Source organism: Dipodomys merriami, unplaced genomic scaffold (assembly GCF_024711535.1).
Source record: "Dipodomys merriami isolate MVZ:Mamm:240054 unplaced genomic scaffold, mDipMer1.0.p SCAF_17, whole genome shotgun sequence".
In the NCBI taxonomy this organism is placed as follows: Eukaryota; Metazoa; Chordata; class Mammalia; order Rodentia; family Heteromyidae; genus Dipodomys; species Dipodomys merriami.
The window spans coordinates 28847440-28991618 of NW_027203048.1; positions in this window are offsets into that span (position 1 = coordinate 28847440).

Consider the following 144179-nt stretch of genomic DNA (forward strand, 5'->3'; position numbering starts at 1 on the left):
ATGACTTTTCACGTTTCCACATAGCCTTTCAAAAATAGCTTTAACATGGCTAAATTATTCATTCTGATGTGGTTCTCTTACTTGGTGTTGCCTCTATCTCGGATCAGACATCAGATGCTATCTCTATGGGCCTTTGGTATTTGTGGTGATTCATAGCATAGCTATGAGCTAGAATACAAAACATATTCTGAGTGATAAGAAGAGCCTGACAGTGTCTTCATGACTGAAGACAAGCATTGGCTAGGCATTATTTGTGAAAATCTCTATTGGTCAGGACAGTCAGCAGCTCACATCTGTCATTGAAAGGGAAAGGGCAATGACTATTTTTTAGTCATCACAATATTAAAGCACCAATGATGGTCTTTAATAGACAATAGGGAGACAAAGAAATAACTGAAAAAAATAATTAAAAACCGTTGTCAGATTACAAACAAATTGTCGAGAATCCAAAGGAAAATAACCCCTTCTAAGCAATGTAGTATGAAAAAGTGACATATCAAATGTCTTACATCATTTTCTATGACAGTATGCAGCCAGAAGCTATATGCTTATATAGAAGTGAAAGTAAAAATACAACCTTCACTTTAAACTACACTATAGGATTGACAATTATATGAACAGCTCAATTTTTATTTTTTTTCACTGTGATTTAGAGAGCTTATATATTAGTTGTAACAATGATTATACAGAATAATTTTATTTCCCTTTAATAATTAATTTCTTCTTTTTCTTGTTATTGTAAAGGTGATGTACAGAGGGGTTCAGTTAAAGTCAGGTATGGAGTACACTCCTTTTTTTAACGGTATCACCTCTTCCCTCGTTTTCTCCCAGTTTTTCCCCTCCCAACATCCCCCTCCCAGGTTGTACAGTTCATTTTCAATATAGTGTCTAGTGAGTATAGCTACTGCATTTGTTCAGGGTTTGTCCCACCATTTCTGAGATTCCCTTTGCCCTCCCCCAAACAGCAAAACATTCATATAAGACAAAGGTATAGGAAAATAAAACAAAACCAGCGTAATGAAGAAAAAAGCAAAATAACAAAAAACTGCTTGTTTCAATTTCATTTAAATAAACATAATTTTATATGATCATATATACAGTCCTTAGCAGGAAGAATGGTGTTGGAGAAATATCAACATCAAACTTTAAACTCTATTACAAAACCATGGTACTAATAACTGACACAAGTTTAGTACTGGCACAAGAATAGTCCCAAGTACAATGGAATAGAATAGAAGGCCCAGAAATGAACCCACAGACCTGTAGCTAACTAATATCAGATAAGGAAACCAAACACATAGGATGGAAGAAAACCTCAACAAATGGTGGTGGCAGAATTGGCTATAGACATGCAGAACACTAAAGTTAGATCTTTATATCTCACTTTGTACCAGAATCAGTTCTAAATGAATCAAAGACAACAATGCAAAGCCAGATATCATAAAAGTATTACAGGAAGGGAAAACACTAGGGCTCCAAGTACAGATCAAAACTTCCTAAATAAAAATCCAGAATCATAACAAATCAAATACTGGATAAATGGGATTGCCTCAAACTGAAGAGTTTCTGCATGACAAAGACATAGCTAGCATATAAATAGAAAGCCCACACTTTCTGATTGATTCATTCTGATAGATAAATAGAAGTCCCTGGTGTATGTATACCACATTTTCTGTATCCATTTGTCTGTTGAGTAGCATCTGGGTTGATTCCATATCTTGGCTATGATGAACCTTGCTCCAATGAACATGTTTGCTCTGGTGTCTTTAGTGTATCTTTGTTTGTGCTCTATTGGATAACTGCCCAAGATTGGAGTTGCTGGGTGATAGGATAGCTCTAGGCACAGTTCTTTTGAGAACCATCCATACCACTTTCCAGAATAGTTGAGTAAGTTTACATTCCTACCAACAGTGAATTCTCTATTGGCTGCATCCTTGCCTATATTTGTTATTGTTAGTTTTCTTGATAATGATGATTCTAATTGGAGTGAGGTAGAATCTTGGCGTTGTTTTGATTTACATTTTCTTCATGGCCAGAGATAATGAACATTTCTGCATGTGTTTATTAGCCATTTTTACTTCTTAATCCATAAGTAAACACACTCGGTGATATGCCAATAGTTATAAATGAATTAGGTGAAGCATAATAAACTTTGTGGAGAATGCAAATAGTACATTTCTTCAGAAAAATGAAATTAAAGCCCAACATAAATAGTACCAGGAAATGGGTACTTGAAAGAGCAGAGAGAGGCAAGGGGAGAGTGGTAGGAGAATGAAGGGGGAAAGGAAGTAGTATACAGGCAAAAATGCATTGGCTATAACATATAATTGAGAAAAATAAAGAAAAGGCAGGTTTGGAGAAGGGTGAATACATTGTAGTGATGACACAGATCAAGATACAGTGTATGCATTAAATTCTTTTTTAAATGGCAAAAAGTTCAATATATAACGTAAAAATTAAGAAAAGTGAAGGAAAAGGTGGGGTAGTAGGATGGTGAGAATGTTGAAAGGGGTAACATTGATCAACGTGCCTTGTATTCATAAACTGCTTTGCTTCATGGGACTTCATTATACAATTACTTAAAGATAATGGGAATTGTTTTTTGTTTCTTTTTGTTTGTTTTTCATCCTTCATGGGGCTTGAACTCTGTGCCTGGGCACTGTCCCTCAGTGGTTCAGCTCAAGGCCAGCGCTCAACCACTTGAGCCTCAGAGCCATTTTCAGTTTTCTGGTAGTTTATTGGAGACAAGTGTCACACAGCTCTCCTGCCTGACATAGCTTTGAACGAGGATTCTCCTATCTCAGCTTCCTGAGAAGCTAGGATTACAGGGATGAGCCACCAATGCCAGGCTTAATAATGGAAATATCTAAAAATGGAGATTCAGTCTGTGACAAAGGTTCTTCAAATATTTTAGGAAGTATTTATTAACAGAACCAGTATGTAGTCTGGTTCTTTTTGTATCATGTTGTTTTATCTTTTTTCTTTCCAAATTTCACTCTTGGTATTTTGATTTTTTGCTAGTTTTTCTTAACATCTTATTTAAAGGATATTGATTTAAATGTTTATTGGAAGAAAGCAAAAACAAAATGAGCAAATAGGTTAAAATAAACAAAAGTTCAGGGAAAAATATTTAAAAGTTAAATAAATACTATTATTTGATGATTTTTTTTCAGAGAAAATTTTCTTATGATCTCTCTAAGAACAAATCATACAGAGATGACTAGGTCAAATACCAGCTGTGGAGTCATCTGAATGTACTTTAACAGTCAGGCCTGCACTGTTATAATGAGTGATTTGGTGTTTCACTTTGAAATGTTGTCTGAGAATTACTTTCAGATTTGAAAGTTCTCCCTAAAGGCACTTGAAACCAATTTTTCTCCGTGTAATATTTTCCTATTCATCATTAATTGTTTTTCTGGAGAAAGGATATAAATGAGTTTTACCACCGGCAAGATGGACTCAATTACAATTTCCGCCAATGCCAAAAGCAGATTTGTGAGAAAATAATAAGTATAAGAAGGCTTACATATTTAAAAAGAAATTGTGAAGAATCCTGAATATTAAATTAGTAAAGCCTAATGTTAATATTAATTCTATTAAAATGGATCATGGCAGTCCATTCACTCTTCAACCAGTGTTACTGAGATTGAGTTATAAAGACAAACCAAATTATGGGAGGAAGAAGAAGAGGGCGACAGACAAGTGGGAAAAAATGTGTTACAGTGCAGTGTTTTAGCTGTGAGCGTAACTAACATTAAGATTTTATTATATGTTTCAGATCTGAAGTTTATTTTTCATGACCCACTATGATTTCATTGCTTAATTTCTGTGATTATTTCTTTTTCAGATATAAAGAAACGGAAATGTTTTCCAAAATACCAAAGTGTTGTTTGTTGAGAAATGAACTCACCAGAAAAGGACCTTGTCCAAAAAAGGTGAGTATGTCATTTTCTACCTATACTTTCTATGAAAACTCTCTCCCTCTCCCTCCCCCTCCCACTTCTCTTTTTCTCTCTCTGTAGTAGTTTGAACTTTTTACCACTAAGCCTTTCCCTAAAAAAATTTTTCTTACATTAGTCAAATCCAGTTAGGAAGCAGCAGGGATTCTCCACATAAGAGATGACAGAGGAAAAAGGTGGAGATGATATATATATATATATATATATATATATATATATATATATATAATATATATATATAAATATATATATAGAGAGACATATATATAATCCTTCCTCTTTTAGCCTCAAATGTGTAGATCAAGCCCTAAGACAAAGGGTTTGAAAAATATGGCAGAGCTAGCTTTTCTGCTGTAGAAACTTAAAATTTTATCTAAACTGGAGAAAAAGAGGAATATGATAAAATTGGAAATAATAATAAAAAAAGAGCTTCATGGTTTCTGCAAAGGACTCCTGGCTCTTACCTGTTCAGGATCTGGAACTGAGACAACAAAATACATGACTGAAGAACTTTGGGAACCAGGAAGAAGAAGGGTTTCTGATGACTTTCTGCTGACATCCCAAAGAAGTGGTCAGACTCCAATCATCCTTCATGAGAAGGAGCCAATGATACACGTAAATGGTAATGGTCACTAAGTTCTAACATATAAAGACAGAAGATAGTCCTGTCATAGTTACCATAGTATAGATTGGCATTCATGTATACAAACACTGTATTTGTGTTTATTTATATTCACATATATAAATATGCATATATGAGTACATATCAGATATCTACATATGTGGCACATAAAAAGTCATCACAAAGAATAGAAACAGGAAATAATAATTACTATAGAGATTTTAATTGGATAATACAACAAATTTTTTTTATCATTTTCCAATACAAATAGAACAAACATACTTAGTGGAAGAATTATTTTCAGCTTGCATGGTTAGTTATCCAAAAATATCTCAATTTTTTCTTTACCTTTTTAAAAAATATTTTTGTGTTTGTTTATTATTACGGATCAATCACAATACTTCTTACAGGCTAGGCTGTATTATTGAACTGTATTATTGAACTACGTCCCTATTCCAAGAATCTACATTTCCTTATTTTCCCAAATAGGATTTTGTAGAAAGTTAGAGGTTTATTTAGACCAAAGCAGAATATCCTTCTTTATCTTGGCAATAACTGTGTCTCACTTTTTTGTTTTCTGGTACTGGTGTTGGACATCAGGGCCTTGAACTTGCAACTACCTTGGCTGGTGCACTACCACTTGAGCCACACCTTCACACCAGCTTCTTTACTGGTTACTTAAAGGTGGGGTCTCATGGGTTTTTTTCATAGGCTGAAAAGTACATTCCTCCAAATGTCAACTTTCTGAGTAACTGAAATAGCAAGTACGAGGCACTGACACTCAGCTTTTGTGGCAACAATAATCATAAAGCAGAAGATAAGAAAAAGTCAGTACAAACAATGCTTGATATATCACATTGAGAGTTCTTCCACCCTGACACACACATGCTACCTCTTTCAACTATTCAGGAAGCCTTTTTAAAGAAGATCCAGTAACCACTGTCAGACAGAAAAGCCACTTTCCTAACTAGGTAAACTGTCACTGTAATTTTGTGATAGCTTTTAAACTACTCAAAAATTGGCTCAGAAATCTTATTTGTAGAAATATAGCCTTAAAAATAATTACATATAACAATGTTAATGATATTAAGATTTATGTACAAATGTATTCTTCAGTAAGTCACTTTAATAATTAAATACTGACACCAAGATAATTTTTCTATCAAGGGACATTTAATTCAGTTGAACTAGCATTCCTTAACTATGACTTTATAAGCTATTTAGTTACATGCTTAAATATATCACAAGACAGTAAACAAACTAAATCCATTAAAAGCAAAAATAATATGAAGTTGTGTTATCTGAGGTAAATAGATTAAAGTATTTACATTAATTATCTCTAATGACAAGCTTATGGATAGTTTAATTTTCTTCCAAATTTTCTGTTTTCTAAATTCATTTTCTAAATTTCCTTCATGTGTGACTCATAATAAAAAGTAGGTATTATTGAAAGTCATAAAGTAAGCATATAAAATACAGTGAAAACATAAAACTTGCCTAGCTGCTCTTGATATTCAGCTTGCATGGCTATCTTTGATTACTGCTGAGAAGAAAGATCATCAAGCCACAGGGTCAACATCCACCAATACTCAATGGGTCTCTAAAGATTCATCTTGGAGGAAACCCAAAATATTCAGCTGTGCTATTGAAAATTAACCTGTATCATCTAATCTTCTGAGGTTTATAATACCAAACATAAAATTGGGTTGAATTAGATTTTAAAAAGAAACCATATAAGAAATATAGTTCATCTAGGATTCAAAATTTCTTGTAGGCTTACAAATTGATGTTTGCCATTACTACAAAAGGCTAGATTTAATAAATTAACATATGCTATAAGCTGGGATCCATTTATCTAAAATGCAATTCCATCAATGCAGTGGTTTTATGTGTGATTGTGAAATAGAATTAGCTTCAATGTTTGCTTATTTTGATGTGTAATTAAAATAAACACATCTCCATACACATATTCCATGTGCATATATACTCGTAGATTTGTTTTTTTTAAGTAGGTAACATATAAAAGACTAAAACTAAAGGACTCAATAGGCATGTATATATGACCATATAAAATGATGCTTATCAAAATGTACTCCGAAAAATGGAAACAAGAGGTTTTTTATTGCACTGTTTGCAATTCATTTTTTTCTTTACTTTTTTTCTTTGCTTTACTCCCTTTTGTCACTGTTTCTTTTATTTCTGTATCCTTTGCCTAGTATGTAGTTCATATGATTTGGGAACAATAAGGGGGAGCACAGAAATGGTGGGACAAAGAGTAAACCAATTCAGCAGTCATACTCACTAGACACTATGTTGGAAATTAACTTTATAACTTGGGGAAGAGGAGAGATGGGAAGGGAAAAACAGAGAGAATGAGGGAGGGATGACACTGTTCAACAGGGAATACACTCATTACCTGACTTATGCAACTGTAACCCTTCTGTACATCACTTTTACAATGAAATATTTTTTAAAAGTTAAACTTGGTGGGGCTGGGAAGATGGCTCAGTGGTAGAGTGCTTGCCTTGCATGCCTGAGGCCCTGGGTTCGACTCCTCAGCACCACATAAGCAGAAAAAGCCAGAAGTGGTTCTGTGGCTCAAGTGGTAGAGTGCTAGCCTTGAGCTGAAGAGCTGAGGGACAGCGCCCAGGCCCAGAGTTCAGGCCCCACTACCGGACCCCCTCCCCCCAAAAAAGTTAAACTTGGTGCATATATCAAATACTCCAGACACTTGTAGGTATATAGACACAACAAAGCTCAGGTATAGCACCCTGGCCCTTAGTTCAAGCTTGAGGACCAGCACCAAAAACATAGTAAACGAAAAAAATAACATGAGATCTTAAATGTAAAAGTAAGGTGTATTTCATTTTCTTAAACGTGACAGCGTACATGGTCATGTGGAAAGTAGTGGAGGTTCTCAGTGAAGTTGATGGTTTGTGTTAAAATGGAGTAATGAGACTTGAAAGTAGACTGTGATAAGTTTAAGGTACATGTTATAACTGCTAAAGTAATCAGTGAAATATCGAACATTTAGAACAAACCAACTCTAGAACTAGGTATAAAAAGATCACAAGACATAGTCAATGCACCCTAAAAGAGACTTAAAAACAAATAGTACAATATCATTCCTTCTGATGGCTGAGTAGAATTCCGATATATATATATATATATATATATATATATATATACATATATATGATATGTGTTTATATATCTATAATTTTCTTGAATCATTCATTCATTGAGGGGCTACTGGGCTGATTCCATATTTTCTACATGGACAAAGAAAAAAGATTTTCTTTTGGGTCATGCAACACTTCATAATAAATTTGAAGGGATTCCAAGTATATTTTATTCAAAGTACATTGATCATAATATTGAAATTAGAAATCAATAATATTTAGTTATTTATTTCACAATGAAATAAAGATTTCTGTTTTCATATCTCTACTCAACATTGTGCTAGAGTTTTAAAGTAAAGCAAAATTACAAATTAATAAATACAAGGAATCCCTATAGAAATAAAGAGATAAAATTTTCTGTTTTCAGAGAGTATAAAAGCTTTTTAGAAATCTATTTCTATCTACAAAAATTGAATGGTTCTAAATGTGATGATGTGTATCTGTAGTCCTAACATTTGAGATGCTAAGATAAGAGCATCGACACTTCAAGGCCAACTTTTATTGCAAATTGAAAGCCTATGCAGAATTATGGAGTTGCAGATTAATTTAATAAAGTTTTCAGATATAAGATGAATATAAAGCATCTTGTGATTTCTTTGTACCTGAAAAAAACCATTTCTAACATAAAAAGTTTAAACTACCACTTATAGCATCATAACATGAATACTTAGGGAAAATTTGACAACAATTTCCCAGGGGAAGTTCACAAAATTATTGTTCCTTTCAGAAGATAATGCTGTTATGATTCTAATTCTATCCTAATTGTTCTAAAGTATCAACAAAATACAAATTAAAATTTAAGGAATTGTTAGATACTAATCAACAGATTGCATTATTCATATGGAAAATCAAAATACCCAGACTATCAAAAACATTGTTAAAGAAGCATAAAGTTTGTAGACAAACTCTATTTTACTGTAAAACTTACTATAAACTTCTAATAACATAATGCAGAATTGAAAGTAAACAAATAGATGACTGATATAGAGTAGAAAGGCCAGAAACACTCTCACACTTGATTATATGAATATTTTGGCAATAAGAAAGTCAAAAAAAATACTGGAAAAATGATGCTCTTAATACTGGAATAATTGAACATTCTATGTGGGAAATTTTTTAAATTAATTTATCACATCATATGCAAAACTTAGATAAAAGAGTTTGCATGTCCCAAATTTAAAAAACAAAACTTTTTGGGGAAACGAAACAGACTATAGAGGACGGTATAAATTTGGCTTAGGTAAAAATAATTTGTCCATGATTCTTTCTTTTGGGGGAGGGGTCTAGTCATGGGGCCTGAACTCTGGGCCTGGGCGCTGTCCCTCAGCTTTTCAGCTCAAGGCTAACACTTTACCACTTGAGCCATAGCGCCACTTCCAGCTTTTTTTTTTCTGCTTATGGGGTGCTGAGGAATCAAACCCAGGACCTCATACATGCAAGGCAAGCACTCTACCACTGAGCAACCTTCCCAGCCTTTTGTCCATGATTCTAAATGCAGGGCCATAATGATTCTATGAAAGGGAAGAGCACAAATGGGAGGAAATAGCTGCAACTTAAATATTCAATGAAAGATTTGTACACAGACTATGTGATGAACTCTTAAGATACAACATAAGTTAAATAGTAAAACGATTTACTAAACATTAGAGCATTTAATAACCTTGTAAAAGTTTACTAAATTTATTAACTATGAAGAAAACACAAAGTAAAAGCAGAATGATATGCTCAACAAATTATTGGAATGGAGAAAAATTACAAGTCTGAATATAAAAGGTCTGAGACAGATGTACTGAAACTTTTGATGTTTTGCTTACCACCTTGAAAAGTCATCTTAGTCATTTCATTACAACTCAAATATAAGCCAAGCAATGGATGATCATACCAGTAATCCTAGCTACTACTCAGAAGGCTAAGATCTGAGGGTTATAGTTTAAAGCCAGCCTGGGCAGGAAAGTGTGTGTAACTCTTAACTCCAATAAACTACAAAACAAAACAAACCAAGAAAAAAAATTAAAAAGGAGGTGAAGCCCTAGTTAAAATGGTAGAGCACTAGCCTTGAGAAAAAAGATGAGGGAGAAGAGCAGGCCTTAAATTCACATCCCAAGACCAGGACACACACATACACACAAGCGCGTGTGCACGCGCACACACACACACACACACACACGCACACACACACACACACCACCACCACCACCACTACCAACACTACCACCATCACCACCAGCACCACCAGAACCACCACAACCTCAACAACAACAATAAATAACAAATATATAAAACTCACATATAATCTAGTGGGTTATCTGCATCATTTTACAAACTCCAGAGAAGTAAATCATTTGCACATCCACAGCCATGAAGAAAAATATTCATAGTATTTACGTAAGAGCTCCAAACTAGAAACAACCATGTACTCATCTGTAGAAAACAAAAATAAAATAAAATAAAATATGACCTATTTAATAAAATGCTATTCAGCAAAATAGAATGCATTTTTATAGACTCAAGACAATTATGACTCATAAAGACATAAGCCTGAATGTGTACATAATTTATGATTCCATTTATATACAATTTTATGAAAAGCCAAATAGCATGTAGTAGAAGATAGCAAATTGCTGGCTATCAGAAGATTGCAAAGTGGAAAGAAGAGAAAGAAGGATCAGAAGGGAGGCACAAAGAAATTTGCTAGGGTGAAGAAAATGTTGATTATCTTGATTGGGATTATAGTGTCATGAGCTTATAGCTATTTCAAAGTTTTATCCAATTGTGTGCCTGAAATACATACAGTAAATTGAATTCAGTTATCCCTCAGTGAAGTAGTTAAAATAAGCAACTACCCTGTCTAGACAATGGAATAGGTTTTAAGATGAAATGAGCTGATGCAGCATTTTAAGTAAATACATTAGACATAACCACACTGTGTGGTATGCCTGGGTTGTTTTTCCTCTATTTCCTAGCAATGATATTATATGATTACAACTTCACAGTGGGCTCATCACTGTCAAATGCTCTCTCCATCTGAGATTTGAATTTTCCTGTGGATAAATTGCAGAAGCACATTGCCATTTCCGAAAGAATAAAAATGTTCTGATATGTGATTCCAAAACCTATGATTCAATTCCAATGTATTTACTGTTATGGTATATAGAACCTGTGGTTTACAACCAAGAAAATAGAATGAAATCAGTGGATGTGAATAAAAGGAAAAAGAGAAGAAGCAACAAAGAAAATCAAAGATTTGGAAAATAAGGATAACCACTAGAGTATCTTTTACCTGCCTTTGCCCAACAGCGTACAAGATAGCGCCTCTCCTGTGGAGAGGGTACAGAGCAATGACTTTGCTGGATGTTTTAGAACCATTTCCCTTCACTTTTAGAAACTTGAATTCAGATATTTTGTGAATTATGCCAGGCAATACTGTGCTTTGTGAAAGATAATATGCACACACTACATCGAGATCACTATATAGTATAGAAACCGAACTTTTAAATTGTAGAGAAACATGTGACTTAATTTTGCGAAAACAAGGTCTGTAGTTCACACTGTAAAGTTATCCCTGGAAATCCAGCGACGGTCTTGTCTCCTTCTTGATATAGACAAAAGTGACAAGTTATGCCTGGTGCTGGTGGCTCCCACTTGTAACCCTAGCTGCTCTGTAAACTGAGATCTGATCATCAAGATTCAAAGCCATCCAAGACAGATAAATCACCCAAACTCTTATCTCCAATTAACCAGAAGAAAGCTAGAAATAGAGATGTGGGTCCAGTGGAAGAGTGCCAACATGTAGAGAAAAATCTAAGTGACAGAGTGAGGCCTGAAGTTCAAGCGTGAATCATGACATGTGCCCCCGCCCAACACAGACAAATGATAAGCTCACACTAACAATAAAGTCAGCTCACGTCCTCTAATTCCAAAAATACTAAACTCCAACTGAAGCATGAAGTATCATCTGAATATAAAGCAGGGAATTATTAGATAGCTGTATATGTTGTGCCTTCTCCAGGGGTTTAAATAATAAAAAACATCCTTCAGATGTGAGGCTGGAAACTGCCTGATTTATGTTAATGATGGAGTGCACTTAGTGTCTTAGAAAAGGATTTTATTACTACCTAAAAGCAGCATTATATTAAACCCACAAATTAGTTTCTGTTCTGTTTGGAATCTAATTATCCTTATGTAGGGCAAGAGTCCAGCAAACTGGGGCCAAGAATCTTATCTTTCTAAATGGAGACTTGAACAGGGAAAGAGAGAGACCATAAGCTAAGTAGTATTTACTTCAGAGTCCGCATGGGATTGGGGTAAGCAGGTGTGACAACAGAAAGACATCAGCCTCTTTTTTAAATATATTTATTATAAAGGTGATGAACAGGGGTTACAGTTACAAAAGTTGGGTAATGAGTACATTTCTTTTTAAACACTGTTACCCTCATTTTCTCCTGCTTGCCACTCCCCACTCCCTCCCCACCCCCGCCCCAAGTTGTAAAGTTGATTTCCAACATAGCATCTAGGGAGTATCATTGTTGTATTAGTTCATCTTTGTTCTGCTGTGTTCTTTGTCCTGCTTTGTCCTGTTCTGTGACTCCCTTTCCCTTCCACAGAAAGGGTACAGAAACTAAAACAGAAAGAAAAAATAGAAATAACTGCATACAGGACATAAAAAGAAACTCTTGTTTCCAATTCTTTGAGTTCATTTTGATACATTTCATTATATACAGTCCTATGCAGTTAGTTATTGAGTTATTGTAATCCCCTGCTAAGCAAATCATAGACATATTCTAGTTACTACGAATCAGGGAAAAGATGCAACCTATATTACTTTGGGCCTGGCGTACTTTACTTCATATCCTTTTTTTCCAGGTCTTTTCATTTCCTTCAGAATGAGGCAGCATCATTCTTCATAGAACTTCATTTTGTGTGTGTGTGTGTGTGTGTGTGTGTGTGTGTGTGTGTGTGTGTGTGTGTGTGTGTGTGTGTGTATCACATTTTCTTGATTCATTCATCTACTGAGGGGCACAGAGGTTGGTTCTATATCTTAGTTATGGTAAATAATGCTACAGTGAACATGGTATCTTTAGTGACATGCTGGTATCTTTAGTGACCATCATCAGCCTTTTGATGGTATACAGGAAGGCTCATTTTCTTTTTCTGGTATTCATTCATCATTGGAAATCATCAAAATTAACTTTTTTATTTCTCTGCTTTTTAAAATTCTTTTGGGTTACTCCATGTTAACTGAGACAGATATTTTAGTTGTCACCTCTGTTCAAGCTTTTATAAGGATCAAGTATTCATCTTTTCTGAACAAAGCATGAGTTCATTGATTTAATAATTTTTGTTTCTTTTACTTTTATGAACTACCATTTTTAATAGAACAAATGATAGTGACCAGACAAGTATGGAAACACATGCTTATGACATGTCCTCATATACCATGCTGAAGAAATATCCTTACAATAAATTTTCTTCACTTGATAGGCTCTGTATACATTGTCTAATGTGTTTAGAACAGTTAATACTGATGACTAATGGGTTTCCTTTTTCCAGAATTCTATGAAAAAAAGACTTCACTAGGACTATAAGAACATTAAGAAATGCATATAAAGTTTCCTTTGAATGTGAGTATAAACTAAAAAGCTTGTGTAAGAAGGTCATATATTATTTTCAAATTCTCAGTAATTATGGAATGAGATGCAAACTGTAGGCAGATGTTATTATCCCAGGCTTTTCTCTTGGTCCTTTGCATGAATGAATAATTATTAAACATCCCTCATGTTAGGTATTATGATGACCAATATGGATACAATAGTGAAGAAGGAATAAATGTTTCCTTTCACTGGAGATAAATCTAAAATGGAGATGATGCATAACAACCAGATCAAATATAATAGCAGCTTGTAATAAACACTGTTGAGTTTTATAGGACATAAAACCTGAGTGGGGGCTGCATTAGAAAACGAATTTAGAGAAAGGACTCCAGAAGAAGGTAAGGAGATGATACCAAAACTGAAATTTGAGAAAGTGATTAGAGTGGTAGTAATTATCTAATAAAAACAGACAAGTGTTTGAAGATCTTTGTAGAGAGTTTTATGCATTCTAGAAACTGAAAGATAAATATGATTTATTTTGAATTTTAAGCATTAAAGAATAGATGAGCAGAGAAGGTAGCAAGAGAGGAGGAGGGATGCAATGAGACCAACATGACTAGATTAAGAAGCAAATGCCCTACTGTGAATGCTTGGACACATGTGTTTAATCCTCATATAACCCTCACTCTTCTAATTCTCATTACTTGTTCCAGTGAGATAATACTTCTATCAGTTCCTTTGGTAGTATTTGCAGATAGTGACACATACCTTAGAAGAAAATTTAATCCACGGTCATAGTACCTTTTCAGTTATGTTAATAGCTTTTCATGTTTGTATAACAATAGCTATATGGTTATATTTGATTGTTTGTCTTACACAATGGCTTCTGAAGATTTACTTCAAATTTTATGGCCTTTCTGCTTTTCAACACTTGGACCCTAAAAAAGTAGATGTAAAAACTCACTGAATGTGCACCCAGGTGAACCATCGATTTCTTCCATCACCTCAACTCTTGGCTTTAAATAGAAACCTCTCAAGGGCAGAGATCCTCTTAAGTAGACATGGTGACAGTGAGTCTCCCTGAGTATTGCCTTGATTTTATTGTTCACCATCATCATGCATGGCAAGAGACATGGGACTGAGATCTGTTCTTAGAAGCCTCCTGATGAAATGAAATGTCCATGTCAGTAGCTCTGGCCTTCATTCGGAGTTCAGAGTTTCTTGCTCTTGCTCTTGCCCTCACCCTCACCTTTCCCCCTCCACCACTTCTCTTTCTCTCTCTTCCCTGTGTGTGAGTGTGTATTGTTTGTAGCATAGTGAGATTATAAGCTCTCATCGTATTATTTCCAGGGTAAATAAAGGCCTACTTTTACATTAAAATATAGTTTCTCAATAAAGTAAATTTTAAAATGAAAAAAAGCCCATATGCCAAGAATGTAAAATGGATCATGCCAGGGGTGGGAAACTGGTGGGACCTGGCAGGGTGAACAGACAGACTGCGAGAAGGTGAATATATCAAAATACTCATGTACATGTATAAAAATGGAGCAGTAAAGCTTTTAGATATTAGTTTGGAAAAGTAGGAAGGGGAGATTGTGGGAGAGTCACCAAAAGGGCAGGTTTGAGTAAGGTGCATTGGATGCATGTCACACTCAAACTTCCTTATTCGATTTATTGATTGATAAAAGACTTATAAAATTAAAGAAGGTAAAACTGAGGTTTTATATTCTCAGATCTACTCTATTATACTTATAAAATATAACACAAAAGTAGAAATTCAATTGAAATATTTATATAAATAGGTAACTTTTGAAACCCTCCTGGTTTTCTATAATCATAAAAATAGCCTATATAACTGGAAATCATAAACCCAATTGTTTAGCATTGCCATTAGAGAAATACCATGGATTTAATTCTAAAAATAATCTGAAATTGGCGTATGGTAGGATTTCTTAAATTTTCTTTTAATACATAGTTAATGGTCTTTTCTAAATAATTGGCTTCAAACATAATACCAAAAACACTTCTTTGAAACCGGTCCAAAAATAACCTAAGGTTTGATATGAATCAAATATTTCTTTTGCAGAAATACTACTGGGCACTATCTAAAAGGTGGTTCTTTAGTCACCAACTTACATAGCATATGAATCCCATCAGTAGAGTTATTTGGTCTAGAATTACTTTGTTTCTATGTCCAATTAGGATAACACTTTTCAAAAATTTCAAAGCAGGTTTGAGTGTGCACCTGAACCTTCACTACAGAAAATAACCTCAGCTGGCACCCTTTTAGCATTTCAAAGATTATTTATAGAAGGAAAATCCCAATCATGCTTTTATTTATACATATTATTCTTTATTTCTCTTTAACAAAGAAACTCCTCTTGTTTCTATTTCCTGGAGAGATATCATTCTTAATGTTTTCTTTTTTGTAACACTGGCTAAAACTTTGTCCAGGCATTAGTTAGTAGCCAACTGAAGAAGTCCTTTATTGGCAATGTCCTTATTGATCATGTTTCAGTAGGCAAAGGAAACACTTCCTCCTTAGCCTCCGGACTTTTGTTGCTCCAGAATAACACAAGCACGGAAAGCTTCTGATCAAGAGTCTTGATTTTTCTTCTTGAAGTTTTTGTATTAAACTGAATTTCCTCTAAGACAACATAGCTTTACGTTGTTAGGCTCTGCTGTTTACTAAGCTAACTCAAAATGGATGTCTGTGTGATGGAAACAAATGTGAACTGAGACTAAAACACAGTGGAAACATGACTTAACCGATCATGCATGACCCTGTCCCTGAGGTTTCCAGTTTACAGTTATTTTATTCACTAGCTGTCTTAGCTCAGTGTATATTTTCAAATAATGATTAGATGTAATTATGAAGGATCTATCTTAAATCCAGAGATTGAATTTTGATTCAAGTGCTTGATGTAAAATATAAATAAAATAAACATACTTTAAAATTAAAAAACGAGCAGGAAGAGTCACATGGATTAAAGGCATTGATTTCTCCTAATCTAGGCTCGCCATATACATGCTTTGTTCTTCTCAGAAATTAGGTCTTAAACACAACTATATATTTAAGGATACAGCAGCAATGGATAATTAGCATGGATGAAGTAAAATATACACAAAATTTAAAGCATTTTGATCAAATTAAGCTATTATCTCAAACACTTCTTTATATTCTTACAGAAATGTTAAATATGATTAGAGAATTATTTAATATGAATAAATACACAATATGCATTTTGAAATCATGCTCTTCTAAATGAACTTCCATGACAAAAGAAATCCATTGTAATCAATTTTCCATGTACTCATTTTTGAGATCACATTTCATTTTCAGCTTTGGAAGAACTCTGTATTTCTTCTCATCTGAACAAATGTTCATTATTTTCTAATGCATAGAGCTCTGATTTTTCAGTGTAAATAAAATTCATCCAAAAAGGTTATTCTGTAGAGGTTTAGACACTACTAACCAAGAATCTGTATTGTTCTTTTCTAACCAATAAATTTACTATCAAATCTTACGTTTTGTATTAGAACCTAAATAATCCTCACTGAGGCACTGGATGAAACAATATATCCTCAGAATGTGTTCAATGCACACTAAAAATGCCCATGAGGATATTTAAAGTAAAAACTAAATTGCTAGCAATAGTTCAATGGTGTCTTCCATTGCTGCTACAGTGAACTAATCAAAAGCCGTATATGTTCAGTTGGTTTTATGTTCATCTTTTAAAATTTTTCTCTCTTGCCAGTTCAACACTGCTATAAATCTGACAGCAGGAATCTATAAGAAACACAAGTTTTCCATTCAATGAATCAAAAATTAGTACATTTGGAGAGCTAGTTTTATGTCCTTCTCAACAAATCAATAGAATTTAATACTCTTTCACAATAAAATAAAGGTGAGAGGTTTGTATTGAATGCTATTTTCATATCTGTCGTATATCATAGTTTATAAGTAGTTCATCACTAGATGTGAAATGAAAAGGCAAACACCAATATTACGTTATATTTATAACACAAAAATACTTTTTGAGCCAGCTAATGTGGTACTTGCTTGTAGGCTCAGCATTTGGGAAACTGAGGCAGGCAGATCATGACTTTAAAGTCAGCCTGCTCTACATAGTAAGACTATGTCAAAATGACCAACAATTCAAAGGAGAACTCAAGTGGTGTGAGTCCTTAGAAAGGCTAACTCACTGTCCAAAAATATAAACACTAGAAAACAGGTACTTGAAAGGGGAGAGATCCAAGGGGAGGAGGAGTAAAAAAAATAGAAAAGTTGGAGAGAATGCAGTCATAAAACCCAATGCATATTCTACAAAATTAAGAAAATTGAGAGAAAGAGTGGAGTTGGAAGGGATACAGGAGTATGAAAAAAATCAAGAAACATTGTATTCATAAAATGTTTTGGTGAATGGCATGTCCTTTATACAAATACTTAAATATAGTAAAATAAGTGAATTAGCTTTATATCCAACCACAAAAAAATACAGTAACAAGGAACCATGCAATAACTTACAAAAAATAGATAAACAAATAAGAAACAACCGCTTCTCAAATTTAGTTGTCCATATTTCTTGGTTAGTAGTTTGTGTTATTATAAATACTTGAAGTTGGGGCTGGGAAGGTGGCTCAGTGGTAGAGTGCTTGCCTTGCACGCATGAGGCCCTGGGTTCGATTCCTTAGCACCACATAAGGGAAAAGAAAAAAGCCTCTGTGGCTCAAGTGGTAGAGTGTTAGCCTTGAGCTGAAGAGCTGAGGGACAGTGCCCAGGCCTAGAGTTCAGGCCCCACGACCAGACCCCCAAAAAACAAATAAAATAAATAAATAAATAAGTATTTGAAGTCTCACTAAACTTACCAAATTCAGATTGAAATATGGTTAGAAGCCCAATACCTCAGTAGTGGTTTTAGAGTACTGTAATTATGCACCTTGAATCTAGCAAGAAAGAAGAAATGAAGAGAGAATCCTTAATTGGTCCCATCGGAATGTCTACCTCTGACTTCATGTGTTTTCAAATATGCAAACATTTACATTTGTATTACCTATATATGTATACAAATAAATGTAGATGTCAATATATACCAAACTTGGCTATATTTTTGGCTTGGAAAAAAAGAAATTGTTAATAAATTGAACATCCAAAGTGGCAGCCAATGTTAGTGTTATCCCTGCTACTGAAATAAAAATTCTCTCACCTCACCCTACAACTTTAAACTAAAAGCAAGGCTTTTAAGTTCTCATGACACAAATGAGGTTCTAATTGCTTCCCATTTTAATTGAGAACCAATTTCTAACTCCGGACTGCCGAGAAGCTATTTAAATGTTTATGCCACAGGCAGCAGGAGCCATGGATGAAGGGCAATTATGTGGACATTTTGTATGGTACGTTTGGCCAAAATTGGTGCGCTTCAAAGAGGTGCTGCTTTTAATAATAATAATTACACACACGGAAAATGAATTCCTTTGTACATGTACAGTTTCACAATCTCCAGTTTTACTGCTCTCCTGCTGAACAACTTATTACAGGGTTCTCTAGTATTTTTTTGTGCCACATTTCCTTGGCAGCATGGTAAAATTCATGGACTCTTTCCCAGAATAATGTCATTAAAAGCACAAAATAAAATATATAGGATTATAATAAAAACCAATTATATTTAAATATAACTACAAATATTTTTAACTTGAAATTTGAGCTATAGTTCAATATGTGCTGTTTTATTAACATTAGATAATATGCTCTAACAGAAGTAGTGATGTGAATACAGTGTTTTAAGATATCAATGGCTTAAGAAGGATGAAATACAAACTCTACTAATACTATTGTATTTTTCTGCTTTCATTCATTGTAGAAGGAAATGTTAAGTTTCTATTAGAGTTTAATTAGCAAAGACACATTTTTTTCTATTTAAACTCATAGACACCTTAATTTTTTTCATATACCTATATGTTAAAAAGCCTGGATGAATTCCAGGTTAATATTACTTTTCTTTAGACTTTTCAACATGGTAAATTGATGCATTCTATGTAGTGCTTGCTGTATATTACAAAAGGCATGTGTTCTGAACATGATCTTCCTCATTTTTCCCAAGAGCTCTCTAAAGTAGAAATGCTTTCCTTATATTGATATGCAAGTGGAAGTTAAGACTAGTGATGTAAGTGAATGGTGAAGCTAATGAATACATCTTAGAATTGAAAATGCAACACTTCATTTAATCCCTAAACCTGTCAGTGTAGATTCACACAAATATTTTCTACTTGTTTCTTATAAAACTATATTTCAGTTCTTCAGAATCTTGTTTATTTTCTTTGGACACGTACACAAACAGATATACATATATATCCATATATATATATATATATATATGTATGCACACATATACACACATGAAACACTCAACTGTGATTCAAGATATTATTCAGTCCAAAGAGAGTCATAATAGAGTTTCAGTCCTTGAAAATGCAATTTTAGAAAGAAATTTTCTCAAGAGATGATAGAAACAATTTGCACATGAGAAAAGTCAGTGATGGGTAGAATTAACTCTTTCAGTTGACTACAGATAGAACTCTATAATATTATCAATCTGAAATGTATAAGTGTTCATATCTGAGATCCAGTTCATCTAATTAAACTATGGGTCTTCTAAACCTGGACAGAAAAGGGATGAAAAGAAGACATCTAGATGTCATCCAAGTTTTATAGATAACTAATCTATACAATCAATATAGAGAGGTATAAAGTTTTAAAAGCATTGAATTTGAGTCTTAGGAAAAGTTAAAGAGCCAAGAATCTATGTAGGCTGTGGGGATCTATGCTGTCAGTAAATTTTGCCCTTTGACCTAAGTGTTAAGAATTAGAAAGGGACTGGGTACTAATGGCCCAAATTCTGTAATTCTAGCTTTTTGGGAGTATGGGATCTAAAGAGTCCTGGTTCCAAGTAAGCCCTGACTGGAAGGTCCAAGAGACTCTTATCTCCAAAGGACTATAAAATGCTGCAAGTAGAGCTGTGTCTCAAGTGGTAGAGCCTTGGGCATAAAAACTCAGAGACCTAGGCCCTGAGTTCAAGCCAGGACTGGCACCAAAAACAAACAACAACCTTAGAAAAGATTCTATTAGAATCAGACAGACACTTTGATAAAATTTAGATAACCTTACAGACAAATGAAATAATTCTAATGATTCATACTAGGAGTTGTAATCTAAAGTATGGGGTTCCTTGAGAATATCAAAACAAATAGACAAGATGTTTATTTACTTATTTTTGTTATTGCTAAGTAGTGAGAAGAATTTTTGTAATGAAAACAATGCTAATAAAAGTCTTGAAGACTGAGCAGAAAAATATGATTGCTATCAGAATACTTCGGAAAAAGTTCATGAAATGATTCATGAAAAATAGCTGATCTTTGTAAGTTTTTAAAGACATTCTTGAGAGAGAATATTTATGTCATGAAAAAGACTAAATGTAGTAGAGTTTGAAATTTGGTATTGGTATTCCTCCAGCACTCTTCTTTCTCTTAAGGGTCATTTTTGCTATTCAGAGTCTTATATTGTTCCATATGAATTTTTGGATTGCCTCTTCTATTTCCTTGAAGAATGAGGTTGGAATATCACATTGAATTTGTAAATAGCCTTGGGAAGTATTGCCATTTTCACGATGTTGATCTTTCCAATCCAGGAGCATGGGAGTTTTTTCCATTTTCTAAGTTCTGCTTTGATTTCCTTTTTCAGGTTTCTAAAGTTTCATCATAGAAGTCCTTCAGTTCTTTAGTTAAGTTAATTCCTAGGTATTTTATTTTTTGTGGGGCTATTACAAAAGGAGTTGCTTTCCTGATTTCAGCTGTGCTCTTACTGTTAGCATACAGAAAATCCATTGGTTTTTGAGGGCTAATTTTATACCCTGCTACTTTGCCAGAGTTTCGATTCAGCTCAAGTAACTTGGAAGTGGAGTCTGTGGGATTCTTTAAATACAAGATCATGTCATCTTTCCCTATTTGGATCCCCTTTATGTTTTCATCTTGTCTTATTGCTGTTGCTAGGCATTCTAATACTAAATTGAAGAGAAGTGGAGAGAGTGGACATCCTTGTCTCGTTCCTGAGTTTAGAGGAAATGGCTTTAGTTTTTCACCATTGAGTATAATGTTGGCTGTAGGTTTGTCATATCCAGCCTTTATTGTATTGAGGAATGTTCCCTGGATTCCTAATTTTCCAGAACCTTCATCATAAAGGGGTGTTGGAACTTGTCAAATGCTTTTTCTGCATCTATTGAGATAACCATGTGGTTCTTATCCTTGCTCTACTTGATGTGATGAATTATATTAATTGATTTGCATATATTGAACCAGCTTTGCATCCCTGAAATGAATTCTGTTTGATCGTGGTTATTAATTGTTGAAGTCGATTGGCCAAAATTTTGTTGAGAAGTTTTGCATCAATGTTCAACAAAGAAATGGGTCTATAGTTCTCTTTCTTTGATGAGTCCCTGCCTGGTTTTGGGATGAGGGTTATGATGGCTTCATAGAATGCGTTCAGTAGTGAACTTTCTCTATCAATTTCATTGAAGAGTTGGAGGAGTATTGGTGTGAGCTCTTCTTTGAAGGCCTTGTAGAATTCCACGGTAAATCCATCTGGTCCTGGGCTTTTCTTAGATGGGAGGTCTCTTATTGCTGTTTCTATTTCAATGCTTGAAATGGGCCTGTTAAAATGGTTTAACTCAACTTGGTTTAGTTTCACCATGTCGATACTTGCTAGGAAAAGGTCCATTTCTGCCAAGTTCTCAAACTTATTAGCATAAATGTTTGAGAAATATTTCCTTATAATGTTCTGAATCTTGGTTGTTTCTGTGGTGATGTTTCTATTCTCATCTCTGAGTTTGTTTATGTGGGTGTGTTCTCTTCTTTTTCTGATAAGATTTGTTAAGGGTCTGTCAATTTTGTTAATTTTTTCGAAGAACCAACTCTTTGTTTTGTTGATTCTTTCTATGGTTTTTTTTATTCTAATTCATTTAATTCTGATTTAATTTTAATTATTACTTTCCATCTACTGGATTGGGGTTTATCTTGCTGCTCTTTTTCAAGGAGGTTCAGATATCTCCTTAAATCGTTGGTTTCAGATCTCTCCAATTTGTTGATGTAGGAACTCAGAGCTATAAACTTGCCTCGGAGTATTGCCTTTGCTGTGTTCCAGAGGAGCTGGTAATTTGTGTGTTTATTTTTGTTGAATATCATGAACATTTGAATTTCTTTTCTAATCTCTTCCATGACCCACTGGTGATTCAGCAGTGTGTTGTTCAGCCTCCATATGTTACAGGACTTTCTTTGGTGGCTTTTGGTGTTGAGTTCCAATTTTATTCCCTTGTGGCCTGAGAGAATGCAGGGCATAACTTCAATGATTCTGAATTTGGACAAGTTTTCTTTGTGACCTAAAATGTAGTCTATTTTGGAAAATGTCCTATGTGCTGCTAGAAGAACTGTATTTTGATGTTGCTGGGTGAAAGATTCAGTAGATGTCTGTTACATCTAGTTGATATATGCAGTTGTTTAGATCTGCAGTTTCTCTGTTGAGTTTTTGCTGAGCTGATCTATCTAGTGGGGAGAGTGGTGTGTTAAAGTCTCCAACAATTAATGTCTTTGGATGTATGTGAGCTTTGAGGGAAAGTAGTGTTTGTTGGATAAATTTTGGTGCTCCATTTTTCGGCAAATAGATATTTAAAATTGTAATATCTTCGTGATGGAGAGATCCCTTAATTAGTATGTAGTGATCATCTTTTATATCTTCTCACTAATTTTAACTTGAAATCTATTTTTTTTTGGGTCCAGTCCTGGGGTCCAAACTCTGGGCCTGGGCGCTGTCCCTCAGCTCTTCATCTCAAGGCTAGCTTTCTATCACTTGAGCCACAGCACCACTTCTGGCTTTTTTTCTTTTTGCTTATGTGGTGCTGAGGAATTGAACCCCGGGCCTCACGCATGCAAGGCAAGCGCTCTACAACTGAGCCACCTTCCCAGCCCCTTGAAATCTATTTTATCTGATATTATGATTGCAACTTCCGCCTGTTTATGTGGGCCGTTTGCTTGGTAGATTTTATTCCAGCCTTTCACTTTCAGAAGGGAACCCTACTGCATTTTTGGTGGTGTGTAAACTTGTTCAACCACTTTGGAAAACAGTGTGTAGGTTCCTCAAAAGACTCCACATAGAGCTTCCCTATGACCCAACAATCCCACTTTTGGGTATTTACCCAAATGATCACAAATAAGACCATAATAAAACTACCAGCACAACTGTGTTTATTGCAGCATCATTTACCACAGCTAAGATAGGGAACCAAACCAGATGCCCCTCAGTAGATGAATGGATCAAGAAAATGTGATATATATATATATATATATATATATATATATGTTCATAATATAATTCTATGCCTCCATCAGCAAGAATGACATTGGTCCTTTTGTTAGGAAATAGAAAGACTTGGAAAAAATTATATTAAGTGAAGTAATCCATGCCCAAAGAAACATAGGTTCCATGGTATCCCTTATTTGCAATAACTAGTATATGTGTGGGACAAGAAGAAAAGTTGAAAAATTATGTACATATCACCAGATAATATGAAGTTAAGCAAAATGAACTCCAAGATAGGGACACAAATGGTTTTTTCTTTCTTGCTCTTGTTTCTATTGTATTTATAATGTACCATGTGATTTTTTGTTTTTTTGTTGCTTTGTATGTTCCTCCCCGATGGGATTACCCTTGTTTTCACTTTATTTGATGTCAGTGCCCTGCATCTTGTATATACACTTCTCTAATTCGGGGAGGGGAAGGGAAAAAACAAAATGCTTAAGTAAGCATACAGGTTGACCCATTGTAACAATGAGATGTACAAAACACTGAGTTGAAAATGAACTTTACAACTTCGGCGGGGGGGCGGGAGGGGGGGAGGCGGTAATTGTGGAAGTGGGAGGGAAGGTATGGTAGGAGGAAAACAAAGAAAGCAACAATGCTCAATAGGAAATTTATTCATTACCTTGCTCATGTAACTATAACCCCTCTGTACAGCATTTTCAATAAAAATGTACAAAAAAGAAGATATTACAATTAACAAGAGTGATTTGAATTTTATAGTCATACAAAAAAAGAATGGATATAAAAATGGAAGAGAGTATATAAGAAAATAGATCCAATGGTAGAACTTTAGTGAAATATCACCTGAAGTGTATTTAATTTCAACCTGACAGAGAATGTGAAGCCAACAGACCTACTAGCACTCAACGTGGAGATGGCTAAGTATTATAATACCAAAAGGGTTTTTGAAAATCGAGGAAAAGAGATCAAAAGTGGCAGAGAAGAAAGCAGATGAATTGTATCAGATTTACAAGAATGATAGGTAAAAAAGAGATTGACTTGATTTGGGCAATTTAGAAGTCATTAGCTGCCCTAAAAGTCTATTATAAAAACCTCACAAAATTGCCCTATTTTAAGGAATTAACAAGAGGTTACAAATTAGGAACCACAAATACCACAATTTAGTCAGGCTTCAGTGGCTCATGCCTGTAATCCTGACTGATACTCCAGAGGCTGAGATCTGAGGATTGCCATTCAAAGCTAGCCTGGGCAGGAAACAGGAAACTCCATGAGCCTCTTATCTCCAATAAACCACTCAGAAAACCAGAAGTGGTGTTGTGGTTCAAGTGGTAAAGCACTCGCCTTGAGCTGAAGAGCTAAGGGACAGTACCCAGGCCCAGAGTTCAAGCCCCAGGACCAACCTACCCTTCTCCCCCCCCCCCAAAAAAAAACAAAGAAATACTACAATTTTGGGGGGAAATGGTATCTAGTTAAAGGTAAAATTATGATCCTTGAATGAAAACTAAGGTAAGGTTAAGTAATTTTTAGGATACATAAGAATTAAATATTTCTATTGACTATTTAAACTAAAAATAAGTAAACACAGAAGGAAATTAAGCAAAGTCCTAAGGAAGGAAAAAAAGGTCTAGAATTGAGAGCAAAAATAGAAAGATCACATGTGAGAAGCATATTAATAAGAATTTTATGAAAGAACAATTTATTGAGCCCTCTTTTTACTTTTTTTACTTCTTTGGAATGGGTATAACCAAGTCCTCATTTACAAAAGGACTGGGAAAGGACTGGAGACATCCAGAAGCAACAGTGGTGAGTAGTAACCTGTGTCAAATCATAAAGCCATTAGAAGACATTGTTCTTCAGTGTGGTAGCTCAAGTGTTCTTTGGCAGATTGATGAGGTAAGCATATCAAACATGTGCTTTAGTGTGGTTGTTAGATGCCATGCTAGTAAAATACAGCATGTGAGATAAGTACTATGCTCAAAGTCCAGGCTTCTCTTGATCTTTCCTATTCAGTTTGTGCAGCCCAGTAACTGACCTCCAATACATGGACACCAAGATACGTGTTCAAAAAAAATCACTTGTGCGAAGTCTCACTTACCTTAGAATATTCACAAGCATATATAACAATAAAATTACATGTCTATAAACTGTCAAGTTTCATATCACATTCACATGTATCTATATACTTAATACAGGGTAGTTCTAGCTCTAATGTTTCAAAACTGATCTATCTTAAGCTCAAGTTCACTGCAGGTACTAAGAATGAGTTCGTAGCAAGTCAGAGTAATCTTCCGAAAGAAATTGTGAATAATATATTATATACCCACTGCTATTTTCATTGCAGGTTAAATGCACTAGTACTTTACACATTGTTTAATAAAGCCTTTATAATATGTTATATATGGGAACAGAGACTATTTTGTATTTCAACCATGGGATTTTAGTGAGACTACAAAATCTGGAGCTCTTCCTGCCTAGATCCTGACAGGCACAGGATCCTGGTTCCTTTTTCTTATAGATGGGAGAGCACTTGGTTCTCCCTTGCAGCATCTCCCTTGGAATTCTCTCACTTTTTAAGGTGGATCTTAAAGAAAAAAGATTGGAAATATAAGCCCCTTGCTGGGCAAATGAGGGATTTCAGCTCCATTCTCAGTGAAAATAATCAATTAGAGGCAAACGACAACTTCAGTGAGAATACACACCCACAATGTCAATATATGAAGTTTTCAGAGTTTCTTTGGTTCCTTAAAAGGAACCAAAGATTAAGTTAAAGTTTGTATTTTTGTGAGTTAGTAACTAAGTGAAATTAATATTGTTGGTTGTTTAGAATTTAGCTTCCTTTCAGCTCACCTAGATCTTATGAAAAATAATTAATGAATTTTGCTAATTTTAATTCCTTATTTACAATAACTAAAATAAAGATTACTATTTGATGAGGTATATATTGTTTCCAAATTTTTTAAATGATAAAATTGAAGAACATTTTATCCAAGAAGACAAATATTTGTAATTAATTTGAATTAAAATGTACCAATTCAAAGTGAGATTTATTGTTTTACTTCAATATGTCTGAATAAACATCTATATAGAAACTAGCCTCTGTGTGATGATTCTTTTGTTTTTTTGTTTTTTACAGTACTAAGGTCTTCATCATGGCTAAAGGAACTTGGGCAACATCTTCAGCTCTTGTTTGCTCCTGGTGTCTATCTATCCATCACTCTGTATGTCTGTCTCTGGTGTGAATTACATTCTTCTGTTTATGCTCCTGTTATAAGTAAGATTACAGGAGACGACTACTATGTCCAACCTTTCCTGATAATATGAGTTGTCATGAACTTTTTGCCATGGCTGGCCTCTTCCTAATCTCCTAATCTTTCTTCTTCTGTATTTAGAACCAGAGGCATTAGCCACAGGCAATAAGCTTTAGACTGCATTTTTGTTAGAAGTATTTTATGATAAAGAGAATCATCATCATCATCACCCTTGTTTTGTTGCTGTTCTATGTATGATGAATGTATTCATATTTTTAAGCCATCAGAGTCTATCCATTAAATTTACATTTCTGTTGAGACATATGAGTCCAAAATGAGTATTCTACCCAGAGATAATTATGATTCAAATCTCATATTTATCTTTCCAAAAGCACACCCTGTATACCTAGAAGATACCTAATTCTCTAATGCTAAGAAAGTAGATAACTTTTAAAATTAACTAAAAAAAACCAACAGAAACAGCTTTAAATAGAAGACCTGAGCACTAAATCTTTATGACTCCAAGACAGAGTCAAACAATGTCTTTCTTTTTTTAAATATCTTTATTGTAAAAGTCATGAACAGGTGGTTACAGTAACATACATAAGGTAATGAGTTCCTTTCTTTTTAAACACTTACCCACTCCCTTGTTTTCTCCTGCTTACCTTTCCCTTCTCCCTCCCCCATCCTCTAGTTTTATAGTTAATTTCCAGCATAATGTCAAGTGAGTATCATTGTTGGATTAAATCATCCTTTGTCCTACTATTTCTGTAATTCCTTTTCCTTCCACGAATCACATAAACATATATAAGACAAAGGGCACAGAAAAAAAAGAGAACCACATACAGAGCATAACAACAACTTCTGGTTCCAATTTGTGGAGTTTATATTGATATACTTCATTATATATGGTCCTGTGAATTGCAATTGGGCAATTGAGAGCCCCTGTTAAGAATATCATAGATATGTTCTAGTTATTACAAATCTGGGAAACCATGCAACCTACTTTTATTTGGGCCTGGCATACTTTGCTTAATTTTTTTTTCAAGTCTCCATTTCCTTCTGAATGGAGAGATGTCATTCTTTCTTATGGAAACATGGAATTCCATTGTACATATATACCCTGTCTTCTTGATCCACTCACCTACTAAGAGCATCTAGATTGGTTCCATATCTTAGCAATGGGAAATAATGTTGCAATGAACATAGTTGTGCTGGTAGCGTTAGAAAGGCCTTGGTCATTTTCCAAAGTAGGATGAGAACTGAGGACTTTGCTCAGGAGTAGAGCAGTTGCCTAGTTGGTGCAAGGCCCTAAGTTTAATTCCTATAAACTTTCATTACCCTTAAAATAGATGAATGTAGGGGCTGGGAAGTGGCTCAGTGGTATAGTGCTTGCCTTGCATGCATGAGGCCCTGGGTTTGATTCGTTAGCACCACATAAACAGGAAAAGCAGGAAGTGGCACTGTGTCTCAAGTGGTATAGCACTAGCCTTGAGCTGAAGAGCTAAGGGACAGTGCCCAGGTCCAAAATTCAGGCCCCACAGCTGAAAAAAAAATAATTTAATGTAAAAGTACCTATGCTAACATAGGCCTGAGGTACAGCCAGTCTTATACTGTAGTTGAAAAGTTTGAGTTTCTGTTTATAACACACTTATTTTAGGAGAAGAATGAATTGTGAATTGATTTTAGATAGTTTCAGACTTTTAGTATAATTAGAATTATTGTGTTTATGTTTATGATGGCAAATAAATTATTTTTTGATAGTCTTATGGGTAATGATTGTTCTTGAGATCCTCCTAAAAGTAAAAGGCTCACCAATATCATCTAAGGATAAAATTGTCTGGTGCATGATATTATCTTAATGAACAAAAGATAACTATGCACATTAGTCAAATATTTGTCAGTTCTGCTAAGAAATCTAGCCAGTGTATAACATCATTGATATTTTGAGAATGCTGTTTGTTTAAAAACAACAATAAAAATTAGTCATTGTGTGCAGTCACCTTCATAGTGGATAGCCAATATGAGTTATGATTGGAGCAAGTTGTACCAATAAAAACAGAAAATTGGAAAATGGAAGAATAGGTGATCTTGAAAAAAATCAGAAAAATGATGTTTGGAAGACTGAAAATCTCAGCTGTTGGTTTATTCAGATATTATTTGTGAAGGAGAGTACTTTAGACACTGTTAAGGAGTATTCTCATGCCAGATTTGAAATCTGAGACATTCAATGATTGTCTAAGGAAGGTGTTAAATTTACAAGATGGAGCTTCATCCTTCAACAACTCATCTTTCTCCTTTAGTGCATTGCCTAGCTATATGAGAGGAGTGGCTCGTAGATGCAACATCATTTTTGGAAGTGAATTTTACAGGATACTTTAGTTTCCATTAAAATGGAACATGTTTGTTGTAATTTAGGTAAGAAATAAAAATGGGAAATTTGAAGTAAAATATGTTTTAGATAAAGAAGCTTTGGCAGATGGCCAAAATAAAAGTTACTTGATATATTTCACATTCAAAAATGCATATTAAGTAAATGTATCCAAATGAAGGCAATGATCCAAAGTCCAGCCTCTTGTGCTTTCTCTGAAATCGGGAAAGAGTTGTATGTACTGCAGTTTTAAAATAAACTGTCCTCTGTAAGATATAAATTCCATAAATCTAAATTATTGTTATAAAATATCGTTGGTGATTGTTATATAAATTAAGACTATTAAGTAAAACAAATGTGACCAAAAACTACTATCCAAAATTTACATGTATATATTTTATGATAAATTAAAAGTTAAAATTCTCCCCTCCCCCTCCACAGGAAACTTGTACCCTTTATTTTTCTACGAAGAATGTATTTCAAATAAAAGCTGAATGTCATAAAATATGTAAAGTTCATAAGAATCAGATATTGAAAAACAAGTAAAATAAATAAACAAATAAGTTCAAAACTAATAAAAATAAGATGTGTTTTAAGGTTTATTTTAGTATTCACAATAACTGATGGTGCTTGAAATATGTGATGGGATATAAAAGATAAAATTTTCTTCAGCTTCTCTGTAATTATTGATTACAAAAGCTTGAGGAGCTGCCTAGGAACTGAGAGTTGTCTTTCCAAAGTACTTGTTAGGTTGAAGCTAGAGCAGAGGTGATAAAAGGAATATTTCACTCTCTTTGTGGGTTTCTCTTCCTTGAAGACTTTTAATGATATTGAAGAAGTCTACCCTACTTTTGAATTGATCAGAAGAAACTTAACTAAATTTGAGAACTATTTTCCCCAGTCATGCAGGCCCTGGCCACCTCATCTCCCGCATAAGTCTCTGCCCAGCACCTGTGTTACCTGGGTAACTGGCACACTTGGAGGCAGTTACCTTCCTCTCCTCCTTGGTCACATCCTGGGCCACCTGTTCAAGACTCCCATTTAACCATAAAAAGGTCCCAGGGCCTGAAGTCACATCTACATCCAGTGTGGCCACACATCTTTCCCTCACAAGGCAGCACCTTCTCCATGCCCCATCCCTACTTAAACCCAGGTGGGACATCTGTCCACCCCTTTTGGCCTGTATGCCTCCACAATGCATGGTGGGGCAGCAGTTCAGTAATAATAAAACTTCTCTTCCTGCCTGAGTACCATGTGGTGTTCTCTTCATCATAAAACCTACCTATTTAATTTACCTTACAGTTCTCACTTAGAAATATTAGTTTGCTCATTTAATTATGTGAGACTGTTTTTTACAATAGCAGGCCTTTAAAAACAAAAACAAAATACAATAGCAGGCCTTTAAAGTCTCTTTCATAATGCCTGGATTATAATTATAATTCATAGTTATGTACATGCTATACATATACCATTTAGGGTCTATCCACATAAGTCACTAAATCACATAAGTGTCAAAAAAAAGAGAGATTGTACTTGCATGCCAAAGACATAAAGATAAGTAGAAAGCTCACAGAATGGGAGAAAATTTTTACTAGCTATGCATCAAACAAGGCCCTCATACCTAAAATATACTTAAGACTCAAAATATTTAATGATCCAAAACAAACCCTCAAAGAAATAACCACCCAATTAATAAATGGACTATAGACGTAAGGAGGGACTTCTCAGAAGAAGTAAGAATGGCCAATAGATGCATGAAGAAATGTTCAATATCTTTGGCCATAAAAGAAATGCAAACCAAAACAACATTGAGATTCCACCTCACCAAATAGAATGGCCATTTTTAAAAAAACTAATAATAACAGATGCTGGAAGGGATGTGACCAAAAGGGAACACTACTGCACTGTTGATGGGAATGTAACCTTGTCCTACCCTTTTTGAAAGCACTGTGGAAGTTCCTTAAAGACTGAACATAGAGTTTTCCTATGACCCAGCAATCCCACTCTTGGGCATTTATCCAATAGACCATAAAAATACCACACTGAAGCTACCAGACCAGCAGCACAGCCATGTTCATGGCACCACTATTTACTATAGCCAAGATACGGAATCAACTCAGATGCCCCTCCGTGGAATAGGAAAATATGGTATATACACAATGGAATTGTATGCTTCCATCAGAAAGAATGGCATTGCACCATTTTTAAGGACTTGGAAAGACCTGGAAAAAATATATTAAGTGAAGTAAGCTAGATCCAAAGAAATTTAGGTTGCTGGGTTTCCCTCATTTGTTCTAACTAGTATGTGCCCATAAATCTACAAATATACACAATGGATGATAGAAGACAAAAATTACATTTGGATATGATAAATTAAACAAGACTCTAAATATTCACACATTGAGAGTGAAGGATGATATTCTTAGGAGAGGATCACAAAGCCTTAATAGCTATGTGCATAAGGTCATTAAAAATGATCTTTATCAAAATGACGTCCAAGAAATGGAAACAAGATTTTTTTTGTTATTTTGTTTTATTTTTTCCCTCCTTAGTAGCTGGTTAGAATTCTGAACCTTGTGTCTTGTATGTAAGTTTATCTGTTTGGGGGAGGGTAAGGGAAAGCTCAGAAATGATGGGACAAAGGGTAAACAAAGGCAGCAATAATATTCACTAAACACTATGCTGAAAATGAACTATTCAACTTGTGAGGGAGGGTGGTTGGGAGGGAAAAACAGAGAAAACAAGGGAAAGAGTGACACTGTTCAAAGAGAAATGTACTCATTACCTTACTTATAAAACTGTAACCCCTTTATATATAATCTTTAAAAGTAAATAAATTGGTCTGGGAAGGTAGCTCAGTGGTAGAGTTCTTGCCTTGCATGCATGAGGCCCTGGCTTCAATTCCTCAGCACCACGTAAGCAGAAAGAGCTGGAAGTGGCGCTGTGGCTCAAGCGGTGCTAGCCTTGAGCTGAAGAGCTGAGGGACAGCTCCCAAGCCCAGAGTTGAGGCCCCTCAATGGCCAAAAAATACTAAATAAGTTTAAAATTTTGAAAACGATATTACTATATAAATTTATAAACCATGGGTATTTTTATATTACATATGAATCAAATCTACATTAGTTTTCTCTACCTTGTTTATCCAGAACACTCCATTCCAATATTTTTTCATTTTGTTGAATTAAATTGTTTAGGTCTTATTAACTTTTGCCTCCAGTACAATCATACAGCAAGAACAAGTTTAGGTCATTAGACTTTTCAGCATTCTAGACTGCTACCAGAAATGGGTTTGGAAAAATGAGAATGAAAATCTTTATAATACAGCTTAGCAGTTAAGAAAAGTATTCTTGTATTCATTGCTTTACTTGGTAATCTGTCCAAAGTTTTATATCTCCTTATGTTGACTCTTCATTAAAGTTTTTCACATTTTTAATTTTCAAAGTTTCTAGACATAAAAAGAAAAATAGGCAGCAGCACACTGAGAAAAAGGAAAAGGGAAAAACCCAAGAAGTTAAGATTAACCAAAGGAGACTCTTAAGGCAAATGGTGAAAAAAATACATAGAAGAACATGGGAGCTGGGTAGAAACATGTATAATACCAGCTCATGGAGAAATAGTATCATGTAACTACAGAACTCAAATATTCACCTCTGGAAATCAGAGATGTGAACTAATATAGTTAGCATATAAAGATGACTTTTAGGTTATTAGTATGGGACCAATATGATAATAGGTTGCTTTGCAAAGTTTACTTTCCCTGTTTGTACATGTCAGATGCCTACTGCCAAAAAACTAATGACAAATATTTGACTGTGATTTGCTGGGAGTGCTTTCTGTCTCTTCTCATTATGGAATCATATCAAAGTGAGAGTGAGTGGGAAGAGGAAATAATCTTTATAGCATGTATAGTTTTAAAGAATTATAATTTGTCTCCAGGAATGGCATGGGATTATGTTGCCTTTGTTTATCTTTGAAAACATTGTTAGTATCAGTAATAGAATCAGCATTTGGATGAACTTGAATGATAAAAATAGGAAGAAGAACAAATGGTTCTATATTATTCACAGACTAATGTAAAATGGTTTTTATTGCTTTGTATTTATTTTTCTCTCAAAATTTTGATATTAGTCAATAAACAGATTGACTGTGGCTCTAACTGTTCAAACAAACAGAACTCTCTACCTAAGAATTTCATCAGTCATTGCAATCTATTCATAGTAACTTAATAAAAAGAAACCAAGTAACCTGTCAATGTTTAAGTATAAAAATACCAAAAGAAAACAAATATACTTACTTTCTATTTACTCTGAAGAACACCTGGTAAATAAGTCAATTAATATTTTACAGATAATTCTTCGGGTTTTGTTTTTGTGTTGATTTTTTTGTCTTTGTTTTTGTCTTTGTTTCCTTTTTGTCTTTTTGTTCTTTTTGTTTTCCTCCTTTGTCTTTCTCTTTCTAACTCCACTCTGCTAGGTCCAATTTGATGGCACAGAAGTAGCAATACAATTTGTGCTCACCTATGGGAGACAGGTGTGAAGATTCACCTCCATTGCCATCTGACCATAGGCAAGCATTGTACACAACAGTGGTGAAACTAAAATGAAAGATCAGTTTTCAGAAGTAAAGGAAAATGTATCTCTCCACAATAAAATTATTAGACCCTCGCTGATTACAAAAGCAACACAGCTTTGATTTTATCAAATGTACAGATTCTGTAAAATTTCAAAAATGAGACAGAAAGTTGCAGCTACAGAGGGATATGTATTTGCATACTACCTGTATCTATTTTACATTTGCTCTTGTAGCACAATCAGAATTACATCTGGTGTATTGTAAATGTTACTGCCATTGTTCCTCTTTTACTATGTGTAAGGTTTGGCTGATAAAAAACTATAACGTGGTCTTCAGGTGAAAATGAAGTTTATTCCGAATGCCAGAACTCATGGGATGAGTTGTGCATAGCTGTGGTTGACACCTGGAAGAACTGGGGATAATATAGGGAGATGGTGAGGAGGAGGAGGAAGAGTGGACACAGGAAATGAGGGTATGACCTCAGAATCTTGGAACCGCCCCCCACAGTCGAAAGGAGGACTGATGGGCCATCCAGGATGTGACCTCAGAGAAAAAGGAGGTAACTGGCTCCAAACTGGGTAATGCAGGTGCTGTGTGGAGACTTCTGGGAAAAGATTTGTGTGGTCTTGTATGGAAAACAAAAGGGGAGGGAAATGTCTATTCGCAGACTGACACAGAGAAAACAGCTGTTTTCCCAAGCAAACCTAACATCCCAGGCTTTTGATTGTTGTGAAGGGGGTGCTGATTCTCTTTGGCTACTTCCTGCTGACAAGGGGCAGTACAGGAGAAAGCAGCAAGCTTCAACTGTTCCTTGGTGGTGAATGTGTGTATGTGTCCTTTGATACAATCTGAAAGAAATCTTATAAGGTGGGACTGAACAATTAGAAAAAAATGGCATACAAATGGCATACAAATCTCCTGTGTTCCAGGTAGTCCTGGATTTGGTGGAAAATGTCTTTAGCTACTTCTGACATCAGTCGAATGAGTAGGGGAGGGCATGGTAGACTAGTCAAGAATAGGCAGTCAGATGCTAGGGCTAGATTGGAGTGATTAATGGCCAGAAGGGAGGGCTTAGTATATGTCTATATTGTAGAATATGTATAGGAGACCCAGGAAGCTGCCAAGGTTAACTGTACTGAGTCTAAGACTCACTTTAATTTCCTGTCCAGTTAGATGAGAGGTATGAACATTAGGCATGCTAATTTTCATCTCCTGGCTTTGGTTAGTTTTGAAAGGCAGGCACAAAGTGACACCATTCCCTCTTACTTTTCTCCATCATGCCTAGTTGCCCTAACTAGCTTTGTCCTGGGCATCTATGTGCTTATTTCTGGGATGGCTTGTTCCAGTTAATACTTTGGCTCATTGGCCTGGGTGCTGTCCCTGAGCTCTTTTGCTCAAGGCTAGTGCTCTACTACTTTGAGCCACAGTGTCACTTCCAGCTTTTTTGAGTAGTTCATTGGAGATAAGAGTCTCAGAGGGATTTTTCTGTCCAAGCTGGCTTCAAACTATAATGTTTTAGATCAAGTGAGCCTTTACCACAAAACCTTTTTTTGTTTAAATTTCCATTAAAACAAGAGACCAAATAGAAATATTATTAAGCATGATTTACCTGGAACTTATTAAGAGCCAAAGTTACATCTGACAAACTTTTAAGAGTCCTCAGTCCCTCTGTGTGCTTCCTTGTAATTGCAACAGAAGACCTATAAATGCAAACTCTAATAGCAATTAAACAATCATATTCTCTTAATTTTTAACCAAATATAGGACACTAATAAGACCACTGTTACCAAGTCAAACCTTTATGATTGCAATGAAGAATTCAGGAAAATGGCTCTGTATCCAAGGCAGTTCACATTCTTGAATAACAGATATATAAGGGCCTTGACATTGATGTTGGTATAATTGGTGGAGGGTAAGGGAAAAAAACAAATCATTTAAATAGGGATACAGGTGGACCCATTGCAACAATGAGATGTACAAGTCATTATGTCGAAAATCGAACTTTACAACTTTGGTGAGGGGAGGGAAGGGGGGAGGTGGATTCGGTGGGGGTGGGGATAGGGAGAGGATGGGAAGAGATGGGATAGGGAAACAAAGGAGGAGGCTACAATGCTTGATAAGAAATGTACTCATTATCTTGCCCATGTAATTGGAACCCCTCTGTACAGTATTTTCACAATAAAAAAAGAAAAAAAACACTTATTTTTATACATGTATATAAAGACTGAGATGGCAGTTTGACATCAGTGTATATCTTGACCTTACTTAAATCACAGCCAATTTAATTACATTTCAATTTTACTCATAAGCTCTATTTATAAAATTGCCCATTTCTTTTCCTTTGGCCTGCAGAGTCAATTTCAGAAAAGCTTTAAAACAATTTTGGTAAAGAGACACATTGGTATACAAATGGACCTTTGAATACTTGCTAGGCGGGTGGGGGTAGCTGAAAACCCCACCATATGGTCATGGTGGCCAATTTTTGGGTTAACATATTGGCCTTTGACCACATGCTGGATGTGTGGGGGGTCTCATTGAAGCCTACCACATGGCCAAGATGGCAAAAAGCAAGTCAGGATGTTAAAGAGACTTGGTGGGGTTTTATGAAGTAAGAAAGCCAGCAAATGAGCGAGAGACACACACACAGAGAATGAGAGAGAGAGAAAGAGAGAGAGAGAGAGAGAGAGAGAGAGAGAGAGAGACTGGGGGCATCTATGTGATAAGGAAAGTTAAGCAAGCATACAAGTAGACAAGGAAAAAGGCAGTGCACACATTGAGGGTGCTCCAATGATCCAGATGAGGCTTGCATGAAGGCAGTCAAGGATTTGACCTCAGAGAAGGGATAGGAGGGTAGCTGCTCCCAGGTCTTTAGTCACCTGGATAATTCAGGTGCTTTGCTGAGACTTCCAGGGGAGCACATGTGCAGTCTTGCATAGAAAACAAAGTGGGAGGGGAAGTCAACATACAGACTGGAACAAAGAAAAGCAGCCCTTTTCCTGGGCAAACCTAATACTATGGAAGCTTTTGTAGGAGTAACACCAAAAGTTACTCACAGATGGCCTCTTTTCCATTATCTTGTGAAACACGGAACATTCAAATCACAGAGATTTTAGTGTTAAACATTTCAAAGTAAAGGAAAAAAATGATGATTGTTGAGTTGGAATAGTAATTAAGTCAGAAATAAAAAAGAGAAGCATTATTCTTGAATAGACAAATAAGGTTAGTATATATGCAGAAAAAATAGTTACCAAGGTTCCAATGAAGGAGTATATGTTCAAAGTCCTACTGCTTTTGTGTAAACCCAGTTAGTCTAGACTCCAGGAATCAAGGCATTTTCGTTGCCAGAAATACTGTCATGTTCCTCTTTGGAAAAAATTAGAAGTCATTGCCTGGTCATTTCAGGGGTAATATGAGTTTGGAAAAAGAAGGTGTTAACAACAATCAGGTGGAACAGGTGGTTGATACTGAAGAAACTGGACAACTCACTCAGAAAACACTGAGATTGAGTTTCTTGTCAGATCTGCTTGATAAGAGATGAATAATAGACTTGTTCAATAGAGGCAGATTGGCCCAGGAAAAATGCAGCCACGCCTCTTCCCTACCCTTTCCCTATATATCAGTCTCCATCTTTAGCTCTACTCCTTTACCCTCCTTGCAACCTTTTCCTCTGCCCCCTTTCCAAGTTTTCTCTTTCCCTCTTTCTCTTCCCCTGCATCTCTTGCAATCCCTGCAACTTCCATCTTGTGCAAGCTGGCAATATGCTCTCCCCACAATAAACTCTTTTTGCCTAAACCATGGCGTAGTCTCCTTTTCCTGAACCTTATAACAAATAGCTAACACATATGAAATGATTGATTAATAAATGCCACAAAATATTCTTAAGATAATGTAAGCCAATTTCAATGACTGTTTATCATATTGTTTAAATACATATACAAAAAAGCAAAAACCAAACATATGTGTAATTTATACTAGGAGAATAATTAATGAAAACATAAGATATAATTAATGCACTAGTTGAGTTTGTCATTTGATTTTGGTTTGAGCAGATCTGGAGATAAGCCTTATCCTAAAGTTGGCTTCAATTATGCACCAATGTCCAGCTCTTTTCTTAAAAAATGGGGATGTGTATTTTTATTCCTATGAAGTTATACTTTACCAAAGAAGTTATATATTATGAAGTTTTATAATATACCAATATTTAATGGGCTAGTTGGCTTGACTGCTTAAGATGTATCACAGATAGATTTTATTTAATACAATATACAGTTGTTTAATTACGGGTAAACAAGATATAGCTTTCACAAGATTTTGTTATAGATTCTTCTAATAATTAGTATAAGCTTAAGAAACTACTTGTTCAAAATTCATATTTGTAATAACAAATTTAAAGAATCTTAAATTTTCTTACTACTTTTCGTTGAACCTTCTGCTTGATAAGATTGAAAGTATATTGAAATTGGAGGATAGATTGTTTAATGTGTAAAAATTTGAAATGTGTGGTATTTTATTGGTAAAAACATTTTAATGCTTTTAAACAACTCCTTATTTTTGACATTTGTATTAATTTTTATGTATTAACCTTAAAGTATATAAGCATCTTGTATTTAATGAACAGATATTCTTTACCGATGGGTGATTTAAAAGGGGTAAGTGGAGGGCTGGGAAGGTAGTTGAATGGTAGAGTGCTTACCTTGCATGCATGAGGCCCTGTGTTTGATTCTTCAGTACCACATAAGCAGAAAAAAGCTGGAAGTGGGTTCTGTGGTTCAAGTGGTAGGGCTCTAGCTTTGAGCAGAAGAGCTGAGGGACAGCACCCAGGCCCAGAGGTCAGTCCCCATGACCGACCAAAAAAAAAGGGGGGGGGTAAATACCATTAATTAACAAACAGTCATTTTATTTATCTATATAAGAGAAGATGTGCTCTACTGTTTGTCATAGTTCATTATTTGTCATCCAGGACTTCTATTTTTTTTTCTTTCTTCTACAGAATAAATTGCTTAGTCTAGCCTGATCCTTCACTTTCTTGGATGTTGACCACCTTGAAACGATCATCTCAAAGCTCAAGGTCTACAGCTATTCAGATAAGCTCAATAATGAACAAATATTAAAAATAACAGCATTAAGACCCATTATACCTGGATATGTCATTTATTATATTCTTCTACTAGTTAAACGACCACCTTATGATCATTCTCTTGATAAAAATTTTGAATCAATCTATTGCCAGCCTAATTGCTTGTGCATAAAAAAAATAGAGTGCCTAGGATCTCCTATATAACAAAGTAATAGGGAGGGATATTCAGGACATTCTAAAATCAGCATTATCTAAAATCAGCAAAAATATAAAGAAAGCACACATATGCCACCACCATCTCCATCACCATACTTTTAAGATCATTTAGTAAAGCAAGAGTGACCTATTCATATTCTACTTTGTTTGTGTCTGGTAACACAAAAGAGCATAATGGTATAATAGGCTGCTTTTGTACACTTAAACAGATTAGTGGTTTTATATACAGAAAAGAACTCTTGATAATGTTCCAGAATTCTTTGGTATCATAGCCCTATCGAAGACATTGGTGTTTCACACTGCGACAACTGTACAATCTTAGGCCTGGAGGAGGAAATGGGGTTTGACATTGGAAAGGACTGAAATAGAGTAGTTCTAGTAACAAAAGTTTGATAATAAGCAAAAGAAAACATTAAATGGACTATTAACAAAAGAAAGGAAAAAATAATATTTTGAGATATTTCCTTAAATGTCACTGCTTATTTGTGTACATTAGGAAAATAGGACAAATATGGACATTTATGTGTGTTTTTCATCAGTATTTTTAAACATCTGCCACCATTTAAAAGTGAAAATAGTCATAAAACCATTTCTTAACAAAAGAACAGAACTGAAAGGAATATGACATTTTCTTTCACTTTTTTAAGTTTAATTTCTTTTTACTGTAAGGGTAATGTACAGTTGCACAGGTAAGGTAAGGTGTACATATTTGTTGAAGGTTGTTACCCCCTCCCCCATTTTCACCTACTTTCCCTCCCCCCCCCCACATGCCCTTCTTGTCAAGTTGTAAAGTTCATTTCCAACAGTGTCTTGTGAGTATTGCTGTAGTCTATAGCTACCCTGAACATGGCCAATCTTGTCTTCCAGACCTTTTCAGAACATCAGTAGGAATGGATTCATTTAAAGCCTGATAATCATTAGAAGAATAATCAAATGCTGGTTCAGATCAGACAGAACAGGAGGGTCACACCAGCAAATAAGTCTCCAATTAATGTCAGAAATCACATCTGCTTTTTTTTAAACCAGTGTTAGGGCTTGAACTCCAGACCTGGGCTCTGTCCCTGGGTCTCTTTGTACTCAAGGCTAGCTTTCTATCATTTTAGCCACAGTGCTTCTTTTGTCTTTTTCTGTGTAGTTTATTGGGGATAAGAGTCTCATTTGAAGTTCCTGCCCAGGTGGCTTTGAGCTGTGATACTCTGATCTCAGCCTCCTGAGTAGCTAGTATTACAGGCATGAGCCCCTGGTTCCCAGCCACATCTATTTTTTTTTTAAACAATACTATCCCATCAAAATTCAGTCCATTTTCAAGATCTGTTGCTTGTGATTTAGTAATAATTATTGGTCAGTATCTGCAAAAGTGGTCAATTTTCAGGCTAATTCATATTTATGGCAGTTTGTAGAGCTTTTAATGGAACAGAATTTTGAGGCCCTGTTTTTTTGCTCTGATGGATGTATAATTAATTGTTATCTAATTTTATGTTGATGCTTAATAGAGAGTAAGAGGTAAATGCTATCAAAGTTAAGTTTTGGTTGTGCTTGTCCTCTTTTTCCCCATGTGGAGAATATTTTATTTGCATATACATATGCATTATTTCAATCATCTTGTAAAAGGATACACTGTGTGTTAGTGAGTGAAGTATTTGTGATATGATCTTAATTTCTGTCACTACACAGAATAATAATATTCAACAACAATGCCAAAATACTAAAATGCTTGATTTTCAAAAATATTTTTATTATATTAGTTGTATAAAGCAGTTACCATTCATCGAAGCAGTTTACAAATACAACATCTTTATCAATGTCAACCATTTTATAGTTCTCGTCTATGCCTCCTAATCTACGCTATCCCTTGTTTTTCTTAATTTTGTATGATATGCATCTAACTTTCAAAGAGAGATACCATGACTAAAATCCTTCAGAAAATGTTTTTGGCAATTTTCTGTTTTAAAGGTAGTTCTTGGCTATCTTGGCGTGCCTCTAAATTTTAGAATTAACTTAGCATCTCTGCAACATCATGTGCTGAGTGACTGTGCATCAGGAAGTTGATTGGTTCAACTTTTTTGGTGCTGAATGAATTTAGACTAAAAAGAAGCTAATAAAAATGCACTCCATGTAAGATTCCTAAACAGAATGACTTTCTAGAACCAGAGGTCGAAGGATACTTTAGTCAGAATGCTCTATCTGTACAATCAGAATCTTGTTTCTACACTCTATAGATTTAGTATTTAAGGTATATTTTCCCATAGATTGTGTGTGTGAAAGACAGACAGACAGAGACAAAGAGACAGAGATAAAGTCAGAAACAGAGTCAGAAACAGAAAGAAAACACCAGCTGGGACAGAGAACATAAACAAAGAGGTGCCATGATTGAATTTACTAATATGTACAGTTAAGGATTTATAGTAAAACACAGATTTTCATAAAGTATGCTGGAACCAGATTGGAGAAGTATTTGAATTACATTAAATGCCATGACAGCTACATCATCTTCAAAATAAATTTGTTCTATAGGTTATGTGGGTGAGACCCATCACAACTCATGTTTGTTTTTTTTAATTGGGAAAGTAGCAAACAAAGGGGTTACAATTACATAAGCAAGCAATGAGTACATTTCTTTTTTTATGAGTGCATTGTTGCCTCTTTCTTTGTTTCCCATCTTCCTCCCTCGGTCCCCCCTCCCCGGCCAAAGTTGTAAAGTTCATTTTTCGACATAACGTGTTTTTCATATCATTTTTGCAATGGGTCCACCAGTATCCCTATTTAAAAATTTTGTTTTTTCCCTTCCCCTCCACAAATTATACTAATATCAAATGCAGTGAAAACAGGGGTTATACCATGGGGGAGCAACATACAAAGCAACAAAGAAATCATCTCATAAATATGTTAGAAACAATAGCAAGAACGAAAAAAACGTTTGAGTCCTTATCTTGGGTTTCATTTTGCCTAACATCAACTTATCTGACTTTTTCTACTTGTCTCATACATATACTAGTTATTGCAAATAAAGGAAACCATGGGACCTATGTTTCTTTGGGCCTGGCTTACTTCACTTAATATAATTTTTTCCAAGTCTTTCCATTTCCTAACAAATGGAGCAATATCATTCTTTCTGATGGAGGCATAGAATTCCATTGTGCATATATACCACATTTTCTTGATCCATTCATCTACTGAGGGGCATCTGGGTTGGTTCCATATCTTAGCTATAGTAAATAATACTACAATAAACATAGTCATGCTGGTAGCTTTAGTGTGGTCTTGTTTGTGAACATTTGGGTAAATGCCCAAAAGTGGGATTGCTGGGTCATAGGGGAGCTCTATGTGGAGTTTTTTCAGGAACCTCCATACTAATTTCCAAAGTGGTTGAACAAGTTTACACTCCCACCAACAATGAAATAAGGTTCCCTTCTGTCCACATCCCCTCCAGCATCTGTTGTTATTAGAGTTCTTGATTATAGCCATTCTAACTGAGGTGAGGTGATATCTCAATGTTGTTTTGATTTGCATTTCTTTTATGGCTAGGGAGGTTGAGCGTTTCTTCATGCGTCTACTGGCCATCCTTCTTTCCTCTTAGTAATGAAAACAGCTTGGTACTGGCACAAGAACAGACCTCAGGACCAATGGAATAGATTGAAATTCCAGAAATGAACCCACAGACCTATAGCCATCTAATCTTTGATAAGGGAGCTAAAAAAAATAGAATGGAAGAAAGACAGCTTCTTCAGTAAATGGCGCTGGCAAAATTGGTTAATGAGTTGTTGAAAACTAAAGCTAAATCCTTATATATCACCCTGCACCAGAATCAACTCCAAATGGATCAAAGACCTCGGAGTCAAAGCAGACACTCTGAAAACATTACAGGAAGGAATAGGAAAAACCTTAGGTCACCTTGGCACAGGCAGAAATTTTCTTAATAGAGACCAGGAAACACAACAAATCCAAGAAAGGTTGGACAAATGGGATTGCATGAAATTGCAGAGCTTCTGCCTGGCAAAGGACATAGCTAGCAAGATCAACAGAAAGCCCACAGATTGGGAGATGATCTTCACTAGCCATACAATGGACAAGGGTCTCATATCTAAAATATACCTGGAACTCAAAAAATTAAATCCCCCAACAACAAATCCTCAAAGAAACAACTGTCCAATAAATAAGTGGGCTAAAGACTTAAAGAGAAACAATCTATCTTTGAAGGAGCAGATCTGAGCTTGGGCCACAGATCAATTTCCTTAGGCAAAGCATCCTGCTAATGCCAAATATCAATACTAGCAATAACAAGCCATGGTAATGCATTACATATCAATGACTAGGTACCTTTCCTGCAGGAAATTTTAATAAAAGGCGCTGTCTAATATTTTTAATTTTTAACAAACAATATGTGTGATATACATTCAATTAATAATGAAAAATGAAAATAAGTGTCAAGCTAACTTGAACTTCAAACTCTGAAATGTGTCTCAGTACAAAAATTGTGCTAATTCAAAAGAAATAAAGGAAACAAGCAAGCAATAACAAGAGCCTTTTAATGAATTTTGGAAGTAAAAGAATTTGGGTTGAACTCTAATGAACCCAAATACATATTTGTCAAAATTATGATCTTAGCATCTGGCTCAACTATGATGACTTAATTCCTTGGATTAACCATATTATAAAGGACATAGGGCAAATATAAACAATTTCCTAATGGTATTTATGTTTCTAAAGCTAGTATGAGTATAAATCCTTAGAATGCATGCATGGCCTGAGTTGAATTTTATTCTTTTTTTTTTTTTTTTTTTTTTGGGTGCGGTCATGGGGCCTGAACTCTGGGCCTGTGCGCTCTCTCAGCTCTTCAGCTCAAGGCTAGCGCTCTACAACACTTCTGGCTTTTTTCTTTTTGCTTATGTGGTGCTGAGGAATCGAACCCAGGGCCTCATGCATGCAAGGCAAGCACTCTACCTCTGAGCTACCTTCCAAGCCCCTGAATTTTATTCTTTTGACTTAGATGAATAGATTATTCTATAGGCTGTAATGATTTGTGTCCAGTGAAGCTAGGTTTATTCAATATCAAAGGAAAAACATCACTCTTGGATTTCACATAATAGTTTTAATTAATCTCACCCTCCTTTGGTAGATAATTAATGAGACAGTAATATAGACCAAAGCATTTAATTATATACACAAAAACTGTTCAGATAATGTTTCCTTATTTTCTCCTTAAAGATTAAAAAAATATTGTAAGGTTACTTTTCCATAACAGATTTGAGAAAAACAGTATTTATCTCTAGAAATGTAGTAGGGAAGTTTTATTGGTTGAATAAGATTTTGACCTACAACTTTGGAAAAAGTATCTCAGTTTACCATGTTGAGTTGGCATTGTACAGAAATTAATAGCCATATTGGTCTAGAAATGTTAAACTTAATTTTTTCCATTTGTACAGGGGTAAACGCACTGTATTAAATATGTAAGGTCTTATCTACGTGGGTTTGATTACAGAAACTAATAAAGTATTCTCTAAATTAAAAAAAAGATTTTGACCTATTCTGAGAATTAAAGGCATAAGTAGTTGAAAGATAGATTTTGTTTTATTGGCTTTTGTGAATATGAATCCAAGTCTTATTATAAAATGTCTCTCTAGGTTTATATTTAAATATGGACCTGTGAATTTTATATCTATCTAGATATTCAGTTTCTAGTACAGCAATAACATATACATGAAAGTTTGTTCCCAGATCAGTGTTTACTCTTCATTGTACAAATAATTTCTGGAAATAGTTAAAGGAATTGAAGTCATCAGCCTTTCTGTAGTTTTCCAGGTATTCAAAAATCAGACTAATAATCTCACCCACACTTCATATCCCACATTAGGCAAAAATGAAAAGAACTCTTAACTCTGCTTCTCTTTTCTATCCCTTTTGTAAAAGCTGTCTGTTTATGTAAATCTAGGCATTAAAATGTCAAGGGACTCTGAAGTCTTTTTACACTCAGAGATGAGACCTGTCAAAGCATTATGACACATTTGAGGGCTGGCATTTGAATGGATAGGTAGAAGCACTACTGAAGCTTTGCAAATATCAAAATGGCTGAATATTTTCTCCATCACCTTGGCTTACCTTCTCATCCTGGGTTTGGAATATATTGTGGACTGAATATATAATTTAAATAGATTCTCTCATTTGTGAAGGAAGAATCACTGACAATCTTTTGATATCATTTTAATCTGCATTTTTAAATTTAGATAGAAAATATAGCAAAAGGAAAGGAAGGTACATATCACCCAATGTGCAAGAAATATCTGTGCTGTCAAAGCTCATAGGACTCAAACTTTATAAGACCACAATAGACAATTTGCCCTATGAAAGTTAGAATGTGTTTGTGACTTTAACTAACCATCACTATCCCACAGTACTGTGAAATTTGTGAAATTATGTAATCACTTAATCACAATAAAGAATTTGCAAGAAAAATAGAAAAAAATGAAAAGAACATATAACTCAAGAGAAAAACGTAAAAAAGAAAGAATGGAAAAACTTCAGGTTACAAAGTACCTATTTGTAAAATCCATAGTATACCATATATGTTTAAAAAGTAACTCCTCAAGAATATATGCAAGAGTAGTATTTTTAGATTTAAAAATATAGGAATTTTTCACAAAATAAGTATATCATACTGAACTTAAGAAATTAAACTCATAAGAGCTAGATTCTGACAACTCTTCTAATAGAACATGATCACACATTTCTCAATATAGAATTGGTAATAATCTTCTAATTTTGGTCAGTCAGGAGATATTTTGCATGTCATTTCAATTTTATATTCTAGATTATTAGCAAGCCTGTCTGTTACTTTGTCAGAGTTGTTTATGAAAAATGCAGGCACATGTTCTTTAGTATCTTTAAAAAGAATAAAAAATCAGTTGCATTTTCATATATATATATTGTATATAAGAGATATTTTTAGAAATAGCATAAAAGTTTATATGGCCCGACCTGTATTTTCATCAAGGATAGCTTTGGGATTTGGGTATAAAATTTTTCGGTGTGTATGTATGTCAGTTCTGGGGCTTGAACTCAGGATCTGATTGCTGTCCCTGAGCTTCTTCTGTTCAAAGTTTTTACCCTATCACTTAAGTCACAGCTATATTTCTAGCTTTGGGGTAGTTACTTGGACATAAGAGGCTCATGGGTTTTCCTGCTTGGGCTAGTTTCAAACTATAATCCTCAGATTTCAGCCTCCTAAGTAGCTACGATTACAGACATGAGCCACTGGTAACCAGGTAGATAGAAATTTAACAAATTTAATTTGTGTGCACAGCATTTATATTAAATTTGAAATGCATTTGTAATAAAACTGGTTACATATATGTAACTTACATTATCCCAATGCAAGGCAAGTTCTTATTTTGTCTTTTCCACCATTGATATGGAATTTCATAACCTGCCTTATAAGAAATATGTATATACATGGGTCCATGTATCTGGTCATTGATACCATGTAGTAGTTCCTGGTTATAAATTATGAAATGAGGAGAAATCTGGTGAATGAGTGTCACTGCTGGGAAAAAGACAGAAAGCGGTCTTGGTCTTGTGGAATTCCTGTATCACAGCAATATAAATTATTTTCACTTGCATATGAATCATTAGACAGATAGATGGTAGACAGATAGATAGATACCAACATTATATGATATAAACTCTAAGTGAGGAAAAATTAGAGCATTGGCAGAGAGGAGTGGAGAAAAAGTTCTATTTCATGCACAGAGTCCTGTGCATGGAAATGACATTTAACTGGAAACATAAAAAAGAGGAAGTGCGCATATAGGTTTCAAGTTGGTAAGGATATTGTGGAGAGAAGAAATGTCAAACAGAAAGGGGTAGAGATGGGGAGCATGCACACAATAAAGGGCCAAGGGCTGAAGCTTGTGAAGGAAAAGTAGAGGTTGTTAGCACTAAATTAAACTGAGCTCTATCGGCCCAGGGTACTTTATTGCAGAATTGCTCCAAGTATGACAAATCTGACTGGTATGCTTCTCTGTTTTCTTTGAGAGAATCTCAAGGAAATTTCCCTGTCATGGAATTAGAGATGGTACTATCTATCTATTTGAAGGATCTGTTTAGTTGCAGATATAGAGAATTAGATTTTGTAGGAGATGAGGATGGAAGACCAAGAATGTGATAGTGAGTTAAGGTTTTCCAGAGAAATAGAAAAAACAGGAGATGGACACCACACACACACACACACACACACACACACACACACACACACACACACACACACACACACACACACACACACACACACACACACACACACACACACACACCTTCCCCAACACACATACATAGAAATTTTATTGTGAGGATTGGCTCATGCAATTATGAAGAAAAAATTCCCATGATTTGCTGACTGTAGTCAGAGATTCCCCTGGATATTTTTGCTCTCAGTTGTTCATATTGAACTTCCAGCAATTTAGAAATGATGTCTCAGGTTTTCCTAGTCTGGCATTGGTTCCCACAGTAGGTTTTCCATGAAATCTGGTAAGCCACAGTTTCTTCTATTTGCCTACTTAAGAGCTTTGCTCTGTGACTTTCTTTCTCTTGCAGATCCAAGGATTGCTGATTTTCATTCTACTTACTTAACCCAGCCTAGCTCTGAACTCAAGATGTTTTGCTTCAACAAGTGATGGAATCATAGGTGTGCCCCATCACACAGGCTTGTTAAAAACATGGAAGAGAAGCTTCTAAAATCCTGATGAGTCATAAACTAAAGCTCAGTACCATATAATCTTACTAATATAACTTTTAAAAACACCTAAAAGTGTCATTGTTAAGCACAAACCCAAAATATGGGCCTTGTTATCACTGTATATATAAATTCACTTTTCTTTTGCTGTGAGAAGGTTGTTACTATTAAAATGGAACTCAAGATAATTGCACAGCCCGACTGCAGCAACTCAGTAATGATGATTGTATGTGAACTTAAGTTTTTCATCCACAATATGACAATTTTAAGGTATAAGAAGTGAATAAGTGATGCAGTGAAAAAGGTAGATATTTGTTAAATACATTGTTGTCATAAGGAATAAGTTAATCTATTTGATGATACAAAAGAATTACTTGTACTGCAAATGGAAGACCAGATGCACAGTACATAGTGCTTAGCCTACTGATGATCCAGGCTAAGGTGAAACTTTTTGATATACTGAGATTATACTGATGATCCTATGTATAGCTAAAGGGTCATAGCAAATGGTTCAAATGCTTCAAAACTGTCATAATTTTCAGCAGTAAAAGTAAAAATAGCAAGTGCCAATATGAAAGATCTGGAATGTTTTAGGCTCTGGTGAGCATTTTCGATATAATATTGAGTAGAAATGGTAAACTATATTGTAATTTAATTATATTAATTATTTCTTGTTCAACTACTATGGTAAGCAGTATGAGCAAAGTAATGGGAAATTAGAGAACACAAGTAGATGCTAATATAACTTTTGTAATTTCTTTCCCAAAGCTGTCCTTCCATAATTCTCTGATCCTTGTTGCCACCTCACCTACTTACATCCTGCCCATTTCCAGGTAGTTCACCAGAGTCTTCTTTCTCCCCAAGGCCTGTGTTGTAGTTCTTGTCACTTCTTTACCTCAGGCTACAAGGGAATACTTATAAATAGTAAAACTAGTAAAACTAGTATCTTCATGCAGATACAAAAAGGAATACTTTTTAAATTATTTTTAAGACTCCTGAATGATCAATATGGAAGCTAGGCAGTGTTTCCAATTAATTTGATGAGCAGAAACATTTTTATCAGGAATCTCATATTAATATACAAAGACATCAAAGCTGTCTATTCCATTGGGAAGGAAAACCAAAGAAAACTCTGATGATAAGAGAGGATCTATCCGTCTTCAAACAACAATTATTTTGCATTGTAATCCATTATGTAGTATTTGAAGTCCTACAGTACTGGTTACAGTAACAGAATTGGGTAACTCTAAAAGGTATCCTCTAAAATTTAAAAATGCACCAAAACACAACTGGGTTCTACAGTGGGTTCTGTTTCTTGCTATGTTTTCCCAGGGAGAAACCAGCATCTCAGGCTTGCTTAATCCTTTGTAACATTTGCAAATGTATTGCCATCTCTTTTCTTTACAGTCTTCCTTAATTTCCAAAAATACTATACAATGTTTCCTTGAAAATGCAAATATAAAAATAGCAACATTTTCTGTCCTATCAGGGGAATGAAGACATTTTTGAAGTGACTTACCATGTAATAATTTTTATTCCATTCGTCTCATTTCTTTTAAAACTGGAATAGGACTGTTATCTAATTTTTGACATAAACTGAATTTTTTTTAATTTCTGCATTTTCAAATAACCTATGTAGTAGCATGAAGAGATGCACATTTTTAATTTACAGTGATATCAAGTAGATATTAAACCTCAAAAATAGTTAACCTAAACAAGAATTATTTAAATATCATTCTGAATGCTGTAAGGTCTCAAATTAACCTTATCTAGTTCATTTTGAATATTCAGAATTTTTTAATTGGATTAATGGCTGTCCTATCATCCATCTATCCATTTAGCACTAGATAAAGTTGAGCCTTGAATGCTAATGGCATTCTTCAATTGTTTGCACCTTGAGTTTCCATCATTTAATGTAAATTTAATCCTTTATTAAGAATGTAAATGAAACCATGTTTTGCATATATGAAAATATCTCAGGTATAGTAAATGTCACATGAAGTATTTTAATGGGAACAAAAATATCACACAGCTAATGTGCTCTATTGATCATGGTTTTCATCTATTTTTCTTGGAGTACTGTAATCATTTTAACATGTTTCTTTGTCGTTTGAGTGATGGTAAATTACTCTTTACTTTTCTTCCTGTAGTAAGCCTGTCCACTTCCTGTGCTCACTATGTCAAAATATCAACACAATATGAATCACATCATTGAGTTTGTTTTTTGTTTATCATTGAAAGTAGCTTTAAGAAAACCAACCTTTAAACAAGAAAAAGAAAGAAACTGTTGTAGCCTAATCCAAAGATAGTGCTGACTTGATTTTTTCTTATTTAAATGCAAATACTTTATCTTGCTGAAACATTCACTTTCCATTTCAGAAGCAATTACTGACTGTGCACAGCTGTGCCCCACCCCTCAATTGTCAATAATGTACAATTTCAACCATAGGAAAAAATTATTCTTTAACTGCTGTAGCCACACTATTTTTGGATGCATGAGCATCACTTTCTTCCATGTCACAGGCTTCACTGCACTCCAGTTCCAACTGATTCTATGCCTGCCTCGGTCAATTGTATACAAGGTGCCTGTCCATGGCAGAATTTCAGCCATGAACACTTTCCATTTCATGTTTTCTCCTCCACCTGACCTAAATCTGAGCTACTCTTACCACTTGTCTATAACATTTGTTAAGTGTCATTTTTAGTGTTTTCAAGATGCATGTATCACATTTGTTTAGAATTAAATTTGTTTCATGATGGATATTATTGAGGAAAGAAGACATATTTACTAGCACTTGTTTAAAACTTTAGTTCCATTTATGCATTCCACTTGAATAGCCATCTCAAGTGTCAAATCATCTCAACTTCATCAGATGATTAAAAGATAAAAACAGCTTAGGGATTTAGAAGCATCCTTGTTTTTAAGTTGAAGTGAGGAAGGATGGAAATAGAGGAAAGTAAAATGGCTTCTCTTCAAACTTAATACAAAAGGACATTTTAACTAGCTATTTTCAGTAGGATGCTATTTGTAGAATGACTGCCTTTATTGGTCTATACATTGGTTTCTAGAAAAATCAAAAACTCCCAGAAAGACAGATGTGAATTAAAATGGCGATGATGAGAAAGATGATGTTATCACTAATACCATAATGACACAGCATTGTACATACTTGATAAAATGGATAGAGCCTGTTACATCTTCACAGGTTTTCAAAATGGCAGCAAGATAGCCATGATGCACTTTCAGAGCCTGATGATTTGAGTTTGACCTCATTGCACAACTTCCTGCCTGGTTGTTTGTTGTTAAATGAAATAACACAATTAGATCTTGACTCATTGTACAATCTCAATCTTTTCATATTATTACCACTGTAGTAAAAATTAGATCACTTGTTGAGTGCAAATGGCTCATGCTTATAATCCTAGCTACTCAAGAGGCTGAGATCTGAGAATCAGGGTTTAAAACCAGTAAGGGCAGGAAAATCCTTAAGATTCTTATCTCCAAAAAACTACTCAGAAAAAAAGGGAAGTAGTGCTGTGGCTCCAGTGGTAGAGTGCTAGCCTTAAGCACAAAGAGGCTCAGGGACAGCACCCAGCCCTGAATTAAAGCCCCAGGATCTGGGGGAAAAAATGACACTTATAATTAGAAATGTGAAATGGAATACTCAATTAGTAAAGTTGCTATGGGGTTTGGTAGACATCAAATACAGGTGTACTTGATTTCTGTCTATAAATGTTCTAGACTATAAAAGTTGAAATTTATTTCTGCAGCTATATACTTAGGTATTATTATTAAATATCCTTTAGTCTCAATTGACATCTTTATAAGTAGACTGATTTGATAATAACTTTTTCAAAGATTATATTATCTTAAAATGTAAATGTATTTACACAGTAATTTCCACTTACAAATATCTCAGTTAATGTTTAGTATGATTATAAATGCCATACAAACCTCTCTGATGTCTTTCAAAGGTTAACTGGTTTCTCAATAATTCAATTTTCTTCAATCAAGTTACCCCCTTTCACATTCAAAGACTCTGTGTTAGAATCTTTTCTAGGCTACTCTATTAGTAGATGCCATGTTAGTTATACAATTATTACAATGTCATCTTGAGTATATGTCTGTAGATACATCATACTTTGTCCAGGTGTGTGTAAACAAACATAAGACCTAAGCAAAATGGGGACTGTGAGAATAGCTTCACACATATGGCCCACGACATCATGTTGTTGGGTCAAACCCACCAGCCTTGCCAAAAGTGCTGTGAACTTGCCACTTCATTTCTTTTCTGAACTATCATGGGCATGAACTATCACAGTTAGATATGGCTATCCCAAATCAATCTGACTCCCTGCTACCAGAATAGTTTAAACTTAAAATGTTAAAGTGGGAGCTGATGGTAAAAAGAAAAAGAAGACAAATATCCAACTATAATCGATATCTTAACATGTATCTCAAATCACTTGATAATAATTTTTGAGAAAATATAAAATATAAGTAAAATCAACAAACATGACCTAATGCACATGTATTGAATACTTTAATCAATACTGAAGTATACAGATTCTGTCAGAAGTTTATAGAAATTACCTTTATGTTTACCTAAGCACAAAAAAGTTCCAAAACAACATTTTTCTCTTAAGTGTCTGACAAATTGTTTTGCAGTTTCTCTAAAGGAGCTATTCATCAAACATGTTTCATTGAGCCTTTATTACTGTGTTTCATTTTAATTTTTCTGTCCTATTCAAGTCTTATTTGCATATCTGTCACAATATGTGGCATCATTCTGTGGCAGAAATGCGAAGACAGCTGAAAGTAATCACTGATAAAGATGCTGTCACAAAATTTTTCATTTTTATGTCATTTTGTGAAAATTACCCCAAAACCAGGCCAACATGAGTTTGAATAACAATACTATTGCTTGCTAATCTCTTTCATGGAGATAAGTATCTCTTATCCTACTGAGCTTCCTTTTTAATGTTACCCATAAAATGTGGGTAATAAGCATGCCTTTCTCCTTTCCTCCACATTTATTAAAAGTTCATGACACATAAGAGAACTAACATGTTTCTTTGCGCAGAATATATAAATACATACATTGGCACTTACTTATTATAGCTACATTCCATGATTTTTTTATTCTTTGTTGAGATATTGGGGTTTGAACTCAGAGCTTCACATTTTCTAGACAATCGTTGTCACTTGAGTCAAATCCTCAATTCTTCCTTTTATCTCTTGAATTATAATCATTTCCTTTTTATTTACTTGTACTCATTTATTTATTAATTTTTATTATCTTAAAGTAGTTGTTCAAAGGCATTGCCATATAACAAAGCAGTCTATAAATACAAGACATCTTTGTTCAACGTCATCCCTTACAATATTCTTACCCATCTCTCCCTTATTTACCCCTTTCCCCACTCTTATTTTTCATATAGAGGCTTGGATTTTTGCTTAGGATTGCAATGTTCTTACTTACAGCCTCCTACACAGCTAGGACCAGAAAAAAAAACAAAAACATTACCACACTTAGCTGATTGAACTGTGGTCTTAATAACTTTTGCCCTAGCTGTCGATTCTTTCTGATCTCTGTCTCCAGAGTAACTGGCATTATGGGCATGAACTATCACAGCTGGCTGACATTGTTCTTTATGAGTAAAATAAAATGTACTTCATTAAATTTTAAATTTAGTACTCATAGCAAACTTGAGGATAAAAGTATTTTTAAATAAACTTTCAAAGCAAGAGTTCAGATATCAGAATTGACTCCCAAAGGCCATGCCAAGGGTATTTCCTCTCTAGGGTCATTAAAAATAGTATAAAACATTTTAGTCTATACAGTAGGATGTGTGATTCTGAGTTGCCAAGGATATGAACAAGGTAACCTAATGCCCCTTCCGCATTTCAAAGCTCTGTGATCTATAGTCACATGAAGATAGTTTTGTTTCTTGATTTTTTTTAATTCGCCATTAATATTTCAGAGATTTAGTGAAAATTGACAGATTTCAATTTCTGTAAACCACCTTCTCAGTCAGACGCCTACTATAACTTTTAAAAAGGAAGTACTATTTGATATTATTCTTTTCCAGAGATGTTTGTTCACTATTCACTTCTTTAATAAATATGAAACATGAGAAGAAAAATTAACTGGTTCCAATAAAAATAATTCTCCATGTTGTATCCTATTAATAACATATCTGTGGAATGAGCTGTATATTTAGTTTTTTCCCCCCATTTAACATATGATGACCATTCTTGTCTTTTCTTTCAGGTATTTAACATCATCCTCATCCTTCAACATTAACCCTTGGAATCTGCTTTTAGGTTAATGTTATATAAAGTTACAGTAGCTCCAGTTTCTTCAAAGCTTACTATTTATAAATACATCTTGAAGAGAAGCTGTTGACTAAGACGTAGTGATAGCCACTAGATTAGCATTTGCTGAGATTCCAATATATGTGGCAATATATTTTCCAGGATCTTATATTCATTTCTCTTCCAAACTTGTATATTTCATTTCTATTTCATTTTTCTAAGAATAAAAATATAGATGCCTTCAATGAACAAATGGTTCAAGGAAACATGAGATACATTTTATATACTTATATATCTCATATTTCTTTGATTTATATTTATATCTATATCTCATATATGTCTATATACATGGAAATTTTACTCATCCATCAGGAAAAATGATATTATATAATTTTCAAAGAAATGGATGGACCTGGGTCTGGGAAGGTGGCTCAGTGGTAGAGGGCTTGCCTTGCATGCCTGAGGCCCTGGGTTTGATTCCTCAGCACCACATAAGCAAAAATAAAAAAGCCGGAAGTGGTGCTGTGGCTCAAGTGGTAGAGCACTAGCCTTGAGCTGAAGAGCTGAGGGACAGTGCCCAGGCTCAGAGTTCAGGCCCCACGACTGGACCCAAAAAAAAAAAAAAAAAGAAATGGATGGACTTGGAAAAATTACATTAAATAATAAGTCAAGCCCAGAGAGACAAAAAAGTATGTTTTCTCTCATATATGAGAGGTAGATCTAATTTATAAATATGTATGTAAATTTTTATAAGATCATATGCATTTGTACACAGATATATAAACTGAAATACAGTATATGCAGGAGAGAAATTGCAATGCTGTTGATCCTTTGAACAACTAAGTTATAGTATATAACAAAATGAATACCAGAAAGTTCATATTTGAGATATGAGGGGAAGGGCAAGGAGAAAGTATAGACAAATGGAGAGCATAAAGATAAAAATATCATATCATAACATTAAATGTATATATGTGAAATTGAACTAGGAAAATTGAGGATGAGTGGGGTTGGGAGATGTGAGAGAGAATGATGAAAATAATGCTGTTAAACAAGGTATGTTGTACTCATAAATTGGCATGTTGAACTGAAACCTTTTATACAACTAGAGATAATCAAATTATAAAAGTATAATTTCAAGAATGGATAAATTATGCCCAGGCTTTAGAGACTGAGATAGGAAGCATTAGTGGGAATTGAACTGAATTAAGGGACTATTATTTTACCTGGTAAAGTCATCAGTAAGTCATTTCTCATATTTAATCCACTCTTCTAGCTAGGTGTATAGTCCACTACATTAACTTTGCTAAAAAGCTGGATCTCAACTTGGCATTTTATATACATAAAAATAAGATTTCAACAATACACTAAATAATGAGAATTTATATATAAAATTTTAAATGCATTCAACACTATGAGAAGGCACACCACCTAGAATATATTTCATTCAGATATACTGTTTAAACCTAATGATGTTGTAATATATGAAATTTTGTTATTGTGTTGTATATATGTTATATTTAGCACATAGATAACATTATACAATATTATGCCCATTGAAATCTAAGTGGCTACATTTTTGGAAAATAATTCCTGAGTTCTAATTTCTTAAAATTCTTAAATATCTATAAACATTTATATATTGGTGGCTTTTGGTGTTGATTCTAATTTTATTCCCTTGTGGTCTGAGAGAATGCAGGGAATAATTTCAATGTTTCTATATTTGGACAAATTTACTTTGTGATCTAAAAATATGGCCTATTTTGGAGACTGTTCCATGTGCTGCTAAGAACATGTGTTCTGATATTGTTGAGTGAAATATTCTGTAGATTTCTACTAAGTCTAGTTGATCTATGCAGTTGTTTAGATCTGATGCTTTTCTGTTGAAGTTTTGCTGGGTTGATTTATCCAGACAATTAATGTCTTTGGACCTATGTGAGATTTGAGGGAATGTAGTGTTTCTTGGATAAACGTGGGTGCTTCATTATTTGGTGAATAGATATTTAGAATTGTAATGTCCTCCTGAAGGAGAGATCCCTTAATTAGTATGTAATGACCTTTTTTTTCTCCTCTTGCTAATTTTAATTTGAAGTTTATTTTATTTGATATTAGAATTGCAACTACCACCTGTTTATGAGGGCCGTTTGTTTGATAGATTTTATTCCATCCTTTCTCTTTCAGAATATGTTTGCTTTTGTGGGTAAGGTGTGTCTCTTGAAGGCAACAGATAGAAGAATCTTGCTTTTTGATCCAACTAGACAGACAGTCTATGCCACTTAATTGGAGAGTTAAGTCATTAATATTGAGAGTTAAGACTGAGAGGTGTTTGGTAGTTCTTGCCATGTTATCCACCTTCTTGGGGGTTGTCCCAACTGGGTTCTTCCTGTGTTTCTCTGTTTGGAAGCCATTTCTTGGGCTTTATGGTGCTCTTGTTGGTTTTGTATGTTTAGGACATCATTAAGTGTCTTTTTTTTAGGGCTGATTTGGTGGAGATATAGTGTTTCAATTTTTCCTTGCTGTGGAAGGTTTTTATTTGTCCCTTCGTTATGAAGGAGAGTTTTGCTGGGTACAGTATTCTTGTTTGATAGTTGTTTGTTTTTTGTTGTTGTTGGGGGTGAGGGTTTCAGTTCCAGCTGATTTTATTTTTTTTCTCAAAAAAAGTTATTTACAGAAGGTAGAGTGTGCCATACTTTATTCCAGGCTCTTCTTGCTTTCATGGTTTCTGCTGAGAAATCTGAAGGTATTCTGATTGGCTTGCCTTTATAGGTGATTATTTTTTCTCCCTGACACCTTTCAGGAGCCTTTCCTTGGTCTATATTGAACCTGTGTGGATTACAGTGTGACTGTGGAATGTTCTGTTTGGGTCTGGTCTATTTGGGGTTCTAAAGGCTTCTTCTATCTGAATAGTCCTATCTTTATGCATGTTTGGGAAATTCTTTGCTAGGATCCTGTTAAATACATTTCCTAAACTTTTCACTTCTGTCTCTAGGCCCTCCTCTACACCCATTAGCCTTAAATTAGGGCTTCTTATGGTGTCTTCTAAATGTTTAATAAATCTATCATATTTCTTGGATTTTTCTTGGACACATATCTGTTCTTTCTCTATAAAGTCAAGGCTGTTATAAATCCCAGAGATTCGATCTTCTGCACGGTCTAATTTAGTGTTAAGATTTATTACTTTCTTTTTTTATTTTCTTTCCTTCTAATTGGTCAGATTTGATGGCTTCAAATTCTTTGTTGGAGCTTTGTTCTAGATCTTGTATGGACTTTTTTATCTTCTTAATTTGATTTTCAGTGTTCATTCTCAAATCGCTATTGAAAGGTAATAGTTTTATCAGATTCTCTTTCCCTCTGCTGGGATTAAATCAACATTCCCTTGGTGGCCTCCATGGATTCCTCCAGCTTTCTATTTGTGAATTCTATGAATGCTCACATAATTCCTCTATTAATCTTTGATTAGCCTCATCATGCTAATGGAATTCCTGAATTAATATCTGGTGAACCTCACCATACTCAAACATTTTATTATCATACTTTTAAGGCAAGCATCAACCAGAGACCTGTAGTTATACTGACTCTCCAACACAATCAAAATGAATACAGATACAATCTAGTTCAACACATAGAGTCTAGTTCAACAACAAACAACTAGGGCTCAATGGACTAAGAAAATCAAAGAAGAAGTCAGCAGATCAGCAATTAATAGGTTTAGGGAGAATTGTGAGGAGAAAATAAGATTAGAAGAATGAAGGAAGGGGAAGGGAGAGAGAAGGTCTAAATTCAGAGAAAGGAAATGGATAGAAGGAAAGGAGATGAGAGATAAAAGAAAAGGAAAAATGAAAACAAAATAAAAATGAAACACTTAAAATTATATAAGTATAAAGAAATAATACTACAATTATAGATGTTAAGGCAGAGAGTTTGTGAATTTAGTAATCTATATCTGAATTAAGTATGCACACAATAAAGGATAAGATCTATTAATTGAAGATGGGTATAAATCTGGGGATGAACAGAACAGCAATTAAGTAAAGCAAAAAAAACTAAATGGACCAAAAGGTAAAAGAGTAAAAAAGAGAATTGTTTTAAAAGCCTAAAATAAAAATGATGAAAAAATAGAAAGCATTTTTTAAAATAATTTAAAAACTTAGGTAGAAAAAAGAGTTCTTTAATTTTTTTTGTGGGGGGAATCTTTTGTCTCCCCCATGTCCATAACCAGTCTCTTGGTAGAGTCTCTGATTTGCTTCTGGTGCTTGGTTTGCCTGTTGCTTGACAAATTTCTAAAATCAGTTTGAGCAGGCAGAATGAAGCTCTGCCTTACTGTAGACTTTATGACTGTCCTCCCAGACTAGTTCATTAGGAAGGCGATCTGCTTTGAGTGTCACAAAAGTGAGACATGGCTGTTTCCTTTAGATTGGAGATGCTTTGATGAGGCTAAGTTGTGGATAGGGTTGAGGCCTGTCAGCAATTACTAGCTTTTCCCTGAGGGGCTAGCTGGTGAGACACTCACACAGCCCATCCTGGAGCCATTCTCAGGATTTATGTGTACTGAGTTTCCAATTGTTTTCCTTTTACCCATCCTGCAGCTAGGTCTGCAGAGCCTCTGGCTCTGTTTAACCAGTGAAAAAAGTCACTACTCCATAGGCAGAGCTATCTTTAACTGGGAAGGGCAACTTTCCCCTGGGTGGAGCTGAGCTCTGCAGTCAGGTTCCTTTGACCTGTTGTCAAAGGAACCTATAGTTCCTATTGTCAAATGGATCCTATTGTCTTCTTCCAAGGCTTGAGTTAAGTGCTAGCTACTCTGTCTTCATAAGTATAAAAGATGGAGCTCTTCTCCAGTGGGGGGGGAAGGGCTACCTTCTTACCTCTCCTCCTTGAGAAGGAGTGAGGATGTCTTGTGGGGGTACTCACGCCTTTCCTTTGGTATCCAGGCCATCCATGGTCTGTGACTCTCTGTGGTGAGCAAGATGAAGATTTCCACTCCTTGTCAGTTTTTGCTGGCAGTGAATACAATCATATCACACACTGCCTCTGGTGCCTTTGTCCTGTGTTCTGTCTGTTGATATGGCAGCAGTGGCAGCAGCAGCCATTGCCAGTGTGGGCATGGGCCAGTGCTTGAATCTGTCTCCTTAACCAAGCTGCCTGAATTTCTCCTCTCTGGTCAAACTCTCTGTGCTATAATGGCATACTTGGTGACTCTCTAGCCTTGAACTATTCACTGAAACACTAAAACTGGTTTCTATACAAGGGCTTGTTTAGCCCTCAGCTTCTCCTCTAGACAATTGTATGATAACAATTGACCATTTTTAAAAATACAAAATTAGATGCAAATATTTAAAAAATTACTACTAAAGATTTGAAGTTAAATATTATAAAATGCTATGAGGGCTGTAATATCAAAAAATTATAAAACAAAATAGAAAAGTTCACAACAAAAATTTCACATGAATTGTCTTTGTACATATCTACAGTCCTTTCTAAAAATATTTTTTATTTCATCTTCTTTCTGAGTGATAATTAGAAGAGAAATGTTCTTTTCCTCTGAAACTACTTATCAGTGCTTTGTCATTTGGAAGAATGTCTTCATATTTCATAACACATGATAAGTCACATAAACTTTGAAGAACCTTGTTAGATTTGGACATAGTTATGAACTTTGTTTTTAAACATAAACTGCTAGTCACACAAATACTCTGAATTCCAATAAATACTATCATGTGTGATATTGATATTGAGATTACTTAAGACATTGATAATAGCTTGAATTAATATTTTCCTAAAATATTTGTCCAAGTCCTAATCCCTGGTATCAGTGAGTATGAATTTTTGCAGACATGAATGGAAGAAAATATAATCCAATAAAGCTAAGTCCATACTGGATTAGAGAAGACCCCCAATTCAATATCTCCTTCTGTGCTTCAGGCACTGAGTGCTCTGTCCCTTTGAATGTCTATTTACTCTTGTTAGACGCTTGCTTGATACTATGGAGAACTTTGAGAGGAGGCTTAGTAAAAGCTATTTAGGGCATTAGGAACATTCTCTCAAAGGGAATGTTAAGCTTCAGTCACTTTATTTCCTTCTTGATACTTGGTGATAATTGGTTTTGTTCCAACATATCCACCTACTATGGCTACAGACCTGAAATCAGCAATGTCAACTGATCATAGACTGAAATCTTTGAAACAAAGAGTCAAAATAAGCCCTTTCTTTCTTCTTCTTTAGGTATTTGTCCTTAACAAACTACTGATTGACACAACCAGTGACTTCATAAAAGGAAAAAGGGATTTGGACAGAGAGACACAGAAGACAGGAAAATAGAAAAAAAAATCATGAAGAAAGAGATTGCAGAGATGCATGTAATCAAGGAAATGTCAAGGATTGCCTTGAGCTAGCTGGTTAGTAAGAAGCAAATAAGGCTTCTTCCTTGTACCCTTCAGAGCTTTCATGGGTCTTTGGTTTTAGATGTCTAATTTCTAGAACTGGGAGAAAAGAAATTCTTGCTTTAGGAATCCCATTTGTAGTAGTTCTGACTGCTTTAGAAAGTAAACTGTTCCACCACACACACATGCCCATTTTAATATATTACATGTAATTGTTTTTTTAATATGTCTACTAATTCTTTGGTAGTTTTCCTAGTCAAGATATGGAACTTGATTTTTTTTCATCCATCTAATTTACAGTATGGGCCTGATTTAGTGACTCCATTTTAATTGTTAAAACAAAGGGAAATGCCAGGAATACCTTTCCAGAGTGTCTTTTAAAAGACACAGTGATGTCCTGTACTGTCTCAGATTACTTTCTGAGCTGCTGGCCCATAAGGACACACTCAGGCAATACTCTGAAGAGTTCCATGTAATGAAAATCCAATTCCTTCTGCCAATAGCTGTGTGCTTGAGCCATTTTGGAAGTATGTCTTCCAGCTCCAGTCAAATTTTTACGGGAAATTCATTGGCAATTGGAGCCAGAATAAACAATGAAACTATTTCTCATCAACAGACTCCATAGAGTCTGTAATATTAGTACTTGTTATTTTATACAAGTGAGATTTGGTCAAATGATTTTATAGCAAAACATTGTTAACATTCTGAAGATATTACTGGTCTAAAAGAACTTTCACTTTTCTGCTTCTAATGACAATTTAATGTAACTTTCAATTTGTTTAAATCTGGTTGTTGGTTTTCCACAGACTGTCTGTGTTGGTGTTTTTAAATATATTTTGTGGCCAGGCACTGGTGTCTCATGCCTGTAATCCTAGCTACTCAAGAGGCTGAGATCTGAAAATTACAGTTCAAAGTGAGCCCAGCTGGAAAGTCCATGAGACTCTTATCTCCAATAAACCACCAGAAAACCAGAAGTGACGCTGTGGCTCAAATGGTAAAGTATATGTATACATATATCTATATCTATATCTATATCTATATCTATCTATCTATCTATCTATCTATCTATCTATCTATCTATCTATCTATCTATCTATCTATCTATCTATCGCCATTAACTCTTTGTTGCCATTTAACAAAACAGTTTATGAATGCAATGGATCTTCCTAAATGTCACCTTTTTCAACATTCTCTTTTATCCGATATGTATTGAATAATATGACTGCATTCTTTCACTCTTCTTCTCATTTGATCCCTATCCCTCCTTTTGAGTGTCCCTTTCTTGATGTTATTTTCTTGGACTGTGAGTTGGCCTTTCTAAGTAATTATACCATTTGACTTTTTTTCTGAATCTATCATATTTTTTATATATTTCCATATACTTAAATACCCCATTCTGAAATGTTGTGTTTAGCTATAGATTTATAAATTAAATCTAGCTTCAATATATGAAAGAAAACATGAATCCTTTATCTCTGTGGGCCTGACTTACTTGACTTAACATGCTTTTCTCAGGTCTCCCATGTGTGTGTGTGTGTGTGTGTGTGTGTGTGTGTGTGTGTGTGTGTGTGTGTGTGTGTGTGTGTGTGTGTGTGTGTGTGTGTGTGTGACATTTTCTTGATCCCTTCATCCACTGAGGGGCATCTGGGCTGTCATACCTTGGCTATGGTGAACAGTGCCACAATGAACATAGTTTTGCTGTTGACTTTACTGTGTCCTGGCTTGTAATCTTTTGGATAAATGCTCAGGAGTGGAATTGCTGCATCATTAGGGTAGTTTTATGCTTAGATTTTTGAAGAACCTCCATATTGCTTCCAGAAAGGCTGAACAAGTTTACATTCCTGTCAACAACATACTAAGGTTTTTATGCCCAAATACCTGCCACTATGTGTTTTCTATCTTTTCTTTTCTTTTTCTTTTTTGTATTCTTGAACATAACCATTCTAACTGGAGTGAAATGAAATCTCAATATTGTTGGTTTGTATTTCTTTTATGGCCAGAGATGTTGAATATTTCTTCTTCTGTCAGTTGGCCATTTTTACTTCTTCTTCTGAGAAGTCTCCATTTACATCATTAGCCCATTTATTAAAATCTAGAACAAGATAAGAATATCCACTTTCTCCACTTTTCTCTAATATAATGTTTTTTTAATTTGTTGGCTAATTTTTTAATTATAATCATTGTTTGTTTCTATGTATTTTGGGGTTTTTTTGGGGGGGCAGTTATGAAGTTTGAACTCAGGGCCTAGGTGCGATCAGCACTATACCACTTTGAGCCACAGCACCATTTCTGGTTTTCTGGTGTTGTCATGGTCTTTTCTGTCTGGGCTGGCTTTGAACCATAATCCTCAGATCTTAGCCTCCTGAGTAGATAGGATTACAGGTGTGAGCCACCAATGTTCTCCTTCATTGATTGTTATACTCTATTCAATATAGTGCTGACCTTAAAGAATCTCTTGGTACAAAAAGTCATTTAAACAGACAAGAGCACTCTGTAATTGCAGACATTGATTGCTGGTGTTTTCCAAAGAAGTGGGAGAAAAAGTTATCCTACATGAAAGTGTTTTATACCTGGCAAAATAAAATACGTCCACATTTGGAAAAATAAATGAAGCTTCTAAAGATTAGTAGGCAGCATTTTCATAACTCTGTGAAAACACCACATTTAACTAATATGCAGAATGAGCATTACATGGCATTTCTAATACATTATACCAAGCTTTGATTCTTATCAAAATAACCATCACTGAAATGAGCATGCCAACTCTTTGTTAAGACTCATTTGCTTTTAATTGTTATCTGATGAATGATGAAGTGTAGAAGAGAGGAAGTGCCATCTGCTCTTTGCTATTTTCAAGAAATGACAAAGAGCTCTCTATCACCCATACTTTGTCTTGCTGCCCTCCGCAAAAATATGCACTGTAGAATATTTTCATAGGAAGGAAAAGTGTCAGGAGAAAGGAGGAAACATTATTTTTTTTTAGTCTTATCTTTAAAGTACAAAAGATGTACAGAAAATATCAATGAAACAATATGAAGATGTTTTCTATATGTTAAAAGTATAAAAATAAACATTAATTAACTAGCAAACTTTCACATTAATGAAATGTGTGGAAGTCTCTCTCTTAAAAATTACTGTAAATTACAGTAAAGTTGCAGTTACATTAGCAAGTAATGAATACATTTCTCTTTTAATAGTGTCAATTCCCATCATTAAAATAGAAAAAAATGTTAACCAGAAAGTCAAAAACTTTTCTTTTGTTCACTATACAATTGAAGTTTAAAGGAAAACTTACACTCTCAAAACTAGAGAAATGGGAGGCAAATTTCTGTTTCTCTCCATTGACAATTTATTGGGAACAGGAGCCTTTGGACTCAATAACTGCTAGGCAACTAAAATAGTAATTGATGAGAAGTTTGTTGTTGATGAAATTGTTGTTAATGAAGCTAATCATAAACTAGATTTATAATGTAACTACTATCTCATATGGATGTGGTACAGAGAATCTGCATCATGGTTGGTTTATGTCTATGATCTTTACCATTATTTATTATCAAGATTATAGTATATACTGTCAGAGATTCAACCTTGGGAGGGAAAAGACTATGGATAAATATGTCCATAAGAACAGTGGGGACTTCTTGATTATAGCCATTCTAACTGGGGTGAGGTGGAATTTCAATGTTGCTTTGATTTGCATTTCTTTTATGGCTAAAGAGGTTGAGCATTTCTTCATGTGTCTATTGGCCATCCTTCTTTCCTCTTCAGAGAAGTTTCTCTTTAAGTCTTTAGCCTAATTATTTATTGGGTAGTTGTTTCTGTGGAGATTTGTTGTTGGGGGATTTAATTTTTTGAGTTCCAGGTATATTTTAGATATGAGACCCTTGTCCGTTGTATGGCTACTAAAATCTTCTCCCAATCCATGGGCTTTCTATTGATCTTGCTAGCTATGTCCTTTGTCATGCAGAAGCTCTGCAATTTCATGCAATCCCATTTGTCCAACCTTTCTTGGATTTGTTGTGTTTCTGGGTCTGTATTAAGAAAAGGTCAGCCTGTGACAAGGAGACCTAGGGTTTCTCCTATTCTATTCTGTAATGTTTTCAGAGTGTCTGCTTTGACTCCAAGGTCTTTGACCCATTTGGAGCTGATTCTGGTGCAGGGTGATATACAAGGATCTAGCCTTAGTTTTTTACAAGGCATTAACCAGTTTTGCCAGGGCCATTTACTGAAGAGGCTGTCTTTCTTCCATTCTATTTTTTTAGCTCCCTTATCGAAGATTTGGTGGCTATTGGTTCTTTGGGTTCATTTCTGGGTCTTCAGTTCTATTCCACTGGTCTTCAGGTCTGTTCTTGTGCCAGTACAAAGCTGTTTTGATTACTATGGCTTGGTAGTAGAGTGTGAAATTTGGTTTTGCTCTTCCTCCAGCACTTTTCTTTCTGCTAAGGATTGTTTTTGCTATTCGGGTCTTTTTATTGTTCCATATGAATTTTTCAGTTACTTCTTCTATTTCATTGAAGAAAGAGGTTGGAATAATGATGGGTATCACATTGAATTTGTAAGATAGCCTTTGGTAGTATTGACATTTACAGGATGTTAATCCTCCCAATCCAGGAGCATGGGAGGCTTTGCTGGATGGGATGTGGACAGAAGGGAACCCTACTGCATTGTTGGTGGGAGTGTAAACTTGTTCAACCACTTTGGAAAGCAGTAACTTGGAGATTCCTCAAAAGACTCCACATAGAGCTCCCCTATGACCCTGCAATTCTACTTTTGGGCATTTACCCAAATGATCACAAACAAGGCTATACTAAAGCTACCAGCAAAACTATATTTATTGCAGCATTATTTATGATAGGTAAAATATGGAACCAACCCAGATGTCCCTCAGTAGATGAATGGATCAAGAAAATGTGGTATATATTCACAATGGAATTCTATGCCTCAGTCAGAAAGAATGTCATTGCTCCATTTGTTAGCAAATGGAAAACCTTGGAAAAAATTATATTAAGTGAAGTAAGCCAGCCCCAAAGAAACATAGGTCCCATGGTTTCCCTTATTTATAATAAATAGTATAAGTCAAGGACAAGCAGAAAAGGTCAAAAGCTATGTACATATGACCATATAAGAAGATGTTAAGTAAAATGAACCCCAAGATAAGGACACAACTTGTGTTTCTTTCTCTCTATTGTTTTTAACGTATCTCAAATATACTATGTGATTTTTTTTGTTTCTTGTGTATGTTCTTCCACTATTTTTTGTTTCTCATGTATGTTCTTCCCTGATAGTGTAAAGCCTGTTTTCATTGTATTTGACGTTGGTACCCTGAATCTTGTATATACATTTTTCTAACTTGGGGAAGGGAAGGGAAATCACGAAATGCTGAAACAAGGATACAGGTTAACCCATTGTAATAAGGAGATGTACAAGACACTATGTTGAAAACAAACTGTACAACTTGGGGGAGAGAGGGAGTTGGGGAGGTGGGGTGGGAAGGGATAGTTGAGCCAAAACAAAGAAGGAGGTAACAATGCTTGATAGTAAATAGACTCATTACCTTGCTCATATAACTGTAACCCCTCTGTACAATATCTTTACAATAAAAAATATATATTAAGAGAAAAGAAATTTCTTGGGAATCACAAAGAAAACTAGGTAGACACAAAACAAGATTTTAGAAACTGAAGCCTGATAGTACAATTTTAGGAAATATTAAGCAAAGAGTAAATTCTACATGTTAACTCTAAAATCATACCCTAGAGTTTATTTGTAGACTACTATTACTCAATCTACCATGTCTCATTTACAGCAAAACTTATAAACCTCTTTAAATGAATGCCAAGAAATGAAAACAGTAAGGGTTTTGTTTGTTATTTTACTTTTTTCCCCATTGTCACTGTTTTATATTTCTGTACTTTATGTCTCAAATGTATGTTTCTCTGTTTTGAGGAGGGTAAGAGGGAGCACAAGTCGAGGAACAATGGGTGAAAAAATGTAGCAGTGATACTCACTCGACACTGTGTTGTAAATGAACTAACTTGTGAGGAAGAGGGACTGGGAGGGGAAATAAAACTGGGAGAAAACAAGGGAAGAGGTGACACTGTTCAAAAAGAAATGTATTCATTATCTGACTTACGTAACTGTAATCGCTCTGTACATCACCTTTACAATAAAAATATTTTTTTTAAAAAAAGGCAAAGGGGAAATTCACAACCAACTGCCCCTCATTATGAAAAGACAAAGTAAGCATTGTAACCAGACTCAAGCCTACCAAAAATTTTGTGATGATCAGATTAGCAATTTAACATCATAAAGGATAATATGAAAGCTTGATAAAGAAAAAAATGAAAAAATTCAAGAAGAGTAGGAAATGTAAGCTAAGATATGGAAATTCTAAAAAGAAAAAAAGAAAAGAAGGAAATGCCAATTAAAGAATTAAAGAATGCTCTTACCGGGTGCCGGTGGCTCACACCTGTAATCCTAGCTACTCAGGAGGCCGAGATCTGAGGATAATTGTTCAAAGCCAGCCCATGCAGGAAAAGTCGAAGAGACTCTTTTCTCCAATAAACGACTAGAAAACCTGAAGTGGCACTGGGATTCAAGCGGTAGAGCACTCGCCTTGAACTGAAGAGCTGAGGGACAGCGCCCAAGCCCAGAGTTCAAGCCCCACAACCAACAACAACAACAACAACAAAAAAATGCTCTTGATGGGATCAAGTGTAGACATCTTATTTTAAAAACAAATAGGCTTACAACATCTGTGCAAACAGTAAGACAGTATGTGGCAATAAAATATTAAATAATATTAAAATAGGAGGTAGCAGTATTAAATGGTATGTTAAGTAATATTAAAATAGTGTGTTGTAATCAACATCATCTTGTGGGTATATTGTTCCTATCCCTGCTGTTGTATGTCAGTCTTCCCATATAGATAGATATTTAGTCTGGGTCCCTTGAAAAGCAGAAAGTTGTGAAGTATTCAGATTATAAAAATAAAAATTTAAGGCTAGTACAAGTGAGTTTATAATTGAGAAAAATGTCTTTATAGTGCTGTTATAACAATTATTTCCAGACCTTTCAACCTGAATATTATCACTCAGATTTTTCCAGAAAGAATATATTTCTAAAAATGATTTGTCTGACCCAAAAGACAAATACTCAACACTAGACACATGAACTAATAGAAATAATTGTTTTTATTTAAATTATATAAGTTTTTGTTAATTAAAGTCTTATCATTTCATTCTTGAGTAATTTTTGTAAATCTTCTCTGTAATCTTTTTAAGTTACAATTAGAGGCAAGAGTCATTAGTATCTACCTTCAATCTCATTCAGCATGTGTGTTTTCCAAAAAAAATATACACATCCAATAAATACATATTGAATGGGTAAAGGGTAAATCAAATGGGTAAATCAAATCCTCAGAAGTGTTGACAAGTGTGAACAATGAATTACATGTCACAATCAACTAGGAGAGAAGAATGGCAAACATAAAACAGGACTAAAGAAAATTTGCTCACATAAACTCACAAAGACTGGAATTGTATGTCACTCAATGGTAATAATATGCTTAGATTCTTATCCACATGGGGCCTGATGGTAGCTGATTACTTGTGGAATATATGCTGAAGATATTAATATTGTTTAAAAGACGTAAGGCATTCAGTGATCTCTTTGTCACATCTTGTTCACTCTGTATTCATTGATAAATATACATATTGGGCACATTTTAATTATCAAGCACTATTCAAAATAGCAGTAATGTAGCTGGTAAAGACCTCAACATAGCTTTGGCTCCATGGGTACCCTAGCATGTACATGTGGCAGGGGCTGATGGGGAACTGGAAAAATGAGAGAATAAACTAGTAACTATATAAATAACAAATAGGGATTATTTCAAATCATGGCTAAGAGTAACTTGGGAGTTGAGTAACATGTCAAAGATCTCTATAAACTATTCTAGTTTATAGATTTAGAGATGACCTTCTTAGTAAGGTATAATTTGAGCAGAGGCTTAAAAGCAAAAGAAACCTGTTTTTAAAAGAGACCCAAACATCAAAAGAAACTGTTGGGAGGAGGATGGGAACCTTAGAGAGGAGAGAAGGAGAAAGAAAAAGGGGTGATGGAGATTGAGTATGATCCAAGTACTTTAGATATGTCAGTGAAAATAGAATAATGAAGCCCATTAAAAATTATAACAAAAGGATGTAGGAAGGGGAATGTAATGAACTGAATTTGCATGTATGAAAATATCTCAATGAAGTCCCTTTGTGCAATTATTATATGCTAATTTTAAAAAGAAGAGTAAAAGAAAGAGAACAGTAATATTAAGTTATGGAGCATGGAGCTTTCTAAGCAGCAAGAATGGGAAAATGGGTGAGAACATACCTGTTTGATACAAAACAGAACAATGAACAATTTTCTGTAGCCAAAGGAAAAATGATATGGTGATTTTGTATCTTAATATGAAGGGCACAGGAGCAAAAGTGAAGAGTAGCTTAATGGAGACCTCACAGTTAACATTGTGATGCTGAATTTTTTAATTTTAATAAATAAAGAGGATTTTACTTAATTGAAGTAGATTTCAAGTATGTTAGAAAACATCTGTAGTGGAATGGTGTGTTCAGATTTCAAGTAGCCTTATTATTTATGCTTTATTTAGGATGGAATATAAATTATTTCTGAAAATTCTTTTGGACAACCAGGATTATGTAATTTTTGCAAAACAATTTTTTTAATATATAGAAGACTTAGTAAATCAAATAAACTACAAAAAATAATGAAAGGGCTACATCATTATTTGAAATGTTACATTGTAGCTTTTAAATTTTAGTTGCCTAGATGATTTAAATACCTTCCCAAAATTTGAGGGGGTAGGTTTTTTTTCCCCAAGAGAAATATTCAGAAGGCTTATGTGAAGCGAGAGTAAGGGAAAAAATTATGTGTCCCATAATTTTGTTATATTAAAACAGTTTTGAAGCCAGTCTATTTTTGTAGCTTGCATATTTAGACTTCTTCAGCCAATTTAATGAAAAATAAATGTCTTCTTCACTAAAGGATGACATATTGCCAAATTATGAAAACAAAAACTGTAACTCAGATATACTTATTTTCGTAAGAAAAGTTCATTTCACTCCAAACCAAATAGCTGGATGAGCTGGCAAACACTTTTAATCTTAACTTTGGGTTGTCTGTAATAAAATGACTTGAAGTTCAAGGATAGACTGGGCTACCCAGTAAGATAAAACGCCAAACAAAAACAAGCAAAAGTAAACAAAAGCTTAATCCAAACACATACCCATGGATATTCCAACGCACTTTACAGTCTCAGCCTCCATGGAGTTCTAGAATCTAGAAAACCAGGGTAAATGGGAAAGAGAGCCTCAAATTCAAGGCTATACTTTCTGTGTGTGTGTGTGTGTGTGTGTGTGTGTGTGTGTGTGTGTGTGTGTGTGTGTGTGTCTGTGTGTGTCTGTGTGTGTGTCTGTGTGTCTGTGTGTGTGTGTGTGCATGCACATGCACCCATACATGTGTGCTACACTGGTACTGGGGCTTGGTCCCAGACCCTTTCACTCTCCTTGAACTTTTTCTTCCAGGGCTGTCATTTTTACCACTTGAGCAATCCCTCCAGTTCTAGCTTTTTGCTGGTTTATAGGAGATTAGAGTCTCTGGGATCTGTCTGCCCAAGCTGGCTTGCAACCACAGTTTCCAGAGCTCAGCCTCCTAAGTAGCCAGGGTTACAAATATGAGCCACAGGTGTCTTAAGATACTATTTATACTCTAAAACTTTTGTTTAAAATATTCAAGGTACAATGCTTTTGGCTTCAGTCTTGAACATAAGGAAAATGTGTTTTAAGAACAAATTAGAAAGAACTATGGCAGTTAAAACCTGATTAGCCAATGCTGAATCTCAGGTTATAATGTTTCTAAGTAAGTGCTAATTTTCTGCTCCATTCTGGGCATGCCTTCAGCACTGCTATTTTGATTTCCACTTAAACTCCACTTTTCCGAAGACCAGCTGATTCTTTCATGTTCTGTTCCAATAAACACAGGTTTAACTCTACTTCTTAGCACAGCCTTCAGTCACTACACAAAATGAACTTCCTTGGTACATTATTATGGTTAAATAGAATGAATGGATGGAGGTCCAAATCTATGATTATTGTATTACTGCTGTTTAGACATTCTCAAGTCAAGATCACAGGGAGGGTAATCTAATCACTTATTTAAAGTTTCTGCTAGAGGGCTACTGTAAAAAATAAGGGTTGGACATATTTTATACAGAATTAGTAGCAATGTACAATCTCCGAAGTATAATTTGCTTTGCTCTCAGTAATATATTTCTGTTGAGTTAGAATACATATGATATATGTATTTTTTCTTGGAATCAATCTTAGAGGCACTGAAAATACAATCGTGTGAGATTTTGTCCTTTCTACCTTTCAGAAGTCCAATCTGTGACTATGAAAAATTTTAGCAAAGAAAATTTTTTAAAAATGACATTCTCCATCTACTTATGCAAATAATGAGCAAAATGTAGCAAGTCCAGAATTATTCTGTTAACAGGAATCAAAAGTAGAAATGTGACTGTAGAGAGAAATTTTGTTACCATGTATACTGATGGCTCACCCCCTGAGCTATTACTTGTAATCTGGAATGAGGTTGATTCTAGTTTTTTCCAATACTCAAGTACAATTTTCCAAACTATGCATTCCACTTTTTAGTTCTAATACCCTGACTTTTCACCACTGAGAACAAAATCTGCCCTTTCCTCAAGGCCTACAAGCCCAAACTGACTGCCTTGGTACAAACTTCAAAGATATGACAACAAATCTAGTATGAACAACTGTGTACCTGCTGCAGTGTGAGCTGTAATAAAGTTTACAGAGATAACTCAAAGTCATTACCAAAGACATTCACCATGAAAACCAGGACATTTGTTGAAGTACTATTGCCAACATTGATCCCTACATCAAGAAATCCTCCTAATGGGCTGCTTCTCGAACCTGGAAACTAAATTTACAATTATGAGTCTTTCTTTTTCTTCATAGAAATTTTCCTCATTAAATTATTGACTGCTTGCCTCTCATAGCAAAGAGCTCCAAAGACATTCAGCTGGCTCTTGATAAACAAACACACACCAAAAAACCCAATAAAGAATGTGTTTACATTACTCAAACAAAAGCAAATATATTTTCTTTCATTGAACAAGACGATCTAATGAAGAATTGATCCCCAATTAAACTTTCGACTGGCTCCTCTGAATTCTCCTTTTTACTGAGCCTTGACTTTTGGATCTTTGCATTCATTTTCTTGGCATCAGGTTGGGTTGGCCAGAATACCCTATTCTAGTACGTGATCATTTCTCGCGTCTGAGCACATCTCTCATACCCCACACTCCCCACCATGATGCTGTCTGCCCCTTCTTACCTACCTAGAACAAGAACCCCGTTAAGTCAATTGAGCCAGGGATCCCTTTCTGCTCTTTGCTCTTAGTAAATGTCTCTTCACTGTGATGTTCCCCACTTCACTTCTTGTTAAGAATTCCCATTTGTCTTGTATTTGTACTGCTCAATCGCTTCCCTCTACTGTGAAATTACATTGGAGCAGCCCCAATCACTTTGCTGTAGTCTATCTGAATAAGGTTCCTTACCAGCATCAAACATGTTCAAGTAGACACTGTAGGGAAGAAAAAAAATAAATAGGAAAGCCATATAGTGCTTGACTACTGGATGAAAGGATTAAGCAAAGAAAAGGCAAAAAAAATATTTCAGGTCTGAGTCACAAGAAGAGAAGTTGTAGAGGAGATAAACCATCATTGGTTAAGGAATTATAAGGAATGTTCTTTGTAGAAAGGAAGATATAAATATTTAAATAATAAATATCCATCTGAAAATGTATCTGCCTTCAGGATATATATGAACAAAAAACAAGAACAAAAATATTTGTCTATATTCTAACTAGCAAGGGCTCTAATTGATGCTTATTCCCCCTCCCCTGATATTTAGGTTTTATCCAATACATTCTAATAATCATAAACATTATAATTGAAATTAATAATTTACTCTGGCTGCCTTTCCTCCCAGCCAATGATCTCCATAAATGCCAGTGTCTCCCAGAATATAAATGTTAAATGAAGGAAGGCTGTACCTAAGGCTGGGATGATTCTTTACTTTTCTTACCAAGTGAGCCATGAATTTTGAACTACTCTTCTAAGTCCTGAAAACTATCTAGTACCATGTTGCGGTAGAGAAGAAGAAATCTTTCTATTCTCATAACCTCCTGAGATACTCGGGAGACTTGTCCACTTCCTTCTGCCTATCTGTGCATCAAAGCTCTTCCAGCTCCCTTCACATTGGATTAACAATAAAGGTACTTAAAGCAAGTTAGTTTTACAAGGAGCTATCAATTAAATTGTTTGTTTTCTGTTTAACCTTTCTCATTGAGTCCAAATTTGCCTCAAACAACCAAAATACATAGTTGTCCATATTTGAAAAACCTAATTATTGTGATGCCTTCAAATTTACTTATAACCCATGAACCGGTCCTACTGTATACCCATCCCAGAGTAGTTGTAGAAATGGATAGTGAATAAATTACCATTACATGTGAAAAAGGTGATTTCTGAGAATTTTACCTCATATTAGGTTTTCAAACTCCCACATATTTTTCCATTTAAGGAAAGAAATGACACAGTGAATTGAATTCTTAGCCTTTATATCACATAAAACATGACATACATGAGGATATAATATTTAATTTAAAGAGCAAAATTAGGGGCTGGGAATGTAGCTTAGCGGAAAGAGTACTTGGCTAGCATGCATGAAGCCCTGGATTTGATTCCTCAGTACCACATAAGCAGAATAAGCCAGAAGTGACACTGTGACTCAAATAGTAGAGTGCTAACTTGAGCAGAAGAGTCTCAGGGACAGTGACCAGGCCCTGAGTTCAGCTCTAGGACTGGAAAAAAAAGAAATAAAAGAAAAATTGTTTAATAAACTGGGAAATCATTCCTTAAAATAATACATTTATTTTTCATGATTAATAACATAAACACAAAGATTGATCTTATTTCTCTTACATGTATGTCAACAGGATAAGCATACAGTCAAGAAATGTCAATAAAGAAAAATATATTTATTTATTTGCTTATTTGTTTGGGGTGTATGAAAGAGGAGAGAGAGAGAGAGACAGAGAGAGACAGAGAGAGACAGAGACAGAGACAGAGACAGAGACAGAGAGAGACAGACAGAGAGAGAGAGAGACAGAGAGAGAGAGAGAGAGAGAGAGAGAGAGAGAGAGAGAGAGAGAGAGAGAGAGAGAGAATAGTTTTTTGTTTTTTGTTCATGGGCCTGAGCTGTCCCTCAGCTCTTCAGTTCAAGGCTAGCACTATACCTCTTAAGCCACAGCACCAGTTTCCAGCTTATGTGGTGCTAAAGAATTGAACCCAGGGCCTCATTCATGCAAGGCAAGCACTCTACCACTGATCCAACTTCCCAGTCAAGAGAGAATAGTTTTTATTGGACATAAGAGTCTTATGGATTTTCCTGCCCAGGCTGGCTTTGAACTGTGATCCTTAGTTCTCTGCCTCCTGAATATCTGGATTTACAGTCCTGAGCCACCAGTACCCAGATGAGATGATATTACTTTTGACTATGGATTGGGCCCCTGAAAATTGTAACAGCTTGTCAGATATTAAGTAATATATATACAATATATATTATGTATTATATATATTATATTACTATAATATATATATTATATATATGGAATGATGTATATATTCCCTTATTTGTCTAGAGTATCTGTAACTTCACTCTTGGTTAACACAGTAGTATTGGAAATATAATCCAGGACTAGTAGCATTTTTCAAAGTTGCATTTTGAGGAAATATCAATAGAGAAAATGAATTCCTCATAAGCTATTTTCTCTAGAGATAATAGTCTAAATCACAGGAAAATACCTGGCTAGGGTAATTTATTCTTTCAATTACATACTTTTAAATAACAACCTTAGGGACAAGTCTGAAGGAAAATCCACTAGTACTTCTAACCACTTAATAAGCAGATCTTTACCACCTATCTATATTTTCTTTCATTCATCAAATATGTAGTTCACTCTTATAATTTAAAAGTTCTTTCTACTAACCGCTAATAGATTATTTCACATGTGGGTCTCTGTATCCTTGTTCTTTGAAAAAAAACTTAAACAGAATTTTTTTTTACAATAAAAGAAAAAGAGAACTGATTATATGCTTAAAAGTGAATAGAGCAATAATTCCATCATCCAAATGCAATTTCTTTTTTAAATTGTGATAAAATACACCTGATACAAAATTTAACCATTTCAACTATTTTAAGCACATAACTCAGTAATGTTGAGCACATTCACACTGTCACACATCATGCTGAGAATGCTGTTTATTTTGCAAAATTGAAGCCCTATACTCACACAAAAAACATCAAGTCAACCTCAGTCCCTGAAAACCATTATTTTACTTTCTGTCTCAAACATTTCACTCATTTAGGGTGCCTGGTAAAAGTAGAACCTAACATTGTGAGTCTTTCTATAATTGACTTCATTGTAATCAGTCTCATCTCCATCCACTTTTGTAATGTGTATCAGACAAAATATGTTAGCTAGTAGGATTTTACTTCGTTATCAGCATATGTATTTTAATTTTACACTTCTCGCATAATCATTTTGCTTTCTGCCTTTTTCATTTAACCTAAGAAGCATTTTCTTATGCTTAAAAAATTATTGGAACTGAGGCTGTCCTCCGTTAGGCACAGAGCATGTGTCTAACACGGAGCAAGCCTGAGTTCGATGCTAGCAACATTTAAAAACCTTTGTGGGAGTATCACTTTTCATGCTCACCTAAACAATGATAGCATTGAAAGCAACTCCATTTGTAATAGCCCCACAAAAAATAAAATACCTAGGAATTAACTTAACCAAAGAAGTGAAGGACCTCTATGATGAAAACTTTAAAATCTTGAAAAAGGAAATCAACACAGAACTTAAAAAATGGCAAAACCTCCCATGCTCCTGGATTGGCAAGATTAACATCGTGAAAATGGCAATACTTCCCAAGGCTATCTACAAATTCAACGCGATACCTATCAAAATTCCACCCTCATTCTTCAAGGAAATAGAGGAGGCAATCCAAAAATTCATATGGAACAATAAAAGACCCCAAATAGCAAAAACGCTCCTCAACGGAAAGAACACTGCTGGAGGAATATCAATACCAAATTTCAAACTCTACTATAAAGCCATAGTAATCAAAACAGCTTGGTATTGGCATAAGAACAGACCTCAGGACCAATGGAATAAAATTGAAAACCCAGAAATGAACCTACAGACCTATAGCCATCTAATCTTCGATAAGGAAGCTAAAACAATAGAATGGAAGAAAGACAGCCTCTTCAGTAAATGGTGCTGGCAAAATTGGTTAACTACATGTAGAAAACTAAAGCTAGATCCTTATATATCACCCTGCACCAGAATCAACTCCAAATGGATCAAAGACCTTGAAGTCAAAGCAGACACTCTGAAAACATTACATGATGGAATAGGAGAAACCCTAGGTCTCCTTGGCTCAGGTCGAAATTTTCTGAATAGAGACCCAGAAGCACAACAAATCAAAGAAAGGTTGGACAAATGGGATTGCATAAGATTGCAGAGCTTCTGCAGGGCAAATGACATAGCTGGCAAGATCAATAGAAAGCCCACCGATTGGGAGAAGATCTTTACTAGCCATACAACGGACAAGGGTCTCATATCTAAAATATACTTGGAACTCAAAAAATTAAACCACCCAACAACAAATCCTCAAAGAAACAACTGCCCAATAAATAAGTGGGCGAAAGACTTAAAGAGAAGCTTCTCTGAAGAAGAAAGAAAGATGGCCAATAGACACATGAAGAAATGTTCAACATCCCTAGCCATAAAAGAAATGCAAATCAAAACAACATTGAGATATCACCTCACTCCAGTTAGAACAGCCAAAATCAAGAACTCTAACAACAACAGATGCTGGAGGGGATGTGGACAGAAAGGAACCTTACTTCATTGTTGGTGGGAATGTAAACTTGTTCAACCACTTTGGAAAGTAGTATGGAGGTTCCTCAAAAGACTTCACATAGAACTCCCCTATGACCCAGCAATCCCACTTTTGGGCATTTACCCAAATGTTTACAAACAAGACCACACTAAAGCTACCAGCACAACTATGTTTATTGCAGCATTATTTACCATAGCTAAGATATGGAACCAACCCAGATGCCCCTCAGTAGATGAATGGATCAAGAAAATGTGGTATATATACACAATGGAATTCTATGCCTCCATCAGAAAGAATGACATTTCCCCATTTGTTAGGAAATGGAAAGGTTTGGAAAAAATTATATTAAGTGAAGTAAGCCAGGCCCAAAGAAGCATAGGTCCCATGGTTTCCCTTATTTGCAATATCTAGTATAGGTATAAGTCAAGCGGAAAAGGTCAGATAATGTGATGTTAGGAAAATGAACCCTTAAATATGTATTTTAATGTTTTCGTTTCTTTCATGCATGTGTTTCTAACGCATTTATAAGATTATTTCTTTGTTGCTTTGTATGTCCCTCCCCCACAGTGTAACCCCCGCTTTCACTATATTTGATGTCAGTATAACATGTGGAGGAGATGGGGACAAACAAGTCGTTTAAGGATTCAGGTGGACCTGTTGCAACAATGAGAAGTACAAAATGTCATGTCAAAACCAGCTTTACAATGTCGGTGTGGGGGGGGGGGAGGGGGGTATAATTGGGTGGGGGGAGGGGGGTAAAATTGGGTGGGGGGAGGGGGGAGGCGGGGAAGGGAAGTGAAGGGTAAACAAAGGAGGAGGCTGCAATGCTTGGTAAGAAATGTATTCATTATCCTGCCCATGTAATTGTAGCCCCTCTGTACAGTATGTTCTCAAATAAAATAAAATACAATTAAAAAAAAACCAACTCTACATCTATAATAATAAAAAACAATGATAGCATCAATTTTCTATCTCTTCTCTTCAGTTTTTATGTTTTCTCCATTTATTTTGAATGCAGTTTAATTCTATGACTTTTAATTGGAGAGTTTAATTTGTGCATGTTGAGAACGAATAAGTTCTTAGCATATATTTAATTTTTAACTCATTATTTTGTTAATACATTGTTATGCACACTAGATAATTTTATTTAATCTTAAAAATATAGAATAATCTTGATAACCCTGCTTAATAAAAAGCAATGTAATTTGTTATTTAAAAAAGATAGTCATACCTATTAATTTATATATACATATACACACACACACAAGCATATATCTGATTCTATTACCAAAACAGAGATGTTGTTTTTTTCTGTCTTTTACTCTCCAGTGTGTTAACTGTAGATTTATGGACACATTCTAGTTATAAAAAATGAAGGAAAATATGCAATCTATGTTTCTTTGGCTCTGGCTTATTTTGCTTAAAATAATTTTTCCAAGTCTTTCCATTTCCTTACAAATGGGCAATATCATTCTTTCTGTTGCAAGCATGGAATATTCCTTTGTGTATATATAGCAAATTGTATTGGTCCCATTAATCTGCTGAGAGGAATGTGGCTTGATTCTGTATCTTGGCTATGGTAAGCGAAGCTGCAATGAACATGGCTGTGCTGGTAGCTGTGGCCCTGTTTATAATCTATCAGGTAAGTGCCAAAGAGTAGAATTTCTGGATCATAGAGGAGCTCTATCTTTAGTCTTTTACGACACCTCTATACCACTTACTAGAGTGGTTGAGCAAGATTAAGTTCCCACCAACAGTGTTGTAGCATTCCCTTTTGGCCACATACCCACTAGCAGCTGTTTTGTTAGTTTGCTTGATAATTGCCTTTCTAACTGGGGTGAGGTGGAATATCAACATTGTTTTGATTTGCATTTCTTTTATGGCCAAAGATGTTGAACATTTTTCTTCATGTGTCTATTGGCCTCTAAGAAGTTTCTCTTTAAAACTTTAGCTCATTTATTGATTAGATTGTTGAGTTTTTTGTTGCTGTTTTTACATGTTATTTTATTGTGAAGATGCTGTACAGAGGGGTTACAGTTACACGAGTAAGGTAATGAGTACATTTCTTGTTGAGCACTCTTATTCCCTCCTTTGTGTTTCTCCTACTGCTCCTCTTCCCCACCTCCCCACTCCTCCCCCGACTTCAAGTTGTTTTGCAGGTATCATTGTTGCAATGGGTCATCCTGTGTCCTTGTTTCAGTATTTTATTATTCCCCTTCCCCTCCCCAAATTAGATAAATGTATATATGAGATTCAGGTTGTTGAGTTTTTGAGGGTTTATATTTTGAAGGTTTAATTTTTGGAGCTCTAATTATATTTAGATATGAGATCCTTCTCTGATGAGTAGCTGGGAAAATTTTCTCCCATTCTCTGTGCCATTTATCTTGCTAGCTATATCCTTTGCCATGCAGAAGCATTTCAGTTTGATGTAATCCCCTTTATCCAGTCTTTCTTTTATTTGTTGTAATTTTGGATCTTTACTTAGTTAGTATCAATGCATGCCTAGGAGCCCTAATGTTTCCTGTACCTCTTCCTGAAATATTTAGAAGGAATCTGGTGCATCGGTATTTAGAATTGTTATATCCTCCTGTAGGAGAGTTACTTTAGTAGTATATAATGTCTTCCTTAGTTTCTTCTCACTAGTTTTAAGTTGAAGTCTAGATTATCTGATATTAGTTCTGCTACTCTGGACAGTTTATGTGGTTCATTTGATTGAAAGATTTTATTCGAGCTTTTCATTTTGACTCTCATTTAATATAACTAACCACAAAAATGTAAATGTAACATGCTCAACCCCCATTTAAAACAGTATGGCACTAAATTACATGTTTATAACTCATGTTTTTATCCCTATCCATGCTTGATCTATGGTTCTTAAGTGGAGATACCTGTACTAGCAACCTGACTATCACCTTAGAAATGTTTGCCAAGCCTGTCTAAGGTTAAAGAGACCAGATCAACTAAGTGGAGTTCAACAATTTTTGTTTATCAAAAATCCTTTTATATTTTTTCTTTGGGGCAATAATGGGTTTAAATTCAGGGCTTCTGTTACACTAGTCAGGTGTTACTACCATTTGAGCCATACCTTTAGCTCCCTAGGAATTATTCTGATGAATGCTAAAATCTGGTACTCAACAAGAAAGTACAGTACTTCTTAACACTCATGACTCAGAATTTTAGTAAAGACCTTTCAGATTTTATTTATTATTGTTATTTCTTTTTATTATTATCTTTAATTATACCAAAGAGTTGCCTTTGGGGCTGGGAAGGTGGCTCAGTGGTAGAGTGCTTGCCTTGTGTTCTTGAGGCCCTAGGTTTAATTCCACAGCACCAAATAGGCAGAAAAAGCCAGAAGTGGAGCTGTGGCTTATGCACTAGCCTTGAGCTGAAGAGCTGAGGGACAGTGCCCAGGCCTAGAGTTCGGGCCCCATGACTGACAAAAAAAAGTTCAGAAGATGTTTCCTGAACTGGTAATAATAGATAAAAATCCATGTCATAGGAAATGGCTTCATCTAAATAACTAAACAGGCAGATTATAGGTAAGTTAAAACTAAAGATTATATTTCCATAATTTCCTTCAAGTTCTTAATTTGGATGACAAAACTTTGAAAATCCCCCATAACTCATTTGCAATGTCTTAAGTTTAACTATTTTCACACTTAATGATAGCCAAAATTTGATCATTGTAAATATAAATGATAGAATTTGGGCTTAGTTATCAGAAATCCAAATATGTACATGTTTGTCTTTTGCTACAAAATTTGACTTTCAAGAACTGCAGATATAGTCATTATTCTTATTATACAATTTATGTGATTCATTTATACAGTCCTACCATTCCAATTTAATGACAGCTAATTAAATATGATATTACTAGTTTAGACTTAACATTCATTCTAGTTGATGTGACTGCTCAAAGGAAAATGCTAAAAAGTTCCAGGTAGTAACATTGTGTCTTTGGGTTCATGTAAAGAAAAGCATTCTGAATATATAATCCCAATAAGATGCTGAATATCTTCTACATTCATCCTATGATTTCACTCCTCTGAAAGCAAATATTTCTAACATTTCTGATTTGTTTCTTAATATTAATGAAGATTACAAGACTTTCAATATAAACCATATTGTTCAGGACACATGTTTTTCTATAAGAACTTTTATTTGAAATGTTACTTCCATAGGAAAAGAATTTCAGAGCTGTGGCAGTTTCCATGTCAAAATGGTTCTGAGTGTTTTTACTTCAAATTGGATCAAAACTATAGTGATAATGATTGTTATTCAAGTTATTCAAAATTCACAAATTGCCACATTCCTTTCCACTTTAAGATTTATTTCTCTCGATTGACTGAAAGGTCTTCTGAACACAATGGAAATGATAAAAAGAAAAAAAACTGTTTTTGCATTGCACATAAGTGGTCAAGACAGCAACTTTCTATAATCTGAGGGAGCACTGAAGGAAATAGATTCAACTCTCTCAGATCTGTTGCTTCACCTCCAACCTTCTTGTAAATAAAGGGTAAAGCGTCAGATAAGCCAATTCTCTGCTAGAGACAATGGTCTACTGTCAAGATAAGATTCACATCCGAATCACTGATTCCTATAAAATCCAAGGCATAAAGGAACTTGCATAAAATGAGTAAATTGATCAATCTTATTTTTCATCTTTCAAATTTGATTTGAGTTATGATTTCTACCTGTATAATCTAATGCTCCCTTCTTCTGGGAAATAGATGTCATAATTGCAGTTTGTACTTTCAATCTACATCACCTGCTAATATTGTTGAATAACTCCAACAGGCATGTTGGTTAAACAATATGTTGGTCCAAAAATCTGTAGTTTAGGACATAAATAATTATTATGCTAAAAATGCAGTAAGTGACAAAGGGTGACCATATCAGAAAGAAAAGTCTGACTCACAATCTGTAAACACCTTCCTTGGAAAGGCAGTAAGCTCTGTAGCAATGAAGAATAGTAAAGACTTGGTCAACGGGAGTCCCAAGGCCTGCCTCCTAGAGCTTGTTCCCCTCCTCACAGCCAGCAAGTGCAATTACAGCCCGGAGCCGGACCAGCTTCTGATGCTACCCCCAGGCGGGGTATCCCTGGGCCGTATGGACCCTGAGGAAGAGCAGAGTCTCACCTTCACCCCGAAGCGTCAGAACCTGGAATAACTGGCAGAGCTGGTGCAATCTGTGTTGAATCCGGGTTCTATCTCCTCAATAAGGGAAAAAAACTTAACCATAGCGGATGTGGCTGAGCTGATCTGGTCATGACCGCTTACCCTCCTCACAGTCCAAAAATGGTTCTTGGCACCTGGAGCGTGAAACTACCATTCAGTGGCCATGCGGAACTTGCTGACTTACTCTTTGATTTTCATTGCTTGGTGGGGGGACCTGCAGGTCTCTACATTCCTACCAGCTTCCTCAGGCCTTGGCTCCTCATGGAGATTTTTGTGGGAGGCCTACCAGTTCATTGCAATGAGATTGCTTACCCATCCTTGACTCTTTCCTCCCTGATACTGAGAGGCAATGAGCCTCTCTGCTGCTTTACCTCCACTGAGTACTTATCCATCTTTGCACAATGATCTTTCTATTTCCTAAGGATTTTTCCTTCCAGAGCTTAACTTTGATCACTCCTACCGTCCTCATTCATAAGCTTGCCTAGGCTTCCTCATGGAACGCTGGGCATTCCTCACTGGTCTGTTCACTTTTGTGCTTATTATACTCATTGTTTTCTGGAACAAACCACTGGCATCTATACCATCTCACTGAATCACATTTCTACTCAATAGTGACAGATACCTCAAATATAGAACATGATACTCAACGGCTCATCGCCCTCCATCCCAACTGCAAACCTCTTCATTTCTTGTTTCATCTTGGTAAGTACTGTGCTTCTTCTGACCTAGCCAGATGTCTGTGTCATCCATTCACCTTTTCTTTACCCGTCTATTACTCTCAGATAACATATCCTATTTACTTCACCCCTTAAATATACTTTAACCAACCTAAAAGTCCTCCCAGCAATATTTCTAAGTATCTTTAGAATGTATCCACCTTTCTTCATCCCCACTGCAACTGGGTTTTAAGCCATTCTCTGAATTACAGGAAACCCTTGAAAAACAAAAACAATATCCATCCTTCCTGCTCAACACTAAATCATCTTTCAGAATAAAACACAAATACTATAAAGCTATTTCTTTGTTAAAATGTCTGCAAAGATTACTGGGAAAAAAAACTGCAGGCATTTTTTTTCCTATTTTTAAATCATGGCTCACAAACCTTATTGATTGATTGATTGTTGGTTGTGGGGCTTGAACTCTGGGCCTGGGCACTATCCCTCAGCTCTTTAGCTCAAGGCGAGCGCTCTACCACTTGAGCTACATTGCCAAACAGGTTTTCTGAGTGGTTTATTGGACATAAGAGTCCTGAGGACTTTCCTGCCCAGGCTGGCTTTGAACCATGGTCCTCAGATCTCAGCCTCCTGAGTAGCTAGGATTACAGGTGAGCCACAGATGCCTGACATCTTTTTTTTTTAAGTAACAATTTATGTTTCCTCTCCCCTTCCTAACTTCCAAGGAATTCTCCCCCTAATTTAAACCGTTCAGTCACCTAAACATCACCCACTACATTTGCCATGTTTCCCTCCAGAATGCTTTAAAGATTCAACTTCTATTTCCCTGAGGCTATTTGAATTTGGTATTATAGAAGAATCTGGTTCTGATACAGATGGAGAGACCCTTAGCCAAGTTGTTTGCCCCTGAGACTGTTTCCTCATTTGCTATCATCAATACTTTACTTGTCTTTCACTATCAGGGAATAAATTAAGTAAAATGTTATAGAGTGTCTAGTACCTGGAAAAGGCTGAAGATTTTTAGTTCCCTTTCTCCCTTACACTGCACATACTGTGCCCAGATAGATCTAGCAGGATAAAAACTAGATAGTATTGAAATTGAAAGTTGATATGTTTGCCACCCTTTCTAAGAAACCACTGGTGCCTAGCAGATTAAAATTGTGCCCTAGAATTTGTAAGCCCAGACCCTAGCCCAGAGTTGGAATTAAATGAATGTCTGTTGAACTGAAAAACAAAACAAAAACAAACAACAACAAAAAATGAGTTGGTCAATAAATGGCAGATTGCTTCCTTTTGGACTCAACTTCAAACACAAGATCAAACAAACAAAGCCAGATCTGCTCTCCAAATCAATCTCATAAACCACTTTGTTTCAGGTTACTTCACCTCTTTTTCCTTGACAGAAATTTCAGTGAAAGCATATCAGAAAGCCTGCCTTTCCTTTCACTATATTCTTCATACTTGCTTGATTTTGAGGCTCTTCTAAACCCAAGTTATAGTGACCCACTCCTTTGATATAACACAGTCTGAATTAACAAGGCTCTGTTTTCACATATATGTTTTTCATAAAATAAATCTCATAGCTTTATCAATTTATGAACTGCTAGATCTGTGTAGCTTATGTAGGATAACTAAAAACAAAATTCCTTTTTATATGGTTCTTGATTCTCTGATTACTCTTGTCAGTCACTATACTACATATGGAGATTTAGAGCTTGTGTTTATGTGCCATTAGTAACTGACATAGAATGATCTGAAAAGTCCAGTTAGGATATATCACTACTTGATACTGCTCTGAAAATTAGAGACATTTTAGGCAATCTGTCTCATACTTTTTCTACAGAATCAAGGATGATGCAGCACCTGATGTTTTGCTCTGTAGGGATACTAAGTAAATTATCAGGAAGAGGAATGGATGCCAAGGAGCATGATACAAATGGTACCTGAAATTGAATATAAATTAGCTTCACTGGATTCAATCATACAGCAAAACTCCCCTAAAAATGGTTAGGGTCTATTGGAGTTTATGCCTTGCTTTTTAGATATTTATTAATGTAATTTTCTTACATGAATAAGTTTCTTTGAATGGGGACAGAGAAACTAAGTGTACTCGCTAAGCTTACACAATTATTGAATAGCAGAGGGGCTATAAATGAAAGACATCAGGTTTGTAAACTAAACCCTTATTTCTATGCTTTGCATTAGTGTTTTTTGTCAGGACGGTGTAGCACTGGAATGTGAATGCATGGCTTCTTGCTCACTCAATTTGCTCGAATGGTTGGTGCTCTACCTCTTCAGCCATAGCCCAGCTGTTTGTTTCAGAGATGGAGCCTCGCAGACTTTTCTGGATAGGTTGGGATTAAAAAGCATTCTGAGTATCACTAACTAGGAACACAGGCATGGTCCACAAATGCTTGGCTCTGATATTCTTACAAAAATAACTACCAACAAGAAAAAAAGGAGAGGAGTGGAGAAAGGATAGGAGGACAGAACACAGGGAGCATTGACAAAATCAGATATTTTTCCTACCCCTGAAATACCGTTTCTGTAGCTGAGACATGATATCATATGGTTCTCAGTAGCTATGTGAGGGATTTTAGGTCATATTTTCATAGATAATGGGACAGCAGTTTCCTCTTCCTTTCTCTTGACTGTGTTCTATAGACTGGCAGCTGTAGGGTTTAAAAAAGCATTCTCCTTTAATCTGACTCATACAATACAGGGTAATCTGCATGAAAATAAGCAAGACTGAATAAGCAGGACTAAATCTCTTAGGCAAAAGATGGCAGGCATAACTAAAAAGGCCCTCTCAATGCAGTCTGAATTTAACATTTAATTTTCTTATTAGCTCCAGAAGGGCAAGCTGATTTTCCACAGGTGTAAGCAATATACATAATTAATGCCACACCTCAGGACTCCCAGAGAAAGATCAGTGGTCAGCATTAACTGTATACATGCTAGGCTGAAATGAGATCATCCCTGATACTCAATTGTGAAGCTACAATAGTGAATAATATGATTCATTTATGCCTTTGAAAGATGTTACCATTTCCTCCTGCTTTATAAAACAGCTTTAGAAAGCCAACATAGCATTCTCTGAGGGAAAAGAAGAAAAGACTCTCATTAATCTATGAGCAGAAATCAGGGAGACTATGAAAGCTGCAGTGAATGTGAGCAAAATTAGGCTTGAATAATGACATTTAAAGTAAAACAGAAAGATCCACAATGTATTTGCAGTTGCTGAACACTGAATGCACAGTTAAATTGCAGTTATTTGAAACATAGGGACTTTTCTAAAAACAATTGCCATCAAATCCATTTTCAGGCTTGAATTATGTGCATTTTATGATATTGTCTAACTATTTTGGGGGAATGAAGAATAGATTTAAACCACAGTTGATCAAAAGGCAAAAGGGCTCCTAACTGCCAGGTTCAATTTTGAACACTACGGTAAATAGAGCAAAAGAGACCCAGCTAGAATTTCACCTGAGTTTTAGTGACCTCCGTGTAGACTTCCTCAGCTTGGAACATTATCTCTTCATTTTTATTCTTATTGTTTTCACCAACTTATTTCATCAACCCCTGACTTCTTCAGGAAGTGGATATGCCAAAATTCCACAGAATGAAAACCCTGATTCCAGTCGATTGGTCTGAAATCGATAGAGACCTTAGTGGTTTTCTCTCTGCTTTTCTCTGAGAAGAGCTCTTTGCATTGCACAAAAGAGATTATTAAAGTGAACACGTGTTTGAGTAAGTCAATGGGAAAGCCAAAATCTTCCCATTTAATTTCTCATTCTGTAAACGGGTACCTATATTATCTTTTCAGGTACCTATGTTATCTTAGAGGGTAAAGAGGCCTGTATTCTTAGGAGCAGAGTAGAACTGTTCCAGTTGGAGGTGAACAAGAAGAAATCATTTAAAAATGGCAGAGTGAGGCATGGTACATTTTATGATAGCTTAATGTTTAAAAATTAATTGAATCACACAAGGATCAAAGGCATGTTGCTCTCTTTCTTTTTTCTTTCTTTCTTTCTTCATTCTTTCTTTTCTTATTTCTTTCTGTTTTCTCACCTAAGTCATTCTCTGTCCAATTAAGTTAGTCAGTCACAAAAACCATTGGTACTGATCAATTACATTTATTGAAAGCCCTTACTTCCATGATATTTCTGTCTTTATGGATAAGTACATTCAAAATTTACTTTTTTGGACCAGAAACTGTTCTACATGCTAGCAATAGGGAAAATTATTGCAAAAGAGGTAGTGAAGTAGGGTGCTTGGACACTGATAAGGGCATGATTTTTATAGATTAATGTCAGGAAGTGTTCCTTGAAAAAGTTAAAATGATGTAATGTTTTGGTAGGGCAATTATTAGTGATAACAGAAAGAGTAGGATTAATGTACCTAGCAAAGTAATGAGTTTATTTTGAAGACAGTTAAAACAAGAGTGCTTAGGATAGACTACAAGCTGATAGAGTAGCAAGAGATTAGGTTTGTATTGGTTTGCTAGGTCAATATTTTATAGGAACTTTTAGATTTGGAGAGAGATTTGAATTGTATAGACACTTAGTAAATGGCATTATCTGGATTATATTTTCAAATCACATCACTGATTGTTTTTTAAAAATGCACTTTAGGGGGCCTAGGCAAGCTTGAAAACAATGACATCAATTAGGAGACAATGTATAAAGGTATCTTCAATTTTGTTCTATCTCTTCAGTGAAGTGAAGTCCAGGCACTGGATGCCAAAAGGAAGAGTGATGAGCTATTGGAGTTAGAAGTAGGCATTAATTAATCATTTGCAATCTAGGTGGGGTGAGCAGTACAAGGAATTTTGGTAGTCTATATTCCATGCATAAAAAGGATGACCCAAGGATGAAGAAAGTTTGTAAAACTCTGATATTTCATCCCTTTCCTCCAGTTCATTCAGCAGTGGAGAACCAATGAGAGAAGTAATCATCAGTCAATAGATAAACTCGTTTGAATTAAAACAAACACTTCATATATCTTTAAAATTGCTTTTGTCGGTTCCTGTCCATGGTGATAGCAAAGATTTCCCCAGAGTTACATGGAATATTTCATAGGGGACCACTAAAGTCTTACCCGTCTTTTTGAATATTTCTATGATACTCACACCTGACTGCTGAGATGTGACAAGAAGACTCTGGTAAAACACTACATAGTCTGTGGTTAATTTGCAACCTGTTGGCTCTTGTCTACTTCATTTATCCATGTACTCCTCTGACCAGGGTTCAGGGGAACTCATGGGACCCTATACAATATCCTTTTTTGGGGGAGGGGGTCCGGTTATGGGGCTTGAACTCTGGGCCTGGGCACTGTCCCTCAGCTCCTCAGCTCAAGGCTACTGCTCTACCACTTGGGTCATAGTGCCACTTTTTTTTCCTGCTTATGTGGTGCTGAGGAATCAAACCCAGAGCCTCATGCATGCAAGGCAAGCACTCTACCACTGAGCCACCTTCCCAGCCCACAATATTCTTGTATCATTCCATCATGACTTAGGAATCCTGCCATCATAAGATCACTTACCACCCTACCCACACAGCAATTTCAATTTCATTGTTTGATGAATATTTTCATCATAATGCATATCCAGAATCTTAGAGTAGAGCTTCCTTATATAAAATGCCTGAAAAATCAGAGAAATATCTTCAGTTAACCTACATTTATGCAGGTTAAAATCAGAGAACTATCTTCTGTTAACCTACATTTATGTATTCTCTCTCTCTCTCTTTCTCTCTCTCTCTCTCTCTCACTCAAAGTTTAGTCTTAGGGATGAGCATGTTGACAGTTAAGAGCTGATGATGAGAACACTGGCATTTTAAATAATCATTCTTCAGTACACACTGATCTAAAATTAAACTGTGTATACTAACAGACTATACTCTTACAACAATAGCAAAGTTTTGATTTTTCAGGAACTTAAAAATATTCAAACAAACGAATAATAGGATAGATTTTCAGATCCTTTTCTTGCTAGAGATATTTAGAAAATGTTCATTGAACTCTGGTCTGGTCAATCATCCTTTTTCTTTTTCATGATACTGGAGATGGACATATTCAAGTAATCATGGCTGCAACAGGGATGAAAATGCATAATTGCCTTTTACAATCCTTCAAATGTCAACCTGTTTATAAGAATATGGAGACAGAGATTTGTCTTCCTAGAAATAATGAAATGAAAAAGAAATTGGCAGGGAACTAGATTTACTTTTGGTTTGCTTGTTTTTACATGCAATGCAAAGAGAGTATATTTAATTATTCACAGTTGCTAACAGAATATGTATTCTGTAGTTACATGATTAAAATAGGAAGAACTGAACTTTCCCCTCCAATCTTGGGGCTAGAACTAAGGAGCTTTGGCACTGTTCCTGAGCTTTGGTGCTTCAGGCTAGTGCTTGGCCACTTGAACCAAAGCTCCATTTGGGGTTATTTTGTGCATAATTTGAGATGGCAGTCTTACAGACTTTGCTGCCCTGTCTGCATTTGAATTACAATCCACAAATCTCAGCCTCCTTGATAGCTAGGATTTCAGCTATGATCCAGCAGCACTCAGAAAAACTGATCATTTAATAAATTAGACAAAATACACGTGCATATTGCCACATGAAATGAAAACAACTATACAGCACAACAGGATTGCCTTCTGATTCAGCTGGGTTTTCATATTCCATGCCAGCCAATTCCCTATTAGATCTGGAAATTTGAGCAAAACCAATTTACTTTCATTCCAATGAGTTCATATAGCTTTGAGAAACAATAGTAGTATTTTAAAGATTATATGAGATAAATGGAAATTTCTGTCACTAGTACGGTCATTGTTGCTATTACTATAATAGTTTATTATAATTTAAAAATCCAAAACCACAATCAAAGTTTAATATTGTAAGATAAACATATGTTTAAACAGACAGTGCTGAATGATCCATCATAAGACAAAGAAGAGAAGAATTCATGTAGAGAAAAGTTGAAGACTCTCATAGTTAAATAAAAGATGTATTCTGATCAAAGATACATTTATACAATTTAACCTTCAGTGTGTTAACACATTTCTTGTGAAAACCTTTCTTGAGGGCTGTAATCTGATTTCCAAACTGTAGGGCTGCTAGACATGCTCTTCCTTACTTGATGAAAAATTACAAAAAGAAGAAACTTTCTTTCCTATGAACATTGAGCTCTGTCTTTCCCCTATAACTCATCCACTTTCTTAAATAGAAAGTTGGATTCTACCCTCTGGCAAGTACACCTTGGCCAAGAATTTTTTCAGAGTAATTATCATTTTCTATCAGCTGTAATTCTCTGGCACATGTTAAATGGTTCCACTTTCTCATTACTGTTGACCTCAATCCTCTCTGACATGAACCTTTATAAACAAGTCCCACCAGCATCATAAAGCCTTTCTAACAAACTTTCCTTCCAGAATGGACATGGCTTTTAAGCCATGTACTGGAACATATTTGTATTCAATGGAAACATATCTTTTTGTTCGCTGATGTATCAAATCTAATCTCTGTCTACTGGAGTATATACCTTAGAGCTGAGGAACAGAATAATGAAAATATATGTTTGGGGCTGTGATGACTATTAATGTAAATAAGTGTCTTTGATTGAGATAATTATTAATCTCTTCGTAACCCACACATCATCTACATTCTGAATTCCTTGAATTATTTCTCTTACCATTTTCTACCAGAGAAGATTGTGGGCTATAGAGCTCACTCTTTTATTTTTAGTTTTTGCTTATTTTCACTAATTTCTTTACTTTCTGTGAGAGTTCCAGACATAATTTATGAGCATGAGGCTTGGAGTTTGATTATTTTAAAGCAGATCAGCAATATGTCCACACTGAAACCATAGATGCCACTGCTGTGAGTTTGTATCTGGATGTATCTCCTCCATGCTGAATTTGCTGTATCACTGAGCTCATTTGAAACCTCAGTTCTGTGGGATGTTAGTTCTCAAATCCAAGTCACTCTAAACCCTCAACATATCTTAAAAATAAAGCAGGCTCTATTGTATGTCTTCCTGTATGATTCCCCTTTAGAATAATACATAAATCAAATATGCCATCCTGTGATTCTGTTATAAGTGTAAGTGGGCTATTGATCATTTCTATGAGCTCTCTACATCATTAATAAAATGATTAGCTCCTTTTCCTATGTTGTCACTATGATACTGTGTCTCAAACAATGTTAAGCTTAATTTGGTTTCTTTCACAATAAGCTACTCTGGCTATATATTTAATTTAACATACTCTGCTAGACATATAAATATTTTCAAGTTTTTAGTGTCTGTATTTTAACAGATGTTTTTCAAATATATGAGGTATGGAGACAGACATGAAAGAAAACGTGCATTCAACTGCCTGACCCCAAATTCTAATTATATTCTCTTAATACGATAGTGAATAAAGTGAAACTAATTCAATTGACAGCATCCTGGCATACCCTTAGTGGACTACAGGATTCCCAATGTGTTATGACCATCAAATAATGAAGTAAAAAGATCTGTCCTCAGCCCCAAACCAGAGACTTTTAATCACATTCATCTGTGCATACCAGATTTTAATAGCAAATTTAGAAGTGAGAATTCAAGGCAAGAATTTCATGGAAAGAAGTCTTGAGCATAGTGTCCTGAGCAAAGAGAAGACTCAGCAGGAAATGATAGTTTCACATATGTGTAAGATTGTTCAATGGAGAAACACTATCTTTTAAGATCTAGAGCAAATAGGTAACATTATGGTAGCCAGTTTTTTTTTAAAAAAATAATGAACATGTTTGGGAACAACTACTGCTACATAAATATAGAAAGACACTTTTTTAATGTCACTGATATTGAAACAAAAATTTTATAAAGTGCGATTGAGTATATATAAATACCTAGTGGAGAGTTGGCCAGGATGACCTGGCATGCTTTTGATCCTACTTGTTTAGAATAGAATTTGTTTAGCAACTGTGTAATATAACATTGCATTCACCATAGGTTATCAGTGTGTTAATTCAAATGCACTTACAGACAAATCATATAATCTTTTTCCTTTTCTGGAATTAATACATTTGTAGTTAACTTTCTTACACGTTTATTTTTTTGTGCTATTGGTTTTGTTGTTTGTTCATTTGCTTTGTTTTGTTTTGTTTTTGAGACAGGATCTCATTATTTTGTGCAGTCTGGCCTGGAAATGCTAATCTTCCTGCTTTAGCATCTTTAGTGCTGGGATTATAGATATGCATCACCCTGTCTGGCTGCCAATATTATTAATAATGTTCAAAGACATGCTGATTTTATGGGTTATTTCTTCAAGGAATGAAAAATGCTATCATACAAAAGATACTAGATATGGTAGATACTTCATTTCTATGCTCTGGTGTGTAATATTTCAAGAAACAATAAATTATATTTACCAAGCTTAATTAACTTAATTTTGCTGGTATAAAAATAATATGCCACATATTTACATGTTGTCACATAAAGATGATAATAATATCAGAGATTCTTTTTAAATGGCAAGTTTTTTGTTTTATTTCTTAAAGATATCAATTGGCATAAGCTCTAAAAAATACATAGGAAAAGAAAAACTAACTTGTAATAGTTTAGTAATAAAATGCAAAAACAGAATGCCATATTGACAAATTCTATAAGAAATAGGTTTTGGATGGAAGTTTAGAGAAGTCAACACTTTTTTGTCAAAGAGTTTATTTTTATTATGCTCCTCCAGGGCTTAAGACTTATTTAGTCTTTATGCCAGATGTACTTACAACAGCTGACTAAGCAACATTCACTTCTACTGGCACATCTTTATTTATTTCCCTTTGGTGTAATTTAGGCATTAATAATATAGAAGAAAGTTAAAGTTTGATTTATAAAGCATGCTAGATGAAAGTATCAATTGACTAAAGAATTAAGCCACAAAATGAATTGTGAGACCATTTGATAATATTAAAAGACAATTGACTTAATTTAATATATAACATAAACTTAGTGGATTTGTTTTTGTTTTTGTTTTAAGAGCAAAGGTAAAAGCCAGGCACCGGTGACTCACACCTATAATCCTAGCTAGTCTGGAGATCTGAGATATGAAGGTTGTGGTTAAAAGCCAAGTGGGGCATAAATGTACCCTTGAGATTCTTATCTCCAATTAACAGTCTCCTCCCTCTCCCCCCCCACTCCCCAAAACCAGAAGTGGAGCTTTGGTTCAAAGTGGTAGCACAAGTCTTGAGCCAAAGAGCCCAGGGACAGGGCCCAGGCCCTGAGTTCAATCCCCACTACCAAAAACAAAATAACAACAAACAACAAGAAAAGGATAAAGGTAAAGAGTGAGTTCATTGTCTATAGAATTTCTAATACTATAATTGTTACAATTATGATTATGATGTATTTATTTATGTATATTTTTATTATATATTATTTTGTTGTAAAGGTACAGTACAGAGGAGTTACAGTTACAAAAGTAAGAAAATGAGTACAGTTCTTGTCGAACATTGTTATTCCCTCCTTCCTTTTTCTTCCACCATCCCTCCTCCCCACTCCTACCTTCCCCCCTGCAAAGTTGTAAAGTTCATTTCCAACATTGTGTCTTATGAGTATCATTATTGCATTGGGTCACCCTTGGTCCTGTGTCACAATTTTCTTATTCTCCTTCTCTCCTCTAAATCAGATAAATACATACATGACTCAGGGTACCAGAATTAAAAACAGAGAGCCCACAACTGAAAACAAAATAACAACAAACAACAACAACAAAAGATAAAGAATGACTTTATTTCCTACTGAATTTTCAATACTATAAATACATTGCAACAATGAGATGTACAAGTCGTTATGTCTAAAACGAACTTTACAACTTTGGTGCAGGGGGGAAGGGGGAAAAATTGGGTTGGGGGGCGGGGGAGGATGGGATGGGAAGGGGAAACAAAGGAGGAGGCTACCAAAGCTTGATAAGAAATGTACTCATTATCTTGCCCATGTAATTGTAACCCCTCTGTACAATATTTTCACATATATATTTTCATATATATAAGAATTATAATAATGTATTTTTGTACATGCATTTATTTACACTTCTGTGTGTGTGAGAGAGAGAGAGAAAGAGAGAGAGAGAGAGGGAGAGAGAGAGAGAGAGAGAGAGAGAGAGAGAGAGAGAGAGAGAGAGAGAGAGAGAGAGAGAGAGAGAGAGTTTTAAGGATCAAACCAAAGACCCTCAGTATTCCTGGGCAAGAAAGCTACCACTGAACCACACCCCAGGCCCTAATGCATGTTTTAGGCACTCTATTTGTGCTTACAGAATTTTGTAAACAAGAAATATCTTTCTTCTTTTAGAAGCCTTCATGGAATGCTTACATTAATTATTCTTAGATTACATAATTTACAATATTTTCAGAGGGTGATTGTAACTATACACCATGTCTCATCATATTGTAATTTGAGATACTCCATGAATTCAAATAAACCCACTAAAGGATGAAATTTTAGGCTGGGATTTAAATTTGGTCAAAAGGTCTCTAAGCTCATCTGGGAAGATGGCTCAGTGGTAGAGTGCTTGCCTTGCATGCCTGAGGCCCTGGGTTCGATTCCTCATCACCACATAAGCAGAAAAAGCCAGAAGTGGCACTGTGGTTCAAGTGATAGAGTGCTAGCCTTGAGCTGAAGAGATAAGGGACAGCACCCAGGCCCAGAGTTCAGGTCCCATGACCAACCAAAAAACAAAGTCTCTAAGCTCCATGATATTAATTACATCTCCCCACTGTGTGGTTATGTAATGATAATTTTAAGTTTTTATTAAGATTTGTGTATAATTTTATATTTATCTATATCAATTTAAACATATAGGTATCTAATAGATATTTTGTTGTTTTCCTTCAAGGAAGCAGTACAGTTGTCTTACAGTTGTGATGATATTTTGCTAATTTCCTCATATAACTTGAAAATATTTTATTTTATACTATAAAAGTTGAAATAACATACCAAAATATCTGTATGCTAGCCTGCCAGGTAATGTTAAGGAATGGGGCTAGAGAATCTCTATCAAAAGTAGAGAAAGGCCAAACATAGGAATAGGTCACAGAACAAAAGACTGAAGTGACTTTTTGGAAATAGAAGTATTATAGTGAATTACATAAACAAAAAAATTAGTATGGACTTACCATGTCATACTTTCTACCATTCCAATAGTGATCACATTTTCCTGAGTAATTATAACTAATTATGATCCCATTACCTAAAGAATGAAATTTTGATGAAACATGCTTTAAAATGGAAATATATTAGACATAGACCTGTGGTATATAGCTAGTCTATGCACATATAAAGTAAATGACAGAGTCCTTCATAAAAACATGACCAAATGAGTGAATGGGAAAAGAATGCATAGTATGTGATATTCATCAGCAAAGACTTCCTGACTTTGATGAATGGAGCTGATAGTAAGTCATAAGCCGCAGAAGTATAACCAGACAGAGTGGGAATATTACCCCTGTAGGATTTATTGTATTTTAACAGAGCCAGAGCCAGCGCTTTTCATTTTCGAAGGAAGATAAACAAGCCAGTTATAGAATATTAAACCACAACATATCAGGATTAGCTAATAGAACAGAATTCCCAAGGATCCTAATAACTATATTCAAACGTTGACATGGTGAATATATTAAAAAGTAGACTGAGACAAAAATTTTAAATTAATTTTATTATCAAGATGATACACAGAAATGTTAAGTTGCACACAATGGCATGAGCACAGTGGTTAATGTCACTAATCCCATCCACTTGGAATGTGGATATCAGAAAAAATAGTGGGTCAAGACCAACCTTGCAAAAAACAAGGCTTCATTTCAACCAGTAAGTGTGGATCTGTGATCATAGCTTTGTAAAAGGATATAGGTAGAATTTTCATCTGAGGTGAGCCGTAGACCAAAAAAAAAAAAAAAAGATATTCTATCCCCTAACAACTAAGGCCGATGGTGCTGCAGGGTGTGTGTGGGTCAACTGGTAGAGTACCTGCACAGAATCTAGTGCAAGCCTTCCTTTTAGTTCAAACCTCAGTAACCACCAAAACTGAATTATTGTGAAGCCAAATTTTCTAAAGGTGCAATTGGTTGCTTTCAAATAAGGAGAATTCTTAATCTTAAAATGTCTAACATTAATTTCGAAACTATGACAAATATACACACATTAACTCTATGGCCAAACTATGGACAAGAGAACTTTGTCTCTGTCTCTCCTAAAATACACCTCTTATAGAAGATGAGAATGATTCTTTCTACCAATGCAATTCTGTAACAGAAACATCAAAATGGAAGGATTTTCTATTAGTGTTTAAAATAGGGTAAGAAAAGAGGAGTAAATGATAATTCATAAAAATATAACAATAGTTTAGGAGCATGAATGAAGAAAATGAATAATTGATAACTGAAGAGAAATGAGCATACAGAAGTAAAATCAGGAAAGTGGAATAAACCATGAGTCAAAGTAGAAGAGACTCCTGAGCCAGAGAATATCAAAGCCCTCAATGATGGAGTGGCATCATTCATTCCTCATACTACTTTTTCACTTCACAAAATATTTTTAAACTTTATTGTGTGCAAGAAACTGTGATTCACACAGTAGATACTCTCCTGTATTTCAGACATTTATTTGGGTTTAGGGAATATGCAACTAAGTTTACAATTTATTTTTTAGCCATGAAAATATCATATGAATAAACATAGATGTTCAAGTTGTCAGGAAAAAATAGTAACTGTCATGAGATAATAAAGGATAGTCAATCTGATTTATCATTGAAGGCTTTAGTGAATGTGAAGCAATTCAGTCCTGAGCCATGAGAAAGAATCAATTAGGCAAAATAAATGGAGGGAAGAATTCTTGAGAGGAACTACAAACATCAAAGTAGAGAGCGAAACACAGGAAGAAGAAGAGTTTGAAATGAGATGGTAAACTTTGAGATCTCAGCTTGACTATGATGAAAGTCATGATTAAACCGCAGGTGAAGAAATCAATCTGTACTGTGGCAATCATTCTAGCATCCATTTGGGGAAGAGTAAGCATGGGAAGGGAAGGGAAACGAAGCAAGGAAAGGGAAAACATGAATTTAGAAAGAAATGTTGAAGTACTTTATGTAAGAAACCAGGCTAATTTGGTCAATAAAACTAGTGGTAGAAATGGAGTAAATGCATCTCCTCTAATAGATAAATAAGAAGTTTTAACTGGAAAGAAAACAAAGAAGTTATGGTTGCTGCAAAGGAAAGTAAGAAGACAGTAGACAAGGTTTCTGGTGAGGCAGAGGGAAACCAGATGCCTAGCTTCAAAATACGCAGACATGAAAAGCAGGTGGATAGTTAGGTGCTTCATAAAAGTGTCACTTTACAAAATGAATTACAAGATGCATTCTGTTCTGTTCTGGAAGGTTCTCTTTTATTGTGTTGAAAATAGGACAGAGTTTATAGTCACTCAATCTGTGCACCTTCAAGACAAGACCTACCTGTGGCCTTATTCTCTGCTTTAGCACTGGCTTCCTGGTGGTGTGGGGATAGTACACAGCACCATTTTTTTAAATAAAAAAATGAGTTGTTCACTATAATGTCCTACTCAAGTGCTAGCCTGGAATTATTCCGACTTTTGAGTCCCAACTCAAATAGATCTTTAACTGATATGGTTCTAAAAAGCAGAGGTTCGGAAAGGAAATTGAACATATATTTGCAAAAGGCTACTGCAAGAAAAGAAGGTGAAGAGTGCTGGAGGAGAGAATCCGAACAGGGTCAATGACAGAGAAAGGCATCTTCAGTTGCACAAACCACAGTTTTAGGAGATCTTCAGTCATCGAGTCTAAGAGAAAATGTTTAATTGGAAATTCAAAAAATAAGTTAAAAAGCTAGCTTTACCTTCACCTCCAGCATTTGGAATTGATCATGTATTATGTAATAAAATAGATTCAGATAAGCTAGTAAAATATAAACTTTTTTGGGGGGAGGTCTGGTTGTGGGGCCAGAACTCTGGGCCTGGGCACTGTCCCTCAGCTCTTCAGCTCAAGGCTAGCGCTCTACCACTTGAGCCACAGCGCCACTTCCAGCTTTTTTTCTTTTTGCTTATGTGGTGCTGAGGAATCGATTCCAGGGCCTCATGCATGCAAGGCAAACGCTCTACCACTGAGCCACATTCCCAGCCCCTAAATTTTTATATTGAATTTATTTTATTTATTACTTTATTTAGGAAAAAGGGGAAGTTTCCTAGCAGGAGGGAAAAGCACAATCTTTGATCACTGTTCTGCTCTGCAAAAATATACACAAGTGTAGGAAACTGACCTGTCTTCAGTACATAAAGATTTTAACTACAAATACTCCATTTCTATCTGTGTATGCTCTTTCCTGTTTAGATGAGTCTAGATATCTGCACTACAGAATACATTCAATCATAATACCATCTACCACATTGCACTTTTATTTCAAGATGTTGATGGATTATATAGAAAAGGGTAAAGAGAAGTCTGAGAAGCTGTATCCACATTGGGTGACTGTTGGAAATAAGTGCAGGTAACACAAATACACATTGCACCTACACTAATTGTGATTACTTACTTGTGGAACCCCAGAACTAACTGCACTCACTTTAGTGCCAACCATGATGAAAGATATGATAAAGAAAAAAATCAGATTGAGAAGAGAGCTTGCAAAGGACAAAGAGCACCTTTTTTGGTTAAATTTGTATGACATTACCCTCATTTTCATACTTTTTTCTGTTTTTATACCCCTTCATATGACTCTGTCCAGACACATTATCTTATTATCTTCCATTTGTATCAAACTCATCTTGAGAGTTCTTCTTAGTTCCTACAGTTCTCTTTCAAGGAGTTCCTTGACTTCCTCCAAACTACATATTGTGGTTATTGTGCCCGGCACCCTCCTAGGCTAACTCAACCGGACACTGAACTCCTTTTTGATAGGGCAGCAAGGTTTTCTCATTCTTCCTGCTTCATGCTGTCAAGTTCATTTTTGCACGACATACACTTGCTTTCTAGATCTAACATCATATGCGTATATATGCATGTATATATATATATATATATATACAGTAAGTATATTGTATACTATTGTACAACATACATGTTATAAATGGAGTAAATATATATATACATATATATATATATATAGTATTTATATGTAAGAATCTGCCATCCCTACTAGAATTAAAGCCACACAAAAAGTATTTTTTGGTGACTGTATTTAACTGTCTCACTTACTATATTCTGACTGTTGTTCAGATAATAATGACAAGCAGCCACATGATAGGAAGAGAAGACACCTTCAATTTTTCTTGTTGGCTGAATTTTAGCATAGACTTCTAAAATAATTCTGATAGTTATTTTGGAGACACAAACATTTAATGTTCAATTCTGATCAAATATAAATTTTCTCCTTCACTATTTTTTTAAACCACAATTTTTTTAAACAACAAATAGTGTGATTTCCAAACACAAAAATGTAGATTTGTTAGAACTTTAAATGGTAATGAAAGAAGCCTCTTAGCTCCAGGAAGGAATGGATTGAAGACTCCTACAAACCCACTTTATTTTACTTTAATTTTAGTGAAATTGCTTCTCTTGGATTCAGCTTCAGCTGAGATAGAATAATTCCTTCTTTGACAAAATTGGGGTTGACTTGGCAGAGATAATTTTGTCACGCTAATTTGGAGTGTATTCCCCAAAAGTGAGAAGTCAGAAGGTGGTATACTTAAAGAAGGAAAGGGAAAACAGAAACCACCCCAGAACAACATTGCAGAATCATCTAAGAGAAAGAAAAATGAGAACAGAAGGATCCCTGAGTCAGAAATTATTTTTCTCTTTGCTCTTTCTGAAAGCATTTGGCTTGTCTGACAAAAAGATTCTCAAAGTTATCTAGGCAATATTCAGACACCGATCTGAGTTACCTACACAGAGGAAACAAACAAAAAAATAAAGGCAACAACTATAATAAAATCAAACAACAAAAAAAAGCAAAAAGCAGAATATCCAAGGAAAGCTCCACAAATGCATAAGGTAGATAATTCATTAATTTAACGTCACTTGTTTGCCTTTATGGTCCAAATGACCTAATTTGAACTTGAAGACACATTGGCTTTCTGAAAGAATTTACATTTCCTTTTTATTGTTGTTAGGAAATACAGAATAAAGTACAGCAGAACTGACTTGTAGATACTTCCATTCTTATGGTCAGATTAAGCATTTGTATTTTATAGTCATTAATGTTATTTTTATTTGTTATAAACTACAACTTATCCATTTTAATTTATAGTTCACTGAATTGTGGTAAAAATATACATGACCATATAATTGCCATGCCAATGAAAATGCAGTCTAGTTCCCAAACGGTTGTTCATGATCCATTGCGAATGTATTCTGTTCCATTATCCCAGTCTCAGAACTACAACTATGATCCCCAAAACAATAATAATTTGATTCTAGAATTTTCTATAAGTGTAATTATACAGGGTGATTGATTTTTAATTATTCACTTGGCTTAATGAAACTAATGTACATCTACAGTAGCATTTATTAGTATTTTGTTCTTGTTTTATTTATGAATTATATTACTCATATGGGCATGTGTATATGGGCATGTGTGTATACCTTTTCATCAGTTAATGAATTTGGATCATGGAACCTAAGGAATAATCATTAAAATTTGTGATCATATGCTTTCTTCCATTTTGTGAGTTTCTAAGAGTCATAACTTCTTGAGTCACATCTTAAGCTTTGTTTACTGTCTTTAGGTCTTTATTTTCTATTTTAAGCATTTACCTGTTAAAAGAATCTAAGAACTACTTTGCACAACAATTAGGTATATTACATTCTTTTTAGTTTTATTTGGTGCAATATAATTTTAGATTCATGTAAAAATGCACTGTTTCATTTGCAAATAGCTAGAAATAAGCATTTTTTGTCTTTGATTTTTTTCACATATTCCATTGAAATCTGAGAATAAACTTCTGAGAATTATTCTCACAAATTTGTAGGATTTATGCTCTATTTTGTGCATGTTTTATTTGCCTTTATGATGAAGTATTCTTATTTTTTTTTTTTTGTCGGTCGTGGGTCTTGAACTCTGGGCCTGGGCGCTGTCCATCAGCTCTTCAGCTCAAGGCGAGCACTCTACCACTTGAGCTACAGCGCCACTTCCGGTTTTCTGGTGATTTATTGGAGATAGGAGTCTCACGGTCTTTCCTGCCCGGGCTGGCTTTGAACCGCGATCCTCAGATCTCAGCTTCCTGAGTAGCTAGGATTACAGGCGTGAGCCACCAGCGCCCGGCTTGATGAAGTATTCTATAAATGCAAATCAGGTCAAGTTGATTAATCACTTTGTTTGGCTCACCTACATTCTATGCTTTAGTCTACTTCTACCAACTTTGAAAGAAAGGTCATTAACTTGTCTTTACATAATTGTCTATTTCTGTTTTCAGATGTTTTTATAATGTATTTTAAGCTCTGTTAAGTATGTGTACATTTGGCTTTTTTAATCTTCTTGAAGAACATTTTTTTCTATTCCATACCATCTTTTATATCTATGACAATCTGTTCTTCAGTGTTGTGATACCTATTTGGTCTGATATTAATTCAGCTACTCCTTTTTTTGATAATCATTTACATGGGATATCAGCATATATATACATATTTTAATCAACTTTTCTTTTAAAATGATTTAGATCTGTTGAAAGTTCAAAAGATACTATACAGATTTCTCATATTTAGTATCTATTAGTAGGACATTTATAAGAATACCAAGGTTCATTTTCAAAACTAAAGACACAAATATTTCTTACATTCTTTCTCTGTTCCATGATCCATTTTGGAAAACAATATTTGTCCCAAAGGTTTTGAATCCTTCATTCTTTTGCATTTTTGTTTTTTCTCTTTTCAAACACTTATGTTTGGATTTCTATTGTTCAAACAGGTTTATTTATTTTATTTTTAAATTTTTTATTAATAAGTTTTTTTATTGTGAAAATACCATATAGAGGGTTTACAATTACATGATTAAGGTAATGAATACATTTCTTATCAAGCATTGTTGCCTCCTCCTTCATTTCACCTTACCATCCCTGCCCTCCCATCTCCCCCCCCCCCGTTTTCTTAAAATTTGTTTGTAACTGTGACTTTGATTTCATGCAATTTTTATTTGATCCTTTCTTATAGATCATTTTCAGCTGATACTCAACTTCCATTTCTTGGCATTTTTTATGAGGAGCACTAACTTGATAATTATAAGTGTTTAAACTCCCTGTCTGGAAGTTCTATTGTCTGTATCATGTCTGAGTCCAGCTCAGACATGAGCTGTATGAGCTCTGTGCTCTCAGTCTCTTGTTTTGCCTTATTCATTTTTGTGTCTTGTGATTATTCCTGAAACTAAAATGATGTTTTAGAGAATAAGTTCAAGGTCAATGGGTTTTATTTTTTGAGATCAATAACATTTTTATAGGGATCATGGTGGGGACATTGTCTAATTCTAATGAGAATTTCGGCTTATGGGAAGATCTTGCTTCTCCAGATCCGTACAGCTTGCAAATATCTCTAGTGATTCCTGGTGTTTCTGTTGGGAACTGCATTCTCTGTTACCTTTATTGAATAGTATTTGGAAACACCGGAAGAAGAGGCATTTAGATTCTAGTAAAATGTTTACCTTCTTCCAACAGTAGACAATGGGCATTGGGATAATAAAATTATGTAAATGTTAAGCCATGAGATTACCTTCACTTGAAAATGGGTAAAATGAGATGGATTGTTGAAGGATTTATAGGAACAACCCAAGCCTACCTTGGTAAAGTTGATGATCTCAATATTAAGCCCTGGGAATACAATATATAATTGTTCCATCTCCTACCACAAGCTCATAATATGTATGATCATTGAGTAAAGACTATCTATTCTATTTGTATTTGTAGTTTATTTCTAAATACTAGTGTCCCCAGATAAAATAGCAAGTATTCTGTCTTCATATTTCGATTTCAACTCAATTATCCTCCAGGCAAGATTTCCACTTATTTTCATTTTACCAACTATGATGACCAATTTTCAATACTCATTTTAATTGATCTATCAGTTGAATTTGACAAGATTGATAGTACATTCTCAAGGGCTACATTTTTTAAACCACTGCTTCCTGGTTGTTTTTTTTTGGTTCAAAAATATTAAAAGAGAATGATATTGTGGTGATGAAATAGGAGTTTTCCCCCATAAAGACACGAGCTTGGATAAAATTCACAGAAGTGAAGTTCCAGTGCTGTTAGAGCAAAAAACAATTCCCCCAAAATAGATATATAGATAAAGGGAGAAAAGAACTGTTTCATTTTTCTGGCACCACCCCTGACCCTAAGAAGCAAAGCTCAGTGCTGAGATATTTCCAATCTTAAATTTCTTTCACAGGAAAAAATGAAAGGGTAGTTAGCATCTGATTTTGTTATCCATGTGGGAGACTGGCAAGAAGCCCAATACTTCTTACTTCACCCAATGAGAGGAGGTATTTCAGAGCCATCTGTGGGTAGCTGAGAGCAGAGTAAAGGTGTTGGTGGCTCATGGAGAATGGGTTGCAGAACTCAACAAAGGGTTGTGTTTTCCACTGACTATATGGGGGCTGGAAATGAGGCCTGCACATCTATCTTGTAAGATAGATCATCTTAAAAACTCCTTAGTCAGAGCATGCATACTCTCGGGACTCTACGTGTCTCCATCTCTCCCAAACTCCGTAGCTGGTATCTCATTTATCCATCCCTATCGGAGGTAAGTGTGAAACTCTGTATATAATGTAAGTAAAAAAATCACAAAAGCATGATTTCTGCAAAAGAACATAATATTTCAATCAACTACTTCAAAGAAGTTGTTACTTTCCAGATGTAAAAATTACTTGCTGGATGGATGCTTAGTCAACTATAAAAGAAAAACAATACATGACCCAAACCAGAAATCATAATCAAAGAATCAAATATAGGCATATATTTATACATTACATATGAATTAAAATACAAATATCAAATATCATGCACCTATAATAAAGAAATAAACCTCGCCATTTGCAACTAAACCAATAAATCAGAAAGCAATAACACTATTCCAACAAAGGTAAGAAAAACTACACAGTTTCATTTATATGTGGAATCGAAGAAGTCAAACGTGTTTTCCAGAGATGATGACTGGGACTGGGAAATAAGCAGTACACATTTTTAGTCATGAACTATGATTAAATACTGCCAATGTACAGCATGGTGACTAATGTTGTAATTGTATACTTGAGATTTAGTAAGAGTAGATCTTACTGAAAAATGTAACTTTATGAATTAGTGTATGAGTCAACTCGATTTATTGTGGTAACCTTTTCTGAATGTATACTATATCAAATAATATGCATATACTTAATTAATACAATTTCAATTATATCTTAATAAAGCAAGAAAACAATAATCGACATTTAGAAGCTGAGGTACTCTGAGGCTGGATATTCAAATTCTCCATTAAAGAAAAAAGTCCCTGACTTAAAGAGAAACTTCTCTGAAGAGGAAAGAAGGATGGCCAATAGACACATGAAGAAATGCTCAATCTCTAACCATAAAAGAAATGCAAATCAAAACAACATTGAGATACCACCTCATCCCAGTTAGAATGGCTATAATTAAGAACTCTAATAACAACAGATTCTGGAGGGGAACTGGCCAGAAGCAAACCCTACTGCATTGTTGGTGGGAGTGTAAACTTGTTCAACCACTTTGGAAAGTAGTATGGAGGTTCCTCAAAAAACTCGACATAGAGCTTCCCTATGAACCAGCAATCCCACTCTTGGGCATTTATCCAAATGATCACAAACAAGACCATACTAAAGCTACCAGCACAATTATGTTTATTATTTACCATAGTTAAGATATGGAACCAACCCAGATGGCCCTCAGTAGATGAATGGATCAAGAAAATGTGATACACACACACACACACACACACACACACACACACACACACACACACACACACACACACACACACACACACACACACACACACACACACATTGCCCCATTTGTTAGGAAATGGAAAGACTTGGAAAAAATTATATTAAGTGAAGTAAGCCAGGCCCAAAGAAAATAGATCTCATGGTTTCTCTTATTTGCAATAACTAGTAAATGACTGAGATAAGCAGAAAAGGTAAGATAAGTTGATGTTAGGTGAAATGAACCCCAAGATAAGTATTCAAAATCTTTTGCTTTCATGCAATTGTTTCTAACATATTTATAAGATGATTTCCTTGTTGCTTTGTATGTCCCTTCCCCACGGTATAACCCCTGCTTTCACTTTATTTGATGTTAGTATAATTTGTGGAGGGGAAGGGAAAAAACAAGTCGTTTAAATAGGGATACAGGTGAACCTATTGCAACAATGAAATGAATAAATCTTTATGTCGAAAAGAGAACTTTACAACTTTGGTGCGGGAGGGGGGTGTTAGGGGGGACAGGAGGAGGGGGAGGGGCGGAGATGGGAAGGGATGGGAAGAGGAAACAAAGGAGGGGCAACAATGCTTGATAAGAAATGTACTCATGGGGCTGGGATGTAGCTCAGTGGCAAAGCGCTTGCCTAGCAAGTGCAACGTCCTGGGTTCGATCCCCAGTACCAAAAAAGAAAAGACAAAAAAAAAATACAGTTAAAAAGAAATGTACTCATTATCTTGCCCATGTAATGATAACCCCTCTGTATGGTATTTTCACAATAAAAAAAAAGAAAAAAGTCCCATAATAAAATGATCTATATTTGCATTTATACATATATATATATATATATATATATATATATATATATATATAAAACAATCCTCCTGGAACACAATACTCATATAAACAGTTGCTTTTTCAAGATCTTTATTTAGATGTCTAATGATTATACAAAAGGCAGCATGGCCAGAAACAAACATCTGCTTTTACTTTAAAATCTACCTACAAATGTTTCAACTCTATTTTTCCAGCTACATAGACTACAATTGTAGTAATAAAACAGAATTTGAGCAGAGGTTAGGTCAAGGCTTTTGTAGTTATTTATAACAAAATTACTTTAACCTTCATTTTATATATTCCCTAAAAATTATCTTCAGAAAGTTTATGAGTAACACAAATACTGATTGGCCAAAAACTTAAACCTTAGTAAGCTCTTACCTAAATTATCAGATAAACTATACTGATATACATTTTAGTAAATAAAATGACTGTTATAGACCAATGAAACTATGATTTCAAAAAGCATTTGTACATATCACGGAACAATGAGATTAAACATGTTTTATTATCTTACAGGGTGCCTAAGATCAATGAGAAGCATTAACAAACTGACAATTCGTTAGCCAAAGCTGATAAAAATAAAGGATCTAGTTCAATTGATATTAATTTTTATCTCAACAGTGCATTTTTGTTGTTGCACATCCCATTTTGCATTATGGGCAATGATGTTTAGAAAACAATAGGAGATACTTTTCATTTCCAGACAAGAGAGAACTTAAGCTAGCTTTTAGAGCTCCATACCATGAACTTATCTTCAACCCCAATAAAAGAGCTCTTCTGCCACATTGTGTATTCCATCCATCTAGCATCAAATGCAATATTAGGAGGTCAAGTGAAACTTCTAATTAAACACACAGGTTAAGTCATAGATCCAGTGTCTGGATTTAAAAGCTAAAACTGCCTTAGGGTCACAAAGCAAATAGAATCACAAATCTAAGACATGCATGCTTAAAATATACACTGCGTACATTCTGATCTACCTAGCAGCAGCAACAGCTACTGGTGACCTAATTCTACCACAAGTGCATGCAGCAAGTAATTGCCCCATAAACATACCCAACAGAATTTCTTTTTGCTAGCAAGTAGTAAAAGATGTGTAACCCAGGCAACATTTATCATTTATATTTCAACACAACAATGATATCCCAGTTTGGAGACTTTTTCTGTTTTAGGAAAGAAAAAGAATTCACTAGGCTCTTGAAAGCAGTTGCAAATAACCCCGGAGGCAATTCCCTATTACTGTCAAAAGCATTGGTAATGAATTCAGTTGAATTCTACTCAAACATTGTGATTATCTACTGTAAAGAACACCAAATTGTTAAGTGCAAATACTATGGTTTATTCACCTGTGTTTGAGCCTGAATTACAATTGCTCTCTGTAGAAATACTATACTCAGGCATACTGGGTTAATGTTCTTTCCAGACAATAATTCCTCCAACAACAAAAGGTTAAAAAAAAAACAAGAAAAAATTCCAAGAATTACCAAACTTTCATATTAAGGTACTGTCCCTTCACTTTTTCTACAAGACACAATGAAATGATTAACAAGTAATTTTGTATTATGTACACACTCAAAAATCAGAAATACTGAAAAGGATAGCTGGCAGAGAAGTAAGGAGCATATGCCTCAAATCTCTTTTAGAATGATAGAGATTAAAAATAAATAAAATACACTGATGTACTTAGGAAAGAATAGAAGGATTTAGTTTGCAAATGACTTTGCAACATGCTGCCACAATACTTTAAAAAGTAGGGTTGAATTCATAATTGATAATTTTCATATATAACCATGGTCCTTTTGAAATGTTAGAAAACTTGCTAATAGAAAAATTTATAAATTTAGACAAATAGATTTTTCTAACTTTGAATCATTTTTCCCTGACTTGTTTAAAATACACCTGTCATTCCTCAGCATCCTCCGTTAACTTAATCTCTACTGGATTTCTCACAAGAGTATTCAAATGATACTTACCAAATATATACACAGCCAGGCTCCAGTGGTTTATATCTGTAATCCTAGCTATTCAGGAGGCTGAGATTTGAGGATTGTGGTTCAAAGCCAGCCCAGGCAGGAAAATCTGTGAGACTTTTATCTATAATTAATCGTCAGAAAACTGGAAGTAGCACTGTAGCTCAAAGTGGTAAAGTACTAGCCTTGAGCAAAAAGAGCTCAGGGACAGTGCCCAGGCCCTGAGTTCAAGTCCTAGTACCAGCAAAAAAAAATACACCAACAAAACATTAGCACACCAAGAAGTGGATATACAAAGTGGTGGGGTGGTGTTAAGGGGAAAGGAGTAGATAAATGGAGGAGAAAAGAGGGAAAATGCAAATGTGATCTAAATGTTTATCCTTACAAAATGAAGAGTGAGGGAAGAGGTAGATAGGGTAGAGTTGGGTGAAGTTGTTAAAAGTAGTGACATTGATCAAGATATATTGCAATCATAAACTTTTTTTTTTGTCGGTTGTGGGGCTTGAACTGTGGACCTGGGCACTGGGCACTGTCCCTCACCATTTCAGCTCAAGGCTAGCACTCTTCCACTTGAGCCAGAGCCACAGCACCACTTCTGGTTTTCTGGTGGTTAACTGGAGATAAGAGTCTCACAGACTTTCCTGCCAGGGCTGGCTTTGAACCACACCCTCAGATCTCAGCCTCCTGAGTAGCTAGGATTACAGGCATGAGCCACCAGTGCCTGGTTATAAACTGCTTTTTTTTAATGGCAACTTCTTTACACAACTACCTAAGAAATAATAATAATGACTTTGCCAAACTCAGTGCATGTATATTCATAGCAAAAATCTTTGGAAACATTTTTCTGAGGGAGAAAACTCTCAAGAGTAAAATATGCTATAGTCTTAAGATAATTTCCTGGATGGGAACAACTTCAAAATGATAGATATGTTAATTAACCCAATTTGATCACTCCACAATGAATATACATATCAAAATATAACATTCTACTTCATATATAATTACTATTTAGTCATTTAACACAAAATAAAACTTCAAGATGCATTAAAAAACCATTAACCCAGTGAGTGATATTTTGAATAGGGAATTTATGATAGAAGGCAAGAAAGAAAAAAGATTCAGCAGGGAGCTTTATCAGATTTCTGACTCAATACCCAATAATGTCATAAATTGGACAGATAGTTTCCATTTCCCATGGCTGGCATAAGTGAATGAGCCATGACATGGAGCTGATCCTATCTGCTTTCCTTCTCCTTCTTTTTGGGATAGGTAAGCAGACTTCTGGAGATTAACTTTGGAATGTCATGCCTATTTCCCTCATATTATTATAATTACCTGTAATTTTGACTGTATTTTGAGTACAACATATTCACATTCTCCTTTTACTTTGGCCATGAATTTTATTGTAAATATACATGATATTCAATTCTAATATTACATGTTTTACTTAATAAGCTTTATTAAGAAAATATGAATAATTAAAGAAAATTAGAAGACCAGTGGAAGAACTAGGCCAGAGAAGAGACAAAAAAAAAGCATATGATAACACACATATGATAACCTGAAAATTTAGCCAGGTGCCGATGGCTCACACCTGTAATCCTAGCTATTCAAGAGGCTAAGATCTGAGGATCATGGTTCAAAGCCAGGCTGGGCAGGAAAGTCGGTGAAACTCTTTTCTCCAATAAACATAGAAAAAAACGGAAGTGGTGCTGTGGCTTAAGCGGTAGAAGTGCTGGCCTTGAGCTGATGAGCTGAGGGACAGCCCTTAGGCCCAGAGTTCAAAGCCCCACAGCCAACAGAAAAAAAAAAAAAACCCTGAAAATCTCAAGGAAGTCTTGTCCTATCATAAAAATGTTTTCTTTTATCCATTATCATGGTAAGTATTTGCCTTTCAGCCTATCCTCTTCTCTTTCTTTTGTTGTTGTTTCTATTCATTGATGTTCTCTCTGTCTATGATTTGACCATTGTGTGTCCTCAGAATCCATGATAAAGCTTTGTGCAACATGTTGCTGTATTAAGATGTTGGGTCTGTTGGGAAATAATTAAGTCATGAGACATTAATTTTCATATCTGGGATCAATGCCTTTATAGAAGTGAGTTTATCCTTCCCTGGGTCTTCAATCTCTTCTTTATCATGAGAATACAGAGCTAAAGCCTTTCATTTCTTAGCCCTGTACCACATGAAGCAGAAACATAAGGTCTCATCTTGCACCCACCGTAAGTGAAATCTGCTGATTGCTTGATCTAGATGTTCAAGAAGAATTTCTATTACTCAAAAACTACCTACTCTTAGGCACTTTGTTAGAGCAGTAGGAATGGAATAACATACTCAGGCACATTGACATTCAATAATAGCTCCAAATTTTACCTTGCTCTCTACCCTTCACAGTGTGGTCAGGTAATGAATGTCTCACAGACACTTAATAACACATTTGATGTCCAAACTGTCAGGTTGCTAGCCTATTCAGTATTTACAATGTACTTTAATTGACTTTCAGGTAAAGTGACTATTTTACGTCCATTCACATTTGGGCATTGTCTGTCAATAGGGTCATCTCCTAATACCCTCTAAAAGTTACAGACCAAGAAAGGTATAACTTCTCCAAAGAATCAAATCTCTTGTGACTCAGTAATAAATCCACAGATTATACATTCTTAAGAAAATGTCATTAAGAGAGAATAAAATTTGAAGATATTAGCAAAGAACTAAGCAAGAATCTATTACCCAGGTAAGGATAAATCAGAATGACTTTTCTGGAGAAAATGAGGCACATGGGAAAATAAATTACTAATGAAAGCACGTGGCTTCTTGAAATGAGATTTACATGTGTCATAACACTAAACACATTAATATGCCTTCTGTTCCATTACAATGATTTGACAAAAAAGTTTGAAATAATCTAAGTATACATGAATAATCTAGGATCCCATAACATCACAGTAATTCAGTTAGGATATCTGAAGTATTTATATGCACCATGATTCTGAAACCACATATGAGAGTATTTACAAGGCAATCACCAATTCTCCAACTCTCTGGGCACATACTGAGTACTCTCCCGTTCAATCTAACTCTGATCCTAACTGGTCAGAGTTACCATCAGAATGCACAGGCTTAAGGAAGTGTTCAGAACCCCAAATATTCCTTTCCTTCAAATGTTAGTGTCAAGTATAGGGTTGTCTAAATTACACATACTTCTCTATGAATTAGCTACAAAATAAAGGTTCCCACAAATATCCTTCAAGCTTTGATAATTTGCTGGAATTAGTCATGGGATACTCAAAACAAATTAGGTCTTGTCACTGCTTTTATTATGAAGGATACAGATGAGAAATCAGATAAAGGAAGGGGTATGTAGGAATCCAGAAGGCGTCAGAGATTAGTACAGGAGCATCTGTATGTTGCAGTGTTCAGTCCCTTTGCACATGAATGTATTTACCAATCCAGAAGTTCTCTATGCCCCATTAATTAGGGGTTACTATGGAGGTACCTGGCATAGATGTGGTTGATTACATTATTGGTCATCAGTAGTTTACTTGGTCTCTAGTTCCTCTCGTTTCCCCCAGAGAACTGAGTGAGGAATGAATGGGATGGTGCTGGTAGAAGGGGTGGGAAGGTCTGTGCGGGATGCAATTGCCATTTAAGCACAAACTAGCTCCTGTGCGACCCAGTTCTCATTCAAATCTAGGCATGAACCACTACCACTGCCACCAACAAAAGTCACTTTAGCAGCAACTCAGGTATGGTTGAAAGGATTGATTATAAATAACAAAACAAACTTCTAGTACCACAATCACTTTTAGAAGACAGCCAGGCTTTTTAGAACCCTGTGTCAGAAACTAGGAATGGAGACCCAGAATCTATTTTTATATCATATGACAGATGGGACAAAGTGAATTAATTGTAGAACAACCGGGTAAATTTAGAGAAAATCATAAAAGAACTGACTGGTTAAAAAAAAAGCGAGGTGGGGGGTAAGATGTAGCAAGAGTACAATACTGAGTGGAAAAAAAAAATAAAAAAAAATCTAGTATCTTAACTCCTTTAACAACACAACTTCCAAAGTGTTTAAATGACATTGAACCCAAACCTAATCACATCCCATAAGACCCAGTTTTCAGAAATTTATCTTGTACTGCCTGTTCTCTCATAGGAATTAACTAACCACTGAAGTCTATTTTCTTTCTTGTTGTTGTTGGTCATGGGTTTTGAACTCTGGGCCTGAGCGCTGTCCCTCAGCTCTTCAGCTCAAAGCTAGTGCTCTACCTCACTACAGCACCACGTCCAGTTTTCTGGTGGTTTATTGGAGATAAGAATTTCACAGACTTTTCTGCCCAAGCTGGTTTTGAACCATGATCCTCAGATCTCAGCCTCCTGAGTATCTAGGATTACAGGCATGAGCCACGGGCACCCGGCAAGTCTATCATTTAAATATTAAATACACACTTAAGTTATTTAGGAATTGGACAAATGATCCCTTCCTCAACAGTTTCGCCAGCCAAGATTAGGAAAAGGTCACCCTTGGAAGGGTTTTTGCCAGAAACATGGGCAACAAAAGACAGATGTAAGTGAAAACAAAATTTTGATCATTCATGCTTTCTTTAGATCTCCTGAACTACAAGTCTTGGCATTTTATGAACATCAAGGGAGACATACAAGAACAGACACCCTCCTGGAAAGTCTTTTTTTCTGAAACACAAAAACTTGAGGTACTTATTTGTCTGTGCTCTATACAACTTCCCTTGGACACTTATATAAAAGATTTTCCTTTAGGGTGAAGGATAACATGTTCAAGAAAGGCAAGTGACTTCTACCTCTCCAATATGCCATTCCTTTCTACTACAATTCTTTCTCTTCCTATCACTCTATTTCCTGATCCATTATCTCCACTGGGTGGGAACAGACTGACTTTGTGAGGTTACAGCTTGATAACTCTTTAACTGAATAACTTCTTTAGTGTAGCAAGAAGATGAATAAATTATACTCAGATTTGTATCACAGATCCCAAGCATATAAGCATTTAAAATTACAAAAATGTTTACTCAAGCCGGGCGCTGGTGGCTCACGCCTGTAATCCTAGCTACTCAGGAGGCTGAGATCTGAGGATCGCGGTTCAAAGCCAGCCCGGGCAGGAGAGACCGTGAGACTCCTATCTCCAATAAATCACCAGAAAACCGGAAGTGGCGCTGTAGCTCAGGTGGTAGAGCGCTCGCCTTGAGCTGAAGAGCTGAGGGACAGCTCCCAGGCCCAGAGTTCAAGCCCCACGACCGACAAAAAAAAAAAAAAAAAAAAAAAGTTTACTCAACTATCACAGCTTAAGTGTAAAGAGGATAATAGATGATTCACTAAATGATTACACTTGTATTGTCTGAATTCATCAAGTAAAAGGCAAAGGAGAAGTTAATTAAATATCTATTATATGTAAGTAATTTTAAATATGTTCTTTTTTATCATTTCATCCTGACATTAAATCTCTAATATCAGTGTTATCACCATTACTTCAGAGAGGAAAATATTGAGAATAGGGGAGTTTAAATAACTTTCCAAGGAAACGTGGATGATGAGTAGGTGAACTTGGACTTTAGCCCAGAATTACTATCCCTAATCTCAAAATGGAGATGGTAATAAGTATCTTAATGAGTTTATGTGATTCTCAAATGACAATGTATTAAAACTGTCCATTGCCACACCCTGTTTGTACTGGGAAGGACAATTTCTTCCTAGGTACAAGGAAGTGTCAATACACCAAGAGTTTCAGCTTTAGAACAGTCATCCTTGACAAATGTCATACATAGTATAGATTTAACTTAAATTTTCTTAGCTTGAGGTTGTAAATTTCAATGTGTTGCAGAGCCAGGTCAATAACAGTAACCTGCCTGGTAGGGCTGATTGTCTTGAGAAGAATTATTGGAAAGCATGAGCCACATGTACAGGTATTCAATTAGAAACAAAACATTCCGGGCTACTCAAGCACAAAAGCTTTTTCTGACAAAAGGAAGCCACAGGGCCAACAACTCGTGAACTTGAACCACTTACTGAGGCCAAAGTAAAAGACCTCCTGTAGGCATGGTCTAGAATCCAGAAACAGAACTGATACTGCATCTCAATATTTTTCCTCCAAAACATTCTCCTTGTATGTAGACCCATGGCCACGAAGTGCCTGTAACCTCTACAATGTGGCTATACTGATAGTTTCTTCCTTTCATAATGCTTACCATTCCTCAGGCAAGACTAGCATTGTAATGGTAACGTCAAACATAGGAAGAGGCTATACTTATCCTATTTGCTTTTTTTGAAAATATGGACTGAATGTAGACTGTGCAATGGGTCAGACTACACATTTGAGCAGAGCACTAATTCAGACTTTGGATGTGGGTTGTCACTGCATGGTCTTGACTGCCAGAGGAAGAGTGGAGAAAGCCTGATAGGAGGAGGAGGATAAACTAGAAACCGTGCAGCCTGCCACATAGATAACTGGCTCCAGCCTTCCCAAGTCGTTACCAGACTACAGCTCCAGAAGTCTCTAGAAGTCCCCAACGTTACAAAGCAACATCATTTAATGTGTTTTAAGATATTGGAAAAATAAAAGGATAAAAAACATTGATTCTTCCATTAAATTCATCTTTTATTTCTATTTCTATTTTATGAAATATGAAAAATCCCTCACTGATTTTCCTTCTGTCTACATTCATCCTTAGCCCTTTGCCATTGTAGGGGGGTGTGAATGGTGTTTGAGGAGAGTACAAAATATCTCTGGAAAACCAAGAGCTTCTAGATTCATAACTGTTTTGCTTGTATAGAAACTTCCCAATTTTATTTTGTAAAATTACAGTAAAAATATTAAGTAACAATGCTATAGTAGTCTTTTTTTTGTGAGTATATTTTTTTATTTTATTTGTGAACATACTGTACAGAGGGGTTACAATTACATGGGCAGGATAATGCGTACATTTCTTACCAAGCATTGCAGGCTCCTCCTTTTGTTTACCCTTCACGTCCCTTCCCAGCCTCCCCCCTCCCCATCAATCCCAATCCTTCTCCTTCCCACCCATTCCCTCCCCCCCCCCCCCGCACCGACGTTGTAAAGCTCGTTTTGGACATGACAATTTGTACTTCTCATTGTTGCAACAGGTCCACCTGTATCCTTAAACAACTGGTTTTTCCCCATCTCCTCCTCAAGTTATACTGACATCAAATATAGTGAAAGCAGGGGTTGTACTGTGGGGGAGGGACATACAAAGCAACAAAGAGATAATCTTATAAATGCATTAGAAACACATGCATGAAAGAAAAAAACATTAAAATACATATCTAAGAGTTCATTTTCCTGACATCACATTATCTGACCTTTTCCGCTTGACTCATGCATATACTAGATATTGCAAATAAGGGAAACCATGGGACCTATGTTTCTTTGGCCTGGCTTACTTCACTTAATATAATTTTTTCCAAGTTTTTCCATTTCCTAACAAATGGGGCAATGTCATTCTTTCTGATGGAGGCATAGAATTCCATTGTGTATATATACCACATTTTCTTAATCCATTCATCTACGGAGGGGCATCTGGGTTGGTTCCATATCTTAGCTATGGTAAATAATGCTGCAATAAACATTGTTGTGCTGGTAGCTTTAGTGTGGTCTTGTTTGTAAACATTTGGTAAATGCCCAAAAGTGGGATTGCTGGGTCATAGGGGAGTTCTATGTGAAGTCTTTTGAGGAACCTCCATACTGCTTTCCAAAGTGGTTGAACAAGTTTACATTCCCACCAACAATGAAGTAAGGTTCCTTTCTATCCACATCCCCTCCAGCATCTGTTGTTGTTAGAGTTCTTGATTTTTGCCGTTCTAACTGGGGTGAGGTGATATTTCAATGTTGTTTTGATTTGCATTTCTTTTATGGCTAGGGATGTGGAACATTTCTTCATGTGTCTATTGGCCATCCTTCTTTCTTCTTCAGAGAAGTTTCTCTTTAAGTCTTTCGCCCACTTATTTATTGGGCAGTTGTTTCTTTGAGGATCTGTTGTTGGGGGGGTTTATGTTTTTGATTTCCAAGTATATTTTAGATATGAGACCCTTGTCCGTTGTATGGCTAGTAAAGATCTTCTCCCAATCCGTGGGCTTTCTATTGATCTTGCTAGCTATGTCATTTGCCCTGCAGAAGCTCGGCAACTTTATGCAATCCCATTTGTCCAACCTTTCTTCGATTTGTTGTGTTTCCGGGACTCTATTCAAAAAATTTCGGCCTGAGCCAAGGAGACCTAGGGTTTCTCCTATTCCATCCTGTAATGTTTTCAGAGTGTCTGCTTTGACTTCAAGGTCTTTGATCCATTTGGAGTTGATTCTGGTGCAGGGTGATATATAAGGATCTAGCTTTGGTTTTCTACATGTAGTTAACCAATTTTGCCAGCACAATTTACTGAAGAGGCTGTCTTTCTTCCATTCTATTGTTTTAGCTCCCTTATCGAAGATTAGATGGCTATAGGTCTGTAGGTTCATTGATGGGTTTTTAAATTCTATTCCATTGGTCCTGAGGTCTGTTCTTATGCCAATACCAAGCTGTTTTGATTACTATGGCTTTATAGTAGAGTTTGAAATTTGGTATTGATATTCCTCCAGCAGTGTTCTTTCCATTGAGGAGCGTTTTTTGCTATTCAGGGTCTTTTATTGGTCCATATGAATTTTTGGATTGCCTCTTCTATTTCCTTGAAGAATGAGGTTGGAATTTTGATAGGTATTGTGTTGAATTTGTAGATAACCTTGGGAAGTATTGCCATTTTCACGATGTTAATCTTTCCAATCCAGGAGCATGGGAGGCTTTGCCATTTTTTTAGTTCTGTGTTGATTTCCTTTTTCAAGATTTTAAAGTTTTCATCATAGAGGTCCTTTACTTCTTTAGTTAAGTTAATTCCTAGGTATTTTATTTTTTGTGGGGCTATTACAAATGGAGTTGCTTTCCTAATTTCAGCCACACTTTTCTCATTGTTGGCATACAGAAAATCCATTGATTTTTGGGGGTTAATTTTATAACCTGCTACTTTGCCAAAGTTTTGAATCAGCTTGAGTAATTTGGGAGTGGAGTCTATGGGATTCTTTAAGTACAAGATCATGTCATCTGCAAAGAGGGAGAGTTTTATTTCTTCTTTCCCTATTTGGATCCCCTTTATGTCTGCATCTTGTCTTATTGCTGTAGCTAGGCATTCTAATACTAGATTGAAGAGAAGTGGAGAGAGTGGGCATCCTTGTCTTGTTCCTGAGTTAAGAGGAAATGGCTTTAGTTTTTCACCATTGAGTATAATGCTGGCTGTAGGTTTGTCATATACACCCTTTATTGTATTGATGAATGTTCCATGGATTCCTAATTTTTCCAAAACCTTCATCATGAAGGGGTGTTGGATCTTGTCAAATGCTTTTTCTGCATCTATTGAGATAACCATGAGGTTCTTATTCTTGCTCCTGTTGATGTGATGAATAATATTAATTGATTTGCGTATGTTGAACCAGCTTTGCATCCCTGAAATGAATCCTGTTTGATCGTGGTGTATGATTTTTTGGATGAATTGTTGAAGTCAATTGGCCAAAATTTTGTTGAGTTTTGGATCAATGTTCATCAAAGAAATGGGTCTATAGTTCTCTTTCTTTGATGAGTCCCTGCCTGGTTTTGGGATGAGGGTTATGATGGCTTCATAGAATGTGTTTGGTAGTGAGCTTTCTCTTTCAATTTCATTGAAGATTTGGAGGAGTATTGGTGTGAGCTCTGCTTTGAAGGCCTTGTAAAATTCCGCTGTAAATCCATCTGGTCCTGGACTTTTCTTAGCTAGTAGGTCTCTTATTGCTGTTTCTATTTCAGTGCTTGATATGGGCCTGTTAAGATAGTTTAACTCATCTTGGTTTAGATTTGGCATGTCAATATTTGCAAGGAAGAGGTCCATTTCTGTCAAGTTCTCAAACTTATTAGCATAAAGTTTTGAGAAGTATTCCCTTATAATGTTCTGAATCTTGGTTGTTTCTGTGGTGATGTTTCCATTCTCATCTCTGAGTTTATTAATTTGGGTGTGTTCTTTTCTTTTTCTGATAAGATTTACTAAGGGTCTGTCAATTTTGTTAAGTTTTTCGAAGAACCAACTCTTTGTTTTGTTGATTCTTTCTATGGTTTTTTTGGATTCTAATTCATTTAATTCTAATTTAATTTCGATTATTTCTTTCCGTCTACTGGATTGGGGTTTATCTTGCTGCTCTTTTTCAAGGAGGTTTAGATGTGTCATTAAATTGCTAGTTTCCGATCTCTCCAATTTGTTGATGTAGGAGCTCAGAGCTATAAACTTGCCTCTGAGTACTGCCTTTGCTGTGTATCAGAGGAGCTGGTAATTTGTGTGTTCATTTTTGTTGAATAGCATGAACATTTGAATTTCCTTTCTAATCTCTTCCATGACCCACTCTTGGTTCAGCAGTGTGTTGTTCAGCCTCCATGTGATACCGGACTTTCTTTGGTGGCTTTTGGTGTTGAGTTCTAATTTTATTCCCTTGTGGTCAGAGAGAATGCAAGGTATAACTTCAATGTTTCTGAGTTTTGACAAGTTTGCTTTGTGGCCTAAAATGTGGTCTATTTTAGAAAACGTTCCATGTGCTGCTGAGAAGAACGTGTATTCTGATGCTGCTGGGTGAAATGTTCGGTAGATGTCTGTTAAGTCTAGTTGATCTATGCAGTTGTTTAGATCTGCGGTTTCTCTGTTGAGTTTTTGCCCAGTTGATCTATCTAGTGGGGAGAGTGGTGTGTTAAAATCCCCAACAATTAATGTCTTTGGATCTATATGGGATTTGAGGGAAAGTAGTGTTTCTTTGATAAATTTGGGTGCTCCATTGTTTGGCGAATAGATATTTAGAATTGTAATATCCTCCTGAAGGAGAGATCCTTTAATTAGTATGTAGCAACCTTCTTTATCTCTTCTCACGAATTTTAATTTGAAGTCTATTTTATCTGATATTAGGATCGCAACTCCCGCCTGTTTATGGGGGCCATTTGCTTGGTAGATTTTATTCCAGCCTTTAACTTTGAAAATGTTTTTGTTTTTACGGGCAAGATGTGACTCCTGCAGGCAGCAGATAGAAGGGTCTTGTTTTTTAATCCAACTAGACAGTCTATGTTGCTTAATTGGAGAGTTCAGTCCGTTAACGTTAAGAGATAGGACTGAGAGGTATTTGGGAGTTCCTGCCATGTTATCCACCTTCTTGGGGACTGCAAAAAACTGGGTTCTTCCTATGGTTCTTGGATTCTCAGTTTGGGTGCAGTTTCTTGGCCTTTGTTATGCTCTTGTTGGGTTTCTATGTGAAGGACATCTTTAAGAAACTTTTGTAGGGCTGGTTTGGTGGAGATGTATTGTTTCAATTTTTTTTTGCTATGGAAGGTTTTTATTTGGCCTTCAGTTATGAAGGAGAGTTTAGCTGGGTACAGTATTCTTGGTTGATAGTTGTTTGTTCTTTGGGCATGGCATACATCATTCCAGGCCCTTCTTGCTTTGATTGTCTCTGCTGAGAAATCTGAGGTGATTCTAATTGGTTTCCCTTTATAGGTGATTACCCTTTTCTCCTTGACAGCTTTAAGGATCTTTTCCTTGGTCTGAGTCGATCCTGTGTGGATTATAATGTGACAGTGAGATGTCCTATTCTGGTCTGGTCTATTTGTGGTTCTAAAAGCTTCTTGTATCTGAATAGGCCTATCTTTTTGTATGTGTGGGAAGTTCTCTGCTAGGATCCTGTTAAACAAATTTCCTAGACCATTAACTTCTGTTTCTAGGTGCTCCTCTACACCCATTATCCTTAGATTAGGCCTTCTGATGGTGTCTTCCAGGTGTTGGATAGATCTATCATATTTCTTGGACTTGTCTTGGATGGTTGTATGTTCTTTCTCTATAATATCTAGGCTGTCTTCAATCCCTGAGATTCGATCTTCTGCATGGTCTAACCTGCTGTCAAGACTCTCTACTTTGTTTTTTATCTCTTTTCCTTCTAGTTGGTCAGCTTTGATGGCTTCAAGTTCTTTGTTGAAGCTCTGTTTTAGGTCTTGTATGAATTTCTTTACTTCCGTAATTTGGTGTTCAGTGTTTGTTCTCAAATCACTTAGTTGATTGGTTATGGTTTCTTTGGACTCCCATTCCTTCTGTTGGGTTTCATTCAGCATTCCCTTTGTGGTCTCCCTAACTTCCTTCAGCCCTTTGTTAATGGATTCCATGAATGCCTTTAGTGATCTTTGTGTATTCTCTACCTGGTCTCTCAATTCCTGTATTACTCTTTGATTAGCTTCTTCCCGTTCATGGGATTCCTGTAGTTCTCTTTCCTCTCGTTCGTGGGATTCCTGCAGTTCTCTTTGAGTGTTCTCAGCCTGCTCACACCATTCCTCCCTTTCTTTTTGAGTATTCTCATGTTGTTCATGCAAATCCTGTATCAGTTTTTGAGTAGCTTCCTCACGCTTATGATATTCCTGTATAAGCTTTTGGGATTCCTCCTCTCTCTCCCTTTCATGCTCATACAGAGTCCTTTGTAAGTTGTCAAACTTCTCATTTATCATGTTTGCCAGCAGTGTTTGTAGAGCTATTTGGGAACTCTCCTCTGGATTATTCATTATATGTTTTGACCCCTGATTATCAAGATTGGGACTTGAGATATCCGGATTTGCCATTTTTCTAGTGTTTTTTCGGCTTACTCTGCCCATTTCAGATGAAAATAGCACCAGTTTTGTGCTAGAACACTATCTTAAGGCAACCATCAATCAAAGTTTGTATTTGTACAGTCAATAGTCTACAGATACAATCTAGTTCAACAGATACATCTATTCAACATCAAACAACTATATGTTTATGGGCTTCGAACCCCAGAGAAGAATTTGAAAAACCAGAAATTATTAGGGTTAGGGAGAGATGTGGGAAAAAAATAGGAATAGATTGGTGTGGGGAGGCACAGGGAGAGTTAACTATGTCCTAATCCCAATGCAGGAATTAGGTTGGGTAGGATGCATGTAGAGAGAGAGAGAAAAAGAAGAATGGGAAAGGGAAATGAAAAGAGACCAGAAAAAAAATAGAAACGTAAAAATTAATATTATTATGGAGATTAAAAGACCATCTATTTAGAGAGGAATGTGAGTATATTAATAGAAGGGTAGGGACATAGAGGAGAAGTGAAAAACTTTAAAAAATGCTTAAAATATTATATAGGTATAAAGAGGTAGTACTGCTATTAAGGAATTTAAGTCTCAGAGGTTTTGAATTGAGTAATAAATTTGTGGATTAAGTGTATGCACAATGGGGGATAGGGTCTACTAGTTAACTACAGGTTTATCTGAGGATGTGCAGGACAAGAGTTAAGTCACATACAGAAGATCAAAAGAGAAGAAAAGGTGAAAAGGATTAGAAAGGGAGAAAAAAGATCAGAAGTTCAGTAGAGCTAGACAAAAAAACAAAAAGATAGTTAAGAAAGAAATATAAAGAGAAAGAAGACAAGAAAAGAAAGGAAGACGCACATTCATGTGTTCCTAAAATAAAAATTATAAGAGGAAAAAAAAGTTACTGGAAAACAATTATTTTTTCAAAAAAGGCAAAAATTATAGATTAATAAAATTTTTAGAAAAGGAAAAAAAAATTATATATATATATAAGGTACCAAAAAAAAGAAAAAAAGAAAAAAAATGAAAGAAGAGGAAGAAAAAAAAAAGTTCTTTGATTTTTTTTTTATTTTTTTTTGGAGGGGTGGGAAGAATCCTGTATCTCCCTTTTGTCTGTCACCAGCCTCTTGTTGGAGTCTCTGGTCAGCTTGAGGTCCTGTGGCTTGATTGGTTTCTTAAGTCAGTTTGTCGAACAGGCAGAAAAATGCTCTGCTTTACCCAAGATTTTGAGATCCCCCTCCCAGATTAGTTTACTGGGAGGGTGATCTGCTTTGAGAATCACAAAAGAGGGGGATGCAGTGGTGAGGCTAGGTTCTGGGTAGGGTTGAGGCCTTTCAACAATAAGTAGCTTTTTCCTGGGGCTAACGCAGAGCCCAGCCTGGAGCCGTTCTCAGGGTTTCTGTTTTTCAATTGATTGTGGAGGCTGCTAGAGGGAGGGGCAGCCTCTAGCTCTGGTTACCCAGTGAGGAAAGCTACTCCAATGGCTGGCGCCTGAGCTGGGTGGCTTTTCCCTGGATGGAGCCTAGTCTGGCAGGTCACTTCGCTGTTAAGTTCTTGTGACCTGCTAAATGACTCATTTTATTCCAAGGCCTGGGTTGGAGCTGGCAGCTCCTCCGAGCTTCGTTGGTATCCAAGATGGAGATCACCGGTGCTGGGGGGGGGGGAGGGGAGGCCTTCCCTCCTCTGCTCCCTGAGAAGGAGTGAGGACGTCGGGCTTCTACTCACGTCGAGTCTTGGATCCTGGGTTGTCTCTGGTCTGCGAACTGCAGGATGAAGATGTCTGCTCCTTGTCGGTTCTTCCTGGTGTTGAGTAGAATCTGCTCGTCCGCTGCGTCTGGCTCCTTCGTCCCGGACTGTCTGTGTGAGTGCTCAGTTATGGCACGGGCTGCAGACTCCGCAGGGACCCTGCCGCAGCCGCCGCGGTGGCTGCTGGCAGGCGCTCAGATGTGTCTTTTTGCCTTGGCTTCCCCTCTCTTGTCTAACTCTCTGTCCTGTGATGGCACACTTGGTGTCATTCTCTGGCTTAGGACTGTTCACTGGAACTCTAAAACTGCTTTCTATGCGAGAGCTTGTTCAGATTCCAGCTTCTCCTCCACCATCTTCCCGGAACTCCCTTGCTATAGTAGTCTTATCACAACTTTTAAATATTACATGATAATATTATCATAAAATAACACATCGAAGAAAGACTACTACTGAGAATGTGAAAGATAGAGCTTGGAAACTCCTTGAAGAAGATATTTGATTGTTTTAAAAAAAAGGACCACATGTTAACTATAATCAGCAAAACGAGCAATATGAAAAAATATACACATCTTAATATTGGTGTTGAGGCTACTTAATTTGATAAATTAAAAAGCAAATACACTCTTTAAATATATAATTGAACAATCATGTGTATATTTCCTTGTTATCCTGACAAATCTAAGTTGTATGGTACATAATTAAATGTTAGACACTGCTTGGTATAGAGATACATATTCAAGTGAATTTTCTTTGAGAACAGAAGACATATTTGAGAATAAGTTGACTAAATCTACCTATCATTCTGGAAGAACATACTGAAAGGAACAAAAAACTCCATAGGCCTTTAAGGACATCATAATATTAGATTTCATTCTCTGATATATGAGATACTATTCATGGATGATATTTTAGATATGATCAAATTATTATTTTGATGACTGTCAAATATCTATATTTTATATAGGGCTTACATATGTTTTCGTATCTGCCACTATTCAATAGATGCAATTAAATAGTTTAAGGATAGAAAGTCATTACAAAGTTCTATAACTGAGCTGTTTAATCAAGACAAATTGAAAACCAATAGTAATGATGTATGATTTTGTTAAACATATGAGGAACAGGAATCCAATGTGATGCATGTACTATAGTATAGTTATAGTATAGTACATTATACTATAGTATAGTATAGTATAGTACATTATACTATAGTATAGTATAGTATAGTACATTATAGTTAGGAGTGACTATAAGCTTTTTCCTTTAAATGCTTGAGTAGCTGTAGATATTTGCTTGTTTGGAAAATGAGATAAGAAAATGATGTGGTGTGTATGCCCATGCATGTGTATATATGTGTTTGTGTTTTTGTGTGTGTGTGTGTTGGTGCAGTAGGAAAAGAACGTGATTTTCATATTTAAACATGTCATATTGAAGACAACTTTGAGAAATGATTCAAAGGACATCATTATGTCGCTAATTACTGTAGATAAATTTAGGGTGCCTAGAGAGGTCTTACGTGTTGGCAGAAATTTGGCAGCATTAGCTAGGGAATGTTTTTAACAGTAACAGTAACAGTAAATAAGATAAACTAGACAGTGAATGTATATAAGTGGCTATCAACTGATGGCAGTCTACTGGAATCATCTGGAAACTTAAAAAAAAATGGAATACTCTTTTCTGAAATTTCAGACCCAATCTCCCAGTGATAATAATTTATATTCCCACCCCCCCCAAACCGAGAAGCTGAACAGTTCTGAGAGACTCTTGGGTGGAGAACAAACACTGCAGTTCAGAGTTTACCAAGAAAGGAAAGGGGGCAATAAATCCCTTAGGCTTTCAATGGAAAAATTGTGCCATAAGCATGAGAGTGAATCAGAAATAGAACTGCTCTCTGAGAGATCAGAGCCATTTTGACTCATCTCAACTATTGATTAGATTTCCATAGTATATGACTGCTTGCTTAGAGCCAAAGTATATTACCTAAAAGCAAAATTTTGTTGTTCTCTTCAATACATAAACACACACACACACACACACACACACACACACACACACACACACACACACACACAAACATTGCAGTCATTTTCATGTAGTATTAAAGCTAATACAAGAGATTAGATTTAAAATAAGAAGAAAGACAATAAATACAAAATCACAATTATACTTAATAAATAAAAAGCACATATTTTACCCAGTTTGCATACAGGCCAAATTTCATGTGGCCTATTTTCATGTGATATATGAACTAAACATGTTTGTTATCTATTTAAAGGTTTAAAAAATAAACAAAGAAACAAACAGCAATGATGATTATCCAAAGGAAAATGTGTAAGCTAATGTATTTGCTATCATTCCCTTCATAGAAAAGTGAACCATCCATTCTGTTCTAGCAAATGGCATATGGAATTATTACTTTTCTGGAATAACTTGGGTTTGAGGTTCTGTGAAACCAAAGAAATAGGCAGATCCAGATTTTGCAAGAGTACAAACCATTGAAAACTTATTGGAAGTGTGGTCCTGGCAGTAGCAATGCCAAATGAATCCTCATGATTCGGGGACAGAAGCAGAGCCATGAGGGCTTTCAAACCGGTCATGACAAAAGCGGCATTATCTTGGTTAGAATGTATCTGGCTCATCTTAAGCTAATCTGAAAGACATGAGAACATCCTGGCACTGATGGCTCCAGTGTCTGGGGCATAACATCCTCACACCATTCTACTACTGCTGTTAATTTACAATATGCTAGAAACTGTACAGGGGACACAGGCAAGGGCTCCACAGGTCAATCATTATTTCCACACTCATGTCAAGCTGAATCCAAACAATTGGCAAATCTGTTCTAGGAGGATTATTGCTAGGATTATTTCATCAGAACTGGAAACACTTAGGCAATTGAAACAAATTAAAATGTATATACCAAGATCCAACATTTGAAATTATAGAGTGGATGGATTGAACAGAAATGGATACACAAGTTGATATTTGTTAAACTTGTGGAAATCTCAAAAGTTGGAGCCTTCATTACAAACAGAAAGAAAATGCACTTCTGTCATAAAGAAATTTAATTGAAACATAGGTCCCATGGTTTCCCTTATTTGCAATATCTAGTATATCTATGAGTCAAGCAGAAAAGGTCAGATAATGTGATGTTAGGAAAATGAACCCTTAGATATGTATTTAAATGTTTTTTCATGCATTTGTTTCTAACGCATTTATAAGATTATTTCTTTGTTGCTTTGTATGTCCCTCCCCGACAGTATAACCCCTGCTTTCACTATATTTGATGTCGGTATAATTTGTGGAGGAGATGGGGAAAAACAAGTCATTTAAGGATACAGGTGGACTCGTTGCAACAATGAGAAGTACAAGTTGTCATGTCGAAAACGAACTTTATAACTTTGGTGTGGGGGGGAAGGGGAGGAATTGGGTGGGGAGAATTGGGTGGGGGGCGGGGGGAGGCTGGGAAGGGATGTGAAGAGTAAACAAAGGAGGAGGCTGCAATGCTTGATAAGAAATGTATTCATTATCTTGCCCATGTAATTGTAACCCCTGTGTACAGTATTTTCACAAAACTATAAAAATAAAAATAAAAAAAGAAAAAAATCACATAGTACACTATAAGTACATTAAAAAGAAAAACAAGAAAGAAAAAAAGAAATTTAATTGAATTAATACTGCCACTTAGCTTTAAATGGAGTATCAAGGTTGATAACCAAGTTAATATTGGAAAAAGTTCATGCTAAGAAATACTACAAAACTGAAGAAAGACATTACCTCATTTGTTAAAATAGAATGCTTTGTATTTGGAGAAACAGAGCACTAGAGGCACAAAATTGTAAAAGTACTAAAAAACAGACAATAAAGAATAATATCTTTTTAATTATTAATTTTCTAGGCAGGCACCAGTGGCTCAACCTTATGATCTTTCCTTCTCAGTAGGCTGAGATCTAAGGATCTTGGTTCAAAGACCATGAAGGAAAGTCCATGAAACTCATCTCCAGAAAAAGGCCAGAGGTGGCACTGTGGGTAAAGGAAGGACCCTAGACCCTAAGTTCAACCCCCAAGATTGGCAAACAAAAAAAAATTGTTTTCTATTGTCATTAAATAGGGGTTTCAATTTAGCATGTCAGTTTATGAGTACAATCTCATTTTCCTTCCATATATCCTAATTCCAGCCATCATCTCCTTTTAAAAAAGGACAAAATGCATATGAGCTTCAGAAATACAGACTGCTAAATTCACAATGAATCATAATCTTCTGTCTTAGAAGATTATCTTAAAAGTGTAGAGGTGGAATGAGGGATTGTAAGAGCAAATCCCAAATGTATAATTAAATTAAATACCAGTAGATCTTCCTGTACAGAAAGATTTGTAATGTAAAAATTATGACTCATAAGAACAAGATTGAAAATTTCAAATTAGCTAATTTATAGCACTAGAACTTCTTGATAAGTAAACTAGAAACTTTTTCACATATGGACTCAAGAATATACATGGCACAATATTTAAGGCAATGTTTTAAATGTGAAGAAAATATTTATCAAAAAGTTTTATTCAGATATAAGTTTAAGAGATATACTATAATTAAGGATGGTACTCAAAAATGATGTTAATAAGATTAACAATATCTAAAGCATATTATACTATTTATCTGCATTTTAGAACATGTAAGGAAGTTATATGTATTTACATATATATGTTAGGAATAAAGGCAAACACAAACATAGTACAAAAACAACATATTTAGAAGGTCTGTGTGTGATGTACTACTAAGGGATATGTGACTGATATGAGTAGTATTAGTAATAATGTATTTGTCCACCTTGACAATGTCAAAGGTATATTATATTATCTTTAGCTAATCCTTAATTTTGAGATTACTTAATAATAATCTGTTAAATAGTGAAATTGGATTAAATTGTCCAGACCATATAAATATATATATATATATTCAAAATAAGCAAAGAAATGCAAATAAAATAAGTAATATGCTGAATTTACATTGATAATAATTTTGGGAAAAGAAGTGAGAAAATATTCTCACTATTAATTATAGCTGAAACTATCCTTTATCTACTTACTTTATAATTTCATTTAGTATTTTCAATTTGGGAAATCTTATCTAACAAAATTACTTTTTATGAAGATAATTAGAGACTTTGTTTCTTTTTAGGGTGTCAGATATTTTGAGAATCTAAATTTCAAAATTAGTGTATAATTAGGTTTGTTTATATGGTAGAAATTTATATATACATTAAGACACAGATAAATAATAATACAAAATTATAAAATTTTTAAAACATTTTATTGAGTTCACAAGAGTATATTTATGTTAGAAAATTTATAAAACACAAATAGTAGTTGAAAATATCAGTGGTAATTGGGTTTTGTTTTGGTTGGTGACATTATTGAAGTTTTTATCTCCCTTGTCAGTTTAAACATGTTTACTAAAATATTTTCTGAGATAAAATATTTATTAAAAATACTATTCAGTAAACAGCCTTTCCTGAATGCTCACTAGTCTGTGACTCTTTAAATCATTCTTTCCTTTATGGAAGCACACTAGGAACAGTTGTTTCAATACCAGAGTGCAAGCTTACTGCTGCTATGAGTAGGAATGGGTAAGAGAACACATAAGTATGTGTTCTCTTGATTGAAATATTTGTTTGCTTGAAAGCACAAGTGTGAAGAATATGGAATCTGGAGTTCCTAGTGACTGTATGTAGATTTTGTCATTTTGTTTTGTTTTATTTTATTTTATTGTAAGTGTGATGTGCAGAGGATTTAGAGGTACATAAGTAAGGTAATGAGTACATTTCTTATCAAACATTGTTACCTCCACCCTTATTTTCCTCCATTTCCCCCACACTCCTCCCTCAAGTTGTAAAGTTCATTTCCAACATAGTGTCTTGTGACCATCAATGTTGCATTGGGTCACCCTTTTTCCTTTGTCTTACCATTTTGTTATTCTCCTCTTCCCCAAATCAGATAAACATATACATATATAAGTATATATATATACATATATAAGTATATATATGTACATATATATATATATGACACAATATACCAAAATCAAAAAAGAGTGACAACAAGGAATAAGCAAAGGGGGGGATGAAGGAAACAAAAAATAACTTCACATAGTACATTAAGAAAAATATGTAGTTTCAAGATTTTTATTTCTTGGATAGGATACATCAGAAGATCTTCATAGTGAAGTCCTACAGATCCTAGGGAATTTAGTACATCAGTCTTAAACAACAAACAAACTTCATTGTTTTCTGTGAAAAATATTCTTCCTTAATAGAAGATTTATGTTAATTAATATCATTAGATTATTACTTAAGCTCATATTATCTACTATGAAATATATACATATTTTTATATAAATCTTAATAGTCACTATATATATATATATATATATATATCCTCATGTGAAAATTCCATTCTGTTGCTTTTTAATGTGATACCTCTCTGTAATAATAACCTCCCAAATGAGAGGTGTATTCTTTTGAACAATCAGACTAGCTTCATATGAGGCAGAACTTTAGAATTAGACAGACGTCAGAATCAAGTTTATTGTAGCCTCATTGTATCACTGATTCTTTTCCAAAGACTTATGCCATTCTCAATTCAATGACTAAGGTAACTATAAGAACATGTCATGATCCAGGTATATGACATATACATACTACGTGAAATATGCATCCCTCGTGGACCCATGCACTAGTGAGAAATAGACAGGGATACACCCATCTATGTTACACATCTTTGCTTTCATATATTAAAAAAATGGGAACAGTTATGTTTCTTGAAATTCCCTGAAACTCATTTGCTATGATTGTTCTAGATTGATTTTGTATTTTAAATCCCAACAAGCACATATATTTTTCTCATTTCTAACATTTTGTGTAAATTCACATATATAATTGGGGGGGGGTCGATGGGAAGGGATGGGAAGGGGAAACAAAGGAGGAAGCAACAATGCTTGATAATGGAATTCTATGCCTCCATCAGAAAGAATGACATTGCCCCATTTGTTAGGAAATGGAAAGACTTGGAAAAAATTATATTAAGTGAAGTAAGCCAAGCCCAAAGAAACATAGGTCCCATGGTTTCCCTTATTTGCAATATCTAGTATATGTATGAGTCAAGCAGAAAAGGTCAGATAATGTGATGTTAGGAAAATGAACCCTTATATATGTATTTTAAAGTTTTTTCTTTCATGCATGTGTTTCTAATGCATTTATAAGATTATTTCTTTGTTGCTTTGTCCCTCCCCCACAGTATAACCCCTGCTTTCACTATATTTGATGTCAGTATAACTTTTAGAGGAGAAGGGGAAAAACAAGTTGTTTAAGGATACAGGTGGACCTGTTGCAACAATGAGAAGTACAAGTTGTCATGTCGAAAACGAGCTTTACAATGTTGGTGGGGGGGGAGGACTGGGTGGGGGGGGTGGGGGGGGAGGCTGGAAAGGGATGTGAAGGGTAAACAAAGGAGGAGGCTGCAATGCTTGATAAGAAATGGATGCATTATCCTGCCCATGTAATTGTAACCCCTCTGTACAGTATGTTCACAAAAAATTAAAATTAAAATTAAAAAAAAGAAATGTACTCATTATCTTGCCTATGTAATTGTAACCCCTCAATACGGTATTTTCACAATAAAAAAAGAAACTTAAAAAATAAAAAGGGGGCACATTAGTGTACCCCTTTATTTGAATATAAAAAATAATTTGATAAGAGGAAAGATATATTGTTCTTCTGAAGTAAATAAGCATACCCAAACTGTAGGTAGGAGTGTTATCCAAAGTTGTCTCTGTTGATGGTTATTGCTTTAAAAAAAACTAATGAAAATTTAACAGCTATCATTTCTATTTACCTAGTGAACAATGACATTTTTCACACCATTTGCAGCTCTGCAAGGGCCACATGGTAGGCAAAGTGGAATGTGTAAATGGTTCTTTTTTGACACATTATGAAAATGGATAAACAGACAGAAACGTGTTAAGGTTTGTGCAATGAAGAAATAGACAAATTGAAGATAAATCTTAAAGGTACACACAATGTATACTTTCTTCTACTAGAAAATCTTATTGCTTTTAACTTCAGCCTCCCACAAAATCTTACAGCATGGACAAAGAGGAAGCTAAACCATTTTTCATCATGGAATATGGATAACATCTAGTCCAGTTCCCTTACTGCTATCTGAAACATCACCTTACTATCTCTTCTGTCTAAATACTGATCATCTGAACAACCCCAGAATGGTTGATTTGGCTCCATCTCTAGTATTTGAGGGGTTCTCTAGCCTGCTTCTCCAGACTGTAACAAATTCCTCTTCCAAACCAATCAAGGACTCATGGATCAAATAATCAGACCTAATGACATCAATGATCCCAGGTGTTGGTACGAATTGTCTATGCCATTTCGAATATTGTGTCAAAGTCATGAAGATAAATAAAATATAAGGAGAAAAGTTTTATTTTGGCTCAGGGTATCAGAAGTTTTATGGCTAGGCCTTGTTAGTTTTAGAGCTATCATGAAAGAGGAGCCTACTCAACTGAAGGCAACCAGAAAGCAAGAGAGAACAGGAAGAAATTGGACATGTTTCCTCTTCAGGGGCACACTCAATGACTTAACCTGTTTCTATTAGATCTCACCTACTGCAGTTCCTACTACCTACTAACTGCCCCGCAGGCTGTGTATCAAGCCTTCAACATGTGATTTGAAGAGACATTAAGATCCAAATGATCCAAACTCAGTAAGGCACTTGCAGATTACTAAGTTTTCTGTTAAAATCTGGTATCTTAGACAGATTCAGATAGATCATGCTTGTAATCCTAGCTACTAAGGAGTGTGATATCAAAGTTTGTAGTTCAAAGCCAGTCCAGGCAGGAAAGTCCATGAGAAATTTATCTTTAACCATACAAAAACCAGAACTGGAGTTACAGTGCAAGTGGTAGAGCTCTATCTTTGAGCAAAAAATCTGAAGGAGAATGTCCTATCCCTGAGTTTAAGCTCCAGTATTGGTATAAGAAAAAAAATCTGATATCTTATTTTAGTAGATCTTTCAAGGATACCTTATTGGAGAAGAGGTTTCTCTAGGTATGGAAGCATTTTATACAGGAAGAATATGAAGGTCAAAGGAAATATTGAACATGTTACCCAAGAATTGAGAAAAGAAAAATACATTCTAAAAGTGGAATTTGTAAATGACAAGTTCAACTACATGTTGTACTATAAAATGATTTCAAAATGATTAAATGAAAGTGTTTACAAAATAAAGGACTTACACATCTATTGTGTGATTTACAAGTTTTCTTCTGAATGCAGCCATGTCAACAAAATTATGTGGTATTTTTTTTTTTTTGGTGGGGGTAGGTCATGGGACTTGAACTCAGCCTGGACACTGTCCCTGACCTCTTCAGCTCAAGGCAAGCACTCTACCACTTGAACCATGGCACCACTTCCAGTTTTCTGGTGGTTAATTGGAGATAAGAGTCTTACAGAATTTCCTGCCCAGGCTGGCTTTGAACTGCTGTCTTCAGATCTCTGTCTCCTAAGTAGCTAGTATTACAGGTGTGAGCCACTGGTGCACAGAAATTGTGTGCATTTTATCTAGATGGTAGCAAGATGTTTCAGACATGGCTCTCATACACTAGAGATTCCCCCCTCAAGGAGTTCTTGACCTAATAGACAAGCGAATACTATTGTCAAACATGTCAATTACTTACAGTATAAATAAAATTGCCCAATGTCAATTACGTACATTATAAGCAAAAAATACATACTAACATGTGTATTAATAGCTCTCAAGTTAGAATCAGCTTGGATCCAATGCAACTGTGTTAATTCATTTAATTACTTCTAGTATAGTTTGCTGTCCTCACTCTTCAGTACCACATTAAGCCTATTTTCTATTAATTTCCAGTATTTTATATTTGCAGTACATAGTGCATTTTGTATGAAAAACCAATGGGCAACATAAGTCAACCCAATTAAAAATTTTCAAGTACATCACAAATTTTCCTGAGTACAAATAAGGTATTTTAAAGAAAAAAGTCATAGATTCCATGCAATATGATGCAATAGATGGCTTTAAATAGCATTGTATGTTTGAAAGAATAAATGTTTATGACTAAGAATCTGGTGACTTTATCCCCATACTTCTAGAAGTATCTATGGTTGCAAAACTTAATAGACTCGCATTTCTATGCTCCAACAGGAATTCCTATTTAGTGTTCTTGGGGTGGGTGAATAATATTAGCCAATTCTTCCTTAGCACTCACACTCACAAATATGCCTATAATGTCAATGGTGATCCTAGTGACTGGTGACTTTTAGATTGTACAGTGATTAGTTGGATGATTTTGGACTCTGTTGAACTTCATCTCTACAGATAGCAAAGTTCAAATTAGCTGGCTTAGAAAGTGTTTTTGAATAATCATATTTATGATTTTGATATAATCGTATGCTTAGTCCAGATATTTTTCAGAAAATGCTTAACAATTCATAAATTCAACTTCATCCAGAGAGTGAACTCTCTCTGGAAGATATTTACCCCACTGTTAAGTAATTCCCTATGCTGAATCAAAATATTGTAATTTCCATTGATTTGTCTAAATTCTGCCCTTTTAAAAAGAACGCACTTTGTCCATCTGATAGCCCTTTGTATGTTTAATAGCAGCTCTTACATCAATCCTACATAATTTTGTCTCTAGGTTTAAAAAGATTTAAAGATTAAATTCACAAAAATAATATATTTTTTTCTTGGATAAGCAACTTAAAATGAGACAAGTTCGCAGGATCAATAAGATGTTATTTCAGTAGAAAGAAGCAAAATTGGTGAAGTAATTTGGCAGTCTTGTGTCAATGTACGCAGTTAGAGAAAATCTTGCCATGAAAAAGGCTGAAGAATACTGTAGAAGTGTTACAGTCTACAGACAGGTACAGAAAATTCTAAAGTAAAGAATGAGGAGATTGATGAAAGAAAATATGAGAGTTACATATACTTACTTAACTTTTAAAGTTATACTGTGTAGACTTTTGTATATTATTTTAAAATCACTGTTAGTGTTTTGATATCTGATAAAATTAGTAACAAATTAATCAAAGCCAGTAAATATGACTAAATGTATATATAATGATGAGTTGCTTTATATAAAGAAAAATAAGTGAATAAGTCTCACTCTAAAATTCAGATGATAAAAGTGTTCTCATAAGATCCTATTCAAATATAAAATATTGTCATGGTAAATTAAATTATATTCCAATTCAAGCCAGCAAGTATGAGGCTCTGGTTCAATGCTCAATACAGTAGGAAAACAGAAACAAAACTATATATAGAATTCACAAATAAGTAGTATGTTCCAGTTATCAAAAGATGGTGGGAAGGTGGGGAAGGGAAAAAACAAATTGTTTAAATAGGGATACAAGTGGACCCATTGCAACAATGAGATATACAAATCAATATGTCGAAAAACAAACTTAACAACTTTGGCAGGGGGTAGGGGAGGGGGAGATGGGAAGGGATGGAAAGGGAAACAAAGGAGGAGGAAACAATGCTTGATAAGAAATATACTCATTACCTTGCCCATGTAATTGTAACCCCTCTGTACGGTATTTTCACAATAAAAAGTAAAGAAAAAAAGATGACACATAAACTTACATTCAATATACAACTGAAAGAAGAGATGAATAAACTTATTTTAGGTAATGCTACTACCTGCATATATGTATGTGATCAAAGTTTCTATATGTATAGTTTTACCATTTTTTATAATAGAAATTGTTCATTAATTTCTTTATTATTTTATAATACTTTTCAATATCTCCATCACACACCAATAACTATTACCTGATAGCTCAATGTCTGTTTTTCCAAATATATTATGGATATTTTTGTCTCATTAGATTATTGATCCTATTTATTTCTCAACATTTTTATCTGCCAGTTCAAAACCATTCATTATCCTGTCTTCTCATTTTGCTTTCATGTGTCATTCTTTGGGAGGATATTTTTCCTTTCATTTTCTCTTTTATATACAAGTAAGAACCAACGTTTTCTTGTGCCTTTCTTTTTTGAAATGCAAAAATCAACCTAATCAATCTTTTCTATAAATCTCTGAATTTCTGAACACTCAGCCACCTTCTAATCCCTTATCTTCAACTCTCTCATCAACATTTTTACTCAGATGACAGGCTATTATCTTACAGGATCAAATGATGTTTAGAGTTCCAACTGACCTAGAAATCTTGCCAAATTTCCAGTTTCAGATAAATGCATGACTTGAAATTGTAAGCATGCAGTCTCTCAGAAAATTAGGTAGCATAAGGACAAACACAGACGTCCAGTCTTCCTCAGTCCCCAACTATTTGGTAAATATCATTAAAATGACCACTGGGTCTGGATGATGACTTGTGCATGTATACGCATATATATATATATATATATATATATATATATTTATATGCCTATGTGTATGCCTTTGTTTTTAGAAGTCTTACATCCTGTAATCATTACAACAGTCCTTTCAGTCCACAGAATATTGAAAGAAATGTTTAAAATGATTTATCATTCACACTGCAGATTCAAAGATAACAATAAACAGGGCATTTCTCATTGGGCTGTTTAGTCCTACAACTCATTGTTACACATACCAAGACACTACAGTCCAAGCCAGTATTTAATGAGATATTTTTCAGGATTGTGCTACAGCAAGAAGAATGCAAGCAAAATGTAATGTCTTCCTCTGTGACAAATCAGGGCTTATTACATGATACTGAATTTTCTAGTCTTTGTGTTCCTGTACTGAACTTATATTCAGATATTAGTTTGCTATGTTCGAGTTTGAAGGGAAACAATGTCTGTTTCAAAGTTTATTTTCATGCTGCTTTCTGTGTGATGATTAATATCATCAAAAGCAACTTTTATTAATCCATAGTGTCATAAACACATAATTTAAAGAAATTTTAAGAAATACTAAGATATTAAGAGCTTCGTATATTCTTCCTGCATTCATAAAGAGCAACACAGGACCACAGCTTGTGAGAAGGTTAAAATAAAATTTCATACTTTTGATACAGAAATTTACTTGTAGCAAGTATCCTGGGGTGTGCTTTCTATAGGAGAGTAAAAGAGGAAAAACTGGATAGAGGGAGAATTTAAGATGTGTTACAGTCGCATCAAAGGTCTCAACCCAGGTTATCCCAAGAGCTTGGAAGCAGGGAACACCCTAGAGAGATGTTAAGTCTTATTTGGCTGCTTTTTAGCCTTTCTGTGCATACATAAAGAGAAGAAATACATAATGCCTTCAGAAAGAACACATGATTTTGGTCAAGGTAGCTTCCTTTACATGAAAGCTAATAAACAAATGGAACTATGATGTAGCTGAGCTTCCATAACAACTGAAAATGAGAAGTATTACTCCAATGGAACCTGCTGACAGAGTGAATTTCCTTTGGAGAGTGAAAGACAGAGAGAGATTGATATAGAGAGAGGGGGGAGGGAGAGGGAGGGAGAGAGGGAGAGGGAGGGAGGAAGGGAAGGAAAGGACAGATTTTTCTGATACACAGTGACATTTGTGAATTTAAAAACTACTTTCTGAATTACAACATGTTTAAAATTTGAGGCTGAGTGCATGCATATAGTTTCAAAATCATTACATTGGTATGCTTTAAGACTTCTATTTTGAAAGAAGTCCACATTAATAGCAAGGCATTTTTATACTATTTTATTATCAACAACTCATCCATACTAAGGTGTTTTTTTATTTCCCACTATTTTTTTAAACTGATACCCTTAGATAATTTCTTTTCTTCTCTTCTTTTTTTCTGTCTGTTTCTCTCTATCTCTCTCGCTTCCTCTCTTCCTGTCTTCCTCTCTTCTCTTTTTCCCTTTCTCTCTTCTCTCTCCTCTCCTTCTCACTCCTCTCTTTACCTTCCTTCCTTCCTTTCTTCCTTCCTTCCTTCCTTCCTTCCTTCCTTCCTTCCTTCCTTCCTTCCTTCCTTCCTTCCTTCCTTCCTTCCTGCCTTCCTTTCTGTTCTTCTTTTCTGTTCTTCCTTTCTGCTCTTCCTGTCTTTTCTGTCCAAGCTGCTGCTTTAATTCAGGACCTGGTGCTGTCCCTGAAGCTTTGTGCTAAAGGTTAGAGCTCTATCATTTGAGGCACTGTTCTACTTCCAGATTTTGGGGGTAGTTTTTCAAAGATAAGAATCACATCTACTGTCTTTGAACTGTGGTCCTAAGATCTCAGCATCTTGAGAGCTAGAATTACAGGCATGAACCTCTATTTCCTGCCACTTTGATAATTTCTTATGCAATATTTAGACATCTCAAGTTTGATGTTCAAGAACATGAACCACAGATCTAGACAATCTGAGTGAGAATCCTTACCTGAATTGTTTAATTTGTTATTGGTACGAATTTCTTTCCAATTAAAAAATATTGTAAAGGCGATGTACAGAGGGGTTACAGTTGCAGAAGTCAATAATGAATACAATACCTTTTGAATAGTGTCACCCACTCCCTCCTCCCCCAGTTTCCCCCTCCTGACTCCCCCCCACAAGTTGTATAGTTCATTTACAACATAGTGTCTAATGAATATCACTGCTGAATGAATTCACCCTTTGTCCAAGTATTTCTGTGCTTCCCCCTTTCCTCCCCAAATCAGATAGACTAGTATACAAGATAGAGGGTATAGAAATAAAAAACATCGGCAAAAGGGGGGAAAAAACAAAGAAAAAAGGAACCACAAACTGTACAATGAAAAACCTCTTGTTTCTTAGAGTTCATTTTGATAAGTACCATCTTATATGGTCAATGCACATAGTTATTGATCTCTTGTGGTCCTTTCCTAAGAATATCCTCCTTTGGTCTCACTGTTAAATGTTTAGAGTGCTGTTTAATTAATCATGCCCAAGACTAATTATTTGTCTTTTCCTATCTTGTAGATTTATAGGCACATTTTAATTATTACAATTGAAGAAAAACATGCAGCCTATGCTTCTTTTGGGGTCTGGCTTATTTCACAACACAACCCTGTTAATTGCAGCATTGTTTACCATAGCTAAGATATGGAATCAACCCAGATGCCTCTCAGTGGAAAAATGGATCAAGAAAATGTGATGTATACACACACACATATGCACCCATAGTGGAATTCTATGATTCCAGCAGAAAGAATGACATTTCCCCATTTGTAAGGAAAAGGAAAGACTTGGAAAGAATTATTATTTTCAATTTGATGAAGAGAATTGTTGGTATTTAGACTGAAACATTGTTACAAACATCTGAAATACATGTTGTGAAGGAGCAAGCCCTCAATAAATCTAAATCATGATTGTCATGCTATAATTTATTTCTGGATTTATTCCATATTCTTATGAAGAAGATTCATACAGGTAAATCATTTGGCTTACTTTATCACCTTAATCTCCCTGCTAGGATTTTAGGTATATACACAATATTTTACTTAACTCTTGAAGCTTCAGTGGTTATTATAGTTTCTGACACACAAAACTATCTATTGAACAGATAGAAATGGGTGAATGATGGAATGACTGAATTTAATATTCATATTGCTAGGTTTTATCCCAAACTATCACTGAGGACATAAATGCTTATAAAGTGATCTGAGAAGCAAATGTGGTTATCTGAGTAGAGTACAGGTAAATATCTGGGGGTGTTACTTCTACAGAGAGAACAGTGACATCACATGCAGCTGCATGGATTTGAGACGAGATTCCTCTACACTTTATTATCATAGTGCTACATATAACAGCTGTTAGGAATTACAAAGTTCTCAAAATATTCTTTTACTCACTAGCCAAAATGTGTAGCACTCAAGTAATATGTGGTAGCAGGTAAGTAAAGACACATACTTTCTTGGGAGAAATATTAACCACTTGCATATAGCAGTTGCAGCCCATGCCCCAGAGCTTGCCTACCCTGTGGAACTTCTGCTTGCTCAGCCACCCACTACTGTAAAAACCAGTGCCTTGCAATACATGTCATGATGTATCTCTGGCTATGCCCTCACTGTTTCTGTGCTGTTATCATGTCTGTATTACAGATTTGAAAGAGTAAATTTTCTTATTTTCAGGTATATTTTGTAAGTGCTGGGAAAAGAAAATGTCCGTTGACAAACAAATACAGATCTTACATCTTTTAACATTGTGGCCTAACATCTTTGAGAACAGAAGTTGGGAATTTCAAATGAGCAGCATTTGGGTTTATGTGCAATTGGGAGATATTTTATCTGACTTCCAGACATCCCTTAACAATACAGAGGTAGATTGTGGTATCTGAAAGAGTATGTTGTATATTCATTAAGTAGGTGGAAAATAGAAGACAGTTCATTGAGTATAGTTATCTTGAGTGTGTGTGTGTATGTGTGTGTGTGTGTGTGTGTGTGTGTGTGTGTGTGTGTGTGTGTGTGTGTGTGTGTGTGTGTGTGTTTCTGGGAGTAAGCAAGAAAGCACAACATTTTGAGGATAAAGTCAGATTCTACCAAGTAATAGCATGGATAGATGTCTCAAGGGAGAGGTTCAGCTTCTATCATTACTGTCAAGATCCTGGCAAAGGCTACAGTGGGAAACACATATTTAGCTCTTCATTTTTCTTCTAAATTATCCATTTAGAATTCTCTTTTAGTTTGGATATAATGAACATTTTTATTTCATAAATACTTTATTTACCTTCTTAACAACCATAAGAGATAACTTGGCTAAATATTCTTATCAATTGTAAAATGTAAGAATGAAGAGATAAATACAGACTCTTAGTTAAGGTCTTGTAGAGAGTAAATAGCCACATGAGAAGTTAAAAACAGTTTTTTCTAGTCTGATCCTCCTTTCCTCACCATTTGTATGTATGTGATCATTCTTCAAATAGAATGATTATTTTTCTTGATGGTCTAGTTTATGATCTTAGACACCAAGAAATGCTGAATAAAGATGTTTAACACATGGGTCACACAGTGGAAAAAGAGAGAATACATATAACTTCATGTTCTTACAACTTGATTGTACAACCAGTTACCACAAAATTATCCGCTGATTGCATAAGCCATTTATGAGCTCAGCTTTCATAGTTGTAAACTTTAGTAGGTTGTGGTTGAAAATCCAGATGTCAAGCAAGTTTACAGTTTTCATTTGGGGTGGGAGTCTTTCCCCCAAATCACTGGTTGTTAACAGAATTCATTTTCTTCTCCCTTTTTTATGTGGGCTCTTCTGTCATCAAGCCAGCAGCAGTAGGTAATACTCATTCATGATTTGATTCTCCTGATTTCCCTTCAATCTTTCTCCTTTGCTTTGAAAGATCGTTTTGTTGGCTTTACCCTTAGATCTGTTTCTCCTCTTGCTTCTGCTCTACTGGCTGTGTAACTTCAGGATAAATAAATATTGAAGGTTTCATTTTCTTAGATTAAAAAAGAAAAGGAGTACAATAATGTCTACTTCTTCCTTTATAGTCTCTCAACAGATTAGCTAACACAAACGAATCACTTTAGATTCTCTTTCTGTTCTAATATTAAATCATCTACACAGTTGAGTAATCAAGATATGCCTTTTGCCAAATGCATTGCAAGATTCCTTCATTACACTCAATAAAAGTTCATTAAATTGAGAGATGACCATGAGCAGGAATCTTCATGTTACTTATACTTCACAAAGGGGAAAATTAAGCAAAATAATAGGACTCAGATTCATGATATGTCTGCATGCAAGACTTAGGAATTTTATGAATTGTTGAATCATGTGAAACCTAGTATCTGAGAGTCATGAGTTATAAACATAATTAATTAGAATTGTGTCACTCAAAAAGGAGTAGAACTTAATGCATAAAATGAGAAATTGGCTCTGTAGAAATATCCCACATAAACTTTGTCATGCATTGGTTTAATTTAGTTGTTTTGGCATCCAATTTTAGGATTGACCTATATCCTTTTAGGATTGTCCTATATATTTTGGGATTGTTAAAACTACTTTTTCCCAGGTGACATGAGATGTAGCCTCATCGTACTGACCTCAAACCCAAGACAACCACAACTTCAATTGTGATAAAACTGTTTTTTATTTCCACTAGCAATGTAAGAGGACTCTTCTTTGTCCACATCCTCATCAACATTTTTTGTTCTGCTCTTAAATTGTAGCCACTTTTGTGTGTGTTTCCATACCTCATTGCATGTTACAGTTGCATCTCAATAATTACAAAATATAATGTAGTTCTTTTCATGTGCATATTAGGCATTCATAAGTGCTCTTTGGCAAAATATTCAAATCTTTGGTCTATTATTTGCTTACATATTTTACTTTAAAAAGTCTGATTTGAATTTTTTATAGGTTCTGGATACAAAGTGTATAAGATATGCAATTTACAAACATGAGTTATCTTTTCATTTCATGATCATGAAGTTAAATTCTACTATGTGCTTTGGTTCTTGAGTCACATAGGTACTGTAGCCAGGAAATGTTTGCATAGCCCCAAGCTATGAAGATTATTGATTGGATATTCTTCTATATATTTCACTCTTATTTTTGAGACAGGATCTCACTGTATAGACCACAGTAGCCTCAAACTCAAGATCCTCTTGTTTCAGCTTTCCAAATGCTAGAATAACAGGTATGTAGTTAAATCTAGCCGTGTTTCATTAAATTAAATTGAGGTTGCAATTGAGAACAAGTTTTAGTTACATTGTGTTTATGATATAAGGTAAGGGGCAATGTTCTTCTTTTTATAAATATACTCACATTGTCAATGTTAAAAATACTATCTTCTTCACCATATAATTATATTCAGGTCTTACCAAAGAAAATTAACTAAAATGTATGAGGTATCTGTAGATTCAGAAATTGGGTACTATATGTTAGTGCATCTGCTTTATTGTTTCAATTTTCAAATCCATTATAGTAGTGTAGTAATTCTAGGGATCTGCTTGTTGGATTCTATGAGCAAATCATGCTCATATGTTCACAAAACTTGCTTAATCTATTTGGGAAAAAAGTAGCTATCATAAAATTTATTGAATCTTCCAACCCATAAACATGAGATACTTAATATTTTATTTAGATCTTTGTCAATATCCCCCAGCAATCTTTCACAGTTTTTCTTGTATATCTTGGGGACCTTTAATTAAATTTATTCCAAACTGTTATGATTTGTTCATTTTGTAAACAGATTTTTTAAAATAGCTATTTTTTCAGCATATTCATTGTGAGGATATAGAAATGCAATTGCTTTTGCCCAGCGATTTTATAATTTGTGAATATAGAAAATGTGTTTTATTTCTAGTAGGCATGTGTATATATATGCCATGTGTATTTTCTGATGGGATTTTCGGATGGAAGATTATACCATATGTTAGTGATGTAGTTTTGATTTGTTCTTTCAAACTTGAGTATACTTTCATTATTTTTTTGACCAATGATACTAGCAAGAAACTCTAGTACAATGTTGAAGAGATACAGTGAAAACGGAGATGCTGCTGTTTCTTAATTTAGCCGAAAGCATTAGGTCTGTGTATGTGTGTGTGTGTGTGTGTGTGTGTGTGTGAGAGAGAGAGAGAGAGAGAGAGAGAGAGAGAGAGAGAGAGAGAGAGAGAGAGAGGGACCTAAGTGCTATCTTTGAACTTTGTTGCTCAGGGTAACTAGAACTCTCCCCTTTGAGCCACAGTTCCACATTTTCTGTTTTTCTTTTTGTTTGGTGTTGGATTTGGTTTTGCTTTTTTGCTATTTTGTTTTGTTTTAGGGTTTTGGGGGTTTTTTTTGGTCGTTAATTGGAGATAAAAGACTCATAGACTTTCTTATCTGGGCTGGCTTCAAACCAGGATCCTTAGAGCTCAGCCCTTTGAGTAGCTAGGATTACAGGCATAAGCCACTGGACCCTGACCGCGTTCAGTCTTTTACAATTAAATATTAAATTACTGCCAACGTTTTTTGTTTAGTTTGCTTTTGTAAGGCCTTTTATTTGATTTTGATGACTCAGTGTTTCTAGTTCTCTGTATATTTTCTTAGATATGGATGTTAAATCCCTCAACTACTTTATCTGAACTAAAATGATCTTTAGTGATTTTTCTCTTTATTTTTTCAATGTTGTCTGTTATGCAACTGTTTTTTGCCTAGTCCTGTAGTTTTTTATGTATTTCAGACTTTATAGTCCTTTATATGTTCTGCTATATTTAGTCTTCTAAGATTTCTAAACACTATTTACTTCAGCAGGATATTCTATGTTGTTTTTTTCTTGTGCTCTCTTCTTTGGTCCTAGGAAGATTTAGCCCTAAGGAATGATTTGGGTTGTATTTTCTCCTAAGTATCCCCAAGGCTTGTCAAGAATTTTTATGTGTTTTGTAATGTTTGAAGAATTTTTACCAGTGTAGTTATGCTTTCTGTTTTATCTAAGCTTTTATCTCTCTTCTCAGTATTGAATAATTTCTGTTGATCTACATCACTTAAACATTAATATTTTTTCATGCATAGACATTTTTCTTTAATATGTTTTCTGGGACTCTTCAATATTTAGAACACCAAAGGCTGTTTTTTTTAACAATATTGCCTCATTTTGTAGTTGATTTTTATGGAATGGTTCTGAGTTTCTTACTCATTGCAGAAGTTGTGCCTGGCTACATTGCTACTGATATATTAAGTGAGCTTGGTGACACTGTTTCATAGAATTTCATTTTATAAAGCATAAATTATACACAAATTAATTTTCATTATATAAATCACATACAAATTTCTTTACTACTTACCATGATGTCTCTTACCTCACATATAGAAAAATCAATGTATGCATGTATGTGTGTGTGTGTGTGTGTTATGTGAACTGTTACTGAATTTTTCTAGTTTAATTATAAACTTATGATATTGACAGGGAGAAATGACACATGTGTGAATCTACTAAGCTAATTCATTATGAGTCATACTTATACTAGCACTGCATTTATTAATTGGCTAATAGTTTTCCTCATTTTAACAGTGTCTAGGAATCAGTAGCTCAAACCCATAATCCTAGCTACTTGGGAGGCTGAGATCTCAATCTGAAGCCAGCCCATGTAAAAAAGTTCATGAGAATCTTATGTCCAATTAACAACCAAAAAAAGTGAGATGTAGGGCTGTGACTCAAGTGGTTGAGCATCATCAGCCTTCAGCAAAACAGGTCAGGGACAGCACACATTCCTTAGTACAAACCCCAGGACTGGCACAATAAAAAGGAAAACTGTTTGATACATAGGATAAGTGGGTATCAATGCCTATCCAGCCCCTGTGTACAATACCTCAAAAGGTATTTATACTTACATTCCTCACTGTATTGCTCTCTAAATCAGAGAGGTTTTATTTTGTGTGTGTGTGTGTGAGTGTGTGTGTGTGTGTGTGTGTGTGATGTTTCTTCAGTCTGCCTAGGGAAAGATTGGCTAAAGCAATATTAAATATTGTTGTTATAAGTTGTCATGTCGAAAACGAACTTTACAACTTTGGTGGGGGGGGAGGATTGCATGGGGGGCGGGGGAGGCTGAGAAGGATGTGAAGGGTAAACAAAGGAGGAGGCTACAATGCTTGATAAGAAATGTACTCATTATCTTGCCCATGTAATTGTAACCCCTCTGTACAGTATGTTCACAATAAAAAAAAAGAAATGTACTTGTTATCTTGCCCATGTAATTGTAACTCCTCTGTACGGTATTCTCACAATAAAAAATAAATAAATAGAAAATATAAAAATAAATAAATAAATATTCTTGTTATAAATTTACACAGTTTATGATCACAGGATTTGACCCTTATATATCTGATACAATTCAAAACTGTAAGTGGACCAATAATTAAAACTCCATGTGTGTATGTGTGTGTATGTGTGTATGTGTATTAGCTACCTTCATCCTTAATGATGTTATATTGTTTATAGAAATAAATGACAAATACATCTCTTTCCTCTAGAAACCTGGTAGAAACCCCTCCCAAGTGTCATATTATATTTAGTCTTCACATTTCTGAGTTTCATCTTGACTGATTCTAATGCTTATCTTTTTACTAATGGCCATGGACAATTTTAAGAAGTGCTAGTGTACCATTTTGTAGAATGTCACTTAATTGTAATTTATCTGATATTTCCCCATCATTATGCCAAGTTACAGATTTAGTGGAAGAAAATCACAGAGATAAGAATCTCATTTTAAACACAACAAGATTAGATTCTTTCAAGATGTCTTATCACCATAGACAAGTGTCATTTATCACCTCTCTCAGGAAGTATTTGACATGTTTTGGCCCTGTGAAATTACATTCTTACTTACTCTTTTTCTATGTTGTACTCCTTGGAAGGGAGATACTAGTGCAGCTGCAGTTGAGAAGTAGAAAGCCAGGTATCACCTCCTTCTGGATGGAATATTACAATCAATCAACCTGCAATCAACCTGCAAGTGAAATTAGCACTTCTCCACTTATGTGGCCTTTTCTCACATTGA